The following is a 120,016-nucleotide window of genomic DNA, read 5'->3' on the forward strand; positions in this document are numbered from 1 at the left end:
GTGAGGAATAATAGCCTTTCCTCTTTCTGTCTGCAGGTCTTGATGAAAAACTAATTTTATTGCCACAATCATAATGGAATTATCTCCAGGTGTGAGGAGGGCATTTAATGAAATCATTACAAAGGATTACTTGCTCTTTTTCATGGTCTTATTAAAAGAGCCTTTGTGATTGGAGGCAGAGTGTGAGAGCCTGGATTTATTTTTTTTTCACACTCCACTCTGACTGATTGCATGTTTGTCAGGCTTGCGGCTGCACAATTTGTGGCATAAAAGCCTGCAGGGAGTCATAAGATCTGATTGGGAATATTAGGGGGGGAGGGGAGAAGAAAAAAAATTGTATTGGCTCCTGCTGTATTGATGTGTTGATGTTTGAACACGAGGCTCTAATTTTTTAATTATCATATTTTCAAAGAACACCTTTTTTTTTACTGAATGTTTGTCTTTGATGCACAGTTTTTCTTTTTAGGACGATGAAGTTTCTTTTCCTCTTGTGTCCATCCCTCTCCCTGTTAGACTTCTTCTCAGTGACCTTCTTCATAAATTTCCTTCCAATTTTTCTCTATCTACCTCTTCAAGCTCATCTACTTTTTATTAACAGCCATCTTACTTCATCCCTCTCTGTATTGAACTGTATTTAACCTCCTCTGTAAATCCTTTTCCTACTTTGCCGCGGGGACAGAGGCGTACACTATGGATGTTAAGTTTAATGAGCAGCACAGCCACATCACTGCAGAATTGTCGTTCATAATTCTTTTGGATTGAATCTTGAATTGTAAAATCAATGTCTTCTTTCCCCTTTGCTCACTTTGATATTTCTTTATATGACAAAGCAACTTTGTTTCTCCCCTCATCAACTTGTATTGCCCTGAAGATTGACATGCATCAGTGTTTGATGGGGAATCTATCTTTATTTGGGTCATTGTTGCTGCTGCTGTTAAATGTAATAAACTTATCTTTTATTAATCCCAAAGGAAATATTGATTGTTGGATTTAATTGTTGAACACAAGAAGAATGTTGTGCTGCATTCCCTCTTCATGAAGGCCAGCATTATGTTGATGATTATGTTGCTGAAGTCACACTTCAGCATGACTTTCTTCAGCTCCCTTCAGCCCTTTTCATTAAATACATATAGACTGGGCCTGAGATGCTTTCAAATGAGTCAGAACATTTGATGGTACCCCTCTGACACGGTCTGGAAAGTCACAGAGTTGTTGGTTATTACACAACTCTGTTTAAGTGCTGTTTCCTGCCATAATGTATTTGCTTCCATTTTGAAAAACATGTCACTCTTTTCTCAAAGACATGTTGTCACTTTGATGTACAGAATATTGCTTTTGAAAGGTTATTTTCAAAGGGACCCATTGAAATCACTTTCAGACAGGTATTTAACATACTTTTTATTAAGCCCCCATTTCTGTATTAGATATATTGTTTATTAGTTGGATATAATTATTCTGATGTTAAGTGTCATATTTTCATTAGCTGTAATTGGAAAATCATCAACAGACTCGTTAACAGAAATAAATGCTTGAAAACATCAGGCTGTGTGAATACAGTAATATTACTGAAATAACTCGACTTTTATTCATATCAATATTCATATCAATTCATATTATATAAATTAAATTGTATGATAACACCATCAATATAACCATGTACATCCACAACCACAGAATCAGTTAATCAAATAATGACCCAGATTCTTATCTGAAGGTTAACTCAAAATTTTATTCACTGCAAAATCAGGTAGAAAGACAAACTTTTTCAGGATTTAGATTAATAATGGGTGCGCCAATTTTGTCAGTTCATCAGTAACCCCAGTGTGTCGTTTTTCAGGAACTCATAGTGCCTGTGCTGCTGCATTAAGCCAAGAAACTTTGCAGAACACCCAAACCTCCTTGTATATGGTCAAGATATTTGAAGTAAATAACTTTTATAGCACGACTCTTTCAACACTGAGATAAATGCGCACTCTGCTATATTGTCATGATTGTTTCATTACTGTTATTTGGACTGAGCCATCAAAAACCTAGAGCTGACCTTAACTGACAGCCCACAGTTAACACCTTCTCTTCACACATGTAGAGAAAAAAAAAATTCTATTGAAAAGTTAAGAAAAAATAAAACATAAAATCAAAAAGTAATGTTTTAAGCTTGACAATATCAATTGTGATGACTATACACAACAGGCTCTACTCCAAATCTTCTCGCTGGATGTACGTATTGTTAAATTTATGTATCCAGGTATTTATCCACCTGATCACTACCAATATACCTGCATTCCCATCTTTATTCTTTTTTTACAGACAACAGGACTTGTTCTGGAAGTGTCTTATTTATCTGGTAAAAGCACAAACTGAAAGTGTGACACATCTCTCTTTGCAGCTGAATCAGACAGTCAATCCTTATGTTTCTCAAAATGGCCTGTCAGGAAGTCAGTCAGTAGCATGACAAGTCAGCACATGGCCAAATAAAGAAAGGTCACAGCAGGGTCCCGTCCATCATGAGGCATCGCATTATTAACATCATTATTAAGTCTGCAGCCGCCGTTCCTCTTGTCAGCTGGCATTTAATATTTTACACTCTGATTAAAGCACAATAAAGCAGCAGTCGCCAAGTGACATGCAGCTTAATCTCACCGTAAACATCAGAAAAACAAAAGGCAACCTAATTATTGATTACAAGAATTCAATTTGAAGGAAACATGTAATGAAATTATTTGCAAGAGATACAAAAAAATGAAAGATACAATGATGGCATTAAGTATGGATGGCAAAATCCATAATCCACGTGCCACGCCCCCTGGCCTCTTGAGGCTGTGCAGGCTTCTATTTGTTGTGCAGGTTCAGCTGTGACAGAACACCTCCCTGATTGGCAACTTGGAGGCTGCAGGAGAGCAGCCACTCCATTGGACCAGCAGAGGATTGTCAAGCCAATCAGACATTGATGAGCCTCACCTGCTCCCTATAAAAGGCTTGTGAAGCCGTTCCTCCAGAGGGGCAGTTAGTAGGAAGGGTTGGAGTTTACAGCTGCTTTGGGCAGTTTTGACCTATTTTGTTCTTGCATGTTCTGCTAAGGAGTTTGACTCGACTCTAGATTGACTTTACATAAGCTAGCAGCTCGTGTTTGGGAGGCTTGATGGTCCCTTTGTGTCCTTTCTTTTGGCTTGTATTGAGTTTACTTTAGACTGACATGTTTGAACATTTTGTAATTTAACTTGGACTTAACAATTCTTGAATTTGTTAGTCCTTTTGTTTTAATTGGGTTAAGTTGTATTGTGTTTTGGTTATTTGAAACCATCTTTTATAATAAAGAATTCTACATTCCACTTGTTTTAGACATCTTCATGTTACAAAGAAAGGTAACATAGACCTTGGGGTGTAACACGATGTATGAACATCTTAGCAAACAAAATTAAATTCATTGATATAAAAACAAACTTTCATGTCAGGGTATGACAGGTGGACTCCTAGGTTTTTTGTAAAGTCTTCTTTCCCCATCGCAGTACATGTTCAATCTTGTTTTAATTACATTTACATTAAATGCAATTTTGGCAATTTTTTTATTTAAGTTGATATTCTACTTTTATGAATAAACAAAAGCCATCTGCTTTTGTTTATGACATTGAATGGAGATACTTTGAGCACTCCACACTGAAGTAGTGTAGAACTGTTTAGCACTTTGATCATATTTTGGACTTTGAGTAAATTATGGTCGAGAGCAAAGCAGGTATGGATTTTTGAGATGTCACAAATGAAGGATATTTGTGCCCTAGCTGGCGGATAATCAGTTTTGTGGTGGCAGTTCCACATTTAATATCTTGTGTTTCACAAACATCACATTATCACAGTTTAAATATTGTATTTTTGTTTGACCGAGGTCGAATTTGACTCAAATTTTTGATGGTTATTCCTTTTTGAATAGGCTTTGACAAAACTGACTCTAAAGCAGATGCGTGTACTGAAAACAGATTTATTTATTCCATTAAGTTTCACAAACCTATTCAGAACTTTTCTACTGATGATAAATGAATTCAAGTCCTTGATCAGCTTACTAAAAATCTGACCGATAGCCTCATTCACACAAAAACTACTAGACTGATAGTGAATTTGTAGTCAAGTAAAGACAAGTCTTTTTTAATTGGATAAACTTATTTTTTATTATCGTGTGGGTGGATAGTTTCTATTTATTTTTCATAATTGTTGAGATAAGCAAGCAAGAGTTTACATGACAGTCTGACTCAAAAAAAATAAAAAATTCACTGAGATTAGACATAGGAGTCATCAAGAACTGCAAATCTTGTTCACAGCTGTTGTCAAACTGAGATGAATGGGTCTGCCTAACTACTCAGGAACAATGTTTAAAACAGAAAATGAATCCAGGTTTTGAATAAACGTGTTAAGCATTTGCCTACTGTCTGGTCAGCACTTATTCCCCTTAGCCGAAGAACAGAGGGGAAGGGGTTGTGGAGCAGCGAATAGCAAGAAATCAGGCACTCAGCAGCTCCACAATACCCCATTAGTCTTCATTTTCAGCAGGACATGCAACAGGGCCCTTATGTCTTAAAGAACAAACTAAAATTTATTGGGCTGGCTAGTTTGAGCTAATTGAAAGAAATTGTCTGTCTGCTTGCCTTCCATTACATTTACAGCATGTAGTGAGTCAGGGCTGGTTGATCATATGGAGCCTGAGCTTATTGCCCCCTGCTCATCACCCCGGCCTGGTTTCATGTTAATGGTTTGATCCATGCTCAACCTCCACTCTGCAGACAGTCTGAGCAGAGGGAATGATTCAAGGAGGAATTGTTTAGAAAAGATTTATGAGATTTGTTCATCATAAAGTGTGAGACAAACAGAATAAAATTGACAATGGCGGTTCAGTGATTGTTTAGCGCTGAGTGTCTGTACTCAGCTAGAGTTTTTTCCCAGAGCTCAAACAGTGATTATGAATGATTATCTTTTCTACAGTGAACCAGGACATTGCTGGTCTTTCTAGAAGACCAGCAATGTTGTTAATTTCTCAACTTATCATTGGGTCTAATTTATTAGAGGGAAATTGTTTGGGTCTGCAATACATTGTTCCGTTTACACAAAATTTGAGACCATCTCCCAAGGCATTTTGGAGGGAATGCTAGGGAATGCCTTTTCAGGCTTTCTGGTAGAAGTTTTCAGCTCAAAGTCAGGCTTGTTTCTTGTTAGTGTTGGACTCCTCCATAGCTACCTCTTGACTCTAAAGCTGCTGTTGGTCTTTCTGGATAGAACCTACAGGTGTAGTTGTTGATGTAGGATGAATAACCATATTTCCAGGTGTGTGAACATCCACTACTATCTGCAATTAAAAACTGTTTACATTTCTTAGCAAACAGTTTCTGTTCTTAACGAGATTTGATGGGAGAGACACACCTTAAAAAAAATAAAAACTGTGATTGTCTGGATCTGTAGCCAAGTAAATAATATTTATGATTTGCCACAACTGGTCACTCTGGCTCATTATTATGCTGGTCAGTAACCGTCCACCCCTTAAACTGCTTATAGTACTGATTAAATGAAATAATATTCATAATAGGACGGTAAATTTGCCACTATGGGCTCATTGTTATGCAGGTCCATGTGACTCTCTACCCTTCTTCTGCTTAAATACAGTTCTCACAAATGCAGTTCAACAGACAGAAAATAATAAAAATAAACACACATCAATCACTAATGAGCTTTAAGTTCAAATTTATTTTTTTTAAATGGGACAAGACATATTAATTAATATGTAATTCACATTAATATGTCAGTTACATATTAATTGACATGTAAATACATGAGATTATGCTCTAGTCCTATTGACAGGTTGATGTTTATTGAATACATACATTTTGCAACATGTACTTGTGCTGGCCCAAATGTGACAAGAAACACACTGAAACATGTGAGTTATAATTTAAAATAGAATGTGAGGCATAAACCTTGAAATTAAATGTCTTCCTTTTGCCCTAGAACTTTAGCTGGTGGACTTAGATCAAGAAAAACACCTCCTGGTCATTTGTTGTGGTGTATCCAGTCTGTTTTAAAACCCCTGCAAAGGTTACGAAGTTCCAGGCTGTGAAATGAGGGTGCTAAACCATCGGAGCTTCCTAAATCTGACCTCCAATTAGGGTGTTTGGTTTAGGAACCCAATAGATGAGAACCTATGGTTTAGGAACCTCAGGATAATCTATCCTGCTTGAAGATGATGTGGCTCTTTTGGAGGATTTGGCCCTCTGGAGCAATTCTCAGCTGAGTCAGCCAAATCACAACCTTCATATGCAACATTTGTGTTCTGATTTTAAAAAAATTGCAAATCCAGCAATCAAAATAAACAAATAAAAATTTAATTGAATGGATTAGAGAATAAGTGAAAAATCATATCATCTCTATTTGTGTTTATATTATTTATCTGCAGCTCTGAAGTGAGTCATTCATGAAGTTTGGACTGTTTGACAAGTGTCAGACTGCTGGGTTAAACTTGCAAACATAATCCACACCTGCCAAAAACCACTTTAACAACTCACACCTGCTGCCTCCTGTCTGTCGCGGCAGACTAGATAAACTCCCATTCTCTCCCTCAGCTTGGTTCTAATTACCAACATTTAGCAGCGGATATTCCAAATCCAGATTTACTGAGAATATATGGAGGCAGTGCACAAATGCTCAAATGCACACAAATTTTTTTTTTATAAACGCTCGCATGTCTGGTGAGAAACTGACTGGCAGTGGTGTTTAAAATAATAAGATGCAGCTGTTGATCGTAGCGACTGTCTCCAGGTTTACTTCCCTGTGGCCTCGATGGCAGCAGAGGAACCGTGATGAAGGCAGACAGCTGACAGGTGCTCCAGGATGCTGCTGCCATCAGGTGCATCTGCTAAACTTAACTCTGAGACAGGAAGACGTAGAAGAAGGGGGAAAAACAGCAAAGGAAGAACGGAGGAGAGAGCGGGAGTCAGGGGAAGAAGAGAGAGAGAGAAGAGAGAAGAGTGGCCAGAAAGAAAGACAAAGAGGGGGAAGGGTGCAAAGATAAAAAAAAGGAAGCATATGTGTGTACCGTGTGTGCTCCTTGAAACTTTACGCCAGAGCTCTGTGTAAAGAAATTCACAGGATTGCTTTGAAAGTGCGAGGCTGCGGGTGCCCCTTCGCCTAGACATTGTCACTCTGAAGGGCTAACAAGTTTACTGAGCAGGTCAGGAGATGGAGAAGTAGAGCAGGAAAGAGAAAAAGGGGGAGATAATGGGCACGTGCAGGAAATGATGGAGAGGGGAAGGGAAGGAGTAATAGGAATGATAAAAAAAATTAAATAAAGGAGGAGGAAGAGAAGGTGGTTTGTGAGAAGCAAGTTTTGGTGTGTGCAAAGTGTGTGCCTGTGTCTGAGGATAGGTATTTGCCATATGTTTATATTCTACTGCCTGTTTCAGCATTTTACAGCTACATGCCTTCCAAGTCTTGTCAAAAAAAAAAAAAGAAGAAACCGGGCAAGGTGTGAGTATACGGCTTTAAAGTGACACTGGTTATGTTCTTTGTGTATCTCTGCCTTTAATAAAAGGTGCACATCCCAGGCGCTGAGGCCGGGGTTTGAGCCCCTCATCAAAGCAAAGGCCGAGCACAGATCAAGTGTTCACGGCTTGACACAATGTGACTCGGGTCGAGCTAAATTTGACATTGAGTGTAACCGAGGAAGTGATCTTACAGACCTCTATTCTCTTGTATGTCCTGCTTTTTTTGGGGGTGAGACATTCCTAAGACGCAAATGTGTCTTGGTGAGCAGTGAGAGGAGCCTGATGGAGCCTGGCGCTTTGCAGGTAGCCTGACAGAGTGGCTCGGAGCACTGTCACCAATTTGTTCCTAGCCATGGGGAACATGCAGGGGATGGAGAGGCAGTGGCAGCTCCCTGTCCTCATCATGGCTAATGAGGCCTCGGCTTCTCCTACTTCCTCTGTGTGTGTGTGTGTGTGTGTGTGTGTGTGTGTGTGTGTGTGTGCGTGTGTGCGTGGGTGTGTGACAGCAGTTTGTAGAAGTTTGTGTCAGAGTGCTGCCAAAGCTCCTCTTTCTGAAAAATTGTGGCTGGTATCTGACTCAGGCCAACGTGTATTCTTATATACAAGTCTTCTTGCTGAATAATTCACCTGATCAAGACACACATACGCATACACACAGTGGAAAGGAGGGAACAGGTCTTGTTCAAGGCAGCTACGATTCAATACACAATTCAGGAACATCACACCAGTTGGGACTTTGTTTCTGGATTGAATCATACAGTAACTGCTTAAGAAATCAAGACAAAGGAAACAGGGAGTTGCCTGCTATGATAGCTGAAGGAAAACCTGCACAATGTATCACAATCTGAAGCTTTCAGTGACAGTCAGCCTGCCTTTAAGTTGTTTTTAAGTGTTATTCATTTGTCTGTTTTGCACCAAATTTTCTGATTTTATCATAGTATATTATGCTGTAATGTGACAACATGATGCTATATTTTATCTTATTCTTATTTTTTAGTTTTGATAAATTTACATTTTGCATGCTTCCATTTGACTTGCACTTTGCTTTTGGTACACCTTTATTGTCCCATAAAGGGACAATAAAGGATATTCTATTCTATTCTATTCTATTCTATTCTATTCTATTCTATTCTATTCTATTCTATTCTATTCTATTCTATTCTATGTGTTGAAGCAGTGACGTGAACTGAAATAAACACAGCTTTATCTGTAGGACAGGAGCTCCCCTGTGTGTTCAAAAGTCAGAAGCGCAGTGTTTTTCTTAATTTTGCTCAAATAAAGAATTACTTTGGATCTTTCTTTAAAATGCCAAAGAAAAGCAGAGGTAGATAAAGAAACAATTATAAAACAAATCCTATTTTAGTATCCTGCATTCTTCTGTTTTGATGCTGTCATTCATGTCAACTGTTTTCTTCTCCATAAGATGAAACTGACTCCTGACATTCATTTTCCAGAATTAGGTCATGATTGTTACTAAAATGAATCAAGATAAATAACTTTATTAATTTAAACAGTGGTATGCTTCCTGTTGAGCTGAACTGTTGTTTATTTTAAAAAAGTCAGACATAAGGGCGATGAGAAAAGCTTTTAATTTTCATCAGTTTTCTTTTCTTTTTTAATGGCTTAAGATCAAATCAATCTTAGTATGTTGTAATCAGCATAAAAATATTTTGAGCTGTAACCCAACATTTTACTCAATCCAAATTGTTTGACCATGTTGCCACAGTACACAGCAGACATAATTACTTCCTGTCTGTTAAACACGCTTTCAACCGTATTATGGTATGGGTTATTCATGGTATGGTATTTATATGTCAACATTATGCTACAAATGTCACAGTTATTTGCATGCAATCAAAGAAATGAGTCATAGAGGTCATATTATTATCCAGAAGTGGTTGCATGCATGTGCTTTACTGTGTTTTTAATTTCATGACAAAAAACAAGAAGGTGAAGATTATTTCTAAAGCAAACCACATCATTTGCAACGATCCCTTGTAATAAGACACAAAGGGACTCATAAAATTTGCATTGTTGGAATCTTATGAGTATCTAATAGTCGGCAGCGTGAGTGGAGAGTACTGAAGAATATGTGGAAAGTCAAAAGGGTCAAAATTCTTCTGGTTGTTGCTTTGAATACCAAATGGTCTATAATGATGTGCTCCATTTGTGCTTGGAAGTCAAAATTAACATGATCCAAGTCATAACACTTAACTGGATTTATCCTTTAATTATCCCCTAATTTCCAACTTGGAAAGATAAACGTTAATTAATGTAGTTATTTATGTTACAGGAATAAACACAGCTGATGGTTTATAGCTCATCAATTCAGTGGTACACATAGATTGTGCATTAAAACATTGGTTTGTGAACATGTTTCTTTTTGTTTGAATGACCAGAATGCAGAAAAAAACATGGTCATCTAATGCGCCACCTGGTGATCAAACAATGTCACACCAGGTGAAAATCAAATATGATTTGTCTATTTTTAGAAAATGGGTCTGAAAAAATAACTTGGTTCTGTACTACAAGATTTAAGGCCAAATAAATAGAAACAAAACTTTTTTTTGACATTGAAATAAGAATACAAATCCTACCTTTCTGTATACATACCGCAGATATATATCCTGGCATTTTTCTCATTGTTCAGAATCAAGACAACACCATGACCCATACTTTAAACCAAGGTAGCACAATGCTTTTGTTTCTGGGTTTTTTATGTGATTTCATTTTAAATTCCCACTTTATTGGTAATTTCATCCTTTTGATCTTATCATACATTGACTGTCACTCAAGAGATAATTTAATTTAGATAGGGGTCAAATAGGAGGTATTTTGTAAGATTCCACCATTTATAATTTATCTAAAAAAAATGGCTTTAGTACAAATTTCGAACTGCAAAAAGTACCAAATTGACCCTTAACCAACCATGAATTTAAAACTAAACCTTCAAAAAAGCTGATTCATGCACAGTGTTAACAATCTTAACAACTTAAGGCATGTTCCTGTGTGGTAATGCATTTTTTTTGTTTTTGTTTTTTTGCTTTTGTTATTGTTATGGATTACAGCATGTTAATTGTGTCTGCTGTGACCTTGTTTTCTTCATGAGCTTGTTATAGATGTAATTTTATATCTGCCTCTAATTTCTTTTCTGTGGGTTTTTTGGACCAACATAGAAATGTTGACTAAAAACAATTTGATGTTTCCTGAAATGCATCTTTAAACAGTAATTTGGATTTTTAAAGTGGTCAATTAATAGACACTTTTATTTACATTTTTTTTTTCTATTGCTCACCAAAAGTAAAGAGCTTATGTAATTTAAATCAAGTATATGTAGCAACTTTAACACTTAGCTCAATCAGTCATAAAATTTTAACAAGCTGAAAAGCTATAATGGGCAAAACTGGGCTAAGAAGATGCTTATTATTTCCATTTTGTGCAATATTAATTCAAATGTTTATTGCATTGTGTGGGCTAAAGAAGAAATTGATAAGGATTTTGTTTGCCACATACAGTTTTTATAATATCAATAAATAAAGTTTAATGCAATTATGCCAAAAACATAAGATATTTAATTTAATAGGATTTACTCAGGGATCGATGTTGAGTCACTCCTTAGTTTACGGAACCCTATTTTTAAAAAGCATGGTATTTTTTAAAAATAACCTAAGGGTAAAAGAGGGAGCAAAAAAGATGACAATACCACTGAGAAATTGTACAGGAGAAAAGGGGTGAAAGGTTTAAACAGAGGAAACGTGAAGTATTCTGCTGACTCCCAAAACACCAGAATATAGCAGAGTCAGCTATTAGAGGAGAGTGGAAAAGAGATCAGCTTTTTTCTGTCTATATTCCCACTGGAAACTTTCAAACATTAATGCATTAAAACCCAACCAGAAAGTGTCTCAGTTCAGAAAAGGTCAAGAGAGAAATGTGCCAGAGCTGAAAACGTAAAATCTATGAATGCAAAAAAAAAAGACATTCTTTTCTCTCCCTTTATTTCAAGAGCGTATAAATGATGTTTCTTTGCACAACCAAACTGATTCTGCTGTAGCAGGAACAAATGAAAAAAATATTTTACCAGGTTTCACAAATGCAAAAAGAGGTTATGCTGTACTGAACAAAAGAACTTAAGGAAAAAATAATAAATACAAAAGCTTTGATTTTTATAACAGGATGTCTGTTGTTTCATGAGGGAGAGAAGAGGAGAGTCATCAGGGTGCAGGTGTGGGCGGTTTAAAGAGTCCGGTCTTTCTGAAGTACCGAACGATGAGAGGTACTGACACCACTGTGATGCTGATCCGAACTGGAGCGAAGAGCTTATGGACGGCGTAGGCAAGGACAAACGTGCTGGTTCCTGCTGCCATTTTAGATTGAACCAACTCCTCACTGAAGCCCAGTTTGCACAGCAATGCCGTCATGTCGATGCCACTGCAGGGACCAAACACACAAAATCAGTTAGAAAGCACATATTTAAATGGGACCTATTATGCTTCCTTTTAAATAGGTTAGCTTAGGGACAAAGGCTGTAAAAACATGTTCAGATGATGAGAGTTCACCTCAGTTCTGCCTATTTTGAGCTCTTTTCAGAATGAGCTGTTAGGGATTCTTGTCACTTTAAATTTAAATAAGCTGCTTCAGGCCACAACCCCAATGTCAAGTGTTTATATTCACATATTATGCAAACGAGAATAGCTGCAAACAGATGTGCAGATGTACAACTGTACGTCTTTGATCCTGAGTCAGACCCAAAAATAGAAGAAGTGGAACTTCCTGTACACCCACCAAGGATGATTCAAATAGTTTCTTAATAGTAAGCCAACAACAGAACCTTGTCTTTTTGAGCAGCCACTGTACAGCGCATGAAGCGGTAAAACCAGAAGAACAAATGTGTTCTAATAATAACAATATGGGTGGAGGTCAGCACCAATTGTGATGTCAGTGTCAGGAGGTTTGTGAAACAATTTGTAATCCAGACACCAAAAAATTGCCAGAAAATGGCTGAGTAGGGGATTTGTTAGTGCTTGAACTGTTTTTAGAAGCAGTAAGAACCCAAACAGAAGTACAAGAACACACTAAAAGGAAATTTTGCAAAACAGGACTCCTTTAACATACCATCACAGTTTATACTAAACACCTTGAAAAACCTTCTAATTTAATATGAACATTGTTTTAAAAACCTGTAGTAGATACAAGCCATAGATATTGTGTAAATACTACCACAAGATGGCGATGGATCATATATAAGACACCAGCAGTACAAAGTGATGCTGACAATAAACATAAAATTTGATGAAATATGATCTATATTGTATTTCAATAAAAAAATTGCATTGTCTCATTTTTTAAACAGTGCTGATTTGCCAATGAGACAAATACTTTAGCATGTTTCCTCCTGAGCAACCTATAAATAAGTAAGAAAACGTATGTAGGCTGAGTTGCAGTAAACATTCAGCTTAACGATTCAAGATGCAGAGTATTGCAGTTCTACAAATGCTGTTCTCAAAAACATTAAACTTATTTTTGAGCTGCTGTAGTTGTGTGGTTTATGTGCCTCATAGTCCTGATCACACAGTTAACGTTGGCTTTAACATTCACCTAAATTATGGACTTTAACTAGTTCTACATCTCTCTGACTTCATAAAATAGTTGTGGCCTTTTTGTGTGAGCAGTTTGGAGAAATAAATATGCAAGGAATGTGGCTTCAAGCTTCCTCAGTCAATGCAGTCTTTCTCATGCTTCAACAGCGCAGCTAATCTCAGCAGCACACTGAACTCTGCTAAAGATGTGGATCCATTTTACATTGTAGCAACTGTTCCCCCTGCCACATGCCAGAGCTCACAGTGATAATGCTTAAAGTCACTGTAAATGACAATGATTATCACCACTTACAGGAGGAAATCTCTCCAGCTTGTCACACTATGTTTTCCCAACCCCTCTGTTATGCGATCACACAGACAAAAGCACAAACTATTTAGACTTGAACTCCTGCCAAAAGTAGGGTGTGTGAAGTTAGTATGGTTTTTCATTGAGCAACTTGAGCAACAGATGGCAGCGAAGCTCAAGGGATACTCAATGTTAAACTTTGCAAACGCTGCACAGCAAAAATGATAGTAGGTTCCTCACTTGATTAAGGCAGTGGTAGAATTTTAAAAAGAATGAGGCCAGTAATGTTTTTCATAAAAGGTATTCTTAGGTTCTCACTAAAACTAGAAAAATAGAATACTGAATACCTCTCCCTGATTCTAGTCCTTACAATGGCAAACATGTTCAGAGAATTTCATACTTTGGTTAGTTTATAAACCATTGAAAAACTTTATTTTTCAACAAAACTGCTGCTGCCTCACCGGCAGCACTTCTGAGCATTTGAATGGGAAAATGCAAAAATTCAGCCATTTTGAAGAAAAAATAATCACAATTGGTTAAGCTAAATAACAAAATAAATACTTTACAGTACAAACCACACGGTGAAAATAGCAATATAAATTATTTTATCATTGTATTTTTCCATTATGACAGGCGAGGCTCTGTCTCACTTGTCTCCCTTGACCACATGTCACGGAACCAAATATGGGGAAGAAGAATTCAGTTTTTATGTTCCCCTAATCTGGAACAAACATCCAGAAAACTGCAAAAATGCTTTACATAAATGCTAAAAGCCTATTTATTCATTGCCTTCTATTAACAACTGAAAGATCATCTGTTTTCAACCTTTTATAATTTTCCTTTATTTGCCACTGCAATTCAAGTGTTTTTTGCTTGTTTGTTGTTTTTTGTCTTCATTACGTAAAGCAGAAATTTGAATTGCCATACAGCTGAAATGTGCAATGCAAAGGGAAGGCCACGTTGGCTGCATTACCCCAATTGTATTTGCATTCTCTGGGTAGGTGGAGCCCCCAAACTAAATAGATTAAAATTACTATCAAATTTTACTTTTCATAATTACAGCTGGAAAATATGTGATTCAGAGCAGCTTCACTGAGAAACCCACCAAATTTAAATACAGTTTATGTGAACAAAGGTACAAAAAGAGAACTAAGGAGATGTAAATAAGATGGGAAAGGCCAGAATGCAAATGATCCAGGATGACATAGTTTAGGTGGTGAACTAATATAGAAACATGAATTTGTTTAGTTGTGAACTGAACTTTGAACTAGTTCTTATAAGGCTGAACTTGCACACTTTTCACTGCAGTGAAAGAAATATTTCAAACCTTTGACTGACATAATGCTCCTTCACAGTTTTCTACGGTTTCCCACTTCAGTGTGTTAGATCATCAAAACATCTTAATATCAGACAAAGGTAACCTGATACTAGAGGTGTAAAATAATTGGGAGAAAAAGGTATGTCGACTTTCTGAAATAATAGCCTAAAACATTTTTTGTTAAAAGTGATTTTTTTTTGTGCAAAAAATAAAAAATAAAAATGATAAATAAATAAAAGTTTCCATCTCTGTATTGGCAAAAGATGATTTAGGTAAGGGAAAATGTGTAGTCAGTGATCTACTGTCCAACAGTACTTTATACAATATAATAAATGTAGTTTTAGAAATAATGTTTTCATTCACTGTTTTCAGAAAAAGAAATCACACAGAAAGTTTTTCTGTTGGTATGCAACATTGCTTCTGGTCCACTTGAAATGCTATGATGTGACGTTCATGCTCAAATACCACCTCTGTGGATAGATTAAAACAACTCCAGAAAGAAGAGTTGGCTAAAAATCCTCATCCCTACAACAATGTCCAAGACTTCAACCAATTATTAGGTTTCACACAGGGCCAGCTTGGTTTGGAGAGTTTTTTGGGGTTTTTTTTTAACTCTTTTTAAAGAAATTATAATTTGAAAACGGCCTTTAATTAACTCTTGTCATTGTAAAGTGGCTCTTGAAAGCTTTTAAGGTGAATTTCTCTAAGGGTTAATAGAGCTGCATTAGATTTCTGGAAGTCAGTCATGTTACCTGGATATAAGGAGATAGAACATTCCCAGAGAAATGAGAGATATTCCAACATGAAAGGAAACTCCCACTGCTCCATATTCTTTAAAGACTTTTTTTAACTGCTGGGTTTTGTTGGGTTTTTCTTCCTCTGGCTCTGGTGTGCTTCCGTGGTCTTTTTCTGTGCTTAAGGTAGAGGAAGCCTCCTGGAGATCCTGAACAAAAGGCAAATAAAATGTGGAGTTAAAAGGGAAGTAAAATTTCATAGTTAGTCAGGTTTGAAGTATACATAAAGTTGAAAGAAATTTGTTAAACTGGTGTTTTTCTGTGCTGTGAATGTGTGTGAACAACGCCTGGGCTTTAATGAGCTTCCCGGTTAATGGAGCAGAAGAGTCAGCTGATTAAACACATTCTGCTGCTGCTGTGTGCTTTAGCTAATTCACATCACCACACACCCTGTCACACTCATTAAACACGTCTCCCACACACACACAAAAAGCCTCTCAACAGCACAAAAGCGCACAGCTGACTCTGGACGTGACCTCCTGACACAAGCTCCACACCATCTGCAGACGTCTGACACATCGCCGGGTCGCTGCGGAGTGAGGCGGGTTACCGTGGAGCGAGTGTGGGGCAGATTAGTGAACCAACATCACACAAAAGGGTCTCAACAAGCGACAGCCTGCATCAAAGCACTGAGAAACCCTGTCAGTTGCCAAACATAGTCATCTGTCGGACAAAAGTCACATGAGCTGCATTTTACAACTGCAGTCACGCTGAAAGTAAGAGAACCAGTGCAACAAGATTCAAGGAGTTGAGGAAATGCCACAAAGGAGACCTCTGTTGAACCCACAAAAAACGAAGCAAATCTCATTGAGCATTGAACTTAAAGTTTTCTTTTTGGATTTGATTTGGAATAAATATATCAGTAACAAAGTAAATAAACATAGCATGTTAAGTAGATTTGATTGATAGGATTAATAGGTAGATAAAATGCTTTGTTTACAGGAAATGGCAACTATGAAATGAAAATAGGGTAAAGAAAGAGTGCTCTTACAACATGCCTTAAAAATAAAGGGCAATAAAGATGAAACATGACTCTCAATGAAAACAGGAAATACCTCTGCTCTATTTTTAGGCCAACAGTGGACTGTGTGCTTTTGAAGCAGAAACATCTCTCACTGAACTGTAGTAGCTGCAGTCTTTTAAAAGCTCATAAAACACTAAAATAATGGCAGTGAACTCGAGATGCTGAGACAGATCAAATGTAACACGTACACAATCAACACTCTGAACATGTGGTGTAAATTGGTAAGCAGCTCTTCGAAACTGCATTTCCATGGGCAAATTACTGGATTAGTCTGGTTCAAAGGTGATCAAAGGAGGGCGGGATTAAACAGAGAAGTGGGGGTGCAGGGATTATGTCTGTGGTAAAGTAGGTTTTCTCAAGGCTCGTCATCATTTGAAGCAGTCTTAAAGCACAGAGATATCGAAGTGACATGCTGTCAGCAGCTGTACCTGCATCATACCTGCACTCTTCTCTTCCAATGATTTCCTCTATGATAATTCTCATCCTCACAGCGAGGTTCATCAGAGACTAGCTCCACAATGTGGGAGTGGACAGGATGAAATGGTCTAATGTCCGTATTTTAATCCCATGGAAACATCCCACTCATTGTGGGATGAGTTTGGATGTGCTGTTCAGGCCTGAGTGAACAACCCAAGACATTCCCTGTAACCTGAGTGTTCAAGTTCAAACTTTTTAAACTCTTTTTCTTAATGCTGACATTTTTTTCTTGTTTGTTTAGACTCAATCAAACCATTTATCTAATTCAGGAAGAGCATAGCAAAAACAAAGAGACCAGCTGATCTTTTGTTTTGGCTACTATTTGTCTTGTTAAATTTTGGCCCAAGATTCTGGATGAAGCTAGAGTCTTGGCCACATTTTCATCATGCTGCCATCAATAGACAATGGAGGAATCCAGAGGGGGTGAGAGAGCAGGGCCCTTTTTCTTGCTGTTCAGCACTTAGACAGGCCGAACTAAAAGTAAAAGCGGGCACCACCGTTGGGAAGGTCATGTGAGCGAGCAGCTAATGGGAGCTGTGCCAGGAAGGTTGTATAGGACAAGAACAGTGGGACTGCTGTGTCTGATAACAGCTTTGCACTGCCATGAAAACACATGCAAAGTCACAGTGGCATGCAAACAGGGACAAAGACACACTCAAGCACTGAGCAAACACACACAGAGCGGGAGGGAAGCAGTGGTTCTCTCAGTCAGGCTTCTGGGTCTCCAGAAACTGAAAACTCTGATTTACCTTACAGCAAACTTTATAGATTTCTCAAGTGCAGGTCAGTTCTGGGCAGCTCATCTTTCTCTTGACTATAACAGAGTCATTATTGGAATGCTACAGACTGTGAAATTCAGTCCACTGTCTAGTATGCATTTAAATTTATTAAAACTGTATGCTTCTTAATTCAGGAAATTATTTACCTTTTGAAAGCTCAGTTTATAGAAAACTTTTCAGATTCTAATCAAACATTAGCTTCTTTTTCAATATCTTGCTAAAGTCTCTATCACTTGACTTTCATTCTACATTTAGTCATGCAAAGTGCACAAACTTTAAACTAATTAATTGAAATTTTATTTGACAGACCAACATAAATCAGCACATAACACGGAAGTGAAAGGAAAAGGAAACTTGATTGAAGCTTTTTTTTTTTTAATAAAAATTTGAAAACTGTGATGTGCATATCAGAGTGATACTTTCAGGCTCACCTTTTGTTGCTCAAAAATTAATGACTTTCAGTTTAACTCCTAAAACTAGCCATACAATAACATTTTGTTATAACTTGAATTATATTCTATCTTTACATACTAAGGCTAACCTTATGGTTTTACTTAAATATCCATTAACTGCAGGACTTTTACTTGTTGGGAGTGAACTGGATGATTTCAACCACTCCTATTTGAGCCTTATCTCCAATGAACCTTTGACATTTTAGTGCTGTGGTTCGTCAGTATGGTTGAGATAGTAAAATGTTGCTCCAAAGTTCAAGCCCTCTGTTCATTTCCAGAAGCAGCTCTACCAACATATATGTACATATTTTTAGGATTAAATTTAAAAAAAATCTAAATCAGGTGTTCTATTTCCTAATGTTGATTTGCTTCTGATATTTATTTTAGTTTTGTTTCATATTGAAAAGTTGCAAATAAACTTGAAAATTGCTCAGAATCTAAGATGAGTCATGACACAATTAGATTGCTTCATTTGTCTGTTCAAAAGTCCAAATTCAAGCTGTTGCTCAATATTCAGTACTGTGCAAAATTTTAACCAACTTTATTTGCTTTAATTGTGAGTCAAAAGTGAAATACAAAGTCAGGAAACTGCAAATTTATCCTAGCAGGTGACTAGGATAATAAAAGGAGAGGAGAAAATTACAGGCTTAGAAAAAACTATTTAGTTGATTATATATCAGCTCTTTTGGGATAATCTTCTTGAATTTAATATATATTTTTCTAGATTAACCAGTTTAGACTTTGTAATTTTTTGTAAGACTTTACTAAAGTAATGAACCTGTGACAAGATGCAGTGAACAAAAATCAAAAGAAATAGTGCATAAATGTTTGCAACACTAGTTCAGCTCTTAGTCTCTATAACCTTTCCACAACAAAATTCCTGAAAAATCAAGTAAGATCTATAGTATGTATGTTTTCTTTTTTCACTCTAATACTTGAGGGTCAAAATAAGTGATTTCTGGACCTTCAGTTTGGGCTGTGGTCACATTTTATGCACACTTAGTCTTTTAGCAAGGTCAGCGGGTAAGTCTGCATCTCACTCTGTGAAAACTCTAATTTCTGCCCCTCCTCCCCAACTCTGCTAATACTGTAGTAATTGCAACTGGCTAATCAAATTAAATGTATAAAACCTTGAACTGACTCTAGACCCAGAACCACATAAGACCAGGAATGTCATTTATGATACAATTATTTAAAAGCTTCTAATTCATTGACAAAGTTAGTATTTTAATCAAAACTCATTCTCTGGAACAATTACTTATTTACTATAAATTTTTTTCCAAACATTTTTAAAAATGGTACAAGTGAGTAATCCTGTTGAGTGTCCGAGTGTTTTTAAAAATAATTAAATGGTATCTTCTTATTCATGTCAATTAAATTAATTGAAATTCTTTAATGTATTGAATAGGAAAAGGATGTAAAAAAAAGTATTTGTTAGAAATATCCAACAAAATTCTTAATATGAAAATTGTCTGACAATTTTGTGTATTAGGCTTAAAATGGTTAAAAGACAGCAATAAATTCTGGGTTCTTGACATTTAAAGAAATGAGCGATAATTCACTTATATAATTGTGATCTAATGCATAATCTCAGACCTGTGTGGAATGTTGTACCACTATGAACACATTGAAAGTGTATTTTTATTGCCCCTTTTGTTGACTCACCAATAAAAGCCACGTGTCAAGGAGAAAGGTAAACCTGTATTTTACTTAACAAGCAGGCTGGTTTTAACCATGATGACTCACTCTTAATAAACCTCCATCAGAGCTGTCAGAGTGGGGTTTTCTCTGTCTAAATTGGTCAGGCACTTGTGTAGCACCGAGCATGTGTTTTTCTTGTAGTACAGGCACATTAATAACATATGCACTATAGAGAGAGTTGTATAACAAGCCTGCTCGGTTACATGAGAGCTGCCTCCAGAGAGCTGAGGGCGCCACAGCCTTCCTGCTTTCTAAATATTTTATGGTAAAGTTATGAATCCTCTCAGTAGAGGGACAGAGAAACCAGGCTGCACGTGGAGGTTTGAACTCGTTAGGTCCCACTTGAGTTAAACAAACACTATTAATTACCGCTTTGCTGCTGTCAGTTTGCTCCTCGCTCCTCTTCGCGGCAGCACTGGAGGAGGCAGCTCTGGTCTGCATGCTTCTGCTGCCCGTGTTACCTGTAAACAAAGCGGCGCCCTTCGTGTGTCCTCCGAGCCTTGTGTTTGAGAATTCACCGCCCACTCGGTGCACGCTTCTGGATAAATTCACAGCCACGGCTGCAACCCGGTCCAGAAGACCCCACTCTGTTATTATCAGACCAGCCGACGTGTCCCAGTTCTGGACGGGCTCAGGTTTTCGGTGTGCCCGCTTTGGCTGGAACCCGCCGGCGGACGCGCTGAGGAAGCGGAGCCGCTGAAACGTGTGGCCTGTCCCGCCTGTCAGTGAGTAGTTCTCCCGTCCGGTTGCTTTGACCAGAAACAAGCCCGGACGTTTGAAAACCTGATTCAGAGCCGCTGTTGTCAGTCTCTCCGTACGGCACAAAAACATTGTCGATGCGCCTCCACAGGAGAGAAAAGAGTTTCTAGAAAATTAAATAAAGCGAGTTAATCAATCCGAACAACTAATTATGAGTGGGTGGCGGTAAACATGCTGCCCTGTGCCCTCTGTTGTCCCCCTGAGGTCCTCTTGTTGTCGGATTAATGCCTACAGCCAATTGGGACTGACGCGCAACCGCAGATAGTAAAAACCTGAGAGAAGGGAGGGGGTATTTAAAGGCATAACCATATTTATCTAATAGAGTTACATCATGATCTGAATATCAAAATGAGAGCAGGTTATACAATTTTTACGTAGCCTAATGCAAACACATTTAAAACAGCTCCAGGTGTCCGCCATAGTCATTTACTAATTTGAAAAAACTTTAGCACAGTCGGGAAGCATAGTTTTATTTACATAAAGCACCATGCAAACAAGAAAAGCAAGCAAACGGCTAGGTAAATATTTAAGAAGTCCATAAAATATAATTTCTTTGCATCACAGTAGTCATTTTCTAACAGAGTGATTCAGAGTAAGGTTTCTGCATTTAGTAAATGTTCCCACATAGATCGACCTGGCACATTAGGCACACCTCCGGCACGGCAAATCAGACTCGGATCAGATCTGACAATGATGACACAGTTCACATGAGGCATGCCACACCTGGGCCAGATCTGTCCATTACGGAAGTAGTTATGACAATTAATTTTATCATATGTCTAAAAGTGGTGAAAATATAAAGAAACATTTGTACGATTACCAGGCGAAAGGACTTTTAATCAAAAAAATTATATGGCAGGTTTAACAATATAATAAATATCCATTTAACTTTTGCAATTTAAGTTTAAATTATCGTATCTATGGCCAGCTGCCTTCTATCAGAGATTACAAATTACTTTAGGAAATCAGTTCTAAAACGAAGTCTATAAAAAAATAGAACAATTATAATCAATATAATAATATTTTTGTGTATCTAAATTTTATATATGCTTATTGAATGTACCTACAAATGTTTTTTTTTTGTTGTTGTTGTTTTAGTTCTTATTAATTCTAATGTCTAAATATAAGAAAAAAAATTTATGTAAATTATCGCTGTCTCGACCTGGTGGCGTAAGTGACAAATTGCAGGCTTTTACCTCCGTCTCCATAGAAACGAACTCATGAGCCGATAGGTCGTCGAGCGTAACAGTAGCAATCGTTGTGATAACGCACTCCAGGTAAAAAGTGTTTTACATGAGCTAAGGAGGAAACTCGTAGCCTTAATTTTTGGACACGTGTCCTGTGGTGTGATAGAAGTAAACTAAGAGTTTGGCCAGGATGATTTTTGTCAACATGACCATCCCAGCTGTGACGTAGGAGAGTGGCAGCAACATTTTGTGTGTTTTGCAGCTGGAGGGATTGGTAGGCTTTATAAAAACATGGAACTGTGAGAAAATATCAATTAGACAGTTAAAACTGGAGCACAAATGGGTCTTCCAAACAGATCATTCCTAATCATTCTGCCAAATTAATGAAAAGTGGTGTGAAGTACAACAAAGCTAATGTTTTGGAGAGACCACAATGACCATTGATCACAACCCTATAAAAAACTTAAATGCAGCGGGGAAATATGAGCAAAGCAGCATAGAAACATGGGTCAGTAACACTGGTGATGTTCAGCAAGGATGGACCAAATTTCCAGGAAACAGTTAGAAGCTTGTGGAAGAAAACCAAAAACGTTTGACCCAAGACATACATTTAAAAGGCAGTTTTGCCAAGGGAAATGCATTTAAGCTTGTAGAAGTTTTACAAAAATCTGTAAGATATTTGTCTTGATTATTATTTAGCAATAGGATTTAGCATTTACCAAAAAGCAGTAAATATGGAAACCTAATTGGTGTAAAACAAACAAACAAAAAACAAACAAAGGGTTTCTCTTTTTTAATGACAGACAGTGAGGAAAAATGTTATGATTCTTTCTGTAGAATTCACAAAACCAACCTGGTTTCAGTTCTCTGGTAGAGAAAACTATTTTGAAAATGAAAAATAAAAACATCAAAAAGCAGCTTTTTAAAATAGTTATTGTCCAAGCAGACCAAAACATTTGCATATACTTACTATAAATGATTATGTTGATATAGGTTGTATCATGGGGAAAAAATTAGGTGGGAGATCACAAAATGGATGGTTGTTATCCCTGCACACAGTATGCTGTTACATGACTTATCTCTGTTATGCAGCTTTATTGTCTGCAGTTTGAGATGCAGTGTCTCAATTAGATAAAACTGCAGGGGAATCTACACACAGGATAAGAAATTTAACTGAATGTGCAGATCACACAAATCTCATTTTGAGGAAGACTTTAGAGAAAACAAACATTCCTTTATGTTATCCTAATTGTGCAAAACTGACAGAAATTTAAACATTTTAAGGAAGGCCTCCTTTCAAGGAAGTGGTGGCATGGACCAGATAATTTCAGCTCCACTATCTATACAGTTCACTTCCGTTATTGTTTTCATGTTATTAAAGCATGCTGATGCATGTATAAATACGACAGTTAGTCATGTGATGAGTCTGACTGGTTTCTCTGACATTTGAAACATTTGATAAAGTATGCGCATCTGCATGTGAATGATGTGAAACTCAGAAAGAAAGGTGATAGTGTGTAAGAGGTGAGATAAAAAGGGTGCAGCCCTTAACGTTAGTTCAGCAAAGCCACAAAATCAGCTTGTGAGAGGGTTCAAAACTGCTACTACTTTTTACTATTTCAGGGGGATGAAATGTTAAAAAAATAACCTGTCTCAGAGCAAACAATGTTATTTTATACATGACTGAAACTGGAATGAGGATTTCTTGGTATATTTGTTTACTGCCTGATCTAGTTGACACTCTTCTTTCGCTATTGATAAAAAGGTATTGCCTCCAAGACAATACTTTGTCTTGGAGGCAATACCTGGGTATATCAATTTGCAGCTTGCCACCTTGCCTACTACTATCTTATCATGGATTGTAAATGGTGATTGAGATGTTGTTGACGGAAAATTAATGGGTTTATCAATAAATGCAATCAAATCATTTGCATTTCAGAAAATAGGGAAGAATTTGCAGTTACTGCAAAAATACTGCGCAGTAACCATGGCTGACACCCAGTCATCCATGGTTACTAACTATGGTGTTGCAAGGGAGCTCCCTTAGGGACCTTTATAACATTCAATGAACGCACCCTGCAAGTTGAATACTGAAGAGAAGTGAGTAGCTGATGTGTCAACATGTGATTTAGAGGAAACCTGATCAAGCATCCAAATATAACAAGTAGGGAGTAAGAATGTGTTGTGTAAGAACTGATTAATGCTACGGCAATAGAGAAAGGATTAATATAAATAATTTTTTATTTAACTGGCCATTTCCTGTTAAATAAAAATTAACTGGAAATGTTAAATTTTACCAGTACATGGTAAAATGCTTCCATTTTATCATGTACTGCTATCATGTTTTGAAAATTATATAGACAAAAGTGACCACAGCGTGCATACACTGAGTTGTTGTCAAATGAAAAGAAACTAACATTAAATTGAAAGTAAATAGTTTGGAGAGAAGATGCAAGCATGCAGGAAATGGCCACAGATCAGGAATTGAACCTTAGACAACCACATTGAGGACTATAGCCTCTGCACATAATCCACACAGCATCCTCTGCTTGGTAGTACTCTTAACAGTTGGGATATATACTGTGTTCCTTCTAGCTATAAAGTTCAACTGGAATAAATCCACTCACATACAGCGAAGGCTGATGTTAAAATCATTGTGAGAATCATATCACATCTATCTTAGTCATAGTTATATTAACTATAACTTCATTATATTTAGGTTTTTCTCAAAAATAATTTATGCAGTCCGCTTTTCTTCAATTTTACCCTCAAGGTTTTGTAACTTCCTCTTTATTTCCCACCGAACTGTGTTATGTGGTCACAGTCTTGTTAATTCTTTGCCTGGCGGGTTTCATAACTCTTCTGCTTTACATCACAACTTCCACAGTAATGTTCATACTCATCCAATCTTCTTCCGCTGTTTTTTTGTTTTTGTTTTTTAATCAGTTTTACAGAGAGTAATAATGTTTAAGATACAAATGTGATAAGGAAAAGAGAACTAAATCTTTTAAAAAACCGCAATGTTTGAATAACTTGTAAACACCAAACTTCTGAAAATGTTTATTTTATTCTTTTTTACTGCCAGTGATTTGTTGATTTGATTCCAGCCAAAGAATAATGCACTTTGTTGTTGGCCTAAATGCGCCAGATTAAAAGATGATTGTGGTCATAACATGCTGACGCAGGATGGTCATTGTGGTTTCTCCTCTCTTTTCTTTGGCATGCAATGTCTAAACACCAGCAACCTTATGACGTCTTGAAAAGGACAAGTTTAGACAAGATGACTGCGCTGTACTGTTTACTGTACTAATGAACTCCTTGGTTTGATTTTGGCAATAAAATCAGAATTGTTGGTCACCTAAAATTCCCACTAAAATGGTTGGAAACAGCACTTAAAATAAAAATTTAAAAAAATCAAGAGGGAAGATGTGTTAGGTTAAAGTTTTTACCAGCTTTAATTTACCAGACATTTTGGCTAATTTACAGAAAAATTAACTGCTGGACACCATTCCTATGTGGCATTCTTCTATTCTACTAAAACATTGATAACAATGTAAGGAATTATTTTACCCTTGTATGCTACTTGATCTTGATTTTCTGTTTCAACACAGAACTTCAAACTTTCATTTTTGCTTATCATTTTTTGAGTTGTGCCTAAACAACATGCAGGAAATTCCACAACAGTAAAGGCAATCCAAGTTACATAAAAACTGTAATTGATTCAACATCTGTCAAACAAGGACATAAGTTGAACACACATCTCAGTTTTAAGGCATTAAGTTAAAAAAAAATCAACCTATTTTTTTAGGTTTCACATAAAAGCATTAGTGCTCCTCTAAACATTTGCCTGTAATGTTTTTAAAAGATCAGACAACTTGTTGATGCTAGGATTTTAATTAGGAAAAGCTTCCATATGTACCACAGCTCGCTGAGACAGAGAATGTGGTCAGGGCCATATGTCTTTGCATGTATACCTCCAGCAGCATACAAAGATAGATGCAATCCTTCATTTAAAATATAGATGTTTTTTTTTAAAGACACATTTAAAAACAATTTTTCAGTGATTAACACATACCATTAAAAAATAATAATACTAAAATTAGCAAAAAAAATAGCCAAAATTGATAAACTAGTGCAGATAAATGTCAGGATGTCTTTCTCAACTAGAATTAACAGTGAGGGGAAATGGAGGGATTTTAATTGAACAACAGTCTGAATTGGTCAAACTGACAACTGTAGGCAATTTCACAGATATGTAAGAACCACTCAAAGAGCTCTGGCACCTCTGATTTTGGGTCTGGATCTAAAAATGTTCAATAGTGTCTGGTTTCTACCATTGCTTAATTGTAGGCTTCTCTGCAACACATCTGTGAGCGTTTCTCTGTCTTCTTTCTGCATCCCTCCTTTTATAAACCCCAGTGAATGATTGGCATGCTTTTGTAATGCTGCTTCTGGATTCAATCCTTGCTTTTCAATGAAGTGGACAGAAGAACTGGGATCAGGGCCAGCTGGCCTGGATTCAGTATTGCTGAGGCACATTAGCAAAGACAGGCAACATGAGGGAGGTTAATGCAGTCCAGAACCCGAGTTTTCAGCACTATTGTTCTCCACTCAGTCTTTATGTTGTGGGTACACTTACTGTCCACTGAAAGAACTACTGATGAAAAGGGGATTTCTCTGTTCATTTGCTCTAACAACATCACAGACTGTAAGCTGATATAGATGTATGACAAATGAGTTTTGGGTTTTTCCATTGATTCCTTTTTTCAAATCCTTGAGCTGCCTGAGAGGCCACTGTTGCTGTTTAATGAGCGTACTCTGTCACACTCATTTAAAACGAGTAGCAGAAGCACAAAGGCTAAAAACAAAAAAATGAAATGTTCACGTGTGTTGTAATAAAACTGATTGGGAGGATCATTTTGGATTTTTTTCTCTCCAGAAAGTGCCTTGAGAAAATATTTGCTGGAAATTGGCAATTGATAGATGAACTGAATTAAATTGGAATAGAGGATGTTCAGAAAAAAAGATGAAAAGAAAAATCATTAAATGAGTGGCCAACGTTTGGCAAAAACCCCAACAGCTGTGTGGAAAGGAAGGAGACACAATCACTGCTTGTTGCACAACAGAAGACCGCTCTAGGGTGGATAATGCTGGCATCTAAGAGTGAAAACTACAGATATGTTTAGAAAAACTACTATTTACAAACATCATTTTAACTTAACGCTAGAAGAAAACCTAATTGACAATATTTGTTCTTTACCATTTCAGAGACCATTTAAAATTCTCAAAATATACAATTTATTCAAAATATGTTAATGCAGCCATCAATATATTCCAGTAATTACAAATCAGTAGTTTTTGTTCATCATTTCATCCTTAAAGACAACAGGGATTGCAGGAAAGAACAAGCATTAGTTCATGGCAAGTTTAACAGATTCTGACCCCTTTCTTCTTATAATGCTTTATAAAGTCAAAACTCAGACTGAGTTTTTAAAAAAATCATATGTGTACTCAGTTTAACAGTTTGGAGAAGCTCAAGTGTCATTGTATTTCAGGTGTAGGCAATAATATTAAATCTACAGTCACTAAAAACAAAATAAAAAAAAATACTTTTGTAAAAATCTTTTTTTTTTACTTTTAAAAAAGGAAGCTTTGTTGAATCAGAAAAATGATTCAGATTGACTCTGTTTTTTTTGTAAAAGAAAAAAAAACAAACAAGCTACAGGCCTAAAAGAATTCAACATTTTTGATCATGCAAAGAAATTGATCTCAGGATTGAGGGCCAACTAGGTGCATGCAACCGAATTATAATTACTAGATGACTTAAAAAGGGAGCTAGAATGTTTTCTGCATTCCAACCATGAATGTGCAGACATTGTTTATTAAGACAGGTGACTGTATCAGTTCCCCAACAGCAACAACACAGACATGTAAAGGCAAGCCATGAAAACAGATCCAGGAACACTGACACAAACATATTTACGCACTCCTCTGTACACTTATAGAACACTGTACAAGTAATTATAATGGGAAAACAAAAGAGCATAATGGATAAACTTACTAAAAAACAGGTGGATATGAAAGACAAACTAATCTAACTCTCCAAACCTTAATGCATTTTGTTTTCAACTCATCAAAGAGTCTTTGGCACAATTGAAACAGAGAGGCTGTAGGAAATCAAAAGGTATTAGTTAAGCATGTTTGGAAATACAGATTCTGAGAAGTAAATAAGAAGTGTGATACTATTTTTAAGTTTATTGTGAATCTGAAGTGGGTCATAAAAAGTAAACCACATCTCAACAGCAACAATGACGGTTTTTGGCAAATAGATGGGCAGAGAGGAGTGGCATAATTTGGGATCCAGCCTTTTTCTATTTTGCACATTCAAGAACTGCAAAAGGACTCAATTAGTTTGGGTAGTTCACTTTGGCCATTTCTGGCAATGTTAACCCCTCACTAATGTAAAGTTACTGTGGTAGTGAGCTAGGGGTGAATTTCAACAGCTTTTTATTGTTGTGTTGGCAACTTTTTCAAACCCATATACCTAAACCAATACACATTAGTTTATGTATTGAACAGGATGTCAAAAACAGAATTACTCTTTGTTTTCTTTCTTCCTCTCCTCCATTCCTCTGTACTGTTTTTATGAATTATAAAAGTAAACTGAAAAATACTTTTTATTTTCTGAAAACATTATAGATAAATGTATAATTTCATTTCATCAGTTTAATCTTTTGGAACGTCCCGCTAGCAGGAAGGCGTGGAATAAAAATGATAGACATCTGCTTTATTTTGAATCTGAAAATTCAGGTACAAAACAATGAAGGTTATAAAGGTGAAAAATGGAAAAGAGGTGAAATGACCAGCATCTGTGACATTGCCATCATGTTGACAGAAATTGAACCATATACAAATAAATTACATAAAGGAAATTTGGCATCAATTATGGCAATTAAAAACATATTCATGTACCATCTGATGGATGGATACTTGCTTGTTATGTGGAGAACGGCAAGGACTGTATTTCCAAAAATGTTGCACTATTCCTTTACTTGCATGTCTTATTTTAACTAGAATTTTGAATTTGAGCCATTATAGGGAGTTCTAATGACAGCATTGGCTTTTGAAAACTCTTACAGTAATTCACAACAATCTCTAATAAAAATACAGTAACTGGCAGACAGAGGAGCCACACAATGGCTGCCAGAAAAAAAAAAAGATAAAAAACAAATAACACTGTTATTCGTTGAGACACAAACAGAACCCCACCCTAACGAGACAAGTTTGTATTTAACAACACATACAGACGTCGGACATTAACTTATGTCTCTTCATCATCTGATTAATTTTTTTCTTTCCATGTAAAAAGGTGCTCATCTCATACTGCATTCACACTCTCCACATATCCAAATAATAAATACACTCAACTTTAAAGAGCTATAATGTTTTTCACATTAATCTCATAAATAAGGAAATGTACAGCAACCAAGTTTTCTTAAATTATCTATGGGGGTGAGCACAAAGTGGATTATAGAAAATACACAGCATGGCCTGTCAGTTAAGGGATCATATAAGAGGACGGTGAAATGTAGCCAACATGTTATTTTGACATTTTCAAACAGTGCAGGTGATTTACATTTGTTATCCATTGTGAAGAACACTTTTTCCATTAGTTAACACTGTTTTCTGGTATTTATTCCCTTTTACAGTTTAAATGCAAAGAGACTTAAAGACGTCATGCTACGTTTAGCTTTTCCTCAACAATCTTCCTTTAACCCTCCAGCATGGTGTTCCTGCACATTCAGAAATGACAAAAAATACAGTGATGCAGCTGAACTGTGACTTTGTCCTGCATGAAAATGTTTATTGACTTGATAGCAACCAGTTTGCTGGAAAAATACAACAAAAAGGGGCTGTTTCCAGCTCAGTTTGAGGGCGGAACATGCATCATGTTGGGGTATTTCTCTACTCCACTGCATCAAGATTTCTGACATGATTTCAAAACAAATGCCCAATTTCAGTGAATCTACCAATGTACTCAGCCCCATTGAACCAGTTTCTCCTGTACCTCTAAACTTCATCCAAACAACTCGATTCTGCTCTTTTCCTGCTTTGAGCAGGATCTCTCTGACCGCAAGAGAACTCGCACAGAATGGAAGTGCGCCTTTTCTGGACTGAGTTTAAGGTGGACAGAGAACAGGATGTCAAAAACAGGATTACTCTTTGTTTTCTTTCTTCCTCTCCTCCTTTCCTCTGTACTTTTTCAGTTTTGACAACAGGCCCATGTTCAAGAGGTTACGACACGCAGCAGCAGGTCCGCGCCTTCGGCTGCTCCTCCTCCAAGGGCTGTTTGAATTTGAGGAGGGGAGGATCGCCACTGGCTGGCGTGTAGTAAACTGCGTTGCCATTGGAAGAGACCAGTGGCATCCGAGGGTCCTCAGAGTAAAATTTGGCATCAGAGAAGGAGTCTGTGGAGCCGTTGCCGAGGTGGCCGTTGAACAAAGGATGATTCAACAGTTTGGCTGCTGCCCTCTGCTTCTTTAACTCCGACAATGTCTGAGGGCGCTCCCTCGGCGTAACGTCCTCCTGTGAAGGCAGGGAAGTGACGACTGCGTCCTTACAGGGCGTCGGTGTGCTGCCATTGGAGGGCGGTTGAGGTGGCATGGACGTCGTGGTTGTGATGATGCCATTCTGTTTGCCACTACCATCTTTGAGGACGGTGGGTGTCTTGGGCTTGTCTGGCAGCTCCACAGCTACGACAGGCTTCACCTGCAGAAAGTCGATAAAGGTTACTGTGATCCCTCTGAAGCTTAGTGCCATTTAGTCTATTCAAACCCCTTGAGCTTTTTCATATTTCATTACATTGCAGCCATAAACTCTAGTGTATTTTATCGGGACTTTGCCTGATACACAACACAAAGTAAAACAAAATGATGAGGTGGAAATATGGTTTTCAATATTTTGTACAAACAAAAATCTAAAAGAAAATGCTATTTTGGTCTGGACTTGTTTTAATCTAAGCCATTCCTTTGTAGCTCTGACTCTATGACCCTATGGTTGCTGTCCTGATAAAAGTCAACCTCCTCTCCATATAAAAATCTCTAAATCAAACACAGATGAACTTAATTTCCTAATTAGGTTACTTCTGAATGGTTGCACTGGATTTTATTCAGCTGTATCAGAATAAAGGGGGATTAACACAAATGCCAACAGCATTTTCAGATTTTTATGTTTTAAAAATCAAATTTTTTTCTTCAGACACAATTATGCACTTGATCTTGTCCAGAGGAAGTCAACTAAAAATACTAGAAATTAATTTTATTATGCATCTATTTATTTATACAATGTACTTTGCAGAAAATGCAGCTATTTATAAAACGTTTTAAAAAGGACCATGTTAAGTGACCATGGTTCACGTTTATTAACATAACTTTTTTGAGCATCTTACAGAAAAATCCCCTTCAGCTCATGACTTTTAGCATGTTTTGTTTTTCCTTTGTGGGTTTCCTCCTTTGCGGCTATCAGAGGAAGTCTTTATATCTTGACATACCAACAGTCAAACTGACATTTATGACAGATGGTTATCCTTCTTGACGTTTAAAAAAAATAATCATTTTAACATGAGGGAAAAATATACCACAAAAATTAGCTTCTTAGTGGAACAACTTCTCACCTGATTATTCTCCTGATCAGACTCTTTCTCCTTCTCCTCTCTTCCTCCCCTCCACACGATGGCCTCAGTTTCATACTCCTTGCGACACAAGTTGTGTCTGTCTGACAAACTAGCTCGCCGCACCACTTTTCTGTAACCACAGACAAATAAATAAATAAATAAAAAACAGAAAGTTATGTTAATCTTCCATCTCGATCAAACCCAAACCATGCAATAGCAGACTTGGAACCAGCAGAGGGCAGTACTAACCCACGACTGCCTGCACTGGAAGTTCTCCTGCACAGTGAGGTCTTGTGTTTGAGCTGAGACTTCATGATGGTGTCATGCTTGTGTTTCAGGTCCAGCAGGATGGCTCTGAACTCCTCATCCTCACACAGATCTTAAGTAACAAAGATGACGCACACTGTATGTCAATTTGGGCAGGGACATGAGATTAATTAAGATTAAGGCAACAAACAAAAAGTAAAGGGGTTAGCTTTCCTTAAAACTTTTAAACCAGTTCGTAATGTGAATAAATCCTTTATTTTAAGCATAAGAAAGTCCCTGCAGGGATGATTTGTCTTCTTAACATACCGATGGGCGTCTCCTCTAGGAAGGTCTTAGCACTGAGACTTGCTCCTTGTGACACCAGCAGCTCTGCCACATGCATCTGAAACAACCACCACAGGACTAAATGTCACTAACAGCTCAATGTGAATGCTCATCTTCTTCATGCTTCTTGCTGTGTTTGCTTTACCTGACCCCAGCACGCTGCCGCATGAAGAGGCTGCCATCCATCAGAGTCCCTCAGGTCCACTCGAGCCCCCGCCTCCAGCAGCAGCAGCTCTGCAGCCTGACCGTAGCCGTTTGCTGCTGCGATGTGGAGCTGCAAAGATGGATTATGGATAATGGATTTCTTTGGATTTTGGCACAATCAGAGGTTACACTTTGTTTTACACTTTGTTTTCTTTGTTTTAGTGTGTCTGTATGTATTTTATACTTCAGTCTTCTCTATTTTATAATCACATTGTATTTTATGATTGTGTATAGCACCTTGGTCCTGTTGGTGTATAAAGTGCTTCATAAATAAAGTTGATGATGATGATGATGATGATGATTGTGAAATTTTTGTCAAGGGACTTGGATATGCAGCAGATTTGCTCTAGTGTTTATACATTGTGGCTTAAGATTCCATGCACAAAGATTTTGGCAAAACTAATCTTTGCAACAGAGTACAAAAATTCCTGGTTTGTAAATTTGGGTGGTCCATTTTCAATCTAAAAAAATATATCAAAAGGCTCTACAATCAGTGTTGAGTAAAGCAACAAAAAGTAAATCAGTTATTGTTAGGAGCTTATCTGTGGTCGTTATGTTTCCTGTTTTGCTGGTTGCTATCAGGGATCACTAAAACAGCAGAACAGAGTTTTAAATCAGGCCATTGAATTCCAAACTCTTCTCATCAGACATTAAAAAAACATTTTATAGGCGTGCAAAAATGTTCAGAAACTATGTGAAGATTAGATTTCAGCTGAAAATAGGTACAGTAAGTCTGTTGTTTGCTTCAGTTAATATTCAAAGTCTCTCCACATGATCATGTAAAATTTGTTCAACAATCAAAGGGTTGAAAGTAATGGCTATAAAGAAGAGAATAGTAGGAAGTTGGCATATAACCTCTAGAAGGTTTCCTGTGCTTTTAATAAAAAATAACATGCATATTTTTTTTGATGCACCAAGTGCCTGACACAAATCTGTTTATTCATTTCATGATAAACATGGAAGAATATTAAACTAAACAGTTTGGGTTTTTATGAGAACTGAATTTTGTTTATTTAAGATAATACAATTAAAACATTTTTTACTCTTTTTCTATTTAGAATTTGACTGTGTTTTCCCAAACAAGTGGCCTCACCTATGCAGCATCAGCTGCTACTATGGAAACAGCATCTAAAGCTGACAGAGACATAAAATCTCTGTTGGTTTGTTTTTGTGTGTGTATGGATGTTATAACTCTGACTTATTGTATTTGTATCAACTCAGGCTTAGCTGATTTCAAACTTGGACTGAAGTTATCCTAAAAACCAAAAACAGCACCTCGTGCCAGGAAAAGGAAAAAAAAACCAAAGGGTCAAATTGAGAAATACCATGTAGCTGAAAAGGGCAAACAGAAGCATGTGAGGAATGTTGGGGTCATCCAGTTCATGGAGAGCTGATCTCTGTCTGCTTTTAGGATTATTTGGGGCGAGTGACTGAGACCTTCTGTTTCAAGAAGGAGGTTTATTGAGAGTTTATTATAATCGGGATGAAAAAACACAGGTGGTCTGTTATGAACTGTACAGAAAACAGAGATTTCAGGCTCACAAGAGAGGAGCAGATTATCTTTGGTTATACATGGTAATCATTATTCTCATCTCATTCACTAGGATTCCTCCTGTTTAAAGGAGGTGGTTCCTCTCCACTGTCACCACATGCTTGTTCAGGTTGATGGATTACAAAGTGAAATGCTCAAAGAAATTAGCTGGACTTCCTTTGGTTTGCTTTATCAACAAACAATAAAGGGTCAACTAAATTTGATTGTATTACAAGGAAATTTGGATTTATTGCATAAAATGTAATGTGATCAGATTAAATGACTCGGTTGTTCTGCAGTTATTTGGTTTGATTTGAGTTGAACTTGTTTGGTAACGTGCTTTCAGATTACCTTTATTGTGAATTAGCTTTTCATAAATAACTGATCTAAATTATGCTGTCAGAAGAAAAAATAAGTTAGTATTTTAAAATATGCTTTGAAAAATAGCGGTCTTTGCAATTTTCTTTTCTCCTGCTTAATTTTACTTCTTGCATAGAAAAGTTAAAACTTGCTGAATATCCACAACTCATAATTTCTGCTGGGTTTATTGCAGCAATTTGTCACCCAAAAATTAAGGGTTGCCTTGATTCACTTTTGTAAAGTAGTGATCTAACCCTGTAATTTTGATTCACAGTTAGAAAATTGTTTATGGAAGTGGAAGTACATTCATGGATCTCTATTTTACACTTAGTCAGCATCATTTATTCACAAATCTAATGAGTGCAGAGTGATTCTGCATATGAAAGCCAGTTAGAAGGTCTCAAAGATCATTAATGGTTACATAAAATAACTTAATAAAGTCTTTGTGGCTCCACAAGGAGAACTGAAAAATCTTTGACCCTCATGCGGTCCTAACATTCTGTTTACTCCCTTTGTCCTATGGGTTAAAAAAAAAACTGCCCTAACAAAGCCCCAAAATAAAGCAAATTAATTGAATTTTAAATCCAAACTCTATCTTGGATTATGAAACAATCTGTTATTTATCAATTCAATTGAATTTAATTCATTTTTTTATCATTTATTTTTGTTATACAATACAAAAAGACGATAAACAGTATTGCACTCTTTATTTATTTATTTTTACCACAAGCCAAGTGTTGCAGCAGTTTTCTTTTACACAGTAAAGGTTATTTTGGGATACTACCTTACTTCGCTATTTCCACCCAGTGATCCGTCACCATGTTTCCACATCGTAGCTAAATCCCCAATACGTAATGAAGACTTTATTTAGGTCCCTGACATTACATCCCTCTTAGGAAATTAAAGGTAGATGATTCTTTTCATGCCCTTTTCAGTGCATCACTGCACTGATCTGCTATGTTGGGGAAGCAGTTAATTCAGTGTACCTCTTAATACTGAAAAACTGATTTAATGCGTGAATAAAGCTTTCTCAGTCTTTATGCAAGAGCACACTTTCTGTAAATGGCTGAGCTACCAGAACAAGTACTGTCAAACTCTGTTCCAAAGAGTCTGTAAGTTATTAATCCACATAACAAGAATGTGTGCAAAAATGGCTACTTTTGTAATACATTAACATTCATTTGTTTTATGCTGTATTGAAATGGTCTTACATTGATTATTGACATGCATAGCTTTTTAATGCTTCAGGCTTCTTTACATTGCTGATGTTCATCACCAGATAACCAGCGTATGTGTAGAGAATTTTAAATCTCAGCTGATTCGCCTTAAGAAGGTTTTAATGAGCCTCTAATGCCCGATTAGCTCGGAAGGTTTTACAGCCTCCTGAGACGATGCTGTTGAGAATATAATCTTGAAAAGGTTAACGCGTAATGAAGAAATTCACTGAATATTTATACAAATTTTTTTAATTGTCTCTCCGTTGAAGTCCTGTGTGGAGAACTCAATTTGCATCCGCAACCAAATGACTTGCATGGTCTTCAAAACGACAGATTTACAGATCTGTTTTGATTGAACTTCAGACAGTCTTTTTCCAGCTGGTTTGTTTGCTTATTGGACCATCAGTGTTAGGGAACTTGGATGTGTAACAGCATATTTGGTTTCACACAAATTAACTGAACTAATAGCAAAAGCATTAAAGTACAAAGTAAATGTAAAGAAAAAAACAGGACAAAATGTCTGCTTTAACAGAGGTGTAGCTGCACAATATTAGGGAATGTATTTATGGAAAATATTGATGAATACTGAAATGATGTTATCAGTTACGTACTATTATCCCATCTCACTCTTCTTTTCCATCAACACAAATTTGTTCAGAACCAATTGAATGTAAATACCAGAGGGAGCAAAGGTTCTCTTACATGTCAACATACAAACTGTGCATGCCTTTATTTTTTTACTTTAGATATTTTGAAAATATTACATCTAAGTACTACTTTTCAATTGTAACATTGAACATACTGATATCACATTGATGACTGTGGTTCAATATAAGTGATAGAAGGGAACCAGCTGCTACTAACCCTCCTGTGTTTGATGAAAGCAGAAGTATTGGTGTACTTTGTTTCTGCATAGTTTTCAATTAGCAGTGGAACTTGATGGAATTTTTTATTCACGCCAACAGCTTAAAATGTGATTAATTGCAATTAATCACATTTTAACTGAAATTTGCCGTTTGCAGAAGTCACTTGTACATCAGATTTATAGGTGTACCAAAAACGTGTGGATTCCTAGGTTGCAGCTGGAACTTTTGTATGTAAAAAAAGCTGTTATTAATTGTGTTAAAATATGTAACGTGTTCTTTAGGTCATGATTCAGATCTCAGTGGTGTGGATGAGAATACTGGTAAACTAATAAATCCAGAGCTGCACCTCACAGCACTAGAACCAGGTTTTGCATACTCTCCATGTATGAGGTTTGTAATACCTTGTTACTAGTAGTAATGAGGAGTAGTTTGCTGAAGAGTTGCACTGAATACGAAGGTTTCAGTACTCTCATTGTTAGTTTTTATACAATAAATATTTGCTTAACTTATTTCTTTTTCCACTGATTGTACATTTTAACGCAGAAAGATTTATTTCAAATTATCCTTAAGTAAGACAAACCCTCACAGCCAACTAGTTATGCCTTTGAGCAACTTCTTACCAGCGTGGCTCCCTGAGAGTCCTGTTGGTTGATCTCGTCTCCTACTCTCATTATGTCCTGGATGTCTCCCATCATCTTCCTCTCTGTGGATGCCCGTGTCTCATTGATCATCTCTTGAGTGATGCCTGTGCAAATTGCAAACAGAAACATGCTTAATAAAAACCAGGAAAATGTTGCCCTCCAAACACAGCATCTATGATTGGCAGTAACACGTTTTTAAATTGCTCCAAGCTAAATTAAACTGATTTAAAGAGAAAGCCACACGCTCTATTTTTTTAATGTGCTGCAAGGATGATACAACAGCTCTAAGAAAAAGAAACATCAAATTTCACTTTTCTTTAATATTTGAATGGAATAAATGAGTAAACTGTTTACGAAGAGAGGATAATATATTAAAAAAAGCTTTTAGTTTGAATATTCAAACGAGATTTTACTTTAAGACATGGATGCATTATTGCCTTTCATGGAGAGGTGTACGGAAGACAAACCTGTGAAAATGGAACTCGCTCCAGAAATAAAAAGCAGAAGCCAACAGGTGCCACCTGACCATGCATAGTTTACTGTCAGGGTCTCAGCTCTATGACCTTTCCCATGACACAGACTTGCAGAAGCCCATCCAGGCATCTGAGGATCCACCTTCCTACCAAACGTATTTAAAGATAAACCTCTAGTTTATTTCACACTCTTGGCTGCAGCAGGAACCCACATACGACTCAGTGAGTGATTGTGATGAAAGCTTGACTGAATTTACAATCAGAGTCTCTGCGAGAGAAGCATATAAATCAGTGTTTTTTTGTTAGTTTCACATTTTTCCTCTTTTATGTTTTTTCACTTGTACTTGAATTGAAATCTTTCTCTTTAGTAATGTCACAAATTCTGCATACCTGTTGAGGGATTTGGCCTTTATGAGCCAGAGCTTGAAGATAAGAGAACTCTTTTCACTCAAGTAACAAAAAAGGAAACTATTTCTAATTCAAGGATGAATAATAAAAGCACAGCGGCTTATAAAAAAAAATAAAAAATCTGTTTTTTTGTTCCTCATGGAATGAGATTGTTGTAAATACATTTTCGTGATGGGAACAAATATTTGGATTATGCCTTTGATTTTGGTCTAATAGATTTCACTACATCCACAGTCTGCAATAAACAAAAACTCTACACTGTAAATCTGACTAGTTATATACAATCAGGCTTTTTATCGCAAAATTATAATATTTTGGTTAATTATCTTGTTAAAGATACAATATATACTTCACATTGGTACCACTTCTTCGCAGTTTACCTAAATGATGCGCAAATATCCCAATGGAATCACCTAAACTTATATACCGATATACCAATACTCTCTTGGCACCAATGAAGATTCACTCACCTCATCATGCAGAGTGCTTTAACTGTCTCCAACTGTCAGTGGTCTGATCGTTTTCTAATTAATTTAGCAGGGTTCTTATACACCAGATGTTGAGGTAATCAATAAATTTTGACAAAAAAAGGTGTCAGACAATAAGTAACTTTCTCTATCCTTGTGCTGTAGCACAATGTAAATGTTAAATCCTTCACTGAGATAAACATGGACTATGCAAAATGACTGCCAACTTTAAATCATGCACACATTACATAGATTTGATTTGACTAAATGTGATCCATATCTTTGAGCTTATGATAAAAGTAACACAACCTTACATGGTAAGATAAGAAAACAGTGACAGTATATTGTCACACTGTTATATATATATATATATATGCACACATGTGCAAGCAGTTCAAAACTTTAACATAACATTAAGGATGCACTGCCACCAGTGTCAGCAGTGACAAATTACTGCTGAGACTCAACACTTGAAAAATATGATCTGATAGCACTGCTGCCATGCAGCCAGGAGATCCTGGACTTTAATCTTGGTCTGGGATCGTTTTGCATAGAGTTTGCATGTTCTCCATGTGCATGCATGGGTTCTGTCCTTGTACTCTGGCTTCCTCCCACAGTCCAAAAACTGGACTATTAGAGCAAATGGTCTCTCTAAATTGATATTTGCTCAATTTAGAGCACCCCTGCTTTAAATTGTATGTGTGTGTGCATGGTTGTGGCTCTATGTTGCCCTGTAATGGACTGGTGACCTATCCTGAATGCCTCTCGCCCAAAGACTGTTGGAGATAGGCACAACCTGCCTGTCTGGATGGGTGGTGGTGGGAAAACCCCGTAAGAGACCCAATAACTATTGTCAGTTCATATTGTGTCTCAAACATATAATACACATCTTTACAGCTACACATCTTATGTGTATTTGATAAAAACGTGACTTGTTAATGCTAGATAAAATTTAATTAAGGAAGAACCAAACCACTCCAGTTTGTGTTGTGGCTGGTCAACTAGACTCTGTCTTCTTGACATACAGGTAGAGAGATCGCCTCATTATCACTGCGACTCATTGCAGATCATCTCTTCTCTACAGGGGGAGGATCAAGGCAGAGTCGGATCAGTCGATGCTGCATATTAAGAGCTCTGTGTGTTGGGGACAGGCTGTGTGTGTGCCTGTCCCTGCAGTGTCTCTGGAGATAGAAGTCTTATTCCTCACCGCTGTACAGAGAACATTACAAGAGCAATTAGCAGAGCTGGACTCCCTTTGATCAGTGTAATAATCATTCTTCTCACCTACTGTACCGCTATCTGCATTCTGCAGCTCCACTGATCTTTTTGTACACTGAGAAGCTAATTTTTGAGTGTGTGTTCACCCTCTTCAGACCCCCGGTTAATTTGTGCTTCCATCACTGGCTCCAAACCAGGATCCAGCCAACACAAGGTGGCATCATGTGCCCCATTTATACGGTTAACAGAAAACCAAAGCTATTAACCCTGCTCTTGTTTGCAAGACAGAGCTTATCATAACAGAGTTTTCTGACCTTTAATTATCTGAGGGAATATGAAGAAGATTTATGATGCTCCAGCATCCTCTTGCCTCCACAGTGATGTTTACCACCAACCAGTCCAGTGATTCATTTACTTGGATGCTGAAGGGCACCTTTGCATCCTTTACAAGCATGCAAACAAGCTAAACAACTTCCCACAGACCTACACATGTGCAGCCATGGTAAAAAAGAAAGTACCCTCTACTTATTCTGTATGTGTCCAGGGGATTTTCCACAAAATGTTTAATTATGTTATGTTGAAATCTGGGATGTGCAGTTCTGCACATTTGGTTTTGAAATGTAATAATATCAAAATCTAGAGAACGTCAGATTATTTATACATTAAAGGCACAGAAGTGACAGAGGGATGACATATCTTAGTATAACTGTATATCACATAAAAGAAACCTGTGTAAGCAAAGAAAATGAGCAGAAAAAGGAGCTGAGGTTCAAAGAAAAACTGAAAAATCTTTAAAAAGCTTGAGGATTATATGAAAATCTCACTCTCTGGAGGCAAGAAGTTCAAGGTAGCTTGCTTTTTACACAGTACAGTAACTGACATTCAGTCTCAAAGTTTATGTCCTTAGTTGCCTTCATTGATTTTATTTAAATTTAGAAGCACATAAAACATTAAGCTTTCATCACTTTGCAGTGTCAACTAAGATGGTCCTTTTCACCTTTTTTCTGAGCAAACCAACATTTTTCCATTCAGATTTTAGCGGTCAGCTTTAGAGATGTGATTCCTGCCATATTTCTTACAGTTCTAATCACTGTGTGTGAATAAATAAGTCTGGGTCTCTGTTTGTGGCAGTCTGAGTTGATTTAAATTTCTTAATTACTGCTATACATATGTGCAAGTACAGTAAGAAAGCCAGATTATAGTATTCAAATGCACCTAGGGAGAAGGACCTTGCAAGTTTGGCTACATGTTCACTGCCTTGATGGAATTAAAATTAAAATGTTTAGCCATAATAGTATCATCACATTTGGAGAAAAGAGGGAGAGCCTTACATCCCAAGAACATTATAATGTGTGAGCATTTTGCTGCAGGAGTAAAGCTCATTCAGACCAGTTCTGTCTGGAGGAGTAGGATTTTCTACAGATCACAGGAATCTGTTCTGTACTGGAAGTCTGACATATACAGAGTGAAAAGGAATGATGAGAGTACAGTCCCCTGTGGTGCTCCTGCATTTCTGACAACCTGCTTCATTTATTAACCACCAGGCATTTTGGCATTGTGGGAATTTATATAATTTTGATAATCCTAGCTAATGTAAAACAAAAAAAATGCTTAATCTGATTTATTATTTGTAAGAAAAAGGTTATGTGTCGTTAGATGTAGTTTATGTAAATATATAGTTTCGACTGCATTTCAGCAACAGAAGAATAAGAATTCATCTCAAAATGTATTGCCCTTCAAGCACTAGGATTCCTCCGTCACAACAATGCTTGTAAAGGTCAAATATCCAAATATCTTCAAGTCAGTTTGTGGGGAAAGACAAAAACCTTCAAAGATCCTCTTTGGAAGAGGAAACACTTTTCCCTCACACCCTATTTCTGTTGTAAATACGACACAATGCCATATCCTGTTTATACAAACTCCACATTTGCAAGTATTGAAAAAAAAATTCAGTGTTTAATGGACTTTAAAGGCTAACTATTTCCTGGCGGGTGGCAGGAGCTTCCTGAAATCTCTGTTCCTCCAGCAGATGCTCCTCGTTCTGGTCAAGTCCAGGATGCAACTCAATGGGCTTATTTTTACTCGTTAAACTTACAAAACTCAGCCAAATTGCTAATATATCTACAAAAATGCTAATCTGCTCTTGCATTAGGTTATATTTCAGCAGCCAAAGAACATGTCTCTAGTCTTCTTAAATGCAAAATTGCTGCCAACAAGATTTTCTTCCTTTACCGGCTGTAGTCACACATGGCAGTCTGTAAATGTCATTATTTACCCAAGAAAAAAAAAAAAAAAAAACATTGACAAGCCCTTATGTGGATTTTACTCTAAGCTAAATAAAGCCGTATCTCGCCAAAGCACATATTTGAAACACATCACGCCCCCCCTCCTTCATTCTTCCTGATCTGCAGTCTGTTTTGTCAGCACTACTCTCCTTGAGCTCTCTCTCACCAATATCACAGACAAACTGTGCCGGCTGCAGCTGTTTACTGTGCCGCAGCATGAATATACAGCCTCCTAATCTGCATCCCATTGAGAGAGACAGAACACGTGAGGTGTGAATACATTAGGAGTTTACCCAGAGAGCCGGTCCTAAATCTGAGCGAGACTCCAAAAAGCTGAGTGTGGTCTCAGCTCTGCTGCTGGTTTTTTCTGCAATCTGTACCTGTGGAGCCCAAACCTACTTCAAGCTGCAAAAATTGCTGAATGCATCCTGTATAAAGCGGATTTATACTAAAATAATCTAATGAACAGCTTCGTTAGTAAGTAACTGATGGGAAAAAATATATATATAAAATATATATATATATATATATATATATATATATATATATATATATATATATATATATATATATATATATATATATATATATATATATATATAACCAGAGGTTAAAAGGTTAGAAAGGTAAAGAAAGAAAGAAAGAATGAGAGAAAGAAAGCATTTCCATCCTATTTAAAACCCCTTTCATAACAGTAAAGGAAGTAATTTAATTTCAAAATATAATTTTAAAAAAAAGGTAGATGCTGAAGATAACATCAACATAAACATTTCCCATTTGAGTAATGTTTGAAGTCTTCTGAAAGATACAGAAAAATATTTTGCATCAGTGATGTTTGAATTTATTTTAAACCATTAAAGGTTATTTCAACATCTTTTACTGGGTGTTTTCTGCAGAGTCCATCTTTGGGAATTAACAGCTCCCTTCAGATTATAGTTCCGTGATAAACACAAGCACACACATTTTCTTCATGGCACACTATTGGAGGCATATGGTAATTACTCACAAGGGATATTCAAATGAATGCACTCACATCAATACATGGACGGTGCGAGTGCTTTAAATAGAGCCACTATGAAAAGACAGTTTTTGGGATTTGATCTTCATGCAGATGTTTTCACATTTTTACATCAATAAAATTTGATCCATTGCATAATGAGATACTTGACACTTTATTTAGAAACATGATCCACTCACGTGTTGTGAATGTGAAAGGACATCAATAATTTAACTTTACCAGCATTTTAGAGTTTTCAAATTGTTTTGAGTTTTTATCCTTTTTCGATTTAATGCCTATATCTTTTGATTATTCTTTGTATCTCTATGTTTCTATTTGTGTTTATGCAAATTACTCAATAATAGTTCATTTGTTTCCAGCCATTGTTTCAGGGATAACAAGACTGTATATTATTCCACTTATGAAATGCCTTGAAGTTGCTTAGTACTAAGGTTTAAGTTATTTAGTAAAATATCTAAGTTTTTAAACATATTCCCCAAAGATAAATAACTATACTTACTTAAAAATCTGCAGTGATGGTATGAGAGACTTTTTATCCAGTATTTTATAAGCTTATCCCTTCCTTCTGTTAGAATGGCTTTACAGCAGACCTATGTATTTAATTTTTAAAATATTTTTCACATTTTTAATGTAATTTTTTTTCCTTTGTCTTTTTATTTTCTTTTAACTTAAAACTGCTTAGAGTAGAAATTAAACAAACCAAAGAAAATAGAAGGAATAGTCTCAGTATTTAATATTACTTCATCAATAAGAGGATTAGTTGATTAATTATTGCTGTTAAAAAAATAATTAATTGAACATTAAAATTATGGTATTCTACTCGATGACATAATCCTGTGCAGTCTATTCAAACCATTCATTCCAGCTATACTCAAAAATTAGTGTCTTCTTCAGATTCTCCATCTTTTTTCATTTTCACAGCCTACCTCTGTTGGCCATGGCCGTCTCTATGATGTCCAGTGTCGGGTCGTCCTCACACAGGTCATAGGGCATGTTACCATCTGAGTTGACTGCCAGAAGATCTGCACCACTGTAGGTAATGAGCAGGAAATGAGAAATACATAATATTCATTTGTGTGGATTAAACACTAAAAAATGTCTAATATACTAATGAAAGCTTCAGCTGATAAATGTTCTCCACAGGTGAATAAAAAAATGCTGAAAGCTCATCGTCACACTGACCTAAAAAGTAAGAAAAGAAGTAATTTGATGACAAAAATTATGTTAAATAACATCAATAATATAAATAAAATGATAAAACAGATATTTGCTCAGTACAGCTTTCTGTCTTCATAAACAGAAACAATGTGGGTGTGAGTAGTTTGTTCTCACTTCTCTGAGGTTACTTTTTGTGCCTGTGCATGTTTTGATGTTATATCTTCATTAAGCTGTAATTAAAGCCTAATAAAAGCAGTCTCATTAAATCCTGATTAAAAATGTCAACGTGTGAGTCACACTATCCCGGCCATTCACGGTTAATTTAGCTGATGAAGACAGGAGCTTGTGTCAGCGCTACTGGATTATTAAAAGCATTTTCATAATAAAGATGGACGGCAAGTCAATCAGTGGCTGTTCTTCTATGACATCATGTCCAAGGACAGGACAGAACTCATCATTATATATGTCAAATGTGTCCTCCTTTGTTTTTTAGAAAGAAATCACACATTTCTGCCATGAATTGATCCTTTTTTCTTTGTTTTGGTCTATTTTTTATGAATATCCTATTTTCCATCACGTTATTAAAGTGGGATTGCATTTTCCTCCACTGCTACATACATTATCATCCATTTTGTCGCTCCGTAGTGAAGCCAGTGTAATTTTTGTAGACAGAAAATTGTCCTTTTTCCTACAAGGAAGTCAAGGGAAATGAAATCAGGCTTCCAAAAATTGCTTTTTTGTTATCCACAGCTGCATATAAACCTAAAAACACACAAGCTTAAAAATGTACCATATTTTCTACATGGGCTCTGTGAATCCCGGCCTTATTGGATCTTCAAGTTCAGCTTCAAACTGATTAAAAATTTCTTTGGATTTTCTCTTCTACTTTAAGATAAAAAACTAGCAATGGGTGACACTAACCCAAAATGTTATTGAATTTATTGCAAAATAAAAGTAATCATTATAAAAAAAAGCTTCACAAAATCTGATCAATCTGATCTGATCAAAACTTACCTATTATCAAACTGTAATGTGTTATTTACAGCTACATTAAACCAATACAATAAATTAATAATAATCCAATTCCCACGATCAGTTTTGGAGGTTAGTGAGTTTTAATAATTAAGAGTTTATTGCTAGAATCAGAAGATGATTATTTCTTATTACAACATTTTTTAAAATTTCAAAGCAATTATAACTGATGCATTCCACGCAGAAACCGAATATGTAAATCCCTAAGCTACCTACATTATTTTATCACTATATCTAGTAAGTATTCATCACTGTATACCTCCTTATTTTGTTGCTGCTCTGTCGTGTGCATTTTAGTTCCTTGCTGCTATTGTGGCTCATTCCTACATAGATTCCAAAACCAACGTTTTTGTGTGATTTTCTGTTGTATTTGAGCTCAACTCAGGCGCTTTTCCTGTATTTTACTGGTGGTTGAGGAGCTTCTACAGTATGTACCCTCTGTAGGCTGTGCTGGAGAAGCCCTCCAACTGCAGAGACAGCCCAGTTAAATTATTTTGCACATTCAGCAGAAAATATCTGGCACTCATGCATGAAAACAGCTGAGCTCAATGCATTTAAAGAAAAGATTTTCTTTAACCCTTTAAGAATGCTGGCATCTTCAACCATAAGAGTTATTGAACATTTATAATATTTGTTTAAAGGTGTGGATGCTTTAACTTATTTCAAGTGATATCCATATTACATATTATTAAAGACTCAATATCTGGAGGAGATAATATTTTATTCATGTCAAAAAATTGCAAACTACATTAATGTTATTTTTAGACTATTTTTTCAGTTATTGATCTGCCAAATAATGGTCACAACCAATCAAGGGGAAAATGGCCCATTTCGATCTCTGGCTCGTTTCTCTAATTATTAGTTAAGACCTTAAGCGCTACATTGACTTCCTTATGACAATTTACGTTTGCAACCATATCTAGCTCAACCACAGATTGGGGTTTTTATGTCTTCAGAGAGTTTGTGTAAGCTGTTCAAACTTAAATGCATTTCCACTTATTTGGCTTTTTCAACACAATTAATTTAAACTACAACAATAAAAGTCCAAGATTAAGGATCTGGAGGAAACATTTCTGGGCATCACCGAAGTCATGCTTTTTTTTTCTCCGACATAAGAAAAGAAACACCCTTTAAACTAAGGTTTCTACATGACTCACTGTGCGATGAGTATTTTGACAAGTCCTGCGTGGCCACAGGTCGCAGCAGCATGCAGCGGCGTCCACAGTTCGTTGTCCTGAGCGTTAACGTTTGCTCCACGGTCCAACAGCAGCTTCACCATCTCCTCATAGTTGTCTATACAACACTGTGTGGGGGGAAAACGAGGGATAAATATTCCTGTCATAACACTGATAAATGCAAGAGCAGTTCTTTAAGGATTTAGTATGTCACAATAACATTTAGGGTAATGGAAAGTTACATAATTTTTCAACATTTATCATCACATTATTTCCTCTTGGATATTTTATATCAATATTGAGAGACTGAAGAACAGCAAGAAGGACAAAATATGTTTGAAGCTGCTGTTCTTATTGAGTCACTCTTAACTTGATGTGAAAACTTCTGTGCTTAACTGATGTGTTTTAGAGAAAAACTTTCACATCTGTGTGGCACAGATGAAGACTGACTAAAAAAAACAGTCAGACAGTGTTTCTTCACAAGACCTTTAGTGGCATATTGCTGGGTGGAAAACTGAGAACACATTAAGCCAAGCTGGAGACACTATTCCTACACATCAGCCATTGTGTGGGCTGCTTCCTGGATCCCAGACAAAACTGGAAAAGCACCCAGAACTCACACCCATCCACAGAAACAGACAAAGGCTTGGAGGGGGAGGAAGCCTTGTTAAGCTGGGTGTGAATGAGAGGCTGGGAGGAGATGTTTCCATAAAATCTGTCAGACAAACTGTTGTTTTCTTCTACACTGGAGCCAGTTGATGTGAGCGTGGCTCAGTCAAGGCACAGAGCAAAGACTGAGAAAGAAAAACAAGAAAATAAGAGACTGCAAAAAGCAGCAGTGAAGGATGAGATTACTGTGTCACAGAAGGGCAGAGCCAGGCATGATATGAACACTCAAAGGTTTGAAATAAAAACCTTTCTAGAGGTCTCTGTTGTCATCATCGTACCATCTTCAGTCAACTCGACTGATGTGATCTTCCTATGCTCTGTGCTAAGATGAAGTAAGACATTCGTCACAATAAAATGCTGACAATCCTGTTATTAACCATGAATGATTTCAGTGAAGATAGAGAAAGAACTGAGACGGGGAAAAAAAAGAGAAAAAATGTTAGTAGGTAAAAACAAAATACTGACAACTCCTCATAATACGAACGTATACATGAACGGGAAAACATAGTTACGCTAAAGTAAACGGTGACAGACTACTTTGTCGATTATTTTGGTTTTTTTACATGTATAAACGTTGCATAAGATGTGGCAGAGTTATTTTATTTAATAAATGTACAGCTTTCTTTTAAAATCTAATAGGTGAAGAAGGCCTTGTTTGTCCAATGTATTTCAGATATATGTCTAGAGAGTTGCAGGTACCAGCAAAAGGTAGATCTACAAAGAACTGTCTCAGATTTTCTCTGTAAAACAGCAAAGAATAACCCTTTGTATTGATTAAGTTGTATTGTTCTGTCACATAAAACCACAGAAAAATACACTGAATTTTTTAATGTGAAGATTTTCAAGATTCTATATTAATGAGTTACAGCAACATTTAATTTCTCTTTTAGATTAATAAACTATTCTTGAATTTGAATTTACAGCCCGTCTGTAAACTAAAGAACAAATTCACAATTTTATCAAGATGAAGAAGTGCAATAGTTTGTTTTTTTTCCCCCTTAAAGCCAGGTGGTGAAAGGAGCAGACATTAAAACTAATAAGATCATTAATCTATTTAATATCTGTGAATGGCACTCAGTTGTTCTGCAGCCCCTAGAATGAACAGCAGTAGCATTTTACACACTCATCATAAAACTTCTTTGGTGCAGAGAGTGGATGCTTCCTTTTACAAGGTTTTTACAGAAAAGATGAGCTGTGGTGCAATCACTAGAGGTTTGTCATGTCTGAGAAGTGATAGCAGGGTAGAAAATAAAAAAACACAAAAGAGGAACAAAGATATTTTAAAAAAGCAGACAAAGATAGACACATGAATGTCAAACAAGAGAATGCATAGAACCAGCTTGTATTATGAGTCAGATGTAAAAGATTCAGGAGGAATGTTTGGCTCCGACCATTTCATTCTCTTCTAAAACAGAAAAAAAAATCACCTCTTTTCAGGACAACTTTTGCTGCACCTGTGACCTCTGCTGTCCTATGCTCATATAAAACTGTGTCCACCTAAAACAACACTCAGCAGAAACGATGCTATGCTCATTCAAAGCTACTTGCACAGAGCATTTATTATTTGAAGATGTTGTGGGTGACGAATACATTCAGCACAAGCAAAGGAATGAAATGACTGAGAGAAATGAGAAATGGCACACGACTGATTGACATATTTCCTCTAAGCAACACATTTCCTCGGGTGTCGATGTAACTTAAGAGTTTCTATTTTAACCTATGAAACTACAAAAAGGTCATATCAAAACAAAAGTCTTGCTTTGTTATGACAGTTTAGACGGATGCTAAACTGTCTAAGAGGAACCATAAAACAGCTTCATTTGAAGTCTGTGTTGAAAATGCAAATTTCAACATAAATTTTATAAACAAAATTTTACCCTCATAGTGATCTCTGGTTATAGACTGAAAAAACTAAATTATAGATACAAGTGTCTGAAATTACAGTAGTTTTCTCTGCAGTGTGTTTTTTTTTTTTTTTTGTTAGCTTTTTTTAAAATTTATCTTCATGTAAAAAAAAAGAAAAACAGGAAAACTGAAAAAAACAGTTCATCATTCTTCTACAGCAAATATTGTAATTTAATGTCTTTTTGAAATGCTGAGCTTTGTCACTCAACTGTTCTCAGCAGTGGAAATCCAGACTTCTACTCAGAGTTATATGATGTTATTTAGTGAATATTCTGAGATCAGCATTATAAAAATAAAAAAAAGAGCAGGAAGACTGCATCTGTGTGCATTCAGAAGCAGAACTGGCGGTTTAAATATGTCGACTGCTTCCTGTGCTCACGACGGAAAGAAAAACCAGGTTCAAAGCAGAAGAGAGTGAGTCACGCATTTCCTTATTTCAGCATTTTAGTGTGGTTGTCTGATGCTGTTTAAATGGCAATTTCATAAATTCATAACAAGCAAACATGATCATACTCTGATCATGTAGTATTCTCAACACATTCTCAATGTAAAAACATAATACAACCTGAAAACCATCACAAAAAGATAAGACTTTTAACAAGAACCGCAGAAAAAAACAAATGATTTCAACACCCTCAGAGTCCAGCCTACTGCTTTTGCATGAAAGATATTATCAAAAACTACCTAGGAATTAGCAACCTACTTGCCAGATAAAAATCTAGGTTAATTTCTTTTTGAAAAAAAAAAAAAACGTGTAAAACCCGGCCCACCTGCTTGCTAAATGCTAGGATTATTGCTTAGTTTTTCTACAAGAAGAAAAAAAGGACTTCAATCTACAAACTTGCAAGAAAAATGGAAAGAAATAATCTGCAATTTATGTAAAGTACTGACAAAGGGATGGAAGTGTGGTCCAAACAAAAGCTCAGATTATCCCAGAGTGGCTGGAAAACAGCAGCAGCAATCTTGGCTGGTGTCATCTGTGGGCAGAGAGGACTGCGAGGAGCAGGCTGACGAGGAAACAAGGCTGACACTTGGAGTTTTAAATGACTAAAATTGGTTTGAGGCCACAGCTGAGATGGCTGAAGGCAACAAAGACTGCACTAAAGCTGAAATAGTGATGCTTTAAGAGGCACAGGGCCAGGTGAGAAAGCTTACAGCCCCGACTGAAATGAGCTTAAATGGGCTTTAAATTTTACCAGAGCTTAACAAGCGAGTGCAAATCACTAAGAGTGATGGGAATCTAAGGTTCGGCTGCTGGCAGACAAGACATAAGAAGGCTAGATTGTTAAATTGAACATTGACAAGCAGCTGAAACACCAGAGGAACACCTGAACTCAAGGGCAATTTGAGCCAATCCTGCAATGTTATTCGTCTGTCTGGAAAACAAGTGCCTCTCTAAAAAATGAAGACACAGATTTATGGTGTCTTTTGTGATTCATACAATTTAAATATGAACATAAATTTTGCCCTATTTTGTGAGATTTTATGCTACACACCAATACAATGTGCTGCAAAAGCGCAAAATAAATGTAATATGGTTAGAAGATTTTAAAAGTTTAAATAAAATAAAGTCTGAAAAGTGTGAAGTGCATTGCTATTCAGCAGCCTAAACTCTGATCCCCTTTTAAATTACATATGTCAAACTCAAGGCTGCCTTCAAGATAACAGTTGTGTACTTAAATATTAAAGTGCTTATTACACTTTTCATATTTTCAACTGTAAAATAAATTTGAAACCCATAATTTCCTATTCATTAGAGCCATGCAATAATTTGCTCTACCGTTTTATATGAAAGAGGTCGCAAGTCAAGACTTAAGAAGATGATGCTGCAAAGCTTGTGGTTGCTCAAACTTTGAAATAATGCAGAGCAGAATTACTGATGAAAAGACCAAAACCACACAGGAGGCAGAGGGAAAACTTCACAGCTCAACATGATTAAACTCTGCAGATGATCCATTAGAGCCTGTGGAGTCTGTCATGTCTGCATACGTATTTCAGCACTAAAATTGCAGAAAAGAATGCTTTCTAACATGGCTCCAACAGTGATGTTCTGGGTCACCGTGTACACACAGCCACACCGGGGTCACACACACACACACACACACACACACACACACACACGCAGCAAAATACAAGAGATTACAGCTGCATAACAGCAGAGTCGCTAAAATATAGGACAACATGAGGCAGGTGAATTTAGGAGCAGGAACTGACAAAAGAAAACTGCTACTGGATTACATTTTTATGTTGAATCAGATTATCCTTCTGATTTAAAAAGTGGAACATATCACAAATAAATCCAGCACTGAACGGAACTGCAGTAAACTCAACCTATCTGGACTGTTTTCTTATCTGTTTAGAATAACCAAACTGTTTCACTTGTTCACTAAATGAACTTGTTTCAGTTATATTTTCAAAGACAAAAGCAAATCAGTAATTTATTTAAGTCTGGACAAGAGATGCTTTGGCATGACCCTAAACAGAGTTCATGCACAAAACACTTCAGCAAGGATGAAACCTGTAACTAGTTAAAATAATTCTGCAAAGACCATGTGGGCCAAAACGTAAAAACGTAGAACAAATTATCCCAAACACTTTGCAGGTGTTGCTGCTTCTCAGTTTGGATTATTAAGTTTAATGGTCTATTACTCTTTCACAAAGAACCAGGTTGATTTGAATTGTTTTCTTCTGTTATAAATTAAATCAACATTTGAAAACTGCATTTTGTTATTTCTCATGGTAATTTTGTCAACGTTTTTGCCTTTTTAAACTTAAATCACACAACAAGCCGTTTTTAAAAATGGAGTTAGGGTAAAAAGGAACAATAAACCATGACATGAACACTAATTTTGGGGCTTAGTCTTGAATGTGCGTCGTGGATGATTTTCAGCAGATTTAATTCTGCTTTGCTGGTGGCCTTTAAAATAACCATGGCACAAATAATCCATCATATTATTTTGACTACAGAGGCATTCATGTGGCTTTGGTTACAGTGGAAAAAAATGCTGAGGAGTTTTTATTTCTGATTGCTTGTATTGTATGTTGTGTGTGTGTTGCAGTACATGCTGTGACCCTGTAACCCATTTTTTTTTATTAATGTCTCATATCAGACAGGTGAGAGCAGGCCTGGATAGATATGACAAACCGTCTAAAGAAACAGATCCTGAACCTTTCTTCATTTATGTTGCTTTTTGTGGTCACATCATTCCTCATGTTCTGGGGGCCCAAAACTGTTTACACTAGCAGATTGTAAAATGTGTTCTGAATGGATATGTACTGAAACTTTAGGAAAAGAATCCAAATGTCCTTTCCATTTGGTGTTCTCTAGACAATATATTTGTGGCAGTTACTGTGATATTTACGCTCTAAAAGGGTCAAAGCTTGCACCCAGTGTGGAGTCAAGCCCATCCAAACAGCGTATAATCAGGAACATTGGAAGCTGAAAGGTCATTCCAATTTCTTGGCTCTGTTTAAAACAGCAGCCTCACCAGTGGTGACTGATGGACTTCAATTTTCTTTTCCGTTGTTCATTTCACTGCCTCCCGGCTGGAGTGTGAATATTAGGCTTTGCACAGCCAGAGGGGAGAAGAGATATGACTGCGTTAGCTCAGGCAGAGAGAAAAGGATGGAACCAAATGAGAAGAGAGGGATGGAGAAGGGATAGAAAGCAATCAACATTTCTCCTACAGAGATCTTTAAGGTAAAGAACCATTCCTGCGAAAGTCAGACACTCTATTCAAAATAAAGCTAAATCCATCTAGCATTTAGATCTATGCTTCAAGCCTCGCCGGTATTTGACATTTTAGCCTAAGTGAAACAAACAGAACTGTCCCCTTTGTAATAGAAGCATGTTCATGCACATCCAGCAGCTTCACAGGAAATAAAGTGTTTATTCAGTCTGCTGCTTTTTGAGGAATCGGCTCGGATGCTGTGTAATAGCTTTCCCAGACAGGCGCCATTTTTCAGTTTTCAGAAATGTTTGCTTCCTGAGTAAAGCATTCATTCGGAAGCTCTGATTGTAATACCAGTAATGATTTTAATTAGCCTGACAAACAGGCCTGATGTCCTTGATCTGTTTCCTACATTGAAATGAACTAATTTTCCCAATAATTAACTCATTTCCTCAGAATTAAAGATTACTTTTCAGGAACAGAAACCCTGAACACTTCTTTCTAAATGAAACCATCCATTTTACTTTAATGTCAATGCCTTAAAAATTATTGATCAGAAATATTGTGTTGCATTTATATGTTCAAAGCAACAAAAAGTCTTGAGGGGTCAAATAAGGTGCTAATGTGGTTTGATCCTGCACAGAGTTTAAAATATTATGCATCTTTATCTCTATTCACTGGGGCAAAAAATGATTTAATAAAAGTTCATATACTTGACCTTAGCATGAACAATTCAAGGTTCTTTCACTACTGAGAAAAAAAAGGAAAAACATCACAAGGTTTAGGTTTATAGAAACTTTCTAAACCTCACTAAATTTGTTTTCCATTAGAACCGCAAATTTCAATGTTTCTTGTTAGTATTTTATGGTCAAATAATAATTTACAGAATTAATTACAGAATACTTCAATCTCAGTCAGTTTTCAGATAGATTTAAATTGTACTAACATATGACTGTATATTTTAATCTTACCCATTCCACTGTAGTTTAAACAGTGTGAATTTAGGGCTCCTTTGGGCTAAAGAGGAGCACCACCAAAGCACTTTAAGTAACTACAAATATAAATCTGTGCCTATGCTTTGTTTTATTGTGTTTTTTTTCATACTCATCAAGACTCCAAAATCTGTCTCAAAAGGAGAAAAAAAATGGTGGAACAGACGGACACAGCTGATCTTACCTGATGCAGAGCAGTGAGGCCGTCTTCGTTACAGAGATCTGGACTCACATTGTTCCTCAGTAGGTAGCGAACTGATGGAAAAAAAGAGACAAAGAAACAGAAATAAATACTCAGAAAGCTTCTGACAGGCCTCCACTTAACCTATTATTACCTGTAGCATTATCAGTAAATCTGTCTCATCTATTATTCATAGCACAGGATCGTGATTTCTCTGGATCGCCTAAATTATGGCCCCTGTGAAGATGTTTCCAATCTAAGCTGAGAAGTATAAATGAAAGGGTGAGGTAAAGGGGAGGACCGGTGAGGTAGTGCAATGATGCAAAAGATCAGAGTGTCTGTCTGACGGATAGTCCAATCCGACAGATAAAATCGTCAAACTGGATCCTAATTCAAAAAAATACACAGTGTCAATCTGCACACATGACGGATAAAGAGTCTCATCTGTTTCCATTTCACACACACTCAAATAAAAACACAAATTAAAAACAGTTCACACCAAGTGGTATAAGGATATGAGCAAAGCAACACAGGAAATAACAAAAATAATAAACCCAAGATGGTGTTATTTTTACATTCACCATAAGCACATTGTTGTTTTGCTTGCCTTTTGAGTTCAATTGAATATATTTTCAAGCCAGATTAACATATGAAGACAGGACTGATTTGTGCTTCCTGCAGAAAACAACTGATTCAATCTGAAATGACTCAAAGAGGAGAAACCCTAGGTAGAGAAAACAGTTCTGATTGTTTAGAGTTTATAATTGCTGGAGGAAGGTTAATCAGTGAAACTAACAGATGATGGTAAAATTTCCAACTTCCTTCTCTGTATTTATGCAGAACACTTTTTACAGAGATTAAAGGATCGAAATGCACAGAAACCCGTGAAACATCAAATGAAGTTGAGCTCTGACATTCTTTTCTGGCAAAACTCCCCACAATAATAGCAAGTTAGGGTCTTAGTAAAGTAATCATAATACAAATATACATTTTTTGACCCCTAATGAATGAACCGAGATCCACTTTTGAGTAATTGTCATTTCACTACGGACTAAACAAGGGGATTGAAGGACTTTCCTGGTGTGAATACCCCCTAAGCACAGCGCTATTTTAAATTTTCAATAGAAACTTGGTTTTCTAGCTGATAACCAGCTGATTAACAAGATCATGTTGGCAAACTATTCTGTGCAATAAACCAGCTTTCTTAAAAAACAACGCTGCATACAGGTGTTTATTTTTAATAATGTCTAATTTATTATTTCAGGAATGAATAAAATCGATATTTCTTTATTTTCGCAATACGAGTAATATTCTTGTATGTTTTAACTTAGATATTTTCTTCTTTTCTTGTTTTTGTAAATGAAACAAAACCATTGTATTGCCCTGTGATGGATTATTGACATGTCCACAGACTCTGTTTCTTGCTCGTTGTCTGCTGGTGACAGGCACCAGCGTGTTGGAAATGGATGACTAGATGAAAATTAAACACTTCAAAACATTTTAATACACCCTGACAACACCTGATGATTTATACAGAAAACTAGAACTCACTTTCTCTTTCTTATTGTAAATTTAACAAATTCACTGGGTTCTTTTCACTTGAAAAATTCTCAGAAGGAGCCTTTTTCATACTGCCAATACACAGTACTCCATAAAATTAATTGAAGTTTATTTTCCAACACTTTCATAGATTCCCTGATTTACTTTGGTTCCTCTTCTCTTCAATATGAGCAGAGCTGCAAGCGAGCTCAGCTCTTTCATTACACTTGTCGTTTCAGAAATTCTTTCAGAATACAAACAATAACCCAGGAACACTGCACTTGCTTTAAGCCACTTACGGTTAACACATTGCTATATTGACTGTGAAATTTGGCTTTTGTGTTATGTGGTGTAAAATTGTTTTCCTTTTATATCATTGCTCTTTTGTGCTATGATATGGTATGAAATGCATGTAGCCTTTTGGCAGATTTCAATTGATTTTCAATATACTTACAAAGACAAATAAAGGGGAAATAAAAAAAAAAAACTTGAATTAGGCTTTGTAGAATCATTAACAATGAAAAAAAAAGTTCCATAAGTTTGAAAATGTGTCATTTAAGCTCACAATAGAAACAATCTTCCCTTTCCTCTCTTTCATCTCCTCTCCAAGGACCTTTCATTAAGAATAACTTTGAAAAAGCCTATATCAAGTCTCTTTAATAGGTTTAAATAAGTAAATAGTATGGACAAAAACTATGCACTGTTAAATATAACTGAGCACTTGATTCTTATGCAGTAAAGCTGAAGGACAAAATGAGCAGCTATTATCAACTAGAGGCTTTCAGAGGACAGGCTGAATCCTGCGTCTGCTAGACCTTGATTAGGTTTTTTTCACACTTTACTGTCAAAGCTCTTTTACTGCAATTTTTTTTTTCCCATTTTGTTAGAACACCTCCAGCATATGTCTACTATGACTCGCACAGCAGCTCAGCAGCAATCAGTCGTCTTTAAAATCTGAGGCCGAACCAAACAAAAGGAGCTGCTGCAGCGGCTATTGGTGGCTACATGCACTCTCTTGAGCATCAAGGAGAAGATGGCGAACTATTACGAAAATGGACTCAAGGTTCTGGAGTGAGCGATCAATCCGGCAGCATCGGGTAAGTGTCACATATCATCTCTGCAGTGCTGTTTTATACAAATTTTGTACAAATCTGAGGGGAGCTGCCAATATCGCCTCTGTAGCTGACATCTCCACATCCCTGGAGATCGATTGCCATCAAGTTTGTTTTCCTTAAAGGCCCTCATTACCCCCTCTCAGAGAGAATAAAACTGCATTTAAATTTATTTAGGCTAACCTAACATGCATGTGAAGTCTCTTCAACATACATGACAAAATGGGTGACATGCATGTGAGGTTATCTTGGTTGTTGAAATGACTTATTGTGAGTGTGTGCATGTATGGTTATTAAATATTTGCACTTGTGTTGAATGGGAGACTGATCAAACATCTACCCATGCTCTCACCTACTGACCGCTGCTAATGAGAGACTAAATGAGATTTAATTTGTTAATGCTTGTATAAAACTTTGTGTAGATAACACCACATGTTGCCACGTAAAGAAATGAACATTGGCCACACGTAGTTTCATTTATGAAAATACTGACTTGTGAAAGCAACAAGATAAAAAGTTGAACAGCACTTCTTTTAGATGCTGAAAAAACCCAGAGGCAAAAATGCAAAAGAAACATACTGTTAGAAATGTATTAATGATTCTTATTTACCAGCTCAGCTGGATAAACCATAATGAATAATAAACTTTCTCTTTTTCTACATTGTTAACAAGTTGATCACGCATTTACTTTAGCATAAATCCTTGTTACTTTTTTTTTTGGCAAATATATCAGATTAGCAGTTCAATGCAGTTCTCCTGCTATCCACATACTGACGAACCCTTGAGCAAAATCCTTAACTTCTGATGGATGCTGATAACTCTGCGAGGTAGCATCTCCCATTAAAAGTTGTTTGTTTGGGCAATTTACTGAGCAAAAAGGAAACTGTGTTTGTACAAATTTATTATTTACTGCGTTCATGAGTTACAGTCTGTGTATCGAATCCAAAACTGTCACTAGAGGATTTCAGGAGCACATCAAAAGTTTCTTTGTTCCTCTCTTAAAGCATTTCCTGTTCATACATAGCTTAGCTGATCAGAGACTGGATTAAGGCGGAGACTTGCTCTACAAAGAAGTAAATCTTCCAGTTTAACATTACCAGTACACAAATTAATTAAGAGCCAATTTTTCGTCTAATACCAGATACTTCATTGTTTAGTGTTTTGCACAATGAGAGGTCACTGTTGCAGTAAGAAGAAGGCTTAAATCTCAGCTGGTGAGGAATTTGCATGGTTTCCCTTCTGCATGCTGTTGACCTGTTTTCTCCCACACTGCAGGGACATGTATGTTACGAAAGTATTTACAGAACTTCAGGTTTTTTTTTCATGTTTTGTTATGCAACAACCTTTCCCCACAGCAGAGTGTATTTTTCCCCACAATTCTGCAAACAATACCCTGTAATGATGACAGATTAAAAAAAATGTTGTAAGAAACTTCTGTGACATTACAAATAACAAAAAATAGAACAAAAATTTAATTAAAAAGAAAAAATGAGCAAAACCTTAAAAAATTCTTTAAAATTTTAATTCTGCTGTAAAGTCACACTTTTTGTGGACATAAACAATTACTTAGATGAAAGTTATCACAAATTCCACAGAAATAGAAATGTATTTTTATGTGCAGATTTGTCACAACATGACCACCCTTGTGATTATCACAGTGGTCTATAAACATTTTGTTTCTTCTCATTTTGAATAAGTTGGTGTTTTAAAATGTCAGTATTCTGTATTTTATGCCTTCAGCATTTACATTTTACAATATATTATACTTTATTAGTAAATGCTGTTGCTTGTATGTTTTCACTCGTAGGAATTTCTCGCTTTTTACTCATAGGGCTTTAGCTTCTGGTCTACTAAGTGTCAGAGTGTGTTTAGGACCATTTTTGACCGTCGTATCTAAAGAACATTTGTGAGGTCAGACACTGATGTCGGAAGAGATGGCCCATGTCATACATACATTGGTATGCAGAAACTGTAAGTGTTCCTTTCACTTAAGCTGGAGTGAAACTCGTGATGTGATCTCCTCTGCACTGAACTTTTCACTTTACAAAATGTACCCAGGCAAATGCTCTTTTTCTTGCAGCTGCAAAACCCCGACTCCTCCACTGGGTCACCAGACAGAGAATATGTCTACATGGTCCGTAAGTCTAGTGGCAGACTGCTTTACACCACTACACATGATTATTTGCATTGTACTTGGCAAAGTAGGTATTTTCCTGAGCTAATCTGAAGGCAACACTAACTTTGGACACCTGTAGATATGGAAAGTTGCAAACTTCTACACACTTTGAACAGATCTCACTTATTTTACATGTTAAATTATGTTGTTGTTGAGTTACTGTCTTTCCAAAAGGCTTCCACTTTGTTATAATCTTCCCTCAACAGTGTATTGTTTAATTGCATTTTCTAACTGGACCTTTTTCAAAAATGGAGTCCTATTACAGTACCATGCTGAGATTCACTGAGCTACTGAGAGCGACGCTTTCACAAATGTTAACAGAAGCAGTCTAAAATTCCCAGGACCGAGATTTTATATATCCAGAGAAGTGAGTGGTATACTTCAACCCAGTGATTTAGACTGGCAGGGGAATATTTTTTTCTGCAATAGGAAAGCACAGTGTCTTTGCAGTGAACATGAGTGGTTTCTTGGTGCCAACACTAAAATAAATGCAGTGCTGCTGAATTGCGTTGTCAGGGAAAGTCTTACCATTGATGCAGCAGCTAAGATGAAATGTGCCTGAGTTGTGATAAGCATCTTTTGGGGCTGGTGGTGAGGGGAGAGGCAGGTAGCAGAAAGGAGATGATGTGAGGAGGAGACCACCGCAGTGATCAGCATAAACAGCCTCAGGATACTAGGTTTTACAAATATACTTTCTTATTGTTCTCCTTTCTCTTAATATTCATGATTTTTCTTGGTTTCTGTCCATTAATGAATATTTTATGTAGGGCCTCTTTTCTTTAGCAGTCAGGCAAACATATGATTACATTTATTTTTTATTTGTCTGCCAATGCATCCTTTTACCCTCCTGACAAGTAAAAATAATTTCTGTAAAAACCCTTCTAATGAGCTTATTAAACAAAGGAACAATATATAATATACAATCCACTTTAAGAGATGTGCTATATTGCTGAAGATGTTTTTAGCTCTAACTTGGTTTATTAAGATGATGTCAAACATTTGGTATTTTACAGAAATGAGGATGAGCAATTATTGTATTATTTATTGGTATTTAAGAAAAAATATTATAATATTGAGAAGTGGATGTTTAGTCTACAGCAATGTTTAGCTGAAAACAACATCAAAATTGCAATAATAAAACCCAGAACTCAATGTTACACAGCAGAACATTGAATTATAAAACGTTGATCAATGTTTTTCCTTCACCTATAATTAGATTAGATGCGACAGAGATGACTGAACTTCACAATGACATTAAAATTTCTTGATAATATCTAGACAGATGACCTCCAAGAGGTGGATGTTATACACATGCATAAAACTCCTCCAACACAATCCCTAAGTGATCGACCACTGAAACATCGACATGTAAACAACAAAATCTTTAATTAGTGTCTGCAGCAGGTTGGCTGCACAAACCAAATCTCTGCAATTACAATTAGAAGTTTTACTGAACTGCAAGCAGAGCAGCAGCACAAAGTAACTAACCCAGTCCATAGGGAAAATTCTGTGCAGCGCCTTCATCGGCGTCCTATAAATGTGTGAATGGAAACAGTTTACAGTAGCAGAACCACACAGCTGAAGTCAAAGACAGTTGGCTAATATTGTCCTTTTTTGTGTGGAGACCTACAAAAAAGTAAAGAAATTAAGACACAAGGTAACAGAGGTGGAAGGACACAAACAAGGAAATCAAGGTAGGACAGCAGAATATGAGGACAAAAAAATAGGAAAAGACACAAAGATGAATAAAAGTAAAGGGATAAGGAAGAGTGAGTCAGGAAGGAAGAAAAGAAGAGAGGAAAGGCATGGAAATCAGGAGGGAAGAAAGGACAGGAAGGGCACAAATGAAGAAACTATGAAGAAGGGAACGGCAAAAAATGGAACGATACAACAAAGGAAGAATGAAAGGAAGGGCACAATATTTAGACAATGACACAAGGAATAAAGTCTGAAAATAGAACATGCTTTCCATGCTCTTATTTTCATTTTTCCTTATTTTCCAGGTGTGAAACATGAAGGAATTAAATTCCAGACTTTATACAAACTCTGCAGCATGAATGCAAAAAGTTTAACTTTTCATATAACTTTGTTGCATAGATAGATTCTGATGTACTAGCAGAGAAACACCCCGAGGGATGGAACAACTTCACCAACAAACAAACAAGAATAAATAAAAAAGAAATCATCAAAATTCAATCAACCACAGTTCACCATGGCGACTATCTACAATCCAAAAGAACAACACTGCAGAAATGTTGTGCACGCCTTCCTGGGCAGGTCCTGTATCCTCTTATCAGGGGAGGAGATGGATCTGGATGAGATGCTTCCCAAAAGATAAAAGATACATGAACAAATAATGACGCAGGAAAAGAAGCCCTCCCTTTCCTTCCTGTTATCTTACTGAGTTTCTACAGCGACATCTGTTTGTGTGTTCAGCTGTGAGCGGGAGATGGACCCTCGCATTAATCAGGTCATAACTTCTCAGAGTGCTGATTACTGATAAGAGGTTATAAACAAACTGTCCTGTGGGCTCTGAGATCAAACAACAGTCATGATAACTTGCAAATAATATATTTATGATGTCTTCTTTTTTAATCAGTAAATGTATAAAATTCAATTAAATATGAATGCCAGGAGAAAAAAAAGGAAAATCTTTTAGATGATTCTGAGCAACAGAGGAAGACAGAAGATTTTGTGAAGAAAACCAAAAAGAAATGAAACGTCCTTTGATAAATGGATGGATCACCAGTCAATCACATCTGTAAATGTAAGGTTTGGCAGATAACTGGAGAGTGGTCTCAAACTTTGGATGCTTGAAAGATTTATTTGTTTATTTTTTTTCTAGATTAACTGAAGCTGAATCTCTTCTCTACACTACAATAAAAGATTAGAGCGTTCATTGAAGATCATAGAAGGAATCTTATCTTTTGTATTTGGCTAAGAACCCTGGCTGAAATGGATTCTCTTGAAAGCTTACACTCACTGATCTCTGACAGAATCTGTATTGAAGATACAGATTCTGAAACATGAGAGGATTGAGTGTTTAGGAACAGTGTATCCCAAAAGAAGACATTATCTTCTACTTTGGATTCCATAATGAAATAACTTTATTTCACTTTTGTTATAATTTCTGGAAAAGTCTATTTTTTCTGTGCTATACTCTATAAATTAAGTACGGTACATAATATCATAACAACAGCCTATTATTTCTAAGTCTTCACATGGTTTTCCTGAGAAATCCATTCCACTAATTCCTCTCGACCATCCTGTTTTTTAGCTGCCTGTAATGCATCGCCAGCAACCGCAATGGGAGGCAGTAAATGCATTAACGCTGCATTCAATTTGGAAGTTGCAATACGAATTACTAATTATACTGGTGGCTAGTTGCTATCAGCAATAAAAACAAATAATATACTGTACAGTATTTTTCCTCACATTCCAAGTTAAAACACAAAAAATACTGTTGACTGGTAATATCTTAGAAAACAATCAGCACCACCATAAGTTGTAGAACTGGTAATAAATGGATTATTTTGGCCACCTTCACTAATTCTTAATGTGTTTTGCAATTTTAGATGCTAAACTGAGATAACTCCAGCTTTCCCAGTGAAAATATTGATTTCTCCAAGGCTTGAAATATGTAGATGTTTCCACAAGGAGACAGTAATGGACCAAATAATTGAGGAAGAAGGCCACCAGAGACTGTGCACAACAAGAGACTTTATTGTTCAAAAGGTGGCAGAATTTTAGCAATTTTACATCCCTTCACTTTTAGCTATTGTTTAATTAATTGAATTCTAAATTCCTAACTCTATGTACTTAAGTTTGTTTTCAATTTATCTGAATATTTGGGTTTAAAAAAAAAACAAACAAACAAAAAAAAACAAGAGATTTTGGTTTGGAGAGCTTTTTTTTCCTTTCTATCTGACAACTGCTCTTTCAATTTACTAAGGTTATCTGTTTCTAAAATTTGACATTTGTTTGATTATCTGAAACATTTAAGTGCCACAAAAAACAAAATGAAAAGAAATATGTAAAAAGTGTAGTGTAATAATAATAATAATAATGATAAAAACTTTTGTTTAGAATAATCCTGCTTTTTTAATCATCCATCTTACAGTGTTGGTAAATCGGATATTTTTAATTTATTTCTTAAAAGTTTAAAAATTTTCTCCAGTATTCAACCCTGGGGCAGTGATAATTAATTATCAAAAACATGTTTTCCTTCTTGATGGCGCAATAGATAAATTGCTGTATTCATTAATTTCTCCTAATATAGAAATAATAAAAAGATTTTTTTTCTCCCACTGTGACCATGAACTGATGTAAAGCCGATGTCCTGCAGGTTTATTTTACACTCTCTCTCCCTTTGGTTCTAACCAGGTGATTAAAAATTGTGCTTTTGCTGCTTCAGCTTCAGAATCCAACATTTTGTTCTCGAGGGTCAGAGGAGCTGCAGCAGCTCTTCATCTTCAGCAGGAACTTTATGTCTGAATTTATTTACTTTAAGAAATGAGACTCTGTAGCTGGAGCTTCTACAGTTTGAAACTTTTTCCTATTGTATCTTTCAGTATATAAGATAGTGGCCATTTTCAGCTGGATGTCTGCTTTCAAGTTAAAATAGCCTTTCTATGAGAACTTGGTGTTCCTTTTGCTTATTTTCAGACTAATTTACATTTTAAAAGGACATCAAAGAGAAATAAATTGGCCCAGTTATGCCCTTCACATTTTAAATGTTTTTTTTTTGTTTGTTTGTTTGTTTTGTTTCATTCCTGGCATTTTTTTTTAGTTAAGAAGCTTGACTAATGTGCTTTTGGCAACATAATAAACTGGTTCAAACAATTTTACTGCAATTTACTGCAAACCGGGAAAGGCTGATCCACTGCACACAATAATCAGACATGTTATTCTTGGAACAAACAAATAGCCCAAAACAATGTCCGTGTAGCGTAGCTTCTCTTCAGGCAAGGTGGCCTTTTCTGCATTGCCATCAGCTGTGCAGAAAGTAGGCCGCGCTGCAAGTACATGGACTGAGTTAGAGCTAAATGACATTGGTTTTAGTAGGACGAAAGCAGAGGAAGATAGCTGGTATAATTAGCAGGCGTTATAATTATCACCCACATGATAAGCCATCAGGAGGCTTTAATTGTAGTCCTAGCATATGTAGTTGGACAGATGCATGGGAAAGAGAAACTAAATAATTTAAGAAGTAGCAATGCAATACAGCAGGATTTTATTTGTTTACTGTATGCAAATTATCTCTGAAAAACACAAACATGAAATAATTTGAGGCTCCAATAACACTGTACATCCACAGGTAAATCTAAATTACTACAATCTCAGATTAATTACTTGTACTAATAATTACATTTGTTTGTAATATGTTTGGTTCCACTTAATCCGTCCACTTTACTTTATTATACTGGACAAACTCTGCATCTGGTAGATAATAATCAGAAAGCAGTGAATTAGATGAGTGGAATTAATGTATTAGAGAACTTTAAACTTAACAACTGTCTTTTACATGAACTGGAACTGAGCAGTTTTCCCTGGCATCATTAAATGGAGATCTACTAAGGAGGGAATGACAAATGCAAACTGATAAACTTTGAGCAAATTTTAGCTTCCCAATGCAGAAAAAAGAATTATGACATTTACCCTTGAAGATAAAGAGTGTATTGTTTCTTACAGTTTAAGATATTGGGCTGGCGTATATGGTTGAAAGCCAATATTTGCATACACTGAATAAAACGACACATTACCTTTATTTTGTCATTAAACCAGTTTATGTTTTCTGCTTAGGCCAGTGAGGATTCCCAAAATCAGTATTTTCTATATGTGAGAAAGTATTATGAGAAAAAAAATGTTACATATGAGCAGGAGTTTGTAATGAGTTTGCTTTATTAAATGATTTTGCAGAGTTGTTTTATTGTATGCTATTTTTCATAAGGGGATCTATTGGGATAGTCTAGCTGGATTTGTGATGCTCACTTAAAAATATTAATTTTGTGTCCTTAAACAAGAAATATTTACTTTTTGCTCATGTATTTTCACATGTTGAGGGCTCTATACACCAGTTTTGCATAATCCTGAAATCCCCTTGTTGAACCTGAGTGAAGAGGTAACATCTGTGATTATCATATCACAACATGCAGTCCCAACAACCATGACTGATTTGTGGTAACGTCTCATTTAGTTTGTTTTAAAAGGAGAGGGTACAAGATTTAAATTTTTGATCCCTTCTTAATCAAGACTTATATTTCAGGCAGCGTTTGGCTACTTGGAGAGATTAGCCACTTTTGAAATGACAAATGCACTTAAGCACTTGTAGTGGCAAACGTGCCACTGAAGGTTTACTGGCTTTTGGAAGGCGGTTTATTTTGGGGCTTGTTGTTTGCATTGATTGACGGCTCCTCGGGGTGTAACCAGCTGTTCATCGCAGCCTAGCCACTGTTGTCTTTGCACTGCTTAGATCTGTGGGTTTAAATTACCAAGTAAAGGTGGCAGGAAGTGTGTGTGTGTGTGGGTGTGTGTGTGTGTGTGTGTGTGTGTTTCAGCATCTGAGTTTCTTATCTAATACACTCTCTTACGCTGTGGTTCATAGTTTTACATTTTGTTTCAGTGCCTTAGTGAATAACATCCTTGCAAGAGCTGCTAAGGTTTTAATACTTTAAAAAAAAAAATGAAATACTCATATTTTTTATCAATTTGAAATTTGCAGCAGCCCCTTTCACAGTCACAGTCTAATCCTTATTGGATAATCCTGAATGGTTCGGCGGGATTTATAGCTGAGGGCTGTTCAATCACTAAGAGCAGGTGGACAGACTTTGGAAGATGTTACGGCGCTTTAAAAACGGGGGGAGAGCAGCAGCGTGCTGAACAAGCATTTGGGAGATTGGCAGCAGGGGATCATCCCACGATGCACACTGACATGCCTTCGGCAGGCCAGCACCAGGCAGGAGGGCTTCAATCAAAGTCGCTGATAAGATGGAGCCCTGCTGATAGATTTATCTACCACTTGCTTGAAGTGGCCCCATTTCAACAATGTTTTCCTCTTCTAATGTTTCTTCTTGCTCATAATCAATAAATCAGGATTCGTTGGAAGTTAAGTGGCATTAAAACAAGAATCTCTTTATCTTCTGTAACATTAAATATGTTAAAACTGACCTAACCTCAGTCAAAATGTGATAAGATAGTAAAATTATATAATTTATTTAATTAATTTTTTTCACGCACTGTAAAATGACTCATGACAGCCATGAAGTTTAGGTTTAAATAAAGCCTTAACGTTGATGGTGAGTTTCTCAGGCGTTTCCTCAAAAAATCCCAGTTTCTTCCTGAAAAAAACTGGGACTTTTCAGAAAAATATAATCGTGATTCTGTCGGACCTTTTACTGAACTAAATAAGAAGTCATGTTGAAGTTTGTGACAGCTGAGTTGCTCGGAGCCACGGCTGCACAGACCTCTCCGTGTCTGCCTCAGTTACCATGGAAATAGGAGTTAACTCAAGAGTCAGGGTTTTCCCAGGAGATATAACTGATGTGTAAGAGACAAGATGATGGAGAACTCAGAGTCCCTGTGCAAGGCACCACTTGTGAGAAAATGGCTCACTGAAGTAGCAAGTAAACAATAGAGTAATAACTATGGTGACGATAAAAAAGATGCTGAAGTGGAAAGAAGGACAGGATGAAAATAAGACATGCAAATTAAATTGTAGTGAAGGCAAAGGCCCATTGGAGGAGAGGCTGTCAGTGGCATGCTCAAGCTAAACAAATAACTCTTTGTTGCTTTTGATATAATGAGAACACGTGTTCAGATATGAAACTAAATAAGCCAACATTCTGATAATTCTTCGCTCTAGCGCATCCGGTTCTGCTAATTGACTCAACCAGCCACTGACGCCATCTTCCAAACATCTAATCTCCTAACAGCACTGGACGTTCCAACCAGCAATCAATCATGCTGCTTTCACTGTTAGGTTTTTACTTTTTCACAGGACTGTTGAGTCCAAATTACAACTATAATGAGTCATTTCTCTAAAGAAAAAGCAACGGCTGGGAGGAGACAGCAGTGCTGGGCTGTGCCGGGTGAAGCGATTAACCCTGGAGGAGCTGGATCTCATGAGAGTGAACAGAAATCTCTGAGGCTGAGGGGCAAAGGAGAACAGCAAAATGAGAAAAAGTTGAGTTCTGTTGAGCCAAAGGCTTACATGAAAACACCCTGAGTCACACAGGATTGGGAGGAAGAAAAGGACAGGTTGAAAAAGTAGGAGAGGATGCAGTCAGAAGCAGCAGCTTTATAACGCGACTCATGACAGGAGGGAATGATCAAATCCCCTAATCAAGGGAGCCTTTGACAACCCACACAAGGTTATCTGTCATTGTTGCAGCCCTACTCGAGGGCATGCAATGCAAAATCCCACTTAAGTAATCAAGCTCCAGGAATGTAACATCAAATCAATAGTGATGACAAGGATGATGATAAAGAGGGAAGAAAGGATGTAAAAGCATCGGTGAAGGAGACTTGATTTGTCTTCATGTGGATAATTCTGTGTGAAAAAAACTAAACACAAGAGCTCATCCAAATGAAATCATTTGTGAGTTAAACAGACATCAGTGTGTTCACAAGCACCAAGCGCTACAGCTCAACCTGCAACCATCTTGCAACTTATAGTGCCACGAATAAAAAAAGAGTCCATACAGGTTTCAATTAAATACCTTATTCAAATAAAATTCTATACCAAACAATAATAACCCGAGTAAACATAAAATGCAGTTTTAAAATGATTTAAAAGGAGAAAAAAAGCTGGTGTATAGCTTTATTACATCATGACTTAATGGTGATTAACCAATTTATACCAATTTCACAAGACACAACCGTGACTGATTCCACAGAACACAAATCACTTAAACAGAAACAGTCTGACAACAAGAGGTTGGCTAAAAGATCTCAAATCGCAACACGTCATCGAAAATCAAGTACCAACCAGATAAAAAGCAATTTACACCAATCAATATTAAAAGGGCTATAAAGCCATCTCTAAGATGGCCACCATTATTTGTGGATAATGGAAGTCATTATGCACAAATTGAGAAAACATGGAACAGTAGAGAACCTTCTCAGGAGTGCCTGGCCACAAAAAATTACTCCAACAATTCACCAATTCATCTGAACAACTCCGAACAACGTAAAAGGCACACCAGCATGTCCACCTCTGATTGGCCCAAAACAAACCTGAAATTAATGTTTTGGAGTGGTCTAGTAAGATCCGAAGTAATTAAGGTTAAGGGGTAAGCTAATGTTCACACAGTGCTAAGTTAATAAAGCTACTATTAATTTAAATTCAGATTATGTTTGATAAAATTTATTTGATCATCTGAAACTTTGAAGTCTGATAAGAAAGAAAAACAGGTCTATACCAGGGCTAAAACATTTTATTATACTTTCCTCAAACTAATCAATAGCAATTATCAGGTAACAGAAATGTTAATTGGCTGGAGATCAGAATCAGTGAATTTCCTCTTAATCTGAATTATCACAATTAATTTTTCCTTCTTCATAAAAGGCTTAAACCATTAAGAACAGTGAGAATTATGTCATCCATTAGCCAACAGCAATCACTCTCATATTTGATTCTGAAGTTTAATAAGTACCAAATTAAGGATATTCACTTGTGCATTCATTCAAAAACCTGTAGCACTTTTTTTTTCACATTCATATGCTGTATTGCTTAAAAAATGCAATTGATCAAAGCAGAAATCAGCAGCTCAGAACCCCAAAGAAACCTGGAAATCAGTATTGGCAGGAAAGAGCCTGATCAGTGCATTTATAACAAAGCTAAGGAGCATTTGCAGCTCAGATTTCCACAGATCACTGCTCAGCCTTGTTATCATTTGTCTTACAACACATGACCCAGCTTACACAGCGGCTGCAAGGGGTCATGCCAGCTTAGTTAGACATGTGAGCAAACAACCTCATGCTGTGGATCAGCAGTTAATTCATATTAAAGGGAAATCTCACTTTACAGGCTTTAGAAAGTCGCTGCTATCCAAGATGGGTCAAATAAAGTCTGATGAGTTTATGCTTCAACAAACAAGTCAGACGGAAGGATTAACCAGTGTGGCCGGAACTAACAGCAAATTCTACAAGTAAAAACTTTAAATTGAGTGTGGAATATGTCTGATTTAAATAATTTTGTAACTTGAAAAGACCAACATTATGTATTTTACCATCCTTTCCAATTTCTGCTCATCCTAGGAAGACAATAAAAAGAATGTAAGTGAGGAGTATCTCCAGTCTTCGAGACAATGTTGTAGATTTATAGATGTGTAAAATGAGCCTGTGTATTACCAACCGTATCAGAGGGCTTTACGTCAGTTCCAGAGTTTACAGGGATTAAATGCACTAAAAAGGAGGGGATGTATGACACGATCTGAGCATCTTTATAGGCTGGTAAATGTGGTTCAAAAGTTTATCCTTTTACATCCGTGAATGACGTGTCTGAACTTGGTCTTTTTGGACTAACTCCATCATTATCACTATAATCAAACAGGACAGACACATTGATGTTGCAACAGAGCGACCTACATCATCATGGCACAGATCTGTTTATCTTTCAATGCCAGACCTGTGAGCAGTTCTGTTTCATGTTTTAAGCTCATTTCTCTTTCATCATGACATGATAAGGACATCGTTTCAGCAACATACTAAGACACTTTATTACAGGTAGACAACACGGTCTACTTCTCTGTGATTAGTCTCATTACTTTTACAGTTAGTTAATAAATCCACTAACAAAAAAAGAAGAATAGCAGTCTGAAACTACCTTTGAAATGAGAACTGGAAGTGACAGGAATCTGCAAATGCAACAATCTGGCAACAGAAATAAAAAATGTATCTTTGCTATTCGGTGTTGTGTTGTCTTTGCTGCATTTTAAAATCAATATATGCAAAACGTCTAAGCCAAAATAAGTTCTTTTGAAACTGAACAGTGTAAGTGAGGCATATAACTCATTTTTACCAGGGTGAGCTCTATTATAATATGTGGGATCTTTCTCCACAAGTTAAAGTCAAGCTGATGCACATGAAGTTCTTCTTTCAGGATATTTCTGAGCAAAGTGTTCTTAAAAAGGAACAAAAGGTCCTGTTTGCTTGTCCATCAGTCTGAAGATTTGCATTCTGGCAGCAGGTAGCAGCAGAGCAAATCATAATAAAAATGCATTTCCAAAAGGATGAACAGTTTTCTGTAAAAGCTCTAGCAATCATTTAAAATAGGAGTTGTAAAGTTTATCTAACTAGTGAGACATGCTTAATTTTTTTAAAGACTTTTGCAACTTTTAATTTTTTATTTAATTTATTTTTTAAGTCAACTACTAGGATGGTCTAAAACCATTTTTCCCCAAAGTGACAACTAACATTTCACATCACAGTGCTTCATATTAAGCAAATAATGGACAGAAAGAAGAGATATACAGCATACATTAATAAAAGATAAAACTAGATATATCTGATTTACAGCATAAAAAGAGAGATCACCTCATTGCCACCACCTGGTATTAAATCAGAGTTAATGTTGTGTTATATCTTTCAATATGGTTCCCAAACATTATAAAGACGCTGAGACCAACTTTCAAAATATGGATACAGAAATAGTGTACGGATTGGAAAAGAAGGGTAATATTTATGAGGATTTCAATGGGACTGCAAAGAATAAAGGAGTTCTCATCTGAGCAGTTTGAACAGGAGTTTTTAAAGTCCTCTCTCACACAGAAAAGATCACTAACTGTGCAGAGTTTATGAAAAAGAACCAATTAAATTTCTCAGGTTTTCATTCTGTTTTGTTACTGCCTTGGTGAAGGACGTCTGTGACATTTTTCCACTGGTGTTTGAAATGCGAAGTGAAGATAAACAATTGTGCGGCATGTTTAAACATGAATCTGAAAGCTGACGTTAAAATCAGCAGAAGAGTATAAACATTAGACGAGATAGTCGGTGTTTGGTGATGAATTTCCCTCCTGCTCTTTGCATTCCTTCTCGTCTTTTATTTTTGCAAGACTTTTTGATGCCATTCTGCTGCTGCCATATGCCTGGGAGCAGCTAAGCCTATTTTAGGCCTCTGAGGAGAAGCCCTTACCACTCTAATAAGACAGAAGAAGAAGACAAAAGCGCCTCTGAGACCTAATTTGCACACAAATAAGAAAAAAAATTTGATTGAACCACATGAGTACTTTCCCTCTGGGAGGTGATACACACTTGTGGAGTACTTTTTTTAAATTATTTTTTTCTTTTTTTTTAATCTCCAGTTGTATTTTTATGGTGATGATATGGCAGGAAAAAAATACGGAGAAAAACCAAAAGTAAAAGCCGCACGTCTAAAACTGGAATGTGGATTTTAAGGGCGGCTTCTCAGGCTGCAAAGTTGGAAGTTATGAAGTTTCAGTGTGGGACATAAGTGGTAATTAGAGTGCAGGGTGTTGTCCTTGTGAGTGGGTGGTTAAATGGAGAGCAGAGTGGGAAGACGACAGAACTGCAAAACAAAGACAGGGTTCAACGAGAGGCACGTCTGGAAGATGTGTGGAGTCGCATAACAATGACAATACTTCAAATGTTCAAACAGTCACTGCTTCAGAGGTTAAAAAAGGTTCTTCATTGGTCTACTAATTTTGCTTGCCTTGCTTATTCATAGAATTTTGTCACATTGCAGCAACAGACATTGCATATAAACTTGCAAATACAGCTGCAAGTGTCTAATGCTTTCACAGTTTCGGACATCAATAATGTCTTATAATATTCTTCACAAAATATTATTCTTTCTGAGAATCTTTGTGAGACTGAATGGAAAGCATGAACATAATTTTAAAAATATTTTTCACAGATTCTAAACAGGACATTTATCTGTACTTTGACTAGGCCATTCTTACACATGAATTAAGCTTTGATCTAAACCATTCATCTGGACCTCTGCTTTCTTGTTTACTGTTATACTGTCTTCCCTGCATCATGATACGACCACCACCATGTTTCACAGTTGGGACGGTGCGTTCAGAGGTCAGCTTTGCATTTAGGTTGAAACATTAAACTTTCACCTAATTTAGTCTATTTCAACATCTCTGCAGATTTCTGAAATGCTTGTTGGAAATTTTGAACATGACTTTCTTTGGCTTTCTTTCAACAGTCATCTTCTAGTTCTTCCGTTAAGCACAGATTTGTGGAAAGAATGACTATGTGATAGCACATTCTCGCTCCAGAGCTGTAGATCTCCTGAGCGCCTCCAGAGTTACAACGTGTCTTTGGTTTCATTCATCAATTAAAACTCTACTTTCCTAGTCTGCTAGATGGATGCCAATGTCTGGGTAAGAATGCAGCTGTGTCATGGGACTCTATGGGATGTTCAACACCTGGGTTATTGTTTTCTAACCTCATCCTGCTTCAGTTTTCTCCACAACTTTATCCCTGACAGACCTGCTTTGTTCATTGATCTTCATGATTCTGTTTGTTTTCTAACGTTCTGCAACAAAGCTCTGAGGCCTTCGGAGAACAAATTTATTTATACTGATATTGAAACACAAAGATGGACTCTGTTGCAAGAAATCAGAAAACAATACATTAAAGTTTGTGGTTGTCATGTCACAAAATATGAAAAACTTAAAATTATTGTTTTTTTTAGACATTTCAATATATTTTATCTGGAATTCTTCTGTTCTGTTTTGTCATTTAATAATTTAACCACCTAAGGCACTCGTTTGGTCTTCAGTTTTTATCTCAGGGATTAAGCCACAATAGAAGGACTAAATTAAAGCCTTATTGTCCTCATTTCAATAGTAGGTGTATCCAAGAGTTCTTTGCAGCTTTACAGTAACAGCATTAATGCTCACTTAAAGCTATCACAAGCAAAAGGATTATGAAGATTATAAATGTTTCTTCTGAGGACACATTATCTCTATCTTTTTCATGCCTCGCACAAATGTTTGTAGACTACTTTTTGTAGACCCTGTGAGTAGACTACTTTTGATAGTTGGTCTACAGGAAAACAAGTCAGAAATTTTTAGTTCTCCGCAATAATCAGCGAGGAAGATTCACAGAAATTACAGAAGCATTTTAAGACCCTGCTCTGCTAATGGACACTTTGGGAAGCAGGAAGTGAATTAGTAAATAAATAGTAGAGATGGTGCAGTTCACCATCTCTACTTTCACCACCCACTAAACCTCCGCTGATCACCACATAGAGTCAGCTGCATCCAAACCTGATGATGATGAACAGCAGCTGAATAAAGGTTTGTTTTCTTCTTGAAGGCATATTGACCATATGAACTTTAACACATAAACTGCCGAAATAACACCCTGCTTTTAAAGCAAAAGCATTAGTTTAGTCGATACTGTGTCTTTGTTGCTGACTGTCCACCCTGACCCCACTGCTCTTCAGTGGGACGGCGGAGAAATCCCATCAGACTCAATGGCCTGACAGCCACACAGAAAGAGGCCGGGGTGATTCACAGTAATTTCACAGCCATCAGCCCTCGACCCTGTGAGGGGGCGCAGCGTTGAGGAGGCCTGGGGACAGAGAAATGGTCTCTGACATCCCTGCTGCACCGCCATCAAGCTATTTCCTTCCTCTTCTCTGCTGTGTTACTCTAACCAGCAACAATAGACCAAAAATATTTACATCCATGACGGATTTATGTCTATATTCCTCTATTATTTTCACCAACATTTGTGTCCTGACTGCAAATAATATTAACATGTTGGGATTAGGGTGATGGCAAGGAGGCTTTCTCCCTCAACGTGGAGTTAATCACCAAAAATAAATCATCAAATTACCTCTAGATGGAAAAATTGGTCATACATAGGAATAGATAGCTCCAGTGCTAATCAAGGTTGTTGTAAAGTGTTTATAAAATCTTTTTGCACTCTACTGAGAGCTATCCGTTTAATCTTCCATCAGAAACAAAATTCTGGGTCAAATTAAAGTCATTTAAATTTACATTTGCCATAAATAACTGGTAGGACATTACCTGGGGAAAATATGCAATTACTCATCAGTATAGTCGGTTATTTTACACTGTAGCAAAATGTCTTGTAGCACAGATAATACACTAACTTATTACATCTAACAACTGAAAACTGTGTCTTCAGTAAAAGATAAATAACATAGTTAACATAGCTCAGAGCAAACTAAGGGGAAAATGTGATATTGCCCTTTAATTCCCTTTTCTAAAACAAATATCTGCACAGGTCTATATTTCACATTTCTAAAGTGTCTGTTTATTTGGGGCAGCGTGTCTGGTAAAGAGGCAGGGAAGATGGTGATCAAAACCTGACAGGAAATCAAGGGGATAATGACGTTTTGTTGTCATGTCATCGGCTTGTGGCAGATCTGTTGATGAATTTGTTTCTCAGGATGTCATGACATTATGTGTGTGCAGTAATAAACGCATGAAGAACTCTTTAGAGCGCAATAATTCTTGGCTAATACATTCCAAGCGTTGCAACCCTGCATTTCTCACAGGAGAAGATGCTCACACTGGACACAAACGGCACTGACCAAAATACAAAAAGGTCACAGAGTTTAAGAAGGACAGATGCCATCAGTCAATTTTCTGATATGGTGCAGTCCCACCAATAAATATGAATGCTACTTCATAGTGTGAGACAAGTCTAAAAAAGTCTGAAAGTTTTGCCATAAAATAAAGAAAAAGATCTGACACCTATTGTTCAGAAAGAAGTCTATATTTTGCCTGAGCCGGAGACACAGTCTAAAAAAATGAACTGACTCAGAAGAACATATGAACCCCTCGGAGCATTTTCTGATGGAAACCTGAGTAGTTTGGACAACATGCAGCTCTTTCAACAAGGGCTCAGTCTAAACTAACATGCTGCAGAGCAGCAGAAGCCAAATGTGTCTTCTCATCAGCTACTTAAAGAAATCTGTGAGATTGGGTTATTAAAATTATAAATAACAGCATCGTTTAAGCAACATAAAGCTAACAGTCACAGTATTTGCCTGACCACTTCAAAATCACTTATCCACAAATATGTTGTTTTTTTTGTTTGTTTTCTTTTTTTGGACAGAGCATAACACACTTTTAATGTAATTTAGAGACAATATGTTCGGGGGAAATTAATAACACACATTTTCTGAGGTCAAAGCAACTCAGTTGACTGTCATTTTAAATAAAGCCTGATCGAGTACAATTCCAGTAAAATAAATTCTAAAACCTTCTATTCAATAGGATTAAACATGTTGAGAAAGATTACTTTGAGCTCCCTCCACCCTCTGCTGACCTAATCTTACAGAATTGTAGTGTGCTTGGCGTGGTAATATGAATTCATAAGACCTGCTGTCAAGAAAACACGGGCAGCAGTGGCATGTGGTATCTCACCTGATTTACTCTCCAATCTCACCTGAATGGAAAAAAAATAAAATAAAAATCATACAGACACTATGGTTCTTCTCTTAATTCATCCAAATGTCTCGGAAAAATGGATAAAAATATTGCCGAAAACAAGAATTTGAAGAATAACAAACACCTGGTAAAGGTACTTTGAGCCTGGAATAAGACATTTGTACAATGTAGTTTTTGTTTTGTTTTATGGTCCAGTTGCAAACAAACACATGAACTTGAGTTTGTGTATGCATTGTTTGAAATGTATGTCTCCTCTCTGGCTGGAGAGTTTACTCCCAGAGCTCCCAGAGCTCCCAGAGCGGAAGTACTAACGACAGGAAAACAAACACACTCACAGAAACACACACATCCATTAAATATGCACCACTGCATCTACACAGATTCAGTTTTTAACACTTTTTGCTGTTTTAATGCTGTGCAGCTTTGCAGTTCACAACAAACAGCAAGTGATTCAATTATAAAGAATGCATACCAAAAACAAGCATTATTTCAACACTGAGAGCAAAGGCAGGAAGTGGAGAATTACAGGAAGCAACCCGTCTACTCCTCCAAATCACAGATTAAATGTGAGTCTCCTTCTGCGTCTCATCTCATTATAGCCTCAGTACAGTCAGCCCCAGGTCGGTGTCTCAACCTCTATGTTTTGTTTACATTTGACTAAACACCCTGTAGATGCCATCTGCTGCAGCACGTGGGCTTTTAAAACTTTTTATTGGAGACGTGTTGTGCTTTAATGACATAAGAAATGGTTTAACCATACAGAAATTTATGTTTAAATAATTATTAACTTCTTTCTTACTTGTTTTTTTCTTCTTCTTTTACTTCTTGATTTGTTTACAAAAACTGGATTACCATCCTTTATAAGTATCTTGTCTCTGCTTATAAGTCACTCTTTGAACACAAACTTTCCAAGAAGTTTGATTTTCTCTTAAATGGGTGAGTGTTATATCATTTCCAGATACACAATGATACAGCGCAATCAAGTTACCTTCAGTTATAAAAATGCTGTTTATATCAAACATAGCCATAAAGAAATTTGACTTTTTATTTTTTATATTAATTTAAGGCCTTGAAATTGGGCTCCTGTCTCTTTAAGAAGCTCCAACTCTTTCTAACACTCCACCTTCAGCACGTCATCCCAACAGTGATGAACTGTTGGGAAGTTTGTATGATAAACTCAATAGAACCGCAGTTCAACAAGATGTTTGTTGATTGCTGCTGCCGCTAGTGTGGAGGAGCTGGGAGCAGAGGGGAGGGATGGTGAGGGAATAACATTATAACTTGAAGTAAAGCTCAGAATAGTGTCCCACACTTTAAAGATGTTTTTGGCCCTAGTGGCCTTTTGGAGCTATTGTCATTTTGAAAAGAGAGAGGAACAGAGGGCAGCTGAGTCAAGGACTGTACCACCTATATATGGGGCACATGCTCTACCTTCTACACCATCAACACGGAATGACTTTTTTACTTTAAAAAAAATGTTTTAAAGTATGTTTTAAACCTTTAACTATTGTTTTTTTTCTTTCTTTACATAACCCTAACTGAAATTATGAACCAATGGAATGTCGTTTCTGTTGTGAAGCGTTTCTGTAAAACAGGTCGGCCTGCCATGCACGGGCTGTTGGAGCAGCACAGCATGTGGAGACACGACGCCTGATCGAGCATTTGGGGACCAGAGAGAATAAGAGGGAAGATTATCAGGCTCCCGAACCAGCCAGCTGCCACTGGAGCTGTGTGGGCAACACTACATCCTGCCTGTCTTCCTTCTGCTTTTTATCTCCATGCCTCTTTCATGGTCATCCTCATTAAACAGAAGCGGCAGCAGACGTTTTTGTGCCCAGGCACTGCCAGCAGGAAGGAGAACTGACAAAAGCTTCTGTGTATCAAACATGCAAAAATCGAGCCAAGAACTCTACTCTCAATGTGTGTCAAGGAAGAGTCAGGTGCATTATGTCGAAAAGTAACTTTGTTTAAATATACAGGATATACTGCATGTGCAATATTCACTTCCAGTTTAAGGTTTCATTAGAAGTTTGAAACCACTAATAAAGAGATTAACTTGAAGTTGTTTGAGGCAGATGAAACTGCAGTTTATGAAAAATGGCAACAGAGCTTAGAAGTAACAATTAAGAGAATATTGAGCAAAACTTTAAGACTGAGAAAAATATTACACAAAGTGAAAAATAATAAGATTTCTGAACAATATTTGGATTGAAGCCCTGCCCAAACACATGAAAACCCTTAAAAGCTATTATTAAACAATACTACAGTGCTAAAAAAACAGTCCACCTTAGGGGTGTTTTGCACAGCTCTCTAAAGGTTCCTAGCACAGCATTTCATCAGGTTATAGTCTAGACTATGACTAGGCCATTGCAAAACTTTGATTCATTTAGTTTTTTGACATTTGATTGTAGATTTACTGCTGAGTGTGATTATTGTTCTATTTCATGAGCACCTTTTATTCCCTCCCCCTTGCGCTCGACAGAATGAGGTGTTTGGATTTTATCTTAACATCTCATATTTTCAGGCTCGACTTCACAAAACCTAAATTATGCTTCTCTAAATTATTTTTAGAGAGAAGATTTCTCCCAGCAACATTTTCACATCCATAGAGTTAAAAGTCTGCAAAAGATTTTTTTAGACTGTAAAACAAGTCAAACTCAGTGACCTATGAACACAAACTGATTCAAAACACAATCTGTTTATTTCTTTTCATTTCGCTGTAACATCTACCACAGTACGTTTCCCAACACAAAACTATGCCTATTCATTTGACCAGTGCTGTATGTTGGACCAAAGTTAAACTATGATAAAACATTACCTTTTTATGTATTTTTATAAATGTGCAAAAATAATGCAGCAACTTTAAAGGACTTGCTAGTCTGTCCTGTCATGAAAGAAGAAAGTGCCTTTTAAAGCTCTCTGATGAGCTAAAGGCTTTGAAATCATCTTCCTTTGGTTTTCCGTGTGGTAATAATCCCTAAAAAGCTGCGTCTCCATCTAAATGTTTCCCTCCTTGGAAGTGGACAAAGATTATTAATTAGCCTTGTGTGGTTTTTCCAAGCCAAACTGAAGACTCAGAGGAAAGTTGTAGCTGATAGGCTAAAAGCCCTAAAGTGAATTGCACCCAGCAGAGCAGCCCAACAACACTCTTTAAATGTTCCCTAAACCATTTCCAAAAATCAATCCGACACCACAACTCCAGTAACAAACAACAACAGGGTCTCTAACACAAACGGTATTTCACATTCCTCAGCTGATGTGCATGTTTCTACAAGTAAATGTAGTCGGTACTGTTATTATAATTATTACATAAATAACGCAGCCTTGCGGTGGCTTTTAAATCTGTTGAAACAGTTTGCAAACAGAAAAGATAATAGTGCCACTGTAGGTTGGTTTTGTTGTGATTAAAAGCGATCAAAGCACTTTCAGGTTAAAATGACATTAAATTAGATGTCATATATGAAAGATAGCAGCATGTTATCATTTATCCATCACAGACTCGCTGCCGAAGCATCGAGGGACAGGATCTACAGGAGGAAAACAATTATTATCTCCAAACAGAGGGGGATTTTTTAATTAAAAGACTGGCAGAGTATCATCTCAGTGTGACAACTCCATTATTCTCACAATGATAAAGCGGACTTGTGGCAGAACAAATTTCCAGAAGCGTTTTCAGCGTGCAAGCTGAGCTAATTGTTTTCCTGACATTTTGATACCTTTGAACAAGGTGCTCAGTTCAGGAACAAAACATGACCGGGCATTTTAACACGAGAGGCACCGAGAGACCTGTTGTTGACTGGAAGTGAGTGATTTTCAGTTCGATAACCAGAAAACTTGTTTTTTATTTTCCAATCAGTGAAAGAATCATACATGAACACTTCCATAAGGGCTAACATTCTTAAATCTTTGGATGTCATTGAAGAAATAAGAAAATCTAAAGTTAATCATTTTGAGTAACAGTGAAAGGTTTAAAAATTATGGTTTAAGAAGATATTTAAATAGCATGTACATGCTATAACATCTTTATATTCTGTAAATAATGAACAGACAAAATTCTGAGGCTCTCTTCAGATCCTGCAGCGTCGTAAAAGGAAAGCTTTATCAATATATTTTTCTAATATAAAGTTAAATCACCTCTTCTTTAAAATCCATGACCATTACATGTGTGAAGTCTGGCCTGAATTTTGCACATTTCCATATTTTTATTCTGTGTGTAAAAGTTCAGAAAATAGGAGTTTCAGTGATTAGTCTGATGACTAAACCAAATAATATTTTAAAACCCACACACAGTTTAAAACTCTCACATAATATAAATGATTAAAGACCCACTTACAGTAGAGGAATAGAAGATTATAAATGATGTAAGCTATAGTTCTTCATTAAAAATAATTCTTAGAAGGTTCATTAATTTCTGCAATTTACAACATCAGTTACCTTCATCGGGATCGTTCCTGGCGGAAGCCTCCAGAAGAGCCACGCTAGCAGCGAAGGACACCCGTCTCTTGGACTCCGACTGTTGAAGGCTGTTTAAATTACGACTCTTCTTGTCGGCCTTCCTCTTCTTGTTCTGCATCTCCTTCTCGTACACGGCCCACCTCTTCAGCTGCTGGGCACGGCGCTTCTGAGCCGCCCGCAGCCTCTCCAGACTGGGCACCTTGTCCAGCTGCTGCAGCTCCTGGATCAGCTCCAGGTGGTTGGCCATGCCGCCGGGTGAGATGGATAGCAGCGGGAGCGGCGGATGATGAGGATAGTGATGGTGGAGCGGGGGGGGGAGTTGCTGGGAAGGTAGGATTCTAGCGAGGTCTACACCTTCGGCTATGGCCTCCTCCCTTTATCCTCATCATCATCCTTTCATCACCAGTAGACGACCTGAGAGAGCAGACAGAGAGAGAATATCGTGTTATTAGGTATCAAAAAGAGAATGTCCAGAAATAACTGAGATATGCCATCTTGTAAGACTATTCAAGCTGTTTGAACTTTTTCAAAGTTTGTCATGTCACAACTACAAACTTCATTGAATTTTCCAGGAGTTTTATGTGATGGGCCAACTCAAAATAATACAGAATTACAAACCAAAACAAAAGTAACACATGGTTTTATTTTTTTTCCCCAATAATAGTCTGGAAAGTGCGGCATGCATTTCTTTTCAGCCCCTTTGAGTTTAACCTCTTTCACTTAAATTTCAGCAGGAGGTCCTCTACAGTATGCCCCCAGCAGCTTTTCACTTCTAGACCCTTATGTTCAGATGGAGTGGGTCTGTGTGTATACATTTTCAGGAATTGCAACATATTTTACCTGGGCCATGAATATGTATCAATCTAAATCATTGTACCTCTGGCTCTGTCCCTTTTGTTTTATTTTCTTGATGAAATTTGGACCTACTCTATGTCATCATAGGCAAGGTGTGTTCAAGGATTCGTCCAGTCAAGTTTTCTGTCAGTCATGTGTTATATGATGAGGAAAATCGCATGTTTATTTTCTTCCAATGAGGTGATTTATTTTAAACTCAGCTATGTGGAGCCCAAGACTCATGGCTGTGAAATTTTAACAGATTGTCCCAATGTCTTGGCATGAAAGCGACTGGTTGTAATCAGGGGTGTTAGACTGATGCTATAAACAAATGTACACCACACTTTTCAGATTGTTAATTGTAAAGAAATGGTAAATTGCTTTCTCACTTATTGAAAGTCTACCTGCAAAACTCTGGATGATTTTTCCTTCCAAAAAGAGAGAAATATGATTTCAGGGGAAAAAAAATCTCTTTAACAACAAAAAAGAAAAAATATTCATTTTTATTACTAAACTGATCACTGATGGCTACTACAAATTTTTGTTCATTTTGCAAGCTTTTACCGAACTGACAGCTATTCTTCATCATGGTTAACCACTTCCCTAGAGCTGGAAGCACAGCACAGAAAAAATTATAACCGGGGGGAAGAGTGCTACGCCGAGGAGAAACAGAGCCGCAGAGGAGATAATTTATTTTTCTAATTCTGAAAAATAGTTTTCCATCCTCTTTGACGGTAAGTCCGCTAAAGTGTTTGTGGCAAGTGAGAGCTTCAAGGGAAGCTGGAGAAAGATCAATCAAACTATATGGAGGAAAGTAAACATCTGAAATATGAAGCAATAAGACTAAACAAAATGCCCCTTACCAATCACAAATGCCAAAGTCACTATTGTAGAAAAGCTGATGAACATTTCCTCAAGTCTGCAGCTGCTCAGTAATAAAAACCACCCTGCTATCCAGTATTAAGAGACAAATTGTTTCACAAAGCAACCAATAACTGCCTCCAGTCTGCCGTCAGTTTCACGTTTCCTCTAGACCTCCTACCTAACTGCTAAAAACATGGACAGGAAACACGCTGAACAATCACTTCCCACCGCATAATTTTCAGTTGTGGGGGTAACGGCGCACAAAGTCTATGTCAGGTTTCTCTTTTATTCTGAAATACAGTAAAAACACTCAAAAGATTCAAAAATTGAACTCTAGCTTAGGTTTTTTTTTCAGGGTCAAAATGTGAGAATGTCCTTGATTTTTTCCTAACAAAACGTAATGTTCACATAAATGAGAGAGACACAAAAGCTTTCATGCAACAAATGTATTTGACATTGCAAATGATTCATGAGGACCTGGGTCACACCTCAAGGCCAAACACATAAAGATTAGTAGCAGGGTCTCAAATTATTTCTTCTTTAATTCTGCTTGCAGCAGAATTATTATCTAGTACACAAACTGAAAATGCAGTTTGTGTACTAGATTTGTACAAGAAACCTAGAACACAACTACATTTTTACAAGAAATAAAAAATAATAATTACATGTGGTTTAAGTAGTTACAGTATTTTGTCCTGGTTAAGTGAACTACTTTGTGGTCTGTTATGCATGAGATGTAAAAGCTGCTAAAAAAAAATTAACTTACTATTTTAATAGTCTGGATTCTGGCTGGACTTGTGCATCTAACAGTCATTTCATTTGTACTGGTAATGTTTAAATCACTTGTAGAGAATTTTTAAATTAAATTAAAGAAACTTTAATTTGAGTGTGTTAGGCAATTGGGAAAAAATAAGATATAAACATCTAGTATTTTGAAGGTGTTAATGTTGTTTTTTATGTTTGATTTTTTTAACAGTATTAGTTTAATAAAACTGAGATCTTGTGTTCTCTATTTTCAAAGATCTTTGTTTCCTGTAGCTAGAAAACAAGCTAGCATTCTTGTAAATTAGGAAAATTGTAGGTGCCTTCTTTCAGCCAGCTGCTTAGCAATGTGCAGGAAAAGATGTGAGAATGGATTTTTTTGTGTTTCTATATGCATCATACAAGTAGAGAAAAGGCCTTTGACCTTAGCACTTTGTCTTGAAAATGTACATGTAAGTGTAAAAAAACCTACTTAAAATTTCTATAAACTTTTGAAACAAGAAATTGGGAAATTAATTAAAAGAGATTAAAGGAAAAAACTGCTAACATAAAGCAACGAGATCCAATAATTATTTCTAGATTTTAGGCAACTATTTCTCCACATTCTCCTTCCCTTTAATATCATCTTGTCTCTCTAATATTACTAAATGCCAAAAAGCCCGTGCACCGATTTTGAAAGCATCACACACTACTTAAAGAAAAAAAAATAAGATATTACCTGAACTCAGAAATAGTTATTTTCCTTTTTGTGCTCTCATCCATTCTGCAGCATAAAACCAGGTTCTTGAGCCTATCTTAATGCTCCATTAGCGCTAAGGAGGAAAAGCATCATGCTGAGTGAAATAGACTGTTTGGAAGATGATGTTTATTGCTAAGAAAAGGTCGCATACATGTTCTGCACCTGAATTCACCAGGAGTATATTTTATGCCTAATCAGAGAAAATGAGAAACACACAGCCGAGAAAATGCTTCTCTTATATTGTTCAAGAACAAAGAACAAATTGCTTTGAGGTGAAGTTCTAAATCTTTGATGTTATGTAGAAAATCTAGGGCTCAAAAAGAAAGATACTCTTCAATGGTCTGTGCTGGGGGCATTTCAATGCCCACTGACTTTAAATGAGCTTCCCTAACAATAAAAAAGTCTCTGAATGAATACCAATGTATTCTTGTGATTTATGAATAATGCAGAAAATGCAGACAATTACATGTCTGTGACTCAAACCTGCTGACTATGAAACACCTCACATAAGATGTTTTATTTTATTTTATTTGAAGAGGTTAACATTTTCACCGCTGCATGATGATCAGAGAAGAGAAAGTGAGTTAACTTCAGGCAGGATGAGTGATGAACAAGGAGGCGGTCAGTGTTTGCTATAACTGTCTTTGATGGTCAAAACCGTCAATGCTGGGAATTCAAAAACCAGGAGCGACTGCTGATCGAATCAGAGGGAATCAGAGCAGAGGTAATGATGTTACTCACACACAAACACACAAGTGAAAGTGAAGCCAGAGCCACAAAAAAAAAGAAAGAAAGACACAAACAGACCCACACAGATGAATAGCTTGAGCAATAATTCGATGCTGATATTCAAAATCAGTTGTAATCGTTGTTGGAATCAAAATGTCTTTTTGCATCATTGGTAGCTAATAAACAAGTATCAACTTCCTACAGGAATGAATGCTGACATGTGGCCATTATTTATTCACATAAGCTGATTTTAATGAAGGAAATGTTAAATAATAAATCATGTGCTAAAATTTCAAGAGATCAAAATTTCAGACCAAATTCAAGAAGATGATCTTAGTTAGCATTTCTGTGCTGAACTTTATGCTAAGTTGAAGATACACTGGAGAAACGATCTGCCTGCTCCTTTCTCTGGTTTCTGTGGTTGGTAACATGATAAGGTTGTTTATCAGAAAAGACAAAGGTTCCTCGAATGTTACATTTTGCTGTTTCTGTTTTGGTGATATTGCTTCACTTTGCGAAAGAATTATTCACTTTTTTTTCTTTTTACTACATATCATAATATATATCCAATATTTCACCACACTGGATTGTTGTGAGGACTAAAAACAAAAATCACTTGCTGATATCGCAACAAATGCTTGGTTCCTTTCTAATTTCTACATAAACAGAAAAAGTTAATGGAAACTGCTCAGTAGATTAAGGATGGGTAATATGTCAAACACCTTATCATGGTTTTAATACAACTTCAGTCAATAAAAAAAAATAAGAATTCAAGCCAACAAACGTTTTAGAACAGATTTAAAGCCACGTCTTCATAAACTGCTCAAAGTAACTGAAAATTAATCATTATAGCAGCATCAATATGCACAACATTCCGATTCCAAAGGATGATTAGATGTAATAAAGTCTGATGGTGAGGAAAAATTATGAAAGCAGGGGACCAACACCTTCTACCTAAGACATATCTAATATGTTGATGCAATATATTTGAGCCAGGCCCAATTTTGTGTTAAGGTTTATTTGTGTACCATTGCTTTCAAGCTTTAAAAACCTGATAAACTATCTAAAGACTACCCACACATTTGAAACCTAAGAGTGTAGGTCGAGACTAACAAAGTTTTCCAAGAACAACATTTTTTTTTTACAACAATAACCTCCTTCCATCTGGCAAACTAAACATTGTGTAACCACACAGCGGCAGACAAAGAGCTGAAGTAAACAGCAGTGTGATCACATGCTGCGACACGGGGAGTAAAAAGAAATTTCCATTTGATGACTCGACTGATGGGCCCACATGCTGATATGCAGCTTTGCTTCCGTTAGATTAAAAACAGGTGAGGAGTTAAATTTAGACAGCACTGCTTTGGTAAAACAAGAATTCAGTAAGTAACTTGTAAATTCAGAAGCAGTTTATTTTGCCACTGGCTCTTTAAAAGTGCTTCAAAAAAGACGTGAGACAACAAAAAACCTGACATGATGCCATGGCAAGAGGCAAAAATGAGCTTTTTGTTGTGTAAAACAGGGGAGCTGTAGGTAACTGTAAGCCCTACAGCGGCAGCACCGGCGTTACCCGAGGAAAAGGCAGCAAATCACAGATTGACCTCAATCAGCTCCCTGGCTGCAGCCATGAACGTTCCCATGCACTCACTTTGTGTTTCATATTATTACGTAAAAGCCCAAACCTAAATGCAATGCTGATTATCCTGCAAAAAAAGCAGGTCAGACCATGGGCACAAAGCTGCTGCTATCAGTAAACAGTTCCTGCTCAAAGAAACCTCAGAAAAACAGTTGCTGGGCATTTTTAATGGCTGTTTTGTTTAATCTGCCTTCATAAATTGGCAGCTGCAGAACACAAAGCTTTGTTGTGATCAAGGTCAACCAGAATGCAAACATTGCTACGGATAATAATGAATATTAAAATAGTAAAATTAAAAAGCTCCTCTACATTTTTTTCATTTTCTTTCCTATTTACTGTGTTTTTGACATTTTTTGGCACCCATGGTAATGATGTATAAAAAGCATGCAAATAAAAGTTTTGTCTATTTAAGAGGCACGATATCACAAAAGTAAAAGTAAGAAAACTCCTACAATAATTTAAGCTCAATGAAGGAAATAAATTACTCAATAGGATATACTTTTTTAACAAAGTACCATAAAATTGACGTCACTGTAAAATGTTAATATTTATCTTAATAGATCAGAGAACACTCACTTAATGTGTTTTTCACTTCCTGGTTTCCTGGAGTATAAATATGACACAAAGGCCTAATTTTCTTAGACACTGTGCAAAATTGGAAAGACAGGAGAACATGCCACTCATGTCAGGGTACAAGTTAGCTTTTGGGAGAGTGTAGGAAGGAAGATAAAATCTTATCCAAAGCTCATCTTTGTGCTCACCTTTGGAGAAACACGGTGTCCTGGCATCACAAGGTCTCCATAGCAACCATTAGACGCAATCAACATACCAACCTGTTGTTTAGCAGCCTATGCTGTCCTTCCATCTCCAATATAAGCATGTCAAGTTTTCTACATTAACTGGAACAGCATAGGTACTTCAGGACAGGTGTAAGGCTGAGCATTTGATTGAATACTCTGCAACACAATCACATAAATGGCTTATTACCAACATGGTAGCATGATAACACACTGAGTAGGTAATCAAGCGTTACTGCAGCTGTGTTGGAGTGTCTTAAACAAGCACTACATGCTTTCAAGAACTGGAGTCTAGAATAAAGCAAAATATGATCATATGGAAATGTGGAGGACTGGTGATACTGTGGGCCTGTATTCAACATGTCCTCTTAAGAATCGCTGGATATTTAAAATCAAAATCTGGTGTGTTCTGTCACCATCAAGTCTTTCAAGAGGATAGTGAAAAACAGCACAAATGTGATTCATCGTAGATAAAATCAACCAACTTTCATGGCCATCTCGGTCTCCTCATCTGTATCCTCACATGAGAGGTGCTCTGATAACAAGAGAGCATGTGAGAGGAAGCAGGACAATTAAGAGATTGTGGAAAGAGGAATCATCAAACATTCCTTTCTGTTTATGTTAAGTAATATAAGACTGAGCACTGTCTTATTTGCAAATGTCTTTATAGCAGAGGTACCAACAATTGTGGCACCGGTTATTCTATAAATAGGAAGTTTTTTTCCCACTGAATTAATTTACTCAAATTAAAGCTTTCTTTTTATTTTTTTCAAAAGTTTTAGGGAGAGATCATGCTCTTGCAGTAAAAGATGAATTTCTTTGAAGACCTTTCACCAGGGGACCACTAATTGTGGAGGATGCTGTATATTTTTACCTCAACTATACTTGACTTGCTGGTTAAGTCTGCCTGTTTTTCCAAGATTACAACTGTAAAAAGAAAGTCTATTGTGAAACAGAGACAGGCCCCTAAACACACAGTAGGAATGCAACATTTCTAAGCCGGTGTTTTCTTCCAGTCATAGAGGTTTTTATTGTAGCTAAATTTGGTGATTGATGAAACTGAACAAAACACAACAGATTACAGAGGCTCACGAAGCATTCACGTCATTATGATCCATTTTCATTTCATTTCCAGTCCTTGCTTGTCCGTTAGACTAAGGCTACAATATGGAAATTTAAAACAGTAAGTGTATAGGGCGTCTTTACTTTCACGTTTTTTATATTTTGACACATCAGCTAAAGTGAAATTGATCCAGACTTTCCATCTAAAAAAAAATAAATATGATTACGCAAGGATGGTATTAAACTATAAAAACATAGATGTTAGCGTTGAGTGCGTCAAAACCCAGAAGAATATTAAAGCACCACAGGATTTCCTGTAAACCTCTTATGAACACTAACTGCCCGGCTGAAATTCGGTCTGTTTTAGTGATCCTATTAGTCTTGAGAACCAAAAAATAAACCCGATGAGGTCATTAAATCTATTCAAAGTATCCAGGATTGAAAAGAGGTTGTTCTAAATCTTGTTCTAATAAAGCTTTTTGATTTATAATGAGCAGAAGCTGTTTTTAAAGGTGTTCAGTATGTTTATAGTTCATACTGATCAAGTTTCATTAGTATTGGCTGGGGATGCACAAAAAAGAAAACATTGTGAAATTTTAGTTTGGGAGCAGGAATCAAGGATAGTAAGTCCATAGCACATAAAATAAATACTCCTTAGAGATTTGGTGACCCCAGCATGTTACTATTTGCTACGTTTCTCTAACAGCAAGCATGAAAAACTGTAACGCACTCTGTATGTTGGAAAGATAAATGTGAGTCCTCATTCAGTGCTAATTGTTACAGATACAGTTGTTTTTAGCTCTAGTTATTGCTCTGACTGTTCATCTGGTCAGCAAATTCCACACTTACTAAAATTTCTTAAAGAGAAATGACCCAGAGAGCAATGTCATATTTATAACAGAGAAGACAGAAGGTAATTAGTAGCTAAAAGATCCAAGAGTCTCAAATAAGTAAAATATTAATTAGAAAAGTTCTGTTTTCTTTCAATCATTGGACATGTTAGGCATAACTGTTAAAATTACATTTTTCCAAGTCGACATTTTCTTTAGAAAAATGCCTGAGTAATCTAGTCAGTTCATGACAGCGGTAATAACATGTTGAAAAGCACCACAATTGTAGGGGTTTGGATTAAAATGTCTAACCGTGAAAACACAAATAAGCAAGACATTTCAAATCTGATGCATCTGGAATGCATCTTCACAACAATTATTTATTCTGAAAAGTACATGATGCTGAAGCTGCACTCAGAAATAAGTATTAAGAATTAAGAAGTTCTGTGTGAGCTGTGGTCAAAAAACATTTTCACATAAACATTCTCCTTAACATCTGAAAAAAGAAACACTTTCAAAAGACATTTCTCTGAAAGGGGAAATTGCTTCCTGACTCCAAAAACACCACCGGAGTTAGAGAACAATGAAGAGAGCAACAGAGTAAATGGTAAACGGCCATCTTAGTACAAATTTATCAAATTATAAGGCCATATCCTTTCAAAAAGACTTTCAAATGACTTCAAATGGAGCCCTCATCTTCTCAGACTCTCCATTCAGTCACTTCTATCCCATTAAGAATGCATGACATCATTTTATAATGTTTTCTTACTGAACTTTCTTCCGACTGTGATAAAGAGCCATAAAGTGGAAAAGCTGACATTTTGGTTAATACAAACTGCAGAAACATGCTGCTGCCAAACTAAAACATCTCCCCTCATGGAGGCTGTGACCCCATCAATCAGCAGTTGCTCATGAAGAAAACTGAGAACAGAAGGCAGCATGCGCCTGTGTTATGTTCACAGGATGTTCTGCTGTACGTCTTGTGGTTGTGCAAGCAGATGAGCTAATGTTACTCTGTCTGTAGTAGGTTAGAAAAAAAATACAGTCAAAAGGGTAAACATGGCATTTCCCAAGCAATAACATTTTGGATTAGCTTGATAAATTACAACTGAAACTGAGATTAGGACGACTACTATAATGTTGGTTTCTTACTTCAATGTAAGGTTTTTAAAAAGTTATAGTAGTATTTTGTATCATACAATTCTTACAATTTAAAGTTCTCGAATTCCAGATAAATGCTATATTTCTCTAGCATTGCCGCTCCCTGCCTGTTATTGTGCACTCCTGGTCAGCTGGCTGAAAGAAGGGTAGTATATACTTTTCACTAAGTTAAAAGAGAGTTGTTTAGAAATATTTCCATAAAATCACCATCATGACGTGGAAACTGAAGGAGCACCACCCATCATAATTAAGTGTTGTTTCATAACTTACCATAAAGCAACCAACTGCAGGCTTGCTGCTAAATATGTAATAGTATTGAAAATTGTTGATAGTTAACGGTTTTATGAAAATGTGTAAACATATGCAAAACTTAGGTTAGTTGGTTTATCTGTAAACATAATTATCAAAATCACTGTTATGATCAGTAGTAGTAATAGCCATAACCTTAGCAGTAATCATTTTATGTTGCATTTAAAACCAAATTTGACACTTGCTCTTCAGTAAGGTCACGAATAAGTTAGTCTGTATACTGAACCCACAGAGAACCAAGCATTCATCCAGCATGTTTTTATGAGTGAAAATAGAATGAAGACATTGTAAGCAATTTTACAGTCTTAATAATGTGTTTTCTGAAGTTCATAGGGCAGAATATTCATGCCCAAGGCTGATGATGCAAAGGCATCTACAAAGCTAAGTGGTAAAAACTGCAACTAATCAAAAAAGCACAGCAATGTTTTTATTTTTTGCATGGTGGACTGGAAATTCACATCTCAATCAAAGCGTTGCTTGACCATGAAAAAAATTCCACACATCACTCTTTCTCACTTGTTTCCTATATTTGCTTTTAGTTCAAGAATAGTTGTTTTTTCTTTTTGTCTAAATTAACCAAGCCTAAAATGTCAAAGGTATTTTTGCCCACTCTGGTCTATAGAGACCAGTCCACATGTTCAGATTTAAAACCTAACATGGTGAAATTATTTTCAGCCATGAGAATGCTTGCGCTGATATCAGCTTTGCCCCAAATGATTGTCGTTTTTTAAATACCTTACCTTTTTTTTTTTTTAGACAATTTGCTGTTTTATCTTATTCTTTAAAATACTACTTAAACCTTGGAAACCCTGTGTTCTACACATGAACTCTGATCTTTGTTCATTTGACTTTCTGAGCTTCTTGAATAAACTCTGATTAAACAGAAAGAATAAACTGCAAAAAAAAATAAACATATCTGTTTTTTTAATGATCCAATATTAATAATTTCCATGATAAGAAAATCTCTTACAAGATTCCATTTTTAGTTTTAAAAAAGCAGAGAAATGGCTGTCAAGTTACTTAAGTGGTGTTTTGTAACATTTACACAAAAGAACAAAAACACACACACACACACACACACACAAACACCAGCTGCTCTCTGCATCAATATTAATGCAAGTAACACTGTGTGACATTTAGGGAGGAAGAGGCGTGTGCTGTGTCAGGACGCTCCATGTGCAGAAACAGAAGCCTCCACTGTTGCAGACAATGGCTTTGTGTGTCCAACAGAGCATGTTTCTGTCTATTTTATCTACATGTCTGTCTATTCATGATAGTTGTACAAACTCATGTATGTCATTACAAAATGTAACTGGAGTGTGTCTGTTTGAAGACTCAGCAAAATTACAGGAAGCAGATACAAACTGTGACATGCCTGTGCCCCCTGAATCTCTGGGCCCTTGCTCCAGGTCAGCCCTAATGGTTACAGGTCGTACTAGATCATTTATTTGTTACACTAATGCCACAGGCTGATTCTAAATACCACCAAGACCACTCACTGAGAGAGTTACAGCTGTCACATAAATGATGCACACAATCCTTCACTGTACAGATACAAATATGTCACTTCCTGCTGACTCCCTTTAACAAACTCATGGACTTTTGTCTGGACTGTATTATGAAAGACAATTTTCCTCTCAGTCACATTAAAAAATAAGAAATGCAAAATTGGATTTGTGCAAGAATTCAATATGAAATTGAGGATTTATATCAACTCTTTACAGCACCTCTGGGGAAAAACAATGAGATAATTTCCTGAAGCCATTAGCATGGAAAGAGCGCTATCCAATTTCATTTTAAGAATGAGCAGGATAGACTTGCAGAAAAAAAAAAAAAAAACCTAGTTGGACCACAAATACTTTCAGAAAGTGATATCTACTTTCATTCATGAGCCCTAAAAGAAAGCAACATGCATCAAACATAACAAAAGATGCAAAAATCGAGACTGTGCAGCCATATCTGTGGCAGATAACAGTATCTTGCTGATAAATCCAGCACCCATACAATCACAAACATGCAGCATTTTCATAACAGCTCATGGAAATTGAGAATTTGCAATCAACACAAAAGGGTTAACCTTTTACCGGGAAGTAATCCATATTAATCCAAAGAATAATGCAGTCTGCAGACAGGGCCTTTGCAGAATTTAAGTATTCACCCTCTTTATTTATGATCTCACACCTAAAATGCTGAGACAAGAAAGCTGTAGGACCTCATGATAAAAGAGAGTGCCGTGTTATTTTTTTTTTTTTTGTATTATTTTCTCTGAAGCTTTAGAATATTTTTATAGAACTGTGCAGTCATTTCATAACATAACATGTATCTCTGCAACTCCTCTGCTTCTCTAATTAATGCTAACTTTGCTTGGCCTTTATATAAAGGTGGAAAGAAGTGTTCATTGGTTTGCAGTTGTACCACACTGTTATATGGAGATCAAATTTCACACAGGTAGACTCTGTTTTCTACTAGGTGATTTTTGAAGGCAATTAGTGGCATTGGATGACAAAAGGCTGAAAGCATAGCACATTTTCACATTTTCAACGCATCACACCAGGTATTACATTTCTTCCAATTCCCAATTATACACACCTTTGAGTCCATCACAAAAAAGTTCCTGATCTAATGTACTGAAGAATGACTGTAAGGCTGTAAAATATTATGAAGTTAAAATGAGGTGTTTCCTGAAGTTTTGGATATTAAATAAACCACTCTGAAGAACATGTTCTTTTCTCGACAAAATCATAAAAACAAAGCAGCTTGATTAAAAGCTGCCACATATTGTCACCTTCTCATAATATTCCATTTAAGCTGGTAAGTACATTGTTAAAATAATTGACGATAATTGTGTAACTTTTTATTATTAAAGTGTGACACCATCCTTTAAACTTTCATGACCTTATCTTTTTAATAACTTAAGTTTCACCCTGCTGCCTCATTATCACATGCAACCAATTATCTTGAATCTTCCAGCTGGTGCTGAAAAAGCTTGCACAAATATCGGGAGACGCAACGATTGGTCATTAGAACAGGAAGGACTTGGTTCTAGATGTTAAGACTCAGAATTTGACCTTTCTGACCGCTGCATTCATTAGCCAAAACACGACCCCCAGATGTGTCAAGCTGACACAAAGCAAGTCTGTGTTCAGAGAGCAAAACAGCTGCACCAAAATCACACCTTCAGCACAAAGGTAGGTACCATTTCTACATCACTGGTCCTATTTGTGGTTTACAAAACAGTGCCACAGAGTGGATTTGAGTTGTCATTAGTCAATATGTATTCCATATACAACATACCCAAAATCATTTCCCAAGCAACAGCAGCAACAGATTTTTCCTTTTTCACAAAAACAAAATTTTCATTAAAAACATCTGAACCAGCAGCAAAGGAGAGAATAGGGACAATGTAGCTGCTGTGTGAACACATGGCAGAAAAACTAAGCAGAGCTCATTCAGCCACAAATCCCTACAGAGAATGCTCCAACAAGTAACACTCCATTGCACTGCATCCTTCCAAAAAGCCAGCTGCATGAAGCTGGTGGTTAAACTTCAACAGGTCCGTTTAGATTTCAGTTTGAATGATTGGTTTGGATGAATATTTGAACTCGCAAATATCAGAAAACTGATTTGCTATTAATGTTAAATCCATCATAGTCAAAAAAAGACTAATAAACTGAACTGCTCAAAATTTCAACTACCTCAGCATCTAAAGAACAGTAGTCACACATTATGATGCTACCATCTCTATGTTTTAGTGTTGGTTTTGGAAAAACATATTGCATCTTTTGCTGTTGTGGCCAAAAGTTGAAGTTTGATTTCATCTGTGTAGTTAGGATGTGATGGTAGTCATAGTAAACGTTTCAAAATCTTTGTCTTAGAATATGCATGATGTTTTAGGTACTGCCTAATGTTGGGTGAGTTGATGCATCTCATTTTGCTTTTCTGATTTTTTTCAAAAGGTTACTTTGATAATTTAAAAAAAAAATAAATACAGTGCTGCTATTGGTATCAGAAGTGAAGAACCATGTAAATTCACAACACAGGGGGCAGAAGAGAGAGTTGATTAATTACATGTTTCTGTGGCAAGGTTCTATTATGACTTGAACAAACAAAAATGAGCAATGAAATTTATCATGCTTTTCTTCAGGTGAACAAAGAGGAGAGGTGCGAAATATATACAAAGGATGTCCAAGACAGGTTAAAAACACATAAACAGCAGTACCTTCAGTGCAAGAGTCCATCACCTTCAGCGTGACTTCTCAGGAGTCTAATCACACACCGACTCCCTGTGACGTAAAGTCCTGATTTTAAAGCCACAGGCTCCGCCCACAGAAAGACCAAACAAGTAGAAAATACTAAACAATTACTTCTAACTCAAGTAAACTCTTAAAGTATACAAAGCAATAATAATAATAATAATAATAATAATAATAATAATAATAATAATAATAATAATAATAATAATAATAATAATAATAATACTGATAAAAAGAAATATAAATAAATAAACTTGTGATCAGAAATACAATACTCAATTTGAAGTAAGTGGTTTGTATATGTTTGTGTGTGCAAACGCTTTGCATTAAGCCTCATTTTAGTCTCACTATTGACATTTTTGTCATGTTTAAAATGTGACAGAAATGTCATTTTTGTCCAAAACACACTAAATAAAAATCTTTATCAGCACAATTTGAATTGTTGTGCCTTCCCTGATATCAATTTCAATCCTGAGAAATTTAAAAACACATCACGATATCAAAAGTACTGCTGGAGCTTAGTATGAGGTTCATCCCTTCTTTCATAGTTTCAGAAGCTTTAACTTCTTTATCCCTCTCTCTGTAAGCGTCCTCTAAGAGGACGTTTTTATTCTGTCTGGATTACTTGTCCTACTTGGCGCTGGGCGTCCTGGTGGGGCGAGAATTTATTTCCTCTGGTGGAGTCTTGATTTAAAGCGCTCAGGTCAACTTGATTCTGGGTCATCGTCTCCCTTGTTGTAGCAATTCAGGGTGTAGGCTGCTTGCACGCCACGTATCGAGAAAAGCAAGGTGCTCTGGCACAAGTGGGATGCCTTTACTGACCAGCTGCCAAGAAGAGCTAAAGCGATCAAATGATTACGTTTTAAAGCCCATAAGTATTTCAGCTTTAAAAAATGTGAAGGAAGAAGCTCAACTCTATCATATTAACTTAAAATTACACAAGCTGACATAAACTGTTTACCACATGCATGAAGGTACTAAGGCTGTAATCTCAAATATGTAGTTCTCTACTAGGACTTATCCGACAAGACCTACTGACCAACATAAGAGAGCTAAATTTTAAACCTTGCAGATCCAAACTTACTAATGTAGCGTGGATTTCTCCATGTTTGCAAACACAAATAAACCCTCACTTCATGAACTCAAGTTTGAGGTCAAGTCTTTGCTATCACTGCTGCTGTTGGATAAAATGCTTTACTGCCTGAGTTCAGTATTTAAAACATATTATCAGTCTTTGGCAATAGTAATGCACCCTGCCGTGACTCAGTGAGACACTGTGGATTTTATGCCATTCTTCAAATATAGATATGCATGCTTTACAATATGGAGGCACATCACAAGCAGAACACACGCTTCAAATATATAAAAGGACTTTATGATCCATATAGTCTTCACATTTAGACACATGTGACACAAGTTTTTCTGTTCAGAAACATGGAAAGATTGAAGGCACCTTAAAGAATCCATTCATGTTTTGTTTGGCTTGTTTGTAACTAGGGCTGCACAGTGGTGCAGTTGGTAGAGCTGTTGCCTTGCAGCAAGGGTTCGATTCCCAGCCCGGGATCTTTCTGCATGGAGTTTGCATGTTCTCCCTGTGCATGCATGGGTTCTCTCCGGGTTCTCCGGCTTCCTCCCACAGTCCAAATACATGACTGTCAGGTTAATTGGTCTCTCTAAATTCTCCCTTGGTGTGAGTGTGTGTGTGAATGGTTGTGTGTCCTGTATGTCTCTGTATTGCCCTGCGACAGACTGGCAACATGTCCAGGGTGACCCCGCCTCTCGCCCGGAACGTTAGCTGGAGAGGAACCAGCAACCCTCCTAACTCCATTAGCGACAAGGGTGAGCAGAAAATGGATGGATGTTTGTAACTAAACATAAATGCAACTTATATTCCACCCGGTTAAAGAGAAAATACCAAACAAACCAAGACAGCTCTGCACTTTATGCCTGTAAAGGTTTAACAGCTCTCTCTTCAGGACAAGCACAGGTGTCACCAGCCATTAACTCAAACAGACCTCCAGAAACCCTCTGAAGAGGCACTGAAATAACAGCTCAAATTATCATATGCCTCCAGTAGTGGCCCATCTGCTGCATGACGGAGGAACATAAATTTTTAGGTGGCTAAATGATAAAAACGGCCAATAAAATCTGCTAAAGTCTGAAAGCACCATAATATCAGGCGGCTGCCACTGCAGTGGGCGATGCACAAGAAACTACTCTCAGTCTGCTGTTGGGCTTTAAAAAACCATCAGAGAGCCACATTTCTAAATTCTTCCATCAAACTGTTTTCATCTGCTACATCCATCTAGTCAAGCTGGAAATAAGACAGCTTCAAGCAAATGAATTGCATTGAAAGCATTTGGGAGAGGGTAATCTAATTAAAGCATGTGCTTTACAACAATAAATTTAAAGTAGCAGCAATCAAAATCAACATAAAATGTGTTTTTTCTTTTGCAATGTAAAGCCAAATTCAAATGGCTAGTGATTGGATAGATCCCCATCACTGATCCTGCTGAGTATCAGTGGGTATGTGAGAAGAATGTGACAAAATAAGTAAAAACATTACATGACCCAAAACACACCAGTAAATCCACCACAGAGTGGTTGATAATTCAGAAATGGAAACTCCAGGGCAGAGTCAAAGCCCAGATCGTGATCTCATTAAGCTGCTGCGGAGAGACTTGAAGCAAGTAAAACATGCAAGAAACACTTTAAACATCTCACAGTTGAAGGTTTTGTGGAGAACAAAATTCCTTTCAAAATTCATTTTGTATCAAAAACCGAATATAAAATTTAGATTTGTTTTTCCACATGCTGTACATACAAATATAGTTTATAAGAGATAACAATAAGGACCAGGTTATCAGGCCAAAATTACAAAAAGGAAAGAATCATTTGAAAATCTTAAGCATACCCACTACAATTACATCTAAGTTGTCTAATTATGTTCAATAATAGTATACTGTACATGGATGCTGGTTGAATCAGGTGTTAATGGCTTAATCAATATATAGCAGATCAATGTCATGTCGTGTTCACATTGTTGCACAGCTTGTGTGACATTTATCTATGACCACTGAGCTTTACAGTCTCCCGTAATCTCAAACTGAATTTATGATGTTGAGATCAGATTAATGTAGAAATGTTTCACTTTTTATCTGAAATTTTTCTTTTTTCCTCTGAATTCTGGTTTACATATTTGCAATATTTGTTATCAAGTTGTAGAAATTTTGCTCCAAAGAAACATATGTCAATTAAAAACAAAGAGAATAATGATAGGAAGTTCAGTGACGTGAAGAGTCTATTTTCATATGGAACTATAAACATTAAATGATCCTTTCCTTTTTGAATGTGTCAAACATAGATGTGATTTAAAATGGGAAATAATATCAGGATTAGTCTTAGGCAGAATTTAAACAAGCTCTAACAAGCTTTGGTAACCCATCTGCAAATATACTTTTGAACACGGCATTTCCAGCTTTATTCTCTGCTTTATTTGAAGTCTTTTGCAGGCAAAATCCAAACAAAAGAAATGGCTAGAAGCCACATACAGTTTGCAAACATTGCATGCTGAAGCAAAATGCATTTGATTAATGTATCTAAGGAAATAAAAACATTTCTGTTTTCCAGTGTGGGGTAGTGAAGTTGTTTAGTTTCCACTGTAGAAATGAGAGGGGAGCATAAACTCAATGGAAAGCGCTTGGTAATTCTGCTGTCAAACAGTAAAGATAATCTGATTCTGACTTTTGAATATAATTTAAATTCTCCAAAAGTTCATAATTGTGGTGGAAATTCGGCATTTTGAAATGTGAATGAACATAATGTAGGAATATTCTGCATTTTTAAAGCAGACTTGACCCTGTAAGATGGCAATAAGCTAATGCAGACCATTAAACCAATTATTTGACCATTGACTGTCATTGTTCCCTTTTCTGTACTTTGAGTAATAAATAATGAATCATCCTGAAAGAACAATATTGTTGCAGTTTTGAAAGCAATGTCATTAGATTAGTGCAAACCACAACTAGGAATGCTTAATGCAACAGCTAACTGGTGCCAGTCTGCAGACCACTAATAGTCTATTTTTTCTGAATATGTTTTAGGGCTTTTAATGGCCAATATTAAATTAGCCCACTGTTTTAATTCACATTCCTTAACCTTTTTCCTAATGAATTGAAGATGTGTTCGATTACAAATAAAATATGTCAAAACTGCAATGACAATGGACAAGACCAAGCACTAAAAGAGTTTCATAACTCATATTTCTGAAATGAAGTGTGCTAATTGTGGATAAAAATGCAGTTTATAGCAAACACTGAGAGCAAAAAAAAGACTTATTACTTTTAAAGTCCAGCAAATATTACATTTTCTTTCAAATATTCATGGTTTATTTCAAAATAAGCCTTTTCAAATAAACCACAAAAAAGTATATTTCATGGCCTTCTCATGGTCATGAAATAAGCCATTATTTATTTCATGGCTTGAATAAGTCATGAAATAAAAACATATATATATTTTTTCTTCATCTGAGATAGGAATGTAAAGTGCTTTCCCCCTGAAAATTTGCACCACTTTGACTATTCAAACCCAGGGGACCCAAAAGAAAGTCAGGGAAAGTTTTTAAAACTTGAGTTTTTAAGACTTGCAGTGAATTCAAAACACTGATATTCTCTCTGAAGCAAGGGAAATGTGATATTTAAATCAGGTTTTCTTTTTTAAAACGTGTAGCGTTTTTACCCAAGAGAATCGCTACATGTTTGTTGCACTGAACACAGCAAATTCATCTTAGACAAGGTCTTTATCCATCTATCTACCTATCCATCCATCCATCAATCCATAAAATCTCAGTTGCTCTGTGTTTCCTCGAGAGTTACTATTTTTAAAATTTTCTTGTGCTTTTTTTCATACACAATGACACTAAAAGGAATTCCGATTCTAGATGTCAACGAAAATAAACCTCAAATGCAATTATTCCTAGTAACTATAGCTAATAACCATTCATTACTCCTATACATAATGCACCCATGTATTAAAGTGATGTTTTCATCTCTGAACTCATGTCCAATGAAAAAAATACCAACATTTTCATTTTATTAATAAAATATTTGAATGAAAAAAACATTTTATATGCATAAAAGGTAAGAAATAAAGTGTGAACATGGTCTGCCAACAAGTTATCCTCTTTCTAAACTCTTAACAGCACAAGTAAATTAGCTATAAAATGTCTTATTGTTTTACTACTGCCCTTTAACACTACATACTGAGTAAAGTTGTTTTTAAATTTCTTTCTTATAAACAAGTGTGATAACACTAATCATTTGATCAGTCAGTGGCTGACTGATCAAATGATCAGATGTGTTTTCCTTTGACTTCCTTCACCAGCAACTAACAGATCTGGCCCTCTTAAGTAAGCCTTCATTATTTTCTTAAAAAACATTAAAGATGTCCAGTAAGCAAATAGGAACTTTATAAACTTTCTGGATTATACATCCTTATATGTAATATATTCCACAAAAATATTATGAAAAGTTGAAGATTTTTTTTTTCATTAAATGAATCAAAATCAATAATGTCAAAACTTTTGTCTGATAAACAGCATCATGTACTTTTTTCTAGTTTAATAAAATCAGGCTGAGGCCCATGCTTTGACTCATAAATGGAGATCATTTTGTAACTCATCCATATTGAGCACAGACTTCTTTCATATTTATGTGTCATAATCCTTAAAAAACTGAATCAGTCAAAATTGATATCAGCCAGGAAAAGCCTGATCAGTGCGTCTGTCAGCTGCCTGACAGACATGCTGTATGTAAACAGCTGTGCTCAAACACAAATGACACACTGAATTAGCAGCTTAAGTCTTCAGATCTGAATCCAGCTTTCTGCTTTCCTGCTTTAGAGTCCATTAGGCTAACTCTAAGGAAATATAATTTACTTCCTCTCTGCAACAGTTATGTTTTGACAAAGATTCATGGCTTGGCGTTGACCAAAAACCAGTTAATTATTCGTCTCATGCTACTTTGGTATACGTGGGCTCCATTTGCTTATCGTCGTCTTTGCTTTGCTGTGGTTCCTTCTATTCTTGTGCTACTTTTAAGAAAAATGTACAGCTTTTAATTCATCTGCTCCCACATGTCTATTGCTTTCTGTTGCATCAGTGGAACAGCATGCATGTCTGAGGGGGTTTACAAAGGGAAAGACAAAGGTTTAAAGCTTTTAAAATGACATCCAGCGCTTCCACAGTTGAACCTTTTTCAGGAAGACGTCCCACTGATCTTACGTCCCTTTAATTGGACCGTTTAATGTGTGAGCATGAAAAACTGGACCAGTGTGGCGTCTCTGGACAGCAGCAGAAGAGCATGTGGCAAGGCCTGCTGTGCTGTTCTTGTCCTGGGTGGAGCCATTTGTCAGTCTGCTTCAGACCAACCAGAGAGTCGTGTTTATGTTAGACGTATCTGTTTATTTTTTCAAAGGGTTTGACCACAACACGCCTTGGCCCAGAGGTTCCAAGTTCTCCCTCAGAATCAGCCAATCAAATCACTCAAGGAAAACAAAAGGTTTTATCTCATTTCATGTTTCCTATTTTCCTCTGAGTGGTTACTGCTCATCTTTTTGTAGCCCCTGCACTACTCTACGTATTTGGAGATCTCTCCCAACATTGAGTCATTTCACTGCCTAATGATGGTTTGAGTCCTCAGCTAAGACCCAGTCAGACTAAACAAGGCTTAAACACAGCCAGCCTGCAGTAAGTGTCACTTCTAATTCACTGCGAAACCAAGAAGTCTGCACACTCATTCCTCCACCGTCCCAGTGTCTGCAGGCATGAACAGAGCAAGAGTAGGAGCTGAGCGTGCCAATTTCTCATTTCAGTTCTCAGAAAAACAAAGATGCATTTGTTACTTTCAAAGAAGCAAAGGTCGAAGCAATGCATGAGATTATACTGTGGATTTGCAGTCTGTTATTCCCATCTGAGCAGCATGATTCTCCTAAATGAGCATAATCTGACTGAGTTCAAATAGCTACGATCTTGATATCGATACTCAAGAGTATGGACGCTTTTGCTGAAATGATATTGATTTTATAATTCTATAATTCATTGTAGAGAAAAAAAGGAAGGTAACGGTCACAGGAGATGCTACAATGATGACGATGTTGACAGCAGGCTATTGAACTCCTCTGGGATGGGAGATCAGATATCTGTGTATCAGATTAGGATTGGTGGAGTTTGGAAGTCAGGGTCAACGTATTTTGGCTCTTTGTGTTGCCTCGGCCCACCATTGAGCATTGTTTGCAGTGTGTTGTAGGAGGCTGCTGCCTTCTGAGACTGCAGCAACCACAAGTAACATGTTTGGTCCGAAACAAAAGCCCCATTTTGGATCTGAATACCAAGAAATTTCACTTGCAGAATGTTGTTTTTTTTTAGGAAATAAGACCTAATTTTCCATGGTTAACCTCTCATTTATAAAAATCTGTCCAAAGAAAAATTATGGTTCAAAGAGGAGTAAAGCCACATTAAAAAGGAGATTGCCTCAAGTGTGTTGATGTACAAACTGCATAGGTGGTAATCTTCCAACAGGAAGTGCAAAAATGACTGAGGACATTAAGAATCCAGCAAAAACATTTAATTAAAATTGTTCTTCTGCCACAAATACATTTCTAACTTTAGAAAGTTAGAAAAGTTACCCGTCTGAAGTTACCCGAATGAAAGTTACCCGTCATTAAAAGTCAGCAAACAATTTCTTTCTTGATCTATTTGTGATACATTTTCTGCTCACCTAATGCAGCCCAAAAAATATTTCCTTTACAACTGAAAAGTCTACAACTACTTCAGATCTCCTCTAAAAATACTTAAAACTATCTATTTTATTAGTTCAAATATACTTTAAAACGTTAGCACTACCACAGCAGGTAACACCTACAGTCTAGTCTTCAGCCAATCAGCACCAAGAGAAATTAATAGTGTTCCTGGATTGGGTGCTTTGCAAACACCAGGCAATAGCATGTCACATAGCATTGTGCCTATGTATTTTAGCTCTACAACCTGCAGTTAAAAAAAAAAAAAAAAAAACAAACAAAAGACTTTAGTTTGCTGTCTACAAAACAGTCAGCAAATTTGCAATTTTATTTTATGAATAACTTGCAGTTACGTTCCACAGAAAAAACCTGTGAATACTGAACCATAGACAGGTTCAGTATTCAGATTGTTGCATTCAGTAAAGGGATGCAACAATCTGAGTAAAACTGAATAAAACTAGAAACAATCAACAAAATTAGAAATCTGCAGCAGATTTTGTAAAGCTTTGACCTGCTGATATAAACGTTAGCAGTTTCTTTTCCTTTCCTTTTATGAACTGGAACACAATAAACAGTCATCCTACTGTTAGAAGTTATTAGTAATATATGAGGAGGAGAGGTGATGTTATCTGGCAGGCATGACTGTAAAAGAGCGGCTATTTATATTAAAATAATAATTAAGGTCAGGCACAATTAGTTTAAAACCCCTATATAAGCTAGATAAAATTGTTTCTTAAGAGGGGCTATATGATTTCCTTTAAGGAATCCAATGCCGTCATTCTTGTTTAAAAATGTTGACATGTATTTTACGGAGGTCCTTTATAAACAGGACAAAAATTAAGTGGACTAAATTTGTGTGGGACTAAACCAAAGTACTGAAAAAATAACCACAGCTCTGTATTCATGGTCTGCCAGCACATTATTTTTTTCTTCCTTTCAGATCAAAGCAGAAACCTCCACGAATACAGGTAGAGTGTGTATAGATGTAAACACTGATACCCTATAAAACATGTTTGTTTTCAACAGGAAACGTACACTTGAAAGTGTTCCCAATCACAAAAATTTGAAAGGTTCTTAGATATAAAATAAGATTTGGGAAGCAACAGCTCTCAAAGACCAGGACTCAGAAGCCTAGCAGAGTTTTATGGTTAACAGTGTGCATCTGTGAGGGGTGTGTGCAAGGGGAAAACAAGCATTGAGGAAAGCTTAAAAACAAGGCAAAAGGCAAACAGGCAGGAGCTTCTTAGCTCAAACAAGGAGTATACATGGTCTACAAAGACGTAGCATCACGAGAGCACAAACCACAAAAAACACACACATTGCAACAGCAGCCTCGGCACAGTCAGGCAGAACCAGGCAATGGAGCATGCGGTCAGTTTTATACCAATGCGTGCATGGTGCAGACAGTGAGGCAAGACAGAGCAAAGCCGACATTAAAGGGCCCATCTCTATCAAAAAGCACACAAAGAGACACACAACACACTCACTCCTGGATGAATTTTGCCTTTGAAGCTCAACAGCTGTGTTCATCTAGATAAGAGACAGTCTGCTCATCAGGAGAAGAGAGCCTTAATGCACAATGATTTAACTATACATTATACTAAAAGCAGCCTAAATACAATACTTCAGAAAGTTTTCTTCTGTATTTATCATAAATTCAATGTAGTAACACCAAGTTAAGCCAGACTGTCTGTCCTCTACACAATGTGAGAAAAAAACTTTTTCAATCTCCCCACAGTCAAACACCTTCCTGAACAAAGACTGCAAGCCACAATCTCCATGAAGTCACTTCCTCTTCACTACCTCGTTTCACTGACTCCCACTTGTGGCCCACTCTGCAGTGGAAACACACATTGGGCTGTACACACAGCGCCAGGTCAGTATGAAACACTTTGATGCACTGAAGACAATGATTATGCATGAATCAAAGTTTCATTTTTGCCATAATTGGAGACCAACCAAGTTTTGCACGGATGTGAGTATGCAAAAATGGAGGTTGACATAGAGCTGATACATACTCTTGTAAGAAAAACAGTTTCATCTTAAGTATGCTGAGGTTAGGATTTTACAAATTTCCTGCACTCTAAGCTGCAACTCTTAAGACTTTCCAAGTCTGCATTTTTAGAAAAGAAAAAGCAACAGTAAGCAAAGGGCTCATGAAGTAAACCTTTGCTTTATAGAATATTAGGCAGTTGGTGACAAGAGACTGAATACAATTCAATCTACCCTGGACAGGGATGTGGAGCTGGAAGTCAAAGTGAACCACCAATTAGAGAGAAGTGTCAGACACTTTTCTCAGCAGAGCAGCTCAGGGAGTGCAGCAGAGCATCGAAAGTCACTCGAGGCAAATTTAGGGCCTTTTTAGAGACTCACTGTATGGGTGATTTTGCGGTAGGAAAGCTAACACCTCTATTACTGTTATATTTGATGCTGTTTGACATAGGCATCTTTACTAGCCGTTGAACCTAGATGTAAGGTGAATATCCATAGATTGCACCATCCAAGGTTCTTGGTGAACTCAAGAGAAGAGCAAGACTGAAGGTATAAAACAAGTTCTTCACCTTTTGAGCATGAATCTGCTTGGGGTCACGGACGTGCCATCATTTGCAGTGAATCTAATTAAAATGAAACAAAGTTCAGCTGTTATCATAGTTTTCACTTTAGTTCATTTGTATTCTTTAAATAAAACCAAAGTCATGGCTTGGATAGATGTTGAAAATTATCAAATGGGTCTTATTAAGCAAAAGTATCAATCAGGAGAATGATACAAAAAAGGATTTGGCAAAAACATATAGAGTATCTTTAAGGTTTGCTTAACTTTTTCAGTTCTGTCCATAAATCTTCTATTGGACTCAAATCACTTCATTTGTCTGCTATGAATTACTCATCAGACGCTTACAAGGCCAAAGCATCATCATGAAGAATTGTCTTCTTCATTCCTCTTTAATTTGTGCAGACATACATAAATTAAAGAAACCAAACAGCTTATTTAGCAAATAAATGAAATATGTGATAATATGTGATGTTGGTACACAGAACAGACTTAAAGTACAAGGAGGTTAGTCAAAAGTAAAAACAAAAATGTGCCTTTTTATATGAAGTATGTAAATATCTGATTTTCAGACAAGAAGGAATTACTGAAATTGGTAATTTCTCAAATTTGGTTAAAAGACAAAACAGAAAGTGGTCAGACAGACTGCCAAGAAGCCAACAGCAACACTGACAAAGCTGGAAGAGTTTTTGGTAAGTTCAGATTAAGTCATGCATGTGATAACAAACAATCTTTCCCCAATAGAACATTCTTACAAAGAAACCATCAAAAATTGTTTTTTGTTTTTTTAAATCAGATTTAGAGATTCTCCCAAAACCTTTAGGGAGAATTGTGAGATGCAATTGAACTCGAAAAACTCTGAAAGGTATGTTTGTTAGTACAATACACCATCATCACAACAATCCCAAATCCACAATGACTTCCTGTCAATATCCCACAGAAAAATCTTCAGGTGGATGGATTTTATTTTTTCAGCAGCCCAGTCAGTTGAAACATAAAACCAAATCAACAATGAAATAGCTTCTACAGAAGAAAATTAGAGTTTGAGAAGGCTTACCCTGACTCTAAAGTAAATCCAGCAGAGAATCTTTCAGATCTGCTGAAAAAGACAGTCAGCATGAAACATCCTCCAATTTTGACAGAGTAAGATGTATTGCAATGAAAAGTTAGAAATATTACCAATTAGAAATCTGGCCAGCACAAAGACTGCTACATGAAAACATTGAAGGCATACACAAATTAAAGAAACTAAACAAATAGCACTCTTTAAATAAACCATCTAAGTTAGAGACAAATTAACCATATCAGAAATTACCAAGATGTGCATTTTTGGATCCTCTTAGACCTTAGTAACTGTCCGGAGATTTGCCTGTCTCTGTACTAACACCCCAGATTAGCAAGTCTGTGCCTCATCGCTGTCTCTAATCAGACTGCTAATCTACTATAATCTCTTTTCAATTGCGAGCATATTGGTTGCAGGCCCTGCTTACAAAAGACCTTTTTAGCAGCAGGAGGTCAAGGAAAAGATTTTGCAATTCCTACAAAGGAACAAACAAATGTTTGTGCACTTATTGTCACTTCTTTAACTAGCCTGTTAAACATCCAGTCGTATTCAAAATATTCAAAGACTGGCCGATGTCTTTTGCTCTGTCTCCGGGGATACTTCTGTTTCAATATTTTATAAGCTACAGGCAAATCACCATGTTGGAATAATTTAACATCACTACGGCTACAAAACTACAGAGAATATATTATGGAGGCAGCGTATCAGTGAAGAGGGAGTAGTGAAGGAGAGCAGCGGGGCTCCTCAGACATCAGACGCTGCTCACTCAGACACTCAGACGAATCTAATTCTGTCATTTCAAAATAGTTTAGAAAGACTAATGATTTACAGCTTTAAATCAAAGCAAATCAAACTCAAATTTAATTTGTATAGCACATTTTAGCAGCAAGGCATTCCTAAGTGCTTTGCATCATAAACACAAAGTTATGCAACAGAGAATCAACAATCAAAACATTACATTAAGTCAAGTGCCATCATTAAATTTGTAATTGATTATGTTTCAAAAGCAACTCTAAACAGGTAGGTTTTTAGTCGAAATTTAAAGGAAGTCAGTGTTTCAGCTGTTTTACAGTTTTCTGGATGTTTGTTCCAGATTTGTGGTGCATAGAAGCTGAAAGCTGCTTCTCCTCGTTTGGTTCTGGGGATGCAGAGCAGAGCAGACCAGGACCAGAAGACCTGACCACAGCATCTGCCACATGAAGTCTGGAGGAGAGTCTCGGTGTAATAAAAAGATATTAAGATTGTATTTTAATGTTAAGTTTTGAAAAGTGTGAAAAATAATAAATAACTACTTTGGATCCATTTTGAAAAGACAGAATCAGGGTTTAAATGAGTTGAAGAAAGAAAATCACCATCAGCACAATATCAATTTCAGTTTTCTTACACAAGCCGACATTCATTTTGTGAATGTTGCCACAACCCCCCAAAACACAGGAGGCTCTTTAAAACCTGTCCCCAAGTTAAAAACCATATGCACTCTTACTAAATCTAAATGCCTGAGGAATTATGATGCTCTATTTTAGCTTAAAGTCAGGGCCTGCATAATGGTCAAAATAATTATCTCTTGATTTTTCTTTTAATATAAAAACCTACATAAATATGCTAATATCAGGGTTTCGCCCAGAAAACTTGCTAAGCCTGGTAGTTGGGGCGCTCAGCAATGGTTAAAGTTGACAGTAAATTTGAAAATACCACTTGATAATATTGTATTATTGGAAGATTAATATCTGAAGACCAACTATAAAGTCTTCAAAAAAATAAATAAATAAGCAATGCTAAGTCTGGTGGCCCACCAGGTTTATAATACACTGGGGTAAAGACATATGCAGTGTTCAAGCTAAAATAAAAAATAGTTTATTTTGTTGCCTTTGTAATTAGAGCTTCATATATCAAAGTCAAAGGTCCACTGAAAACAGACCATACAGTAAATAAACCCGAAACCCTTGAGCGTAAAAACATGAAGCACATTTTTGACAGCAGAAAAAAATTAATGCAGCCATAAACCATAAGTCTTCATACATTGTGATGCGAGTCTGTGGGACATTTCAGGTAATTTTGCATGCATCAATGCCAATCATCAATGCAACACATTTGCTCAGTAAATATGCTGGCAGACTGCACGCCTCTTTCTCCAACAGCTGGTGCAGATGCTAAGAGAAATTACAGGGGGAGCAATGAGAACGGCTTAATGCATCAAAGATTTAAAAGCCAACGAAAGCCAGGAAGGCCTGCCACCTGTCTTAACTGAGTCTACATCAAGGAGAACAGTAAGTTCAGGATATTTCATGAATTCTGGAGAGTGAACAAAGAACAGAGCAAGATACAGAAGTTCACTACTTAAAAGGCAATCAGAAGAACTTGCAGTACTGAAAGAATTATGTTGCAGGTTCTGAAAATGTTAACATTTTTCATTCAGCTGGAACAGGCAAGTGATTTAAAAGATATAAACAATTAAATATCAGATGAATTAATTCAGATTTCCTGCTTTGATTCAGTTTTCCAACTGGTAACCTCCAGGCACTGGGGTGTAAGCAGGATAAGGAAATTTTATTTAGCCCCTAGAAATGCTGTTCTACCACAATGTTTTCAAGATGACAGGATAATTAGAGCAACCAGCTTCCCACCCACAGTTGCACAACTTCTGTTATTCAAAAATCAACTGGATTTAAGTCTGCGTGCAACATCAAATGAACTGCAAAAGCAACCATTCCAGCACTGCTGCAAGTATCTTTGATTTAAGGCAAATAAGAAAACAAAAGTCTAACATTTATATGTATAATTTCTAAAAAAATAAATAAATAAATAAAAATAGCTCTGATCAATGAAAACGTCCACAGATTGTATGCAATGGCTACAAATTTGAAGAATGTATTCCTATATTTAGAGGTCACATAGAAAGTTCAACTTAAAAATAAAATTTTTTCAAAGAGGCCAAAATAAATTTCTATATAAATACTCCCTTTTTCATGGCTATGCTTTAAATAAGAGAAAAAAATACTTTGAATAGCAACAAATTGAGGTAGGAACATTTTATAGGGCCTTATTCAGCTTTATGGTCGACTACAATGTGAAATAAAAAGGGCAATGTTACAGACATTAAATCATCCATTCATTTAGCTTTAATCGCTGCTCTTAAAACTGAAATCAGTCCTATCGTGATTTTGTTGAAATGGCTGCCTGTAGTTTCTCACTGCATTTAAACCTTTTTTATTGAGCCTATATTAAGTTTAAATAGCTTCTACAGCACTGAAGTTGGCTGTCTGAGGTTTTCATGACATAACCTGCTTGTCATAACTCTCTGTCAGGTTGGACCGTTAAGAGGCATGCTTAGGGTTGCTGCTTTGTAGAGTGGTAAAACTACTTAGCAGAGTACCAAGGGTACACCATCACAACACTTTCTGCTCTTTTCACGTTGTTCTTCAAACTTGTTTGTCTCACGTCTTGTTTCCAGAAACAAACTGATGTAAGCCTCTGTCAGCAGCCAGCATTTAAAGAGACGCAGCTTTAAAACGCAGCCAAAAAGGAACTGTCACACAAACCAGACAGATAGACACTTATCCTCTGCAGAGGAAGTTAACTCTTTGTAATAATGCGCAGTGAGTGCCTTTTTTATTTGACGTGTAGGTAGATGATGCTTTCTTCGGAAACATTTCTGTTGAATCTTTATTTTAAGGAAATCAAAACACTAAACCCTATAATGTTCAATCATGTGTCACAAGAGCAGAAACTTTAAACAACTAACCATTAGAAATAAGGTAGAAAGACACTGAAGGTCATGTTGATAGATAATGACAGACTTAAACTCTTCACTCAATTTATGTCAACGTTTGTTGAAGCATCTCAGTCACTAAGATGTAGATTAGGGGGATAGACACAAATGACAAGAACTATCCATCCAGATGGCCAAATATGTTATTGGCAAAGCAGTGGTTCAATGCACAGCACATAAAATATAATAGTGAACCAAAAAATTGATCAAACTAGTTGTTTGTGTCCATTGTGATATTCCACAGACTTACATTGCAAGGATAGTTGTGATTCAGCAATTGGTTGGCTCTAATTATTCAGTTGTTTTTTTTAAACAAAATGCAAAAGAATAAGCAAATTGTACAGCCGCTTTTTAAAAATGCAGTTTTGAGTCCATCAGAAAATAGCTTGACTCTGTAAAAGATTACAGGATTATTTCCAGTTAAGCATTTAAGTAGAACTGTATAGATTATAAAATATCAATATCACAATCACAAAGGAGAGTTTGGATGTGCCATGTACACATGGATAGTATTTTCAAATCGTGCATCCTTAGTTTACATGCCTTAAAAATCTTTCAGCAGTTTGAAAGCTCTCTGACTTTCAAAAGCAATGATCAAAAAAAAATCCAGATCCTAACAAACCAAGATTTTGCTGTGTAGTGGTAATATGGTAATGATAGAAACAAAAGAGCAATGAGGTAAATGTGGGGTAAATGCAACCAATTTCATCATCACAACATTAAGCGCCCTGCAGCCCTTCATAGTTTTTCTCAGACTTGTATTAAACTTGAAAAATGTATGAGATTGCAAGACGCTAGCTTATTTATAGACAGAATATAATGAGTAAGAATTGGAACATTTTTTTATTTTAGCATTTGACCAGCTGATCACCAATCAGAGGCGGCCAAGGGGGATTGCTCGATATGATTGGTGCTTCTCATACTATTTTGAACTTACAGTAACTTTAAGGGCTAACTTTTTATTCCAAATCATAAAGTTTGAAAGAAAAAATAATATAGTTTTAAGTAGTAAAATCATATATAACACGAGGAATTAGATTCAACGTCAAGTGTTTGTCCCGACACTGCTCCTCCGTTGAAGATTTGAAGTTTAAAACCAAACAAAACAAACATCCAGTTGATGAGCGGTCAGCATCTTAAAAAGTGAACTATTTGTGCAGCTCCAAACATTTCAAACAGCGTTAACCCGTCCCAGCAATCCAGAGCCCCATAGCATCAGGGGAAATACTGTAGTTGTTGCAGACAGAGCCATGTGTGTACAGTGGCGTAGTGGCAGTATGAAGGAGGAGATGCAAGAGCCGCTCTGCTAATCTCAGACCGTGCCGCTGAATGTAACAGGCAGCGGAAGCGGCGCTTTTCTCCGGCTTAACTACAGGTTGATAAACCGTTTGTTTACCCTCAAAGGGCGACAAAGTGAGCTATCCGAAACTGTTTCCAACAAGCCGGACATGCCTCCCTCTTCCAGTCTGCCTTCCTCTAGAGAGAAAGGGGGAAAAAACCCACAGCTTCTACCCTCAATTATAACCAGTCCGGAGCTCACCCCTTAAAAAAAATAAACTGGTAGTATGTTTGAATTTCTGCACTTACCTCAGTCTGGGTTTAGATGTTCACATTGGATGGGCCGAAAGGACGGCGGTATCCAACAGAGTTAAACTTGTCCCGTTAGAGAAGACACGATATTGCTGAGGGGAAAAAAAAAAAAAAAAAAAAAAAGAAGCTCAGAGTGTGTATGCGTGTGTGTCTGCGTGTGTGTGTGTGCGTCTGCAGGGTCGCTGCCTCTCCTCGTTTCAAGTCACTCCTAGGGGGCGGGGCTGAGAGGGAGGAGGAGACTGAGGAGCGGCTGCTGCTCCAGAGACATGCAGGAGCGCACCTAGAGGGGCCACACACCCCTCAGAGAGACCCAGAAAGAAAAAACTCACACAATCTTTTTTGTAATTACTTCTTTGTGTTTAGGTTTAAAAATAAAACAATAATGATTACAAAAACGCATTTATACTGACAGGATGCAATTTTAAAAATAGTTAGGGTCAGAGTAATTACTTTTTTACCGACCTGGATGTTTTCTCTGAGTTTTGAGATTGGAAACAAAACTATTGATGTGTTTAAAGCTACATGGATTTCATGGATTTACCTCAGAAGTTGATTCCCAGAGCAACATTCCAGTTAACTTAGGCAAAGAAGTTGGGATTCCAACATGGTGACATCCAAGTTTCCAATGTTTGTCTTACCTCTTACAAGCACTGTTTTTAAGCTACTTCCACATGCAAACACTGCTTTTCAATCAGACAGTTTAGAGCTGCAGGTGCTACATATAGCAATGATTTTAGAAGTACACTTACAAGTGTGTGTTGTAAAATAAACATCTTTCCCCCACAGCATTTTGTTGTTGATGTGAAGAGCCACACAAGATCTTAAAGTCAGCATTTGAAAAATTCTCAGACTTACCAAGTGAGTAGTTTGACTTCAGGGAGGCTGTTCCAGTTGACTTGTTTGAGTCAGAAGTCAAATTTCCCAAGTTCCTACTACAAATTGAATGTACCTGACTGACCACTGCTTTCACGGCAGTGTCTAGAGAGAGGTGTGTGTGTGTTTACTCTGAAAGTCAGCTTCAGACATTTAATAAACAAAGCCTAAAAAATGTGATCCAAATGAATATCATAAAATATTACTTTGACTGCAGGAGGTACTCCATCTCTTTGACAGCCACCACAGAAGGCTGTCAAAAAATACTTGGGTGAGTTCATCTCTTTTACACTTGAAGTTATCAAACTGTAGATGAGGAGGGTATGGCTGCATATAAAGTTTAAAAATCCTGAAATGATGATGATCTGCTTTAATGCAAAATTTGACAGCAATTTTACAAACAAAAAAAAACAGATAACAGATACGTTAGAGAGCCTCAGACAATTTAGAAATCTGTGGATTATGGAATTTCCTCAGATATAGCTACGGTACTCAAACCATGTACTTTTCAAAACAGCTGTATATCTATCAAGAAAGGAAACAGTGTAGCATCATTTAGTTTAATAACGATAAATTTGGGGAATGTCATCATTTGGAAGGTGTTCAAGGTGTTTTTCCAACTATTAACTTATATGCTCTGACTTTAAGTTCAAATGGAACATATGAGAACCAAACAACGTCAGCTTGAAGCCAAGAGTGTTGCAAAACATTTTTATAACTAACTGGCTGGAGAACTCTCTGACTAACTCCTCTATGGTATGCCACAGATAGCAGGATGCAGCTGTTACGATTGTTGGGAAATCAAACTGCTTTCAGTTTGATGTGCCGGTATAAAGTTTGCAATTCTGTTGTTTCTTTTATTTTATTTTTCTTAAAGACAATTTACCATCAAACAAAATACAGCAATTAAATGCATCTAACTGGTTGTTGTAGAGGAAAATAGGGCAATTTTTAGTACTGGGAAATGTTCTCCCACTTGTAGAGCTCTCCTTTTACTTATATATGTATTTTCCTTTATAAGTATTTTATTTTAAACAGATTTTCCCCCCTTTACATTCTCTTACTGGTAATACATCAAACACTCATCAGTCTAAAGCCATGGATCACATATAAAAATTACATATTGCTCAGCTGTGTTTTTTATTTAAAGATAATGTTTTGGGGGGATAGGAAATGTACTTATTTCATTGTAATTTTACAAAGTAGAAAATCACAGATATGCTGCAAAATCTTCAGATGGCATAGTTTAATTTCCTTTCATTTCTGCTGTAAATTTCTTACAGTGAGTCTATCTGATAATACTCCAGGGCTTAACAGTCCAGAACTGCCTTTTTGAAGTTTTCATTGGAAAGAATGATCTTTGATCTACAAAGAATAAAATTTTTATACTCGCTGAGGCGGCATAACTGGCCTCTTCCTTCCTTTCTCGCTTTATTATTAATCATTTAGTGACTTCATGCAGCTCTGTAGAGATGAATATATCAGAAATGTCTGTCTGAGGACTAATTGAAGGTCCTAAAAAGACTTTGAAGGATGACTCCACAATGTCAGATATCTATGGATCTCAGTCCCTGAAAATTAAACATGAGCATTTTATTCAGCACACAGAAACATTAACAGAAAGTTCTCCCCTCCCTCACTGTGTGAGTTAAGGTGTATGTAGGTCAGCTGTAACAGTTGATGGAGTAACATAATTGTTCTTATGTGTTCACCATCTCCTAAACCAAATTCCCAAGGTCCCAGAGCAGTTGGAAGTGGTCTGCAGGTTCAAGACCTTACTTCCTACATATTTCATGGATTTGCACTTGGCCCACTTCTCTCCAGGAGCAGAAAATATTTGGTTTATATCAGCATAAAGATTTGAAGTAGAAGATGTTTATTTGAGATTCTTTATTTATTTATTAAATCCTAAACAGAAGTCATATAACTTTGCTTTGTTTTGCTCAAACACCAGTGGACACCACCACACAAACATCAGAATAATTGGAGAAATGTGGGAATGATGGGTATAAATACATAATGTGCTCATTTTTCAAACTGGTTACCTTCCTGGTGTTGCTTCTCCCCGTTTTTCTTTTATCAATATCCTATGATTAACTGATCATTTCACTCCAATGATCAGACTCATTTCTATCATCCCAGAAAGAAAGTAACAATTTTTAAGAAATAATAATCTCTCCTTAAATCTTAAGGTTGGTTGATTCTGCTCCTGCACGTGCTTGATCAAAATCACCACAACGTTATGAAATGAGCTTTTAAACAGGAACATATTCAACACTCAGGTGAACAAAAAGAGGACTGAGATAAAAGGCTTCCACAACGCTGCAGAACTTCTGTTTCAGGGGCTTTTTATGAGAGTTAACTTTAATTAATTAACTTTAATTCTGTGATAACTTTAATTTTAATTCTATAATACACATCTGTGTATGTTGACATCTGTGTATGTCAACATACACAGATGTGTAAAAAATCCACTCTTAAGTCATTCTTTCAGTCTTTGTCCCCTCCAAGTACCAGCATGTACGAGCTCAAGTAGTTGTCGTGGAAAAGCATAAAGGTACTAATGAACGCATGAAGATGATGCAGGTTCTTTTCTTCCTTTATCTTTTTAAGATCAACTGCATATCTATCACTGAGACCATCATTCCTTATGTAAATTACATTTGAGCACGCTGCTCATTTTACTTCAACCTGCTTCTTTTAAAGCAGAGAAGTCTGAGGTTTCAGTGCCTTGACAGGATTTCACACAAAGGGAACTTGAGATTTTCATTGAAGCAACATGGTATTACTGCAATTTGGGAGATCAGGGGCCTAATTAAGTTTAATTGTTTCAGATTAGTTTATAATTCAACACTCCAGAGTTTGAAGAGGTTTCCATTGTCCTAGTTGCTTTTTATTGGTGGCCCTATTGATTATTAATTATAGATTGACTGCAGTTCCAGTGGTGTAGTTTCATCTCAGCACATGTATGTATGAAGTTGTTTTTTGCAGTAATAAATGGTTGAGAGGTAAACTTGTTTAAACTATCCAACTAGTGTTTAGCAGTGTTTACATCACCTTTTATTTGGCTCAACTCTGAAACACTTTCCTCATTGTTTTAGTTTTAATGCTATAATATAAATTAATTTCACTAAGCACTGGTATTTATGCATTGCACTGCTAAACATTTTGATGCCAACAATTTTTATTGATTTTTCTTCACAAAGTTTATTGGTGAGCAGTGTGATGGATGGATGGCCCATAAACTGCAGTACTGACATGCATTAAAAATTCCCTTTTTTCCAAATGGGCATTGGTCCTGGTTTAGTGTAATATGTTGCTGATTTAAAATGTTAAGGAGTCATCATCTATGACATACGGCATGTCTTACATACCCAATGAACAAATGGCTGCTTTTCTGTTTTCACTACGCAGCACTAAAAGCTCCCTTTGTTGAAAAACCTCAACTTTCTTTTCTTCTTTAATACATATTTTGATCCAGGAATCAATATTCAGTCCATCTTCCCACATGCAGTTTTATAGACTACAGTATTAAAGTATTTTATTAGCATTAGGTCTAGAATCAAAATTGTTTTTGAATTTCTTTGCTGCTTGTTTAGTTTTAATAGTTTAAGTCATTGTTTTGTTAAATTACATTCTACTTAGGGATTCTCTTCTTTTCTACTTTCTGTGTGTTTATTTTTCTTCAGATTTTCTGTTTTTTTTTTCAGCTCCCCATTCTTCACAGCTGTTCTCTATTAAATAGCCCCACATAATTCCCACAAAGTTTTTCTGTAAGAATATTTATGTTAGATTTAACTGCATTGAAATCCATTCACTAATTTCTCTCAATCCTGGTTACTTAACACTTAACCCAGGTCTCAAAATCCAGTCCTCAAGGGTCTGTGTCTTGTAACTTTTAAATGTGATCCTGGTCCAACAAACCAGAATCAGAAACATTCTATATATTTATGCAAGAATGTTTAGTAGTAAGAAGGATGTGGTTGTGAGCAAATGTTTATGAAAGTGTAAAAAGGCATTTGCTTTATGCTGCTGCTGTTTTGGACTTTATTTTTTAATTATTTAGATACCATGCAGTTTACTCTATGAAGTGCACATCTCTGAATTAAAACTTTCTCAATTTATCAATTAATGTGGAAAAACTTATTGAATTTATTTCCTATAATGCTGCACATTGTCTTTAATACTTCAATTCATCTAGCTGTCAAAAATAATTTTATTATTAACATTCTGTGAATTTTCCTGAGCACAGAGATCTCAGTATTACACTGTACTGTGAGTATTTTCTCTAGAAAGATCAGTATGTTGCTGGCATACAAAGATAGACATTCAGGTAGATATAAGGCTGTATAACAGTATAAAAGCTTAAACGTCAAATGAGCAGCACAGCTGGAGAATTGCTCTTCTTCATACTGCAGCCTGTATGTATTCAGTGTGCCTCATTTAGATTCTGCCACTTAAAGACCATTTCAGTGCCTCTTCATCGTGTCGCAGAGGCAGTGATTACCCATGTACCACATGTCACGCAGCGAGGAACAACATTGCCTCTCTGGAGAATATTTTAGTTTTTATTCTCCTTAAAATTTTTTTACTGTAAACCAGATTAAGCTGTGATTACTTTTTTCTTACTAACACCAGCCTTCTATTTTTTCTGTGCTTCCTGTGCATATGATAGAATAACTTAAAATATATCACCATGAACAGATTTTGATCATTAATATCAAAAGTATTTGCAGACTACTAAGATTCTCCACTCTTTACGTCAGTGTTCAAAAATGAGGCAATACATTTTCAAAAGTTTGTGCACTGAATTATCTTTGGGAATAATATCAAACTTTAGATGGAGTTTGGGTTGTTTCAAAGCTCAATAAAGCTTTGAAAACTTCCCCCCCCTACTGAGCTTGGAAGAGAAATTATTTTATAGAAAAAAGCTGTCATAAAGTGGAAAATGCTCTCTATGAGTTCTCTATGAGTTCTTTAGTTAATCCAACTGGCTTTTATATATGTGTGTGTGTGCGTGTGTAGGTGTGCGTAGGCGTGTGTGTGTGCATATATGTTTGTACATATATGCACACACCTATATGTATATCATAGGCGTGTGTCTGTGTGTGTGTTTTAACCTATCTTTATATACACTGTAACCAGCACAAAGTGAGGGAATGACTCTCTCTGCTGGAGTTATGGTGAAATTACACGCAGAAAATTGTACATTTTGTTTGTTTGCTTTGTAAAACTCGACCCAGGTCGTCTGTTCATGTCATTTTAAAGTTTGATACAAATAATGCTATTGTTTTTCCTGTCTGATCTGGCGATACTAACATTTAAGGCCCCTTTCTTTTTCCTTTTTTTTTTTTTAGTAAAATTACAAACCAAGGTTTAGATATCAACTGCAGGTTACACACTGAGACAGAAGAGGGCGCAAGTGTAACGTTACAACACAGTAACAAAAATTGTAAAGTTGTACTGATTATTACAGTGCGTCTCCCAGTTTTTGCCTAGCAACCACTGAGCTACCACTTGAGTAAGCTGCTGGACAAAAGAAACAACCTAGAAATTAGAATATACAGCACACTGTGGCATTAATGCAAGTAGCTAAATGCTAAAAACTTTACATTTAGCTTTTACTTCAGCATGAGTCACGTTTAATATGAATTGTATTCACAGCCTGTGAAGTCGAAAACATTAGAGCATAACAACTGATTATCAAATTAAATTTTTTGTAATTTTAGGAGCAGCTAAATGATGGAGAAGTGTTGATGTATTTCCTATTTTCAGAAAAATGTAATTAAATCATCTTTCAAAAACATTTTCTATTTTACCTTGCAACCATGTCTTAAAATACATGGTTTTAGGTGTTCTCCTCGTATGTATTATCTTGCAACACGTAGTTAAAGATTTCACCTTCAAATAAAAAGAAAATACGTTTCAGAAAGGAACTCTGTGTACTATTGGGACCTCATGAAACATTCTAAATTCTATTGGACTGGTTTATTTTTCTTTTCTAAATCACTGTGAAATCATATAATTCCCTTTTCAAATGTCAACACACCCCGAGCTGCTGAGTTTACATCCCACCAATGCACTTTGTGCCCAGTTCAAATCAGGGTTAATCCCACTGCAGGATATTACTCTGAATGAAAAAAAAAGAGATTTAGTTAAAAATAGCAAGGATTGTTTGCACAACTTGAATAACATCTATTGTGTGCATATTTATGTAAGCACCCTTCTCTTGTTAAACCTCTTGCTTGTAAACTTTCAGCTTCAAAAGAGTCCAAAGTGAATGATAAGCTGTTAGAGATTTTTGCCTGGATGCATGTATTTCTGCTTTGCAATTTACAGTGAGGCAGTGATGAGTAATTCATGTTTTTGAAAAAAAAAAGGAGCTTTTATTACCTTTGTCAGTTTGTTACAGTCTTCAAAAAAATATTTCCCATCCATAAACATGCAATAATCACATAGACAGAGTGAACAAGATGACAGATGTCTGGACCATTTCCTGGATTCACTGGTGTAAAACTGAGGACTTTAAGAAATTTAAAAATCAAATTTAAAACACACATAATCGAGCATTGGCAATTTCGCAGCACTGCAGATGACCCACTGTTTTCCTGATTGTGACATATTGGTGATTTATTGAGTTTTACAACTTGACTGTTAAAGAGCCTGACTATGAGCACAGGTACAACTGAATATTTCAGGTAGGTTTCCAGTCAGCTGACATCTTGTTTTTATGATGACACATGTCAGAACATTCCAGTGCACAGATGTAAACCAGTGAGCTGCAACAATAAAGCTACACATGATCAACCAAGAGGTTAACCAAGAGACTAAGTGTGACCCCACACACTTAATCTCTCCTTGTTGTTTTCTTAGTGGTTTCAATCCCACATTGTGCCATCTATTACATCTTACAGAAGTGCCTCCCTGCAGGGGATGTGATCATCTGCAGGCATATTCTCCACTTCCATGGCAACACACAGCTGTCGTAGGAGGGAATGCAAGCTGAAATCTGAGGGAATGCAAGCTGAAATCTATGGCAAGCTAAGTCATAATATATTAGTTTAAAAAAAATGCTTGTCTGAGCAAAGAAATAATGCCCAACTAAATCACATTATGTGTGCGATTTTAGTTTTTTTTTTTAATACTTCACGAGAAAAATAAACTGAAATGTAACTGTCATAAGTACATGTGAGATAAAAAGCTCCTTAGTGAGATGAAATAAAAGGAGGTTGGGATGAGGTGTCATGTGCTTCATGTCTCTGGGTTGATTTGCTCCTTCACCAAACTTGTGAAGGGGCAAATTGACCCAGAGGCAACATAAATATAAAACTCACGTCTTTCTGTTCAGAATGAACCATTTAGTTTTCTGGAGAACATGAAAGTGCATTAGCATGTTTCACTTCAGATTTCCCAAATGTACATCTTACTACAAGTGAGGATTTTCTTCCCATTCTTGTAAACTGAGCTTCTTGCTTCAGATATCAAGGACATTTGATTTGTCAAATTTACCAGAAGAAATTTCCATTTTGTATGTGTACAAATCATAAGTTGGATATTCAAAATGAACATATTTCAGATGTTTTCATTGGCATTTAAAGCCAAGTAACATTGATTCTTGTTTTCTGAAGTGAAAGCCTAATAAGCCTCTAAACATAATTTGTACCAAGAATAATAACATGTTAGGTGCCTGAAATATTGATTTTGAGTACAGGAAATATTATCCAGGGTATCTGAAATTGTTTTAAATTTAACTTAAAACACTGAAGCAGGGGTACCTGGAATTCTGACTGGAAATAACTAATATATTTTGGGAACAATTTCATTTTTGATATCTAAAATGGTCATCAGGAATACCATTGTTGTGTTATTGTATGCTACACTGGCCTGCCATATAGATTTTCAGGAGGCGTAGCAAAAAGGAACCTCTTGAGGGTCAGTGGGATGAAACAATGGCAGGAAAAGAGTGGGATTCTTTTCTGGCCTTTTGTGATCTTTACTTGTTGAGTTATTTTTTGTATGCCTATCTCAAACACACACATACACGAACTGTAGCTAACAAGACCCTCTGTGAGAAGGCTGTGACAACAAAAACAGGATGTCAGAGGGAATTTATCTGTCCAGAAGGAATCTCTTTCCACCTAACAGCTGCAAAACGTTACAATGCCTAGGAGATACTGAAGAGTCACTGTGAGCTTTGGAGTATGTTAGGAATGAGAAGTCTGCCCAACAGGCATCACAGGTGCATGAACATGTTTTCATGATGAGTGGTATACTCATTGGAAAAGTGAAACAAATTCCAGGGCACAACACTCTGACTCAAATGGAAACACATCTCAGTGCTTATTATTTTTGTGTAAGGCAATGAACACCCAGGTTCAGAATATTTTACATTTTGTCTATTCTATTTGTATTCTAATAGACAATGGTCTAGTAGTCTTACCTTTATCCCACATCAGCATTTGTCAATTGCAATTCTTGACTTGAGTCATAAATCTCTTATGACTACAAATAAATAATGTTTTTTTTTATATAAGCACATTAAAGAAACATTAGTCTCAGTATGATTCACACAGGTATGCAATGTTTAAAAATAATCTGTCCTCGATCATTAGCAAACTTGTAAGTCGGACAAAATGTTAATAACATGCAAGACAGTTCCTGGAATTATCTAAATATTTCTGCAACTCTTGAACTCCATGAAAGGATTAAACTCCATTTACAAATCATTTTTATTTTTGTTCATTTTTCTGTGAGCAGACCTTACATTTTCCCACACTGACATTCAAATTGTGGGAACTGACACTGTGCTTTCAGCTCCACACTTAGCTGAATTAAAAGTTGATCTTCACTTGATTCAAAGCTACTGTGAATTGCATTATCATTTTATCTTTACATGCAACACAAAGACACAGCTCTACACTGATGCACTGAATTGAACATACTGTTTGCAAATATTCTAACCACCTTCCTGTTATATTATCAGTAGGAGTACTGATACAGTTATATACCACTATATCATCAAAGGTCATTCAAATGTTTTCATTTTACAGTGAAATGTTCAAGCCTTGTAATCACAGAGATAAAATCGG

At 36.5% G+C, this 120,016-nt stretch overlaps 2 protein-coding genes across 3 annotated transcripts; both read right to left on the reverse strand.

Moving 5' to 3' along the window:
• Nucleotides 1–11,495: 11,495 nt before the first annotated feature.
• Nucleotides 11,496–20,988, reverse strand: fam210b (family with sequence similarity 210 member B). Its single transcript, XM_044121792.1, has 3 exons — nt 20,315–20,988; nt 15,471–15,661; nt 11,496–11,945 (listed from the first exon to the last, which is right to left on the reverse strand). The coding sequence occupies exons 1-3, from the start codon at nt 20,774–20,776 to the stop codon at nt 11,729–11,731; spliced, it is 870 nt and encodes a 289-aa protein (XP_043977727.1). The 5' UTR covers nt 20,777–20,988; the 3' UTR covers nt 11,496–11,728.
• A 6,177-nt stretch (nt 20,989–27,165) lies between these two features.
• ppp1r16b (protein phosphatase 1, regulatory subunit 16B) lies at nt 27,166–110,227 on the reverse strand. Of its 2 annotated transcripts, none has more exons than XM_044122403.1 (11): nt 110,052–110,227; nt 79,291–79,725; nt 53,630–53,700; nt 46,191–46,336; nt 43,770–43,873; nt 36,954–37,078; nt 32,301–32,429; nt 32,138–32,213; nt 31,814–31,943; nt 31,565–31,694; nt 27,166–30,660 (listed from the first exon to the last, which is right to left on the reverse strand). In XM_044122403.1, exons 2-11 carry the CDS (start codon nt 79,556–79,558, stop codon nt 30,187–30,189), a joined length of 1,653 nt encoding a protein of 550 aa, XP_043978338.1. In that variant the 5' UTR covers nt 79,559–79,725; nt 110,052–110,227; the 3' UTR covers nt 27,166–30,186. The 2 variants fall into 2 exon arrangements, with proteins under 2 accessions (XP_043978338.1, XP_043978339.1); XM_044122404.1 differs by lacking the exon at nt 110,052–110,227 and adding an exon at nt 103,643–103,696.
• Nucleotides 110,228–120,016: the final 9,789 nt, after the last annotated feature.

Source organism: Gambusia affinis, linkage group LG07 (assembly GCF_019740435.1).
Source record: "Gambusia affinis linkage group LG07, SWU_Gaff_1.0, whole genome shotgun sequence".
Classification (NCBI taxonomy): domain Eukaryota; kingdom Metazoa; phylum Chordata; class Actinopteri; order Cyprinodontiformes; family Poeciliidae; genus Gambusia; species Gambusia affinis.

What these genes read in the sequence shown, in the direction of transcription:
- fam210b (XM_044121792.1), bottom strand. Translation starts at nt 20,776, where the DNA reads ATGTTTTTGTGCCGTACGGAGAGACTGACAACAGCGGCTCTGAATCAG. An exon ending in AAACTGACAGCAGCAAAGCG is followed by an intron (nt 15,662 to 20,314) that starts GTAATTAATAGT and finishes CCTTTTGTTCAG; the next exon opens with GATCTCCAGGAGGCTTCCTC. An exon ending in TTCTATCTCCTTATATCCAG is followed by an intron (nt 11,946 to 15,470) that starts GTAACATGACTG and finishes TGGTCCCTGCAG; the next exon opens with TGGCATCGACATGACGGCAT.
- ppp1r16b (XM_044122403.1), bottom strand. Translation starts at nt 79,558, where the DNA reads ATGGCCAACCACCTGGAGCTGATCCAGGAGCTGCAGCAGCTGGACAAG. An exon ending in GCCTCACTGCTCTGCATCAG is followed by an intron (nt 46,337 to 53,629) that starts GTAAGATCAGCT and finishes CCCCCCACACAG; the next exon opens with TGTTGTATAGACAACTATGA. An exon ending in TCCAGTGCAGGCAGTCGTGG is followed by an intron (nt 31,695 to 31,813) that starts GTTAGTACTGCC and finishes CTGTGGTTACAG; the next exon opens with AAAAGTGGTGCGGCGAGCTA.